The sequence below is a fragment of the Aptenodytes patagonicus genome, chromosome Z (assembly GCF_965638725.1).
Source record: "Aptenodytes patagonicus chromosome Z, bAptPat1.pri.cur, whole genome shotgun sequence".
In the NCBI taxonomy this organism is placed as follows: Eukaryota; Metazoa; Chordata; class Aves; order Sphenisciformes; family Spheniscidae; genus Aptenodytes; species Aptenodytes patagonicus.
Genome location: NC_134982.1, coordinates 55,357,564 through 55,501,742, shown reverse-complemented (window position 1 = coordinate 55,501,742; position 144,179 = coordinate 55,357,564). Strand labels below are relative to the sequence as shown.

General features: G+C 41.7%; 1 protein-coding gene across 3 annotated transcripts; it reads left to right on the top strand.

The window, feature by feature from the left end:
• The first annotated feature begins 53,655 nt into the window (after positions 1 to 53,655).
• Positions 53,656 to 143,421, top strand: ZNF462 (zinc finger protein 462). 3 transcript variants are annotated; one of them, XM_076362016.1, is made up of 13 exons: positions 53,656 to 53,809; positions 94,246 to 94,497; positions 95,104 to 100,592; positions 101,463 to 101,627; positions 103,730 to 103,833; positions 106,973 to 107,091; positions 111,322 to 111,513; positions 125,832 to 126,096; positions 128,309 to 128,445; positions 134,066 to 134,289; positions 136,679 to 136,811; positions 141,845 to 141,959; positions 143,182 to 143,421. In XM_076362016.1, exons 2-13 carry the CDS (start codon positions 94,278 to 94,280, stop codon positions 143,381 to 143,383), a joined length of 7,365 nt encoding a protein of 2,454 aa, XP_076218131.1. In that variant the 5' UTR covers positions 53,656 to 53,809; positions 94,246 to 94,277; the 3' UTR covers positions 143,384 to 143,421. The 3 variants fall into 3 exon arrangements, with proteins under 3 accessions (XP_076218131.1, XP_076218130.1, XP_076218133.1); XM_076362015.1 differs by having other exon boundaries at positions 103,559 to 103,833; XM_076362018.1 differs by lacking the exon at positions 111,322 to 111,513.
• Positions 143,422 to 144,179: the final 758 nt, after the last annotated feature.

Here is a 144,179-nt window from a genome sequence, read left to right as displayed (position 1 = left end):
TTTGAATTCTAGGGCTTTGGTCTGGGCAACCTAGCTGGGGTTTGGCTTCCCCGGTGTTCCAGTTGGCACAATATTGCAGCCGCGCACAGGGGAGTTTGTACCCAGCACACAGTCCTTCACATAATAGATATAAATATGATTCTTGGAATTTACCAAACAATAGGCAAGAACAGTATTCCCAACAGGCTGGAGGGGAGCAGTTAAGTACGAAGGAAACACCTGCAGAAGTGGGTATCCATTGTTTCCTTTTGATGTTTATCACTGTGCCTAAATCTGGAAAGAATAGGATCTTCTGGCCTTCAAAAACAATTTCCTTCCTAGCCTTTATTGCTTGGAGGAATCTGTCCTTCTCAAGGATTCCTGTTTTGGAGACAGTGAAAATTATCTCTGTGCCTGGGTGAAATTTCATCTCTGGCTCCTCTCAAGACTGAGCAGGTAACTTTTACAGATCAGGTCATTTGAAATGAAGGGCTGTGGTGAGTGACACTTGTGAGGTGGCTCTCACCATGGCATATGCCGATACGCTGGGACAGTGTTGCGGTATCAGCACTAAGAGGGAGGTGCGGAGGTAGATGAAGATTGGGACTGGGCTGAGGCTGCTACGTGAAGGTTTCCAGACCAGGGGCCTGACAGGCACAGTCCTGCCCTCCAGTATTTCTCTAGCACTCTGATGGACGAAAACCGCAAGGAAGCGAAGGGACAGCCTGATCCTCATGCATTTTTGATGAGCAGAAGGGCCTGACCCCTGCACAGTGCGAGGTCACAAGCAGGCCCTCCCATTGCCTTGTCACCTTTGGAGACAGAAAGCATGTCTCCAAAGCCAGCCGTGTCTGCAAGTCCCTAAATGCTCACACAGTTTTAGGAATCCAGCTCCGACTGCTATCCCTTCTGGCCAGTCCCATTGCTGCTCCGACTGCCTGAGATTTGTCTTCTCTTTATAGCACCTTTTATTATTCTTTTGACAGGCCTTGAATAGTGACGATGAGGAGGCAGGGGCAGCCGTCCAGTGCTCCCAGTGGTGCTGTTTAATTGTACGGTTGTTTTTCTCAAGCTGCCAGCTGGTCCTGACACTCTGCTTGTTTTCTTCCCCCTCAGGAGGCATTCTTTTGGTGGAAGTTACCTCACTGACATTTAACTGGAGCAGCCAGTGCTGCTGAGCTGCTTTCTCCTCCACTTCAAGAAGGGCTGTGTAGCCAGCTTTCTCTTTGGCCATGCCCCACCACTTCTCACCTGGTTTCTCTGCATTCACAGCAACCCAGTTGCTTTCAGCTTCCCTCCCCATCCCTTCCTTGTCCAAAATCTTTCTTCTTTCCCCTCCTCTGCTGATCTTTCCTCAGGCTTCAAAATCTCTGGAAAGCAAAGACTAGATTCTGTTCTCCTTTGTGCTGACAGAAACATGAACAAAGCAGCAAACGGCTGTAAATTGGACAGGGTATCTCAGCAAGTCTCTGCATGTGGCTGTAGTCCTCTCCCTCCTGCACTTTCAGCCCCTTGTATGGTTCATTCAGGCTGCCCCAAACCACAGAAGATGATGGTGCATGGCTGGCAGACCTCAGCTCACTCTGCCTATACCCTAAACTAGCAGAGCATAAGCCCACCCCATTGCACTCATCACGTGGTCATTTTTGCCTGGCACCTTGACCCCAGCAGGGCTTATTAGTGTGGGCATTGTGTTGTGTGCATGCTTTCTTAATCGCTCACAGTCTTCACAATGCGTGGGCAGTGCAAGCCTGTGGCTACTTGCAGTATTCTTTGCGGATGTGCCCAAAGTGATGTCTTTATCCGGACAAGGATCACGAGGGTGCATAGGTTTGGTAGCCATCCAGCTCCCACTGACCACCATAGCACATACTTGTCCCCATGCCTTCAAAATTCTTCCCATGTTGTTATTTAACATGGTGGAAACCTCTTAAGTTGTTGAGGTGCCCAGGAGGACACCAAGTCACACCCACAGACCAAGAATTACTGTCTGAGAAGAGGGGATGCGGATGGGAGGCAGGGGCAGGGAATCACAGACGGTGCATGTCGGGTGTGTGATGAATGCCACGTTACTGCTATTGCTTTTCCATCTAGCCTTCTCTGCAGGTCCCCCACTGGATAGTTACTTCCAGTAACCAGAAGTGTGTTTATTGATAAACCAGAAGAAAGAAATAAGCTCTGTCTCTTTCAAGATCATCACTGTTACAATGAATATGTATGGTATTCATGTACTATAGTGAATTATGCATATACTGTCATGCATATAGTGTAACACATTATATATTGGATATATTTCATATTATGTATTGGAATATATTTTATATGTAATATCATTTTTTTCTGCATGTTCTGGCCTCGGTTACCCCAGTGTAAATGCAGTGTGATGACACCAGCTTTACTGGTATCACCTTTGATTAACATAGTTTAACAGCCATCAGAAAGCACCAGCCAGAGCAGGCCAAAATGTGCCTCACACCCCAGGTTTATTTACAGTATTAGTATGAACAATCCGTATGAGATGGCATGAGACTCTCATCTCATTCAGACTGTTACAATGACCTGAAAACTAAATCCATCTTCCTGCTGCTGTAGAAAATCAGTCTGAGAAGTCTTGGAGGCTCCCCCTCTTCATCAAGGACATCAAGAATGTATTTATGCAGCTACATTTGAGTTTGCAATGCACAGCAAGGCAACCAGGAAAACACATTAAACTGTCACACCTGGAAGAACAGGTTGGTCAACAACACATTTCTGTAAGTATTTTTGGATCAACTCTAAATTAAATGCAACTAAATTATATGCAACTTTCCCCCAGCATTTGTCATCTCTACAATAAATGACTGGGGGAGTAAATACCAGCAGGCAACTGTGGCATTTGTACATGTTTACACAGCCAGCAGAGTAGGGGTCCTTGATAATTTCAACCTCTGGACTTGTTAAATACATACTTACAATTGCCTAAATCTCTTGAGATATGCTGTGGTTTGCCAGTGTACCCCTTTGTTATTTGTATTGCAGTATCCCCAGGAGACCCCAACCATGGTGGATTCCCACTGAGTTCAGCCCTGTCTCAGCAAGAGACAATCCAGCACCAAGACTTTCATCTAAGGACACAGTTGGGAAAGCTGCTGAGATGCTCCTTGCCCCTGACTCTGCATTTAACATTGGCCATGGAGCATTGACTTCCTCCTGAAAGTGAGAGGTGACACCGAGGTGACAAATTTCTGAACATTTTCCTTGGACCTTTAGTTTGTGTAAGTTTCACCATACTGGAGCAGCTGTCTTTCCTTCTATCTGTCTGACTCTTCTGAGAAGACTTTTAAGTTACTGATCATTGCAGCCGTGGCCGTGCTTTGCAGCTGCGTAGATCAGGAGCACTTCCCCAGAGGACAGCACTGCTGCGATTACAGGCATGCAAAGCAATGCAGTCGCAGTCTGAGCATGGCCTTCTACATTTATAGCACTAAATTAAAACTCTTGGGATGCAATAATCTGAAAGGGAAGATGACACAGTTCAGCAGTTATTTTGGAAGCTATTTACATGGTCTTTCCTCAGCCAGATCCAGAGAGCCTGACTCAGTTCTCATTATACTTTGCTCTCCAGAAGATTGACTATGTCTAGAGGAGGAAATCCTCTTGGCCAGACACCTTTTGACTTGATTGAGGTCAACATTTTACTCAAGGATACTACTTGAGAAAAGAGTAAGGGACATGGAGATCACTATAATCTGTCTTGATGCACAGAGAGAATGTAACTGATCAGGTTTATGACCTGCTTGATGCAAGCTGTGTAAAATAACTCAACAGTTCTCATTTAGCCTGTTTCATCTGAAACTTACTACCTAACCTGGCTCATTCTCTTTCACCACTCTTCCACATACACCTCATCTCCTCTACAGTCTTTCAGCAGATAAATTCTCACTCTTTCATTCCTACCATTATTCCAGAAAACCTCCCAAATGGATATAGCCATGCTGACAGTGAACAGCTTTTGTTGGCTTAGCCCACATCCTTTGAAGAAGTGGTGTAACAACACTAACGGGAAAACTCTTCCTGTTGCTGTCTTATGTGCGGAAGTGACAACAGCACAGGGTCTGTAGCATGGACAAATTCTTATTGCTGCAAATCCCAGTGGTCAGAATTGGGCTAGTGCTCAAACCAACCAGCTGGAGAAAGTCACATTGTGTCAGGTGAGCACCATTTCTAAATTACACATGTAAAATCCATCAGACAACTTTGTACTTTTTTATGCTGCTGATTAGTTAAGTTTCTGTTTGTTTCTGATCATGCTAACGTTGGTTTGCCACCCTACCTAGAGGAGGTTTGAAGGCTCTAGAAGGACCAACCTATTTTTATCCTTCACATTTTTGCGCATTACAACAGTACTTTGTGTGCATTTTTGAGCAATTTCATCTAAATGTTTTAATGTTCACCGACCTTTGTACCTCACTCTCTTCTTGCCCACTCTTTTAGAACAAAATAAGACTTTTCATTCACTCCATTTTTCATGACCAGGGACACAATGATGTTTTTTTCACACAGACATTAATGAATGTGTAAAAACTCTTTATTAGTCTAGATTAATCCACCAGTTAGGTAGTTTTAAGCAAGCTTCAGCTGGCCACATAATGATTACAATGAAACAGTATGTCTTGCAAATCACATAAGGGTTGCAGCTAGGATCCTTGAGAGATACAATCTGATATTCCTCTGCTGGCTTCTTAGGTAGTTCCCCAGATTTATTGGGTTTTATGATCATATACGCAAGCTGTGATTATGGTTTTAAAAAATAAATTAAAGGAATTAAAATTCAAAATGTTGAAAATGCTGGAAATAAATAGTAAAAACGATGAATGTTCTGGCTCAAAGTACAGCGAGCACTTAGGTTTTCCTTCTGCCACTTAAGCAGCGCACAGTTTAGAAATCTGTGTATGAATCTTACATGTCTCTGTCTCCCACTTTACAACCAAATTATACTTGGCCATATTCCAAATCTCAGAGAGCTCAGCAATTTTGTGTAGGATATGTCAAGTTAAGGGAAATTCGGTAGGGGCTGAAAGCTACATAGGAAAGGAGACGACAGTTGTTGAGCATCTCTTAAATTGTAAAGCACAACACAGACATATACAACTCTGTGGTAAAGCAGTTCAACTTTGTTTCAACCAGATGAATGTATTTACGGGGTGCTTTAGCTCTGGCTTTATCAAAGCATATTAGGAACTGTTGACTAGGTCTAGCCAGAAGAACTGCACTGTGAAAAAACTGGTGGACCTGCTCACAGCAAGCCCTGTGGCCAGGATCTCTTCTGTGGACCTCCATCTCTGCAGGAGGTTCAGGTCCTGCAGGTCTGGCTGTAAGCGTAGCCTGGGGCAGGCAGGCTTGTCCCTCCCATGCTCTGGGGAAGCTGTGTCGACTCCAGGAACAACGCGACTAAGCCCATCAGGTGGTTCGAGGGATGGTGCTGGCAGTGCTCAGATTGGGGCCAGACTCATTGCTGCTTGTGGGCAAGCTTCAGCAGTGTGCTGGTACGCCCCGTGCTTTAAGAGGTAAATGGGGGCTGACGCAGGGGCGTACTTCTTTTTCTCAGCACTTCTGAACTCCCTTTAAGATTGTGATAAATGGCTTGCTGCTGGATGACAGAAGAGACAGAGTCATTACATGTCCCTCAAAATGCTGAGCAGAGGTTTCTAGAACAGGGTTTGCTCAGGAGAGCCATCCTACCTGCTGTATGAACATGCCTAGAGGCAACCAGCCACAGCTATTTTGCGATTTCTTAAACTGTTAGAATTCAACGGTGAAACCACTTTTCTATGTTTTAGTCACTTGTCATGGTGACTTTTGTGGGTTATGACAAAATAGGAACATATATTAATGGAAACAAAGAACTTTCACTTTTTTTTTTCAAATATAGATTTTTTTTTCTCCTCATGCAGCAGTTTCTACCTGATTACAATATTCACCAGTTTGTCAGTATTTCATTTAATAAAAAGCCTTTTTTCAAAGGTTGTTTTAACTGAGCTTTATAAACTTTACTGCTCAATGAAACTTAGTTTACAAGGTATGTGACTGAGAGTCGTTTTTTAAATCCCAATTAAAATATATATATAGTTTGGTATTTTTTAATTATCTAAATGTAAAACAAAATTGAGAGTTTATAAGTTTCAGATGGTTTCTTGAGGCTTTATAACTTTGATCTAGAGATGAAATTGCCCTCTTACCATTTTTTTAAAACAAAAAAACCCAACCAAAACCAAGGAAAATGTTGTGATTTTAAAACTGATTATGACAGGTATGCAGTAAGTTTTGTCCACACTTTTTATAAGGATTTTTACTGGCATGAATCCTAGGCATGGCACCACATCAAAATCTATAACCGGTCCACAGGTGGCGATCCATTCCCCTGCTCACAGTGCACTCAGAAGACTTCTGGTAGTCTGTGGCTTCCGGGGCTGGGCTCTGCTGTCATACCCAATGGTGCAAATCCACAGACGGTTTAATTAAAACCTACAGATAGTTTCTTCTGCCAAGAAACAAAAACATGCAAAGCCACTGTCCTTGCTTTCCCTCGAATGCTGTCCCTCAGTGGAACAGACTCTGGTGGCACAGTGGGACACCATGTTCTGCAACTCTTCACTGGAAAAGACAGAAAATAGCCTTCGAAAGCAGGGCTTCACCTTCCACTGAATACCAGAGGTGAGGGTCACAGATGTGGTGGATCCAGGGCTGAGTTTCAGATGCAGTGGCAACTTTGGGATCAAGCCAGAGCAGTATGGGTGAGAGAGGAGGAAAATGAAGAGCTGTCTGCTGGACCAAGCACAGGCTTTCCCAGCAGACAACCAATGAGCATCAGGAGGAAATGCAGCTTGTTTGAGAGTTTTTGATAGCCAGTTCCCAAACTGGCTGTAATTTTAGCAGCCAGTTTAGCTAGACTGGACTGAGCTCTTTCCAACGTAGCTCTGTTCAAAGAGAGCTTAAGAAATCCCTTTGCCTGCTGTTCAAGACCAGATGAGAAGCACATTTCTCAAAGAAGATTTTACAACAACACAAATGAGACCCAGTACTGTAATTACCATCACAAGCTTAGTAGGTATCCTTCTGTTCGTAGCGTGCATTTTCCCAACCTCCTAATCTCCTATACCTGAGATATGCTCTTATATAATGTATGCAGCAGTTATAAGTTTCATTCTGATAGCATGCCTTTCAGGAGGGAGTTTTGGGGAAATAAGTAAAACTTCAGTCAAAGTTGGACTATGAGATACAAATACTCTCCTATTTTGCAAGGGGCATGGTTTTACACCATAATCCTGTTTTGCCTGGAGAGCAGATCCATTTCCCCAAGCCCTGTTTGGAACAAACCTGAATCTTCTGAGCATTGTTCAGAGTTTTGGCTCCAAATGAAGTGTCTGAGAACAGCCCCTGTGGGCTAGACTGCCCCCTCCTTATTCAACTTCATTCTTGTGAGTTGGTATTCCCATTTAAGTTAAGGGAACCTAGAGGTAAGCAGGTGATAAGCATTTTGGTCTGGTCTTTGCTGTAGACACACAGCCAAGGTGGGAGGAAAGGGCATTTGGTAGAGCTGCTTGTCTACAAATGGGGCTGATACAAGGATGCTGGAAGCCTCTGCTCCAGCTCTTCTTGCAGTATGGACAAAGGGCATAAAACTCACAGCCAGCTCATCTTCTGTTGGTCCCCAGCTTTGTGCCTCATCTCATGACCTCAGAAGTTTTCAGTTCTCTAGAATGTGACTTGGCTTGTCAGCAGGTCTAAATCCGGGGCCATAGCCTACATCTAAATCGCCATCCCAAATCTCTTTGGCCTATGTCTAAAATAAAAACTTCCAACTCCATGTTTAAATAATGTCAGAGTCTCAGTACAAACTGATAAGAGCCAGAGAATTCAGCCTAAAGGTGAACAACCCCGTTCTCATTCTCTGTAATGTGTTATCCTCCTCCTCCTCTTTTTCTCACAATAGCCAAGTGTTAGCACATTACATCATCAAGCCTTTGAATTTCCCTGCTCTTGTCATGTTTAAACTCGATTGTCTAACACTCGCCTTTTACGCGTTGCCTCTAAGCTCTTGCAGTCAGCAAACCTACTGCTGACAGATGGTGGGGAAAAGTGGGCTGAGTTGGACTGTTTCCAAAAACTATGTCTAGCCACACGATATGTAAAACACAAGCTCTCATTTAAAATCTGGTCCATTTTTGTTTTTGTTGATCTTTTAGAACTATTTTTATTTCAGGAAGGGTTATTTTCTGTTGGGGATCTTTGTTTGTTTGTTTGGGCCAATGACAGCAGCGTACTTTCTGGCTTCTGCGCCCTGCTTTTGGCAGTTTCTGAACTACCAGACAGGAAATTCTCCAAAGTATTGCAGCTGAGAATTGGCCCATTTTCCTGGAACAAAGATAAAATGAAATAGTTTTGTCAGGTTCTTCCCTTCATATGGAGAAACCCATAGTAATGCATATAAAAGTCTTCAGCCCAGAAATCCTCAGTAAGGGCTACAGATTGATGAAATCTCTTGTCAGCAGATGATTTGACCATTGTAAAGGCAGCATCTAGAGTTGTAGCTTATTAGTTCTGATTTTTTTCTAAATATTTCCCTCTGAAGAGTGTAATACATCAAGCAGTTTCCAGTGAAACCTCTGAAAGGGGAACATTACTTCAACAGAAGGATATGACTTTCCATCAAGCCTAGAAAAATGTTTATGAGATAATTTTTTATTTATTTACCTATTTGTTCGGAAACATTTTTTTCTTTCCCAAGTTAAAATTAATACATGTATCATGAAATGTCACATCTCATTTTCTTGGAAGACCTAAGGCTAGGAAGGAATGCAAGCATGGTAAATATTATATTGGCTACACTTTCATATTTTAAAAGATCATCTGAACACTCAAGATGAAAGTATAAAATAATAAAAAAAATTGAATACGTTACTAGTACACTATACTGTAGGAGATAATCTTGAATGATCCCTTAACATCCTTTCAGCCAGCTTTATTATCCATCTGGGACAAGACGTGAAAAGGACAATCCCATTTTTATTTGTTCATATGTATCTAATCAGGCAGTTGGATTGGCTCAATGTGAACAAAGACCATAGGTGAATGCATATATTGGAAACCAACTCAAGGAGTAGATGGATTCCTAAACAGAAGTGTAATGGGCAAGGCGTTTATTAGCTGAGTCATCATTGCACTATATAAAAGATCCAACTTGTTGTAAAAATATGCATCTACTGTAGGATTGTGTGCTGCTGTATATTTAATGATACCAGGCCATAAACGTGGTGCCATGACTGGTACTAATCAAACTTAACAGATAATGCCAATTTTATGGTTCCTTCTAAAACAGCTGTTTGTTAAATCATGAAATGGCAAGTGAGATTTGGTGCTCTGAAGGAACCACAGGTAGAGCTGACTGAAAAATGCAGATGGGGCAAAATATTCTCAAACTTCTGTCTATTTGGGGAACATCTCCACTCACTGTGTAGACAGAAGATGAGGGTTGGAAGACATGGACGTGGGGGTGCTGCCGGTGGATGGACAAGGCAGGTGGAAGCAGCACCAATGTCTGTTGGTCACCCTGGCCAGGGCTCTGCCTGCAGACCAGGCTGTCTGTCTCTGAGCAAGTGCGCTATTGCCTATTTATAGGATTCAAATCACAGCTGAGTGCCTTCAGTGCTAATACTCAAGGACTGGAGGGTCTTTGGGTCAGGGAAGTGACCACAACACGGGGTCTTGGTGCTTGACTGGTCATATGGATATTGCTTTCTGTGCATACCATCTATGTATAGAGCTGGCTGTGAATGTAGAAAAGTAAGTACAGCTGGCAAATGTAAAGACCTTTAGCATGGATAATGGACAGCTACATTCATAGGGAAGCTCAGAACCTCTTGACGGCAAGCCTGACCTCTAACTGTGCTCCAGCAACACACAAAAAATCACTAGTATGGTATTACATTCGATCCCTATGTTAGTAGATGATAAAGGCCTGAGATAGACTGGGACCCCACTGCATGATGCATTGAACACCAGGAACGTGACCCTGGGAACTTTTGTGCACTATGAGTGCTCAGTAGAAAAGTCCTAACACCTAATTATGAAATACCTACACCAGGTGAAAGCAAATGCTGATCAGGAAATAATCAGGAAAAAAAAAAATTGCAAAGGTATATTTCCTTGTTTTTTATTTGAATGGTTGGAATGGTGTCATTTTGTCATTTTAAAAATAATACCCAATGAATACAGAACTTATTAAAATGTTTCCTTAAAAAGAATTCCAAACACCAAGTTTTTTAGTGAAGTTTTTAATGCCTGAGATCCAAATTATGGTGCTTCTAAAAAAAATGAGAATCAAATTAACAATTAACATATTTTTCAAAACCTTTTCCATCATGCTTTAAAAAAAAAAAAAAAAAGAAAGTGTTAAGGAGTTTGAAAATAATTTCTAGAAGTATTTTCAGAAATTTCTAAGCCTGAGAAAAATTTAGATTGAGCGAGAGCTACTTTCAGAAGAATTTCTAAATATAGAAGAAAAAATTAGGAAAGACACAACAGTTTGAAGCTGCTTGCAAATTATTAGTTTAAGTACAGATATGGTGCAGGCAAAATTACAAAGCTGAATATTTATCCTCTGTGTGGTGATAAGGTCTGTATGATAATTTATAGAGCTCTACAATAGTAGAATGTATTCAGGACTTGCAAATACAAACAGACGCAGACATTAAAAATTTGTTTATATGTGGGGGTTTTTGTTGTTGTTTTTAAATTTTGTATTTTTTTCTGGATGCTTTTGGTTTATTTTCCCTCCTTCGTTTGCAAAAATCTGCAGTTTTATTGGTAGTGAAATATATAAAAAAAAGATTGCTTCAAAGTTCCAGACTCTGTTCCTGTCACATACCTGGGCTAATTTAAAGGAAGGTATAATTTGTAGGAAATGGAACCATGGCCACCATTACAAAGACACAGCTAAAAGGGAAATGGTAGAATTTGCAGAATAAAATCACTTTCCAGTTTGTGTCAAGAGATGGCTTATTATGTAGCTTCCAGTACCTCATTTATCAGAAACTGAGGTGGCTTCTCTTTTCCAGATTGCCCTACTTGAACCGCTAGGTAAACAGAAGAAAAGGGACTGCTGGTCTTTGTGGGAGCATTGTGCCATGACACCAGGAATGCTTTGCTGTGGATGAGATCTTGGGCTGGTAAGTCAGAGAAGGTCCATAGAGAATGCACCTATCTGACTGCAGTACAAAATCCTTTCCCCTTTTTGGGTTTCTTCTTCAGTTCTTGCTGGAGTTAACCTGATGCCATGGACTGGGAGGACAGGGTCTTGTAAAAACAATTAATTACAAACATTTTTTTCTATTCAGCTGTGTCCTTCAATCTTACCAACCACAGAGCACCATGAAGAGCTTTGTCTGGCAGCAGCACCCTGGTTGGACTTCGTTATGGACTTTATGGACTGCTGCTTTGGCAGTATATTTGGTGCTGGAGTAGCACCTTCCCTGGTGACCTTTTTGTTCAACAAATACAAGTTGAACAAATGTAAGTTACAGAGTTCTGCTATGAAGTTGAGCTATTGGAGTAAGAAAAGAAAGATCGACTTGAGACAAAAAATGGACAAAGACTTGTCTTCCTTTATTTTTTCCATGTTTCTTCCTTTATATGCTTTAGGTCCCTCAGATTATGATCCAGACCTTCATAGTGGCCATTAGCACTTTCTGAAGCAGATCAGCAGCAGCATTTGACTGTCACATGTGGTGTTGGATGAAATCACCTTGTTTCCTTGTGCCCCTCTTAAACGTCATGGGATTCTTGCTGAATCATGACCTCGTTGTGCATGAGCTGTGCTTTGCAAAGGTTGTGAAATACAGAGGAGAAGAGGAGGGAAAGGAAAAAAAGAGTAGCTGGTGAGCAACCAGAACAAGGAATGAGAGGGCAAGGCTGCCTCTTACTCCGGGTCTGCTCAGTGACCACATAGCCCTGGTGTGAGTCTATTCCCTAAGTGCAGCTGGTAACAACGCTGCATAGCCTATCCTTCAGTGGTGGAACACCATCAGGCTGTGCAATAGTGTGTGTGAGTGTGAAAAAGGCAGTGGGCACATGCTTTCACCACTTTCATAATTTGCTTTCTGTGCCTCACTCATGTCATGTGTACAGGCTCACTGCAGGAGGAGTTGGGTCAAGAGGACAAGCCTGTGTTGCTCATCATTCAAACCAGTCTTGCTGCCCATTCAAAGCTGTTTCTTCCCAACTCCATCTTCACCAGCATCAGCAAGGACCTACCCTTGTTCATCAGCAAAGGCTGCAAGGTCTGATCTCATTAAATTTTCAGAAAGGGTGTGAATTTACTGCTACAGAAGAGGCAGTATGGGGGTTGTTGCACTCTGTCCTTTCACATCAGCAGATGCAGCACATGGTAAAATGGCTGTGCACAGTGCCCCCCCTGCAGCTGCCCTGGAAATCATTGGAATTAAGACCCGAAGAACCAATGGCAATGTTATGACTCAAGGCAGAAAAAAAAAAAAAATAGCAAAGAAACGGCATCTAATATCTAATAAATAAATAAGGGGTCTGAGAACAGGGCTAGCTAAGGAAAAGTAGGCCTTGATCCAGCAACACTCTTAAGACACTATAAATGACTCAAAGCGTAGGAGGAGGCAAGTACTCTGGAGCGAAAGTGCTTTGCTGGAGCAGGGTCTTTGTGCATAAATGGACAGCTGGATCTTGAAGCTGGTGTAGTATGTGTTTTTAGTGTAGAGATAGGTTAGCCCTGAAGCTTTCCATCCAAGTTAGGTATTATTTGCTCAGCTGACCGGCTTTTGGGTGTCTGTTTGGTCCGAGCTGTGGGAGGTATCTGAAGGAATTACTCTCCAGCAGGAAGCAGAGGGAGATTGAGCAGGGTCAGAGGTCAGCTGCAGGAGGACAGCAGACGGGAAGACTCACCAGCTTGCACCAGTCGAACTGCAGCTTTCAGCAATGCCAGCAAAACTCCTGCCAATGAGCCAGCCTCCATTAGAGAATGAGGGAGGACTGATCCGTATTGCTGCACAACTGGCCTGGTGTCCCATTTCACAGGGACAGAAAAGGCGAATTCTTCAAATGGCCTTGCAATTCCTGTAGTAGGTTTTTTGGTTTCACAGTTGACGGTTCTGGCTCTTTGATGGCACACTCAGATCAATAACATTTCATGGGAAGCAAGCAGAAACAAATACACGCTCGTCTGGTCACTGATTGCCAGCGAAACAGCATCTCCACTGCTTGCCAGCCATGTCCCTGGTGTGCCTGTCGGCAGCTATGTTGCTTGAGGAAACAGACAAAGAGGAAAGCAGGGAGGAGGATCCTCCTTGGTACAGTTTACAGTGATGTATGGTTATGAAACTCTCCCTCCAGTGCCAGAAAACTGACTTCAAGCTGGCCCTGTTGGTTACTGAAATGTTGGCAGGGTAATCCTGCTCCCATTGAGACTGAAGAGAGTTTTGCCATAGGCATGGGGAGGAAGTGAATAATCCCTTCATAGGAAAAGACATAGCCATAACTTAGGTATGTTTTATGGAAGAGGCTTCTGGATGCAGGGCTGTCCTCTGCTACCCCCAGGCTAGTTACATGGTGGTTGGCTTCTGTAAATGAGAGTAGCTGCCATCCCCTGAATCCTTGGGTGTACAGACCTCAGAGTATGGGAATTCTTTAGTTCACAGCAAGATGTCCAAAATCTCTGGGGAACCACACTGGCTACTAAAGCTCATCAAATAATGGGTGAAAAACTGGAGGGGAAAATATTTGGTTCAAATCCAAAAGCTTTTTCTGAGAGTTTGTTTTTTTCTGCTAGACAGCAAATGGAAAACCGAATTTCAGACTGCTTCAACACCGAATGCTTGACTTGCCTGAAGAGAAAGGTTTTGCTTAACTTTCTGGATCTTAGAAATCTTTGGTGTGGCTTCCTCCTTCTTTTTAATTTAGGTCTATGTTTTAAGTGATGTTCACTTCTTCAATACAAAAGATCCACCAGCTTCTTCTGAAGATGTCCCTGCCCACGGCAGGGGGGTTGGACTAGATGACCTTTAAAGGTCCCTTCTAACCCAAACTATTCTATGATTCTATGATCCTTCTTCCTGGACTGTCAAAACAAATTATTTCAGCCTTTCAGGGGAAAAAAAACCCCAAACCCCAAACCAAAATATAATAAAATTTCTGGAACATAATATTACAACACAAAACACCCCAAAGAAAACAAAAACAATTCCTCCCTCACCCCCTTCTCCAGCCAAAATTATTTAACTGAATTTATGTTCTTGTGACCGAAACTGTAAATATTTATAGTCACCTGAAAATTCCTAGTCGGGAGGGCAAAATTGCTGTTGGTTTAGAGCTATCCTCTCTGCTACACTCTTGCCTTCAGCATTTTTCCTGTGCCTGTTGTGTGAATTTTACGGGTTGGGTGGACACTGCCTCTCAAGAAGAGGTGCTATATGGTGGCATTTGAAAGGGTGCTGCACTGCCTTGCCCGTCCATCAACAGCGCTTCTGCCATGTGATCTGGACCTGCAAGTCTTGGGCCCAGCACTGCCTGCCTTGTTCCCACCCCGCATCCAGCCTACTCTCCAGGCTGGCAGCAGTGGTGGGAAAAGAGCTGTGGAGAGTAAGATGTTGCCAGCACCATTAAAAGTCAGGAAGAATTGGCTGACAAGTGAGGAGAGGCAGGATTGGGCAGCTGTTGAAAGGGGGTTCATCTCCTCCACTGCTTATACCTGGGGAGATTAAGGAGAGAGCAGAGAGGAGGGAAAAAGAGTTTTCTTAGGATGTGAGAATGGAAAGCAAGGGCATCAAAGCAACAGGGGAGTGAGAGCCAAATTTTCTTGGCAATCATCCCTCAGCTTTAAATTCACTGAGAATTCTCATCCTCAGCGTTCGTCAGCTTATTAATAGTTGTCCTATAGTTGAATTTAAATCTGCATCCTAGGTTGTCGAGTCTGAATTAAAGAACCAAGTGGAAGAGGAGGAATGGCTCATGATGGGCCCTGAGCCAGCTTGGAAGGGTGCTAGTGGGAGGTTTCATTGCCTCTAACATGTGCTGGATCTGTTTGATGTGGGAAGCATCTGCCGAGAGTCAAACGGATTGGGCTTGGGATGTCCCTGTCTAAAAATAGCTGTCAATGAGCAGTTCATATCAGGGAAACTGCTCTTTGGTGAATTCTGTTTTCATCTGAATTTGCTTCTCGGTATTACTTATTCAGCAACAATTGCTGATCATGTTTCAGCGCTGCTGATGTCACAGAGAGGGCAAACAACCAATCATCTTGGACATTTATGATATGTAATAACAGATATTGTTACATATATCCCATCACTTCTCTTACCTATGCATCATCATTGCCAAATGCCCTGTGTCATGGAACAAAGCACCTCCCTAGGATTACTTCCTAATTCACAGTGGAAAGACACCCAGGAACATGTGTCTTAACCACCCAAAAAGATGTCTAGTGCCTGAATCTGGCCCCTACAGGTTCATCTATTCAAGACAGATTGTGGCATTTGCAGCCCACTTGGTAGAGGGCAGCAGGGCTCTTTGTCCCTTTAATCTGCTAGGCAAGCAGAGTGGGAATGATCTGGACTTAACTCTGCTAGCAGTGTCACGAGAGGCATTGAAACAGTGCACGCTGACAGGGAGAAAGAGTATACTGTTTTCACTCAGGAGCCAGGTCGTGTTAAAAACTCCACTTTGCCTCTGACTCAGGGATGGTGCCAAAGCCTTCCTCAGAGAAGGTGTTTGCAAAGTCCTTGGAAAGTCTGTAACACAGTGGTGTTTAGAGTATGCAGTTTAGTTTTGTTTACAGGGAAAAAAAGAGAGGTTGCTTGATTGCCAAGGCTCTGGTTGTGAAAAAAAAACCCAAAACCCAAACCCACCTCTGATCTAAACAACTTTACAAGAAGTAAGGATGCACCCAACATAACCAAATGACTTTTTCTACATCTAGAGAAATGACAGTTTCCTTCCTGTCTGGCTTCGTTCAGGACAAAATTACAAAGCATCAATCCTGCTATAGGGATGCTCCTGCTTTGGGAAGCAATGGAGGGATTGCCCATTGATTCAAGTGAATAACTGATAGAATGACTTTTCTTTCTAATCACAGCAGAGTTCCTTTGGAAGCCAAAAATTTTTTGCTATGTTTGTGTGTTAGCACTGCACGCTGGTCATTCCAGATGCATTTTGGTTAATTCAAAGCCACAGACTGCCAGGATTCTGCTTCAGCTTTCTAACGTTAGACTTCTCTGACACAGGTGGGTGTCAGATCTGACCTGAGTGATGTTCACTGAGCCAATAATTTTCACTCTGTGCCTGCACTCCATTTGACGGGACCTGGAGGAGTTCAGGGCAGGTAGGCTTGCTGAGCACAGAGTAGCATATCTGTTTGATAACATAGCTGCCTTTCAGTAACTCAAGAGAAAAAAAGGAAAAAAAAAAAAAAAATGTCTCCAGGTTGAATGAAACATTTCATTCAATCCAAAACATGTTACCTGAAATTTCAGGGTTTCTGTTACATTTTCTAAACTAGGAAAGGGTTGGTTGTTTGTTTTCACTTTGGAGCTTTTTTTTTTAGTGGGGTGCTTAGACCCAGGAGACCAAATGGAAGAATCGGTGTCTTTACTCTCCCCTGTAAATCTCTGGGACAGTGGTCTATCCACAGAGCTATAGGGTATTTGAGGTGGAGCTCTCTGACACCACAGTTCAATGAACTTTTCTTTCAGTGGTAATGCTGGTTTAACTCACACCCACCTTTCTGCTGCACTCCTCTCTCTCCTAACTGCTTCCCCAGTTGTGCTATTACAATTGCTTGTGGGGTTAAGGATAAAAAAAAAGAGGTGGTGTTTTTAACTGAGATAATTTTTCTCATTCTGTTCAGCTGCAACAAACTTGAGCTGGTACAACTGAGTGGGCAGGAGTGAGAGGTAAAGGACGAACTATGAACAAGTTGTCCTTTTTGGTAGAAGGGAGTGTTCATCAAATTACGGCCTTGATTTTTTTCTGTTGAAGCTGTTCAGCTTTCTACAAATAGCTTGCTGCATATGGGGACAAAAAGAGAGAGAAGGGCTTTGCAAGCTGGTGAGTAGGAAAAAGAAAAGAGGTGCATTTAAGCCTTTACTTGGCAAACCAGCAAAGCAGGCACTTGAACGAAGTGGTGTATTTCTGAGGAAGGAGAGGAATAACCTCTGGGATTCCTTCCCCTCTTCCCTGTGCCAAGAAAGTCGGAAACTTGCCATAAGCAACAAAATAAATGTATTGAGAACAGGTGTATGGAGGCACAGATACTCAGAAGAAAGGCAGCATCATGACAGTTTCAGCCATGTGCAAAAGCAGGTAGGCAAGCCTGCAAGTCTGTCACCATCCACCCGTTTCTGATACTTTCTTATATGTGGCAGAGAAGGCAAAAAGCAACACTGAGTAAGTGGGACATGAAGCTTGACAAAATTAGAGGAGAAATATGGGGAAGGACAACAGAGGAATGACTGCTTTAGGAATTTGCTGGTTTCTTCTTTCCAAAAAGGCAAGCTATAGTTCAGGTTATGGATTCAGTGGAGAAATTATTGGGATAGACTCCTTGGATCACCTTAGAAGAAACAAACAAAATAAGTGACTGTGCTTGTCCTTGTGTGCCGTAACATCCATGAGAAACACAAATAAACAAATTGCCAGGAACAAAAGATATTAAGAAAATCTTTCAGTTTTGCCAATGCTTTTGCTTAAAGCTCTGATCACATATGTTTTCTGCTTATGCTTGATAACAGCAGTGGAAACTCCCAGGCAAGCTTATGCCCAAGGTACTGGGACCTCCTTGTTCCCATAGGCATTGCAGTTCCTCCCTCTCAGTTACACTGAAGTGAACCATATTGCTGAACTCCCAGAAAGCAAGTTTTTTTGTTTTGTTTGGATGTTTGAGTGGCTGGGAAGGATGGAGGAGGACAAGAAAGCATTCTGGGGAGGACTCATGAAAGGTGGGTTACTTGGTCTGTCCAGAGAATTACTGGGTATATCTACTTAAGAGTGTATAGTGCAACAGCATGAAAAGACCTTCAAAGATTACTGATAGTAGAAAACAGAACTAGGCAAGGCCAGTGTGGGTGAGTTATATTTTAAAACATACGACAATTCAAATAAGCTTAGTGGTACTCCTGATAGGAAATGTCTGGTGATACTGCTGATATGAAATTTTAGTGGTCCTTGCCCAGAATGCAACATTACCAGGATAATGTTTTAAGCATCTACACAGTATCAAATGCAAAGACAAAGAAAAGAAGCTGCCATTGTGCATCAACAGGGTTTCATTTGTGAAGAACTGCATTTCCCCCCCCAAAACACATTGACAAGTGTACATTTCACTCTCATCTAGGAGTTTGTTTGCTTGTCCTCAAATGACATAGATAGATGAATTGAGAGCCCTAGTTTCAGTTTTGAATTACTTAAAGCATATTTTTATATTCTCTTTGGTGTTTCTGATGAATAACATAAATACAAAGTATAATATAGAAGTATATGTATACAGTTGGCACCGTAACAGAAAATCCAAAATGACTGATAAAATGGTATATGATTATAATTTATTATTAGTTACATGGTCATGTCAGTGAGGCTCTGTGGTTCACTGACTACAATAACTCTGAAGGAATTAATGTAAGATGTCCATAGTGTCTGGAAGAGCCAGCAGAATATATATATAGATAGGACAGACCAACTGCAAGGTCTGTCCATGGGGGATATTTTGTTTCTGGTGCCTGCATAACTTAAATAGCTGCCTATTAGACTCTTATTTGCATGATCACAGATTTTTCAGGGAAGCTTACATGTAAACCGTGGGAGAAGCCACAGTGCCCATGAGGTCTTTTTGCATTGTGCCCACTTCTAGCTGCACTCCAGGAGACAAACATACCTGCACCAACCACCTGAAGCGGAAAAAGTTATTCGGTGTAATTTGTCAAGGTCCTTATGCACAATGACCGAAGCATTAAACTGGGAGTCTTGACTGATATTTTTTTAACGGCCACCTGAGGTCTTCAGTGTTGTGGGGCTGGGGACAGAAGGACTCTCTAGAAGAAGAATAGCTCAGTGGCAGTGACCGTTTGCTCTCCCCATTCAGAAAGCAGAGGATAAGGGATTCGCCTCACACTACGTGGAGCTAGGTGAAACACATACACGCTGGTTTCTTCACTTTCACTTTTAGGAATACCTTGCTGCTCTCAAAGTGAATTAAAGTAAACTATGAAAATGAGTGCTTATTCTGAACAAAAACATTCCTGCACGGAGTTAATTTGGAATAGTTGCGTGCACAGGAGCTCTTAATAGCCTGAGAACAAAAAGGAAAACAACCACTGGAAGGTGGTCTTATTCACTCAAAAAACCTATTCCTTCAGCAGCAGAATCAAAGAATTGAGGTATCCTGACTTCCTATCCACCTCCTACCTGCTAGCCCTCACCACCTTGAGGAAGAATGAACGTCAAATATTTACAAGCAGTTTTTTGCAGAAAAGCAGTATGGTTGCCCATGGTTGTCCTCCTGTGTAACACTAGATTACTTCAAATATGGGGTCCTGCTTCGAACCATGATGTGCCCACCTAAAAACATGCAGTTGACTGTGGTCAGAATTACATCCGATCCCCAGCAGCAACCCCAAAGCTAACCTTCTAGCCAGCTCCATCCGCCATTTCTTTCACACACCAGTAACTTCAGAGTCAGCATAAGACTTCAGATACGGTCTCCCATAAAACCTAGTGCAGGCAGGACAGCACAACTGATTTCCTATATATAAGGAGAGGAGGTAATTGTTGTATCTTAGCAGCTCAAATTCTCATATTTACCTTCAGGAAACCTGAACTGAAAATAATCGGAAAAATATAAATAATAATTCTGCACTCAGGACAGGGGATTGTTAACCCTATGAGTTTTTCCTTGATGTTAGAACAAGTGTTCTTTGCCCAGTCATGTCAACTGGAATGGTTCTGTAGACTTTCATGGGCTTCTGGACCCCTTCTGAATAACACCTCATTGCTAAGGGAAACCATATCCATGTGATATACGATGCTGTGCTTCTAATATGTAATATTAACCTACTCTGCTCTAAATAATACCAACAAACTGGAAATCTGTTGCTGAGAATTGTTAATGAAACAGTGCCTGCAGACTGATTAACTCCATGAACGAACTCAAATCATGCATAATCTAAGAATTTGCCTGCTAAAAACAACACCATGAGAGATAATTTGAGCATGAGGAACACAGCTCTGAAGGGACTCCTGATGAGTTCACTTGAAACAAATGATCTCTTGAGGCGCTGGTGAGTTCTTTCCCCTGGTGTCTCATAGATTCTGGTAGGTTAGTTCATCTAATAAAAAAATTGATCTAACTGTTTAAAATGTTGAGTTATCAAAACAACGTACTCCTTCCGTCTTGTGTATTAACAAATCTCTGAGAATCCAAGTCCATGTGGAGTTAATCAAACCGAATGAAAGAAACCATATAAAATGCTTGGTTCAGCCCATGAAGCTGATCAGTCTTAACAGTGAGGGGAATGGGGAAGGATGGTTTTATTTTAATTTTTGGGACAGGGCTTTTCTTTTGAAGAGGAAGGAAGCATGAATAAACTTCAGTATAAATGACTTCTTGACTGATGCCAGTGTGGGAACCATTGTAGGCCTTTTCCTTTGGAGAAGTTAAAATTTTGTGTATGAAGTCAGGTGAACTTGTTTTCCCCAGAATAGCTTTATACCCCCCTGCTGTTCTAGGTGAATGTTCTTACAGACAGACAGAGCATTAGAGGGAGCTGATAGACCAAGCTGTGAATGACAAGCCTCACTGGCCCCTGTTTCTGCTGCAAACACTGCAGGACCAAGAGCAGGGCTGGTGGTGGTGTGGAAGGTCTCAGCACGGGGTGGAGGCTCTGCCATTCCTAGATGTAGCTTTCCAAATCTCTGCTGCAGTGGGAGAAGGAGTGTTTTTTCTAGCCTGATGGCAAGTGGAAAGGAACATTTGACATCTCCTGGCCTGTGTGCTCGAGGGATGGATAGCTGAGGAAGCAGCTACAGTTTTGCCTTTACTTGATCTGGAGAGACAACCATAAAAAACACCACTTGATCTTTTGGGGGATTTCTTAAACCAATGCTTCAAGCCTTTGTGATCTTGCCTGTAAGTTCCTAGTCCCATTTCTCTCTCTGGGGCTCAGAGGGCCCTAGAGGTGGAGGTGAAGCATCCTGGAGATACTAAATGGCCCTAAACTCAACAACCAGCCCCATCTTCTCCTGCCTCCAGCTGGGTCATTCCTAATCCATTCTAGCCTTATCCAGATGATTTTGTTTCACAGACGCACAGTGATGGAAACACAATACTTCCACAGTATTGCATTATTTCAGCTATGGCCAGGTATCACCACCCAGCAATCACCTTGACCCTCTGACATTACAGAATGACTGGCTCATTATGGGAGCTAGTTTGGCATCCATTGTGAGAGAGAATTTGCAAAGTAGCCTGAGGGAATTTGGCGCCCCATTCCTATTGAATTACAATGGGATTTGGGCATTGAATTTCCTTAGTTAGTCCTTTTAAACTTCCCGTTCTTTTCAAAGTAATAAAGGTGGGGTTTTAATAAGGACTCTGCTGGCTTAACTTGGCTTCTTTTGAAGTTGCTGGACGTTTTACCACTGACTTCAATGAGAGCATCATTTGGCCAGTGTTGTGCAATTTTGAAAAACTCATGGTGGAGATTTTGAATTATTTGCTCTTAAATTTATGACCTAAAAGTTTCTCCAAAAGATTAATATAGGGAAAAAAATAAAAAAAAAAAAAAAAAAGAGGTGAAGGGAGGAACTGAGCACAATGGAGAGACATGAACTCGATGAAATTTAATAAGCAAATTCCAAGGTGCTCTCCAAATGCAGCGTGGTTATCTCAGTCTCAAGTAGCCTTAAAAGCCCTAATATTTATTTAACTATTGAAGATATGAAGGGGTTTCCAAGATACTTTCCAACTATGGTACGCCAGTATACTAAAAAAATTACCTTTGAAGACAGAGACCTAATTAACTTTTTTCAAGATGCTTTATCAGCTTCATCTAGGTATTTGTTAAAAATGTCTTTTAAACTACATATATAGATTATTAGCTATTAACTTAATTACGTGGTCTTTGGTCAATTCAGAAGACCTTCTCTGAAATCAAATGTGAACCGGAGTCTACTGGCACAATTGTATATTTGGAAATAGCTTGAACTTCTTATTAATTCTGCTTGATAATGTAGGACTTTCTTTGGCAGACTGGAAACCCTGCTTTGAAAGTAGGCACTTATCCCTCCTGGCCATGTTTTTACTACCATTTTGAACTGAAATTGCACAGGGGGGTGACACATGGTTAACAATGGGAGATCATTAACTTAAACATCTTCCATTTATGTGAAAGCATTGGTAATGCAATGGGACGGCTGAGGCCATGAGTCCATGCTGAGGGCAGGCTCCAGGCAGTGGAATTTTCCTGGAGCCAGAACAAAAGAGCCAGGTATCAATGCAGCCTTCTAAAAAAACATAAGAGATGAGAGCTGGAGAGGAAGCTCCAAGATGAGGACCCCTGAGCAGTATGTACTTAGTTGGCAGGTATTTTTTGTTTACTTGCAAGATCAGCCAAGGGAGAAGGAAACTGGCTGGGCTGCAGAGAAGCTGCTGCACGATTCAGAGGAGGACTTGCGTGGAGGAAGGAACATCCTGAACTCTTTAATGGATGACTAGTGCCAAAAAGGAACAAGAATGGTGAGGCAACCAGGCAGAACAGTGTTTGATTTGGTCTAAAGCTGTATTTTCCTTCTAGGAGACAAAGTGCTGGAACAGTGGCACGTAACTCCCAGAGAGGAGGTGTATCTCATTGCCCTCAGTTATCTCTAGTTCTAAACAATGCCACATGCTGGGAAGTCAGGATGACCAGCATTGCTCCAGGGCTCCAGGCTGGCTGGATTGTATCTCCCATTTTTATGGAGAGATGACATATTGAGAGCTTCAGCATTGTGCCAAGCAAAGGGGCCAAAGAAGGATGTTGTAGCTGACCACTGGAATTTTATGAGAGCAAAAGTCCAGCAATTCCATGAGCTCTAGGCAAGCAGCTTAATGAAGTATCCAGCCCTGGAGAGTCTGACTGGGCTTTATTGATCAGTGTCTTCAATGATCAGAAAGTAAACTTGATCTCTAATACCGAAATCAGCTCTCCTGCATCTATTCAGTTAATTACTTTCTCTGTATTAGTTGTGATTAGCATCAAAATGAACTGAGCCTCATGCAGTGTCTTCCACTATGTGTTCCTTCATACACTGTATCCAAAAGTTATTGCACTCAATTTTTTGAGCTCATTAGGTCAGTGGACTATGGCCCTAGCTCTATCAGCAGATTGGGTTTTTGGTCCTAGTAGTGTTTGGAAACAGGACCAAAGCAGGAAATAACCTACTTTCAGTATATGTGGAAACTTCTCTTCTTTGCAGTGAGCAGAAGCAAGCTCAATGCACAGGGAAATGTTGTGTCCACTCCAGCAAACATGTGCTCAAAAAAAAAAAAAAAGGAAGTAAGTATAAATTGCAAAAAGGTTCTCCAGAAAAAGTTGATCTAAAAGGAGAAACTTTGAGATGAAGAAGGAAAAACATTTTAGTTAGGGGTGAAGGAAGGCCGGAGAACAAGGTCTAATTTTACACTTTTCCTTTTCTTAATTCCATGAGGATGAGAAATATTATAACTAAAAAACTCTTTCAAGAGTTTTTTAGAATTTAGGCTCAGCACTTCTCTTCAAGGCAACCCCTCTTAGCATTTAATGCTGCAAAAAGATAGTCATGTGTGAACATATCCAGAGGAAAAAGAACTTCTTCTTACCTCCTGGCTGCTCTTCAGCTAACAGGATTTTGTTTGTTAGCCTCAGAGGCATATATTTTCATCACCTGTTTGGACTCGGCTCCAAAAAAGAATTTGCACACAGGGAGAAACTGCAATTCAAGCGGAGAACTCTGATTTGGCACTAACGAACTCAGTTCTCTCTGTGGCTAGCAGTGAGGCACATATCTACTGAATGTACAACACTGTGGGTTACACTGACAGCAGCTTTTCTCCTGCATATTGCTGACTGGACATGTTTCTTAAATTGTGGCAAAGGCTGCTAGAGCAAATAGGACCCACGGTCTGACAGGCTCTATCCTCATTGTCTCAGCTCAAGGAATTCTCCTCCATCTTCCACATAGGTTTAATTGTCTGATGTGTCTGATTGTGGATGCAAGACACTAATTCTCTTTGATTCTTCCTAAGGTGAGAGGTTAAAAAAAAAAGAAACCTGACAGTTTTAATCATTTGAGTTACACTTTCAGTTTATTACAAGACTCCTTGCTGTGGACAGCCCAATTCAAATAGGAAGCTACCCAGATTTGCTTACAAGTGCTCTGAGAGTGGAGAGCTGCCCAGAGATGTTTAGTCACACTTAAGCCAAGACATATTAGTAATGTATTATATGAGTAATACCTTTGGCACATTGATAGGAGGGTCAGCTGATATCTGCATGTGTATAGGACCCCTCTATTTTTTCCTTGCATAGAGTATTTATAGCCCTGGTGACCTGATTCAATATTTCAGGAGGAAAACTCTAATGACTTGTAAGATCTTCTGCCACTGTCTTGCTTCTCTCAGTGAATTCACAATGGGTTAATGGGGTCACAGCTTCACTCCCTTGTACCTTATTTCCCCTCCCATCTGTTTATTGTCTGTCTGTTGCTGCAAAACATTTGCATGCCGGCAGCTATATCTCCTCCTCGGTGCCCAGCACAGAGACACTCTGTTCCTAACTGGTGTTTCTAGGCTCTTGTCCCATGCAAATAATGCTGAGTAGATGTCATATCAGGTATCTTTTGCATAAACTTTTCCTTTCAGAGCTCTCCTATGAGTTACTTTGCTCGGTCTTATGTTTGCACAGTCTTAGGAAGAGAGGGCTAAGGAGGGAGCCTTATTGCAATCTTCAGCCCTTCAGGGAGAGATATAGGGAGGATAGAGCCAGACTTTTCTTGCAGTTGCATAGCAATAGGATGAGAGGCAATGGATGCAAACTGCAGCAAGCTAAGTTCTGATTACATATTAAGAAAAAAAAAAAATCCTTGTGTGGGTAGTCAAATGCTGGAACAGAGGCCCAGAGTTGATTGTGGGACCTCTGCCCTTGACATTAAAAATTCAACTGGTCAAGACCTGGAGCAAACTGATCTAACTGGCCATGGTCTGAGTAGGATGCTGAACCACCAGATGACCTCCAGAGGTCTCTTCCAACCCAAACTATTCTATCATTCTATGTCTACTTACTATCTTACATATTTAGGCTGTTAGGGTTCTATAGAACGTAATGATATAAAAAATTTGACAACAGACTGCACAAATGAATAAATAAACAGTTTTTTCTCCTATCTTGGTGTTAATGAAGTTTTCTCTATAGCTGAGTGATGCTAATTCCATTTTATAAAAAATGCAGGCTGATAAGAGTAAGTGTGGCTTTTCCACCAACATACATAAGAAAGATCTGCAGTTTCATTTTTTCCAATTAGAAATGCAGAAGCATTAACTCTATTTATCTTGATTGGCATCACATTTCATAATGGGACACTATGAAACCAGTCCAACCATTAAAATCAAAGGGAGCCCTTTTTCTTGATATCTGTGGTTTGCGAATCAAATCTTGTTGGATGTTGTTTCTCAGTGGCTGTTGGGCATCTTTGGGGTTTTTTGTTTGGCTTTTTTAAAATGCATACAAAGTGGAAATGGCCATAGTAAATTAATGCTTTTTCCATAATTTTCCATGCACCCTTCTTTCACTGGGAAATGGTAGTAGAAATGAAAGATTGCCCTTGAAATGATGGGGAGGGGCAGGATTTTAAAGACCCAAAACATGTGTTTGCTATCTTAACTTCCCCTTTATGCCTTTGCAGATTTTGCTCTCTCTGGTTAATTTTAGTATAACCTGTACTTCAAAGATATGAAATATGCTAACTAATTAACTTTTGCTTTAATTTTTGAAATAGAAACTTAGCCAGCATTTTCTTTGAAAGTGATTCTCCCTGTATTTACAATGACAAAACACTAAATTATTTTTTTGGATTTTCAGTGAAACTAATATGATAATGTTGCTAGGTAAGTTTTCCAAAACTTTTTGTAAATTGTGTCATAATAAACCCTCAGCTTGCATACACTGAGAAATTGTTTGGATGTAACAAATGGTGATATTCATGTTGCTTTTCTTGTCTCTAATGGGGAAGAATCAGGACATTATTGTTGTTGGAGGTCTTGATAAAGCTCATTGAAATCAGAGGAAGGACACTAACTGACCTCTGGGCTGTATGAGCAAGAACAACAATCCTAATTTTGAATTTCTTATCTTTCTGCTTAATTTTCTTTTAATCCAGATGTTCTTAAAAGTTAATACAAACTCAAACTTCCTTCAGTCTTAAAGCTTTGTTTTTTCCCCTCTCTTTGAATAGAAGAACAGACAATTTTATCTATGAAAAAATAAAGCACGTAATTTATGGCATTCCATCAGCTGAACAGAGAGGTTAACTCTCATGAATTGCATGAAGCTCACTGCCTGGTTCCCCAAGATAGCTACTTTTTTAATTTGACAGAAACTGTGCAAAATGAAACTAGATCCCCCCCAACAATTCTGTGGTAACCCAGCACTCCAGCCGTAGAGAGATCATAGGAGAAGAATAAGCAGCTTATAGCCCAAGTCAGACCAAACTGATAGACAGGTCCCTAGAGAACAGCTTTTTCGTTCAGGCAAGCTTGAGGAAGGGAATATTTATACAAAAGCCAATTTACTTTGCTGGTAGCTGTTTTGTTTATTAATACCACCGAAGACACAAGTGCTTCATTTCTCCTAGCCCAGGTTTCTTTTCAGCCTGACCTTCTGTCACATGACTTGAATAGTATAATATTGCAATGTGTTACCATGGAAATGATAGTGATGATGGTATGTGTTCAGCATAGCCAAATTTGAACCTAATGAGAGCAGATGTGACTTTGAGCTTTCATTCCTAAAGAGCAGACCTGGTTATATCGTCATGTCTTTTCTTAGGAATCATGGAGAAAGCTCTTAAACACAACTCTCTATGATTGTATTAACTGTGAACAACAATATGAATGTATGCAAATAATTTCTACTTGCTGTAAACATCTTCTTATGAGGTCAAACATACCCACATCAGGAGAGCTGTGAAAAAGGACAAGCCATGAGGAAAACAAGAACTCTTAGCCATCTGCAGTTCCCCTTGCTGATGTGCATTATCTTCTCCAAACATAAGCAGATTCCTGTACGTCACTGTGTGTTATCAGTTTTGGTCTCTACACTTTCCTAAGAAAATAATGACTTCCAGTTGCTGCAGGCCAGTATGACATACTATGCAAAGCTGCATAGCACCATGAATAAATTATGGCTGTCACCAACTTCTCCGTCTAAAAAAGACTGTTATAAAAATAAATTAGCACTGCCCTTGAGCACGGCTAAGAGTGAACATCTCACACATGACTTTGCTAACTAAAAGAATAAGACCTCCATTTCACCACAGTGAAGCCTGCAGAAGCAATGCATTCTCCATGTGAGAGAACAGCCACTGTGTTGAACAACCACAGAGAGAGAAAAAGTCCTAATGCAAGAAAGGATCACTCAAACCAAACATTTTAGAGCCAGTTCCAGCCCTGTTAACTTGGAGCAGGACCAAGAACTCAGCTGGGTCAACATCAGGAGAGAAGTCTAAGGCTCCTTCGTAATTACTCTGGATAATGCCTTCTCTGTAGCTTCTTGGGGAGAGACTGAACCTCTGTAACTCTCCCTGTCCCCAGTGTGTTGTCAGGTGGAGATGCCTGAAATGAAGTAGCTGTGAATCTCACCCATCACTATGTGTGAATTGTCTTGTATTGCAAGTATTGTGGCTTTATCTCTAGCTTTGTAAAAAACAAGACTAACTTTGGCTTCTGCAGCAGTACTCGAAAAAATTACTTACGAACACTGACATATGTAGCTGCGTATTGAGATGGAATAAATCATCCTACCTCTGTGTGTGGAGTCCTCCTGTCTTCACCTTTTTTCTCCTTGAGGTCTCCAAAAGTCCTGATTCTAAGCCAGAAGTTCAGATGAAAATGTTCATTGCTGTATCTGTGAGAACTTTCTACTGGAACTCCCTAATGGACTTTCCAGCAGTGGACAGACACCATCCAGAGACTATCCGAGAAGCCGGTTTAATCTTTTTGGTATCACAACATTGGACCAAAACTAATTAGGGCAAATCTGGAACTTCCTCATCAAAAATTAAGGTGCAAACCTTCCATATGTGTTTATAAACATGGGAAAGAGACAAGCTAAAAGAGAGGAGGAGGAGTACCATATCATTGTCTACTCCCCTTAATCCCTATGTGCATTACGTGGCAGAAGATGTGCCTTTTAAAATGTTACAGCTTGCTCAAAAGGCAGCTGAAACCCATGTTGTCCTTTCAAGCATTTGCTGCTTCTCCTATTCTCCCTGTAGCTCCTTTGCCCTCCTCTTTTCTTAAGAAATTGATGATAAGCTTAAACCAACTCCTATTTCCAGACTTTAAACTTAAACTTCAAAGAGACTCGGTTCAGCAGTGAGGGAGGGCAGGTAAGCTGCACTTTCCCTTTGAAGCCTTGCCCTTCACACTCTGCTTCCCCATTCTCACAGCTCTGCACCTTCTGGGGAGATGCCCCTTTAATGCTGCTGGTAGTCCTTTAGGAGAGCAGACTTCACAGTGCCCCTGCTGAGCATCCGGAAGGGAAGAGCGGTGCCGACACCAGTCAGCATCCCTCTCTGGAGTGCTCACCCAGGCCATGAAGGTCTTACCATCCTCAGGTGGGATGGCGCAGCACGGCATGTTGCTTGGGCAGAGAGCTGTCAGGGAATGCTCCTGGATGGATGGAGCGCCAAAGACAGAAGGCAGGACCTGTAAAGAGGTTGTGTTTCAGCACACTGGGGAGTTTGCCATCACCCTTCCTCAGCGCAGGCCAAAACCAACACAACTATGCGTTCCCTTGTGCACTTAATATTACACCAGTCAGGTGGATTATCCTGTACAGTTCAGGGCAATAGTGCTCTTTGCCTGGTTTTGACATCCCAGTGCCATGGTGCGCGCTGAAGTATGATGGGTGATGACTTTAGCTAGCAGCCATAGGATGGCAGCAGGCTGAGCATATCACCAGCTACAGCTGAAATGATAGCTGAAAGCTGGGTGAAAGGAATCTGTTTAACAGGTGTGCTAGGACTCTGGCACGGAGACCTGGGCTGGGGCCAGTACCACTGAATGTCTGCCGTGTTGATTTGCTGGCTGGCTAGAGTTACAGCAGGGTGGAGGGAACCGAACGCAAATGCCTCTTAGTCTGCAGCAGCTTCTTGCTTGCTAGAAAATTCCGTCAGCGTTCCTGATCATCTACTGCCCAGGAGCTGCAGCCTTCTTTTTCTCTTGGTTTTCTTTTTTCCACCAAGAACCCATGTGGCTGTCCTTTACCAGGGGTTGTTCCTCTGCAGTCCCAGTTTAAAACCAGAAAACACAGAGGAGCAGAGAGGAACCATCCTGAGAACTGGCTGGCTCAGTGCAGACATCAAAATCTTTCAGATATGACTTTGTCTAGTAACAGTGGGCAGATCGATGTCTGTTTGTTGGTGAGATAACCTCAGACTAGGAATTTATGCAGCAGACTCATCTCTCCTGTATAGTTACTCTCAGGATTGCCAGAACTACCTCAATCTTAGCAAGGAAATTACTCTAATTTCTAGACTGTCATTTCAAAGCTGCCAAGTCAACCTTCTTACCACAGTACTAACAGATAACGATTGGAAGAGATCTAAACACATTAGGCTTGATGCGTTGGGACAGTTTTAGATAGCAAGCTGAGTAAGAGCTTTCCGATCCAAAGCAGTATCCTCTGCATGCTCGTGACTTCAGCCACATGTCAGCCAGCCCTAATGTGTGAATATGTCTGACTGCGAGCCAGAAGGCTTCCTGATGTCCCATTGACTTCACTGGGAGTTCTGGGTGCACAGGACCAGGTGACAAAAGAACTGGGGAAGCTTTCTTTGATCTGTAGTTTTCAAATATGCCATTACCAAATATTAAATGAAAGCTTGACTTTGTATGTCTGAGATCAATAGGAGCTTTGCTTCTGATCTCAATGGGTTTTTTGGAAGAGCGTTTAATAATTTCTGTGCTTCTATCCACCAATTACAACTACAGCAGAAACTTTTTACCAAGCGCTAGCACTACATCAGGCAAATAAAGAGACATGATAAAAAAGCATGGGTTTGCGGTACAAATGGCCCAGTTGCCTCCAGAAAGAAGCCCTGGAATGAGAAACAGCATGTACCCTGGTCTGCACAAATTTCGCTGAGTGTGGCTGGCCGCAGCGTGATATATTCAGTCCACTGAAAATCTTTGCAGGACCGGAGCCATAATCGGTTCAACTCTATGTGCTCTTACTCTCATTATTACTATCCTACTTCTTGATTGATCTCCCAGAATGATGAAGCGTAGCAGAATCTGTCCAAGACTTGTTCAAATCGAAGAGAATTTTTCAGCACTGGAAAACAGGAACAAATAGAACCAGAAACATAGGTTATACAGGTAAATGTTCCTAAATGAGCCTCATTCCTTAATTCTTCAAAACAGCAAGCATGCAATCAGGTCAGGGAAAATTGCTAACCTGAAACAATAATTATGATTTGCCTTTTGTGATTTAGCAATTAATTAGCATATGACTAGTGAACATTAGGCTTATACAAGATTGCAAATCTGTAGTCCCAACCCCAGCTGGAGGCTCTGTTAGACTACACTGCTGACATAAGTCTTAATAAGTAGATTGGTAATCTCTGTTATGGGCTTCTTTCCTGTTCAGAGGGTAAGATACATCCCATTCCTCTAGGTCTGAAGCAGGATTAATTGATTGGTCTCATATGAACCTGAAAGCCATTAAGAGCACGAAGGATGAAAAGCAATTCAAACTGCTTTATTACCATTTTCTAGTAAAGTACCAGTTTAGACTCTGGACCTACTGTGAAGCAGCAGGTTTCCAGATATTGACTGTGCTGGCATGTGCTTCTGGAAAAGAGGAAACGACTGATTCCTAAAAGCAGAAACATCTGCTCAAGTCATGAACACACTTTCTGGCTGAGGCCAAACAGCAGGATTGCTAAAGAAGTCCATGTGCTGCCAGCCCCATTGTCCGGAGTCACAGCAAAATGGTGGTGAACAGTGAACCACACCAGCTCCTCCTTCACTCTCAATACGCCATTAGATAAAAATTAGTTTTATGGGGCTCACCGTAGACCTTACCATGCTGGCTTTTACAAGAAAGGCAAGGAGGGTCTTTATTTCCCCCTTGCGTGGATGGAGGAGCAGAGCTGTTTGTGCAGGAGACTCATGAACTTCAGAGAGGGAAAACTGGCCTGGTTGCCAGTCTGGGCACTGCACTAGGAGAGCCCACATCTTTGCTTAGTGTGGTTCTCCTACACCACGTTGTCATTTTTTGGGCTGTTTGATCCAGTCATTTTCCCATTTAAACCAGTAAACTCTACTGAAGTCTCACTGATGGGGTAGCGATACAAATAGAAGGGAATTTGGCCCAATTAATACAATACTGATGTTAGGATCCCATTTAACATGCTTTCTTGTCCGCCCAGAGTTCAGTTTAATTGTCAGAATGATACAAGGAAATAAGGGCAAGTGACCATTCCTGTTCTGGAACACATCTTTGCTCGAAGCAGCAGAGCTGCCAAAATCCAGGTATAAATATCAAGATACTTTTAGCAGTTTAGCATCACCAGCAAGTGAATATGATTGAGAAACCTGACTACCAGTCTGAGGATCTTAGCAGGAAAACTCTCCACATATTTTATCCTGAATTAGGAGGGTGGGCTTTTTCACTTGTGTCAGAAGGAAAATTTACTTAAAATCAAAAGAATGACAGCAAATCTGAAGAAGAGGAAGCAGATGGTAAAATTCAACCCTGTATCAATAAGCAGTGTGTGTAGACTTGTATTCTGCAAACATAGAGCATGGGTTGAATTTTGAGCCATGATTAGCTTTCCCATTGAAGTCATCAGCTATTCAACGAAAGCATTTGCTAAAGTCCTTGTAGAAGGAGGGCCACAGAATTGAATACAGCTCATAGAGAAGAAAAGTGCATTGTCAACCTGTGGGGCATGTTTTGCAGTTCCTAGTACACCTTCCCTTACAAATTATTTACCCTTGTTCTCTGCTTCACAGCATTATGTGGACATTTCCGGCTTCAGAACTAATACTGCAGCCTTTGATCCTGCAGTGAGTCCTGTAAGTGAGACCTACAGTAAGGGGCTCTTTCTTCTTCTTGCTTCCAGCACTCACAAAACCATTTCTCCATCCACACTTCAGCAATGCACTCAAGCGCATGCTTAACATTAAGGTCATGCAGGACTTAGGTATGTGATTAAAATTAAGCATGCATTTAAATGCCGTGTGGAACTGGGACCTCAATGAGGATGGCTGTTGGATCAACCTGCTATGACCTCTGCTGAGCTGATTATAACTCAGCCTTTGTAGCATTCTATTTTTCCCCAAAAGTCATAGTTTATTCACTGCGTCTTGTAGCAGAAATTTAAATGCTCCTGGTTTTTTTCTATAACACTATGCAAAGGAATATTGATTTTTCTGGCCCTGTAAATATTTGAGATGATAGGAAAGATTTCCCACATCATTCCCCACCCCCCCACCCCAACAAACACCTTTTCTGCACCAAGAAGGCATGTGAAGTATAAAAATACTTCGGGTGCTTTTAAAGTTCTAGGGGAAAAAAAAAATCAATTTCTGTAAAAATGTAAAGTTTCTGCAAAACAAGTTTAAGAGGAAAAAGGTGGATGTTGTGTTTGCGTCTGCAGCAGAACAAAGAAGAATGGCTAATCACCCACACCACAAAGATTCTTGTATTGTCCACTCTTTCGCCATTGAAAAATTTGGAGGCATAAATAATGAGGCAGATTTCCTTTACTTTCTCTTCTGAAGGAACATTCCTTTCTTCCTGAGAGCTCAGAGAGGACTCTGAATATGCCTGTAGGATTGAGAAGCAGAAGGAGATTTTTTTAATTTTTGTTCTGCAGATTCAGATCTATGGATTATGCTAGTCTATTACCCCAAAGAAAAACAAAACAAAAGCAAAAACAAACAAGCCATGAGGTCATCTGCATCACTGCTGTAAACAGATTAGCCCCATGTCATGTGAAAACTCCTTATCACACAGCTGGGATTTAACGTATGAGGACTCACCCTTTGCTGTGTGGCCCTGCATGTCCATTCACCCTGATGTTCCAACTGCAAAATATTTTAACAGTGCTTTTTCCAATTTACCTATCACCCATATTATGAACAGAGACAGTTGATCTTCCTTCTGATTTTTAATCCTTCCCCCTTTCTGTCCAGAAGGACTGCTTAACCTAAAACCTTAATCCTTAAGCTTGGAAAGTCTGTAGTCACTTGCCTTCATAACCATGTTAGCTTTATCACTGCATCATCAGAAGTACTATTTTTTTTAACAGAAAAGTCGATGTGCTAAGCCTCTCCTCCAGCATTGCAGCCTTCTGATATTTCACCCTGAGATAATGCTAACGTCTTTGCCCAGCCTCATAGCTGGGGCACTTTTTAATTTTAGATTATTTTAACTCATCCCCAGATAGCCGGGAAATCTTGGCTAATCAAGAACCAAAAGGCTATTAAACATTTCATATCTTACCCTCATGGAAAAGAGAAAGAGCTGTTTACCTTAAGCAGACAATTAAAAATAGGGATGAAAGCTCAGCATTGTAAAGTCAATGAAATCTTTGCCATTCATATCAGCAGGCCATAATTTTATCTGGGATGTTTTATTTAGTTCCCGGGTGTTCTTAGCTTTGGCTCTGCTATGCTTCCACAGGGTTTACAATAGCTTCAGCCCTTTTTTCCAGCGATGAGGCATTCATATAATTGAGTGTATGATGTTTCCCTCCTCTCTCCCTGAGAGTGCCTAATGACCTCACCATTTATTAGAGATGGGAAAAATCACACAGGAAAGAGATGCTGAAAACCAAAATTCATTATTTCTGCCACTCATGGAGGACTTTTTTCTTCATTAAGCGAAGTATCTTGAAGGCACAAGAGAGCTTTAAAATCCTTTTCCTATGGTTCAGACTTCAGCTCTTATATACTTTTACCACTCCATCCAACTATTTCTCTACTTACAGCACTTGCAATTCATTTTTTGGTCTTTCCATTCTGCCTCTCACCAACCCACCTCTCCCCAGGACTGGTTCTTTTAAAGGTATACAGAACTTCTCTATGATACATGAGATTCCTCTGTTTATACATGGTATGCAAAATATATGCTTCAAATTTTTATACTCTGCTATCAGATTAGGTAATAGGAGGTTAAATCAAGTGGGAAGCGCAGAGTTATTCTTATTTAGCTCTCTGGTATTCATGCTAATGAAAAGCTGAAACCTCTTTTCTTCTGAATGTTTACATTCCAAAACTTAAACATGTTTATAGTATAACTGTTCATAATTTTCTTTCTTTCACTCATGAAAAAAGCAATCACAGACAATATATGCCGCTTGTTTTGAAAAATGTTCACTTTTCATTAAAAATAGAGAAAGTTTGGAATTTAGCTAACAAAGACTGACAAGTTTAGATTTAAGTGGTTACTTCATGTGAACGATTTCATCTTGTAGAATTTCCAATTTTTTTATTAAAAAGTCATGAGGGAAAATGATGGTCTAGTAGTTAATATCTGACACCATAAATTTATCAAAAACTGAAGAAGGGCCTATAAAAAAATGGAAGTTCATCACAGGGCTTCTATGAGAGGAGCAAAGGTGTTAGACCTTCAGTCCTTAACGTCTAGAGCTTCATGCCTAATCAGTAAGGAAGGCATACAAATACAGCCTTCATTGCACAGAAGTTTCTGGAATTACAAATTATCGTATGTTGCTGGCACGACTGCCTGCGCACGCCTGGATTCCTGCAGTGGAACGGGCACTCCATTAACCACTGCAATTAACCCAGCTCCACTGAAGCCAGTGTCATCACACTGTTACATATTGGCCATGGATGTGGGAACATAAATGTAGATCTGCGCACCCTTCTTCCCTGCAGCACTGCCAGTGTGCCCACAACAAACATAGGTGGCTCATGTTTCCATCACAAGGATGCCTCGGATTCCTCCTCTGAAAGGATGTCTGGCTTGTTAGCTGCCTGGTAAAATAAAAACATTAGGCTCCTCTTGCTAACCTCTATCTCAGCCTTACCTAGAGGTACAAAAGGACATGTTCTTCAATTTTAAGAATTTAAGAACAAGGAATTTAATCTGAAACATAAGCACTCCTGACTAAATAAATAGCAAGGCCTCAGAAAGCCGGTGTAACTTCCATGGAAAAGTTGAGGCCTACTTTGGCTTAGCTTAACATATAGATCAGTTTTGTATGTCAGTTGTGTTCCTAATGCAGAAAATCATGCCGTAGAGATGTTGTAGTGCCAAGACTCTGGAACTTAATCTGTTCCCTTACTAATATTATTTATTTTAACAGCACCAGGCAAGATCAAGACTCCATCTTGCTTGGCCATCCATCAGAATTGTCAAGCGAAAAAAAGAAAATATGCAATTACTAAGGTACACAAGATTTGTCATGTTAGGGCAGATTGATCCTGTCTCTGACAACGACCAATAGTAGATTCCTGAGGAAGGGTTATGAGTACAGAACAGCTAAAGAGACATCTTTCCCTGGTACAGTCTTCCAGATTCTGAAAAAAAAATGAAGATAAGCCTCTACAAACCTGAATATATTACTACATCCTGTGAGAATTAGGTTGTGTACTTGCGTGTGTCCGTATACTTAGTGTCATGCACGATTGGCTAGAAGGGGCTTCCAGTCAATTTACTCCAGCCTCACACTTTGAACAACAGCTGGCTTACAGGGCAGTAAATCCAACAAAAAAAATCTGACCTGCTGCACCTCAGAACAAAGCTTTAAAACTGAAGTCTTTGAATGTGGTATCAGAGAATAGCACCTTGTCAAGTCATTCACCTTTACTTGAACATAGCTCAAATTTTCAGCTCTGGCCAGACCGGTTATATTCACCTCAGGAAGCCTGAATATCACCACCTCCCCTAACCCCCCACCAAAATAGATTTAATTGGGAATGAGCTAAAACACACATCTAAACAACAGAAGCAAAAACCACATGGGATCAGACTACTCACTGTGCAGTGGAAGATCTAAACACAGAGGAATCTGAGGGCCTCTTGGGGAGTTAACACCGTGAGGATGAGTGTCTCTCTTACACCCAAGTGTTACTAATACTCAACCCTGTGAACTATTTGGCCAAAATAGAACAGGCAATCCCTTCACTTCTGTAGAACAATCCACACTATATTGAGCTTGGATTGAGGAGCCTGGAGCTTGCCAAAACTTTGACTTTATCAAATGTTCTTTAGTAGCCCAGCCAAAATCAACTTGACTGGTTGAAGAGCTTTCTGTTCTTTTCTGCTTGGGGTTCATATAGCACATGCCATCACTTGGGTCTCTGCGTAGCTCCAGTAGGGCATTAAGCAAGCCAACTGAGGTCCGTTGCACGTCTTTTCTCTTATCCTCTTTCAACAGGTTGTTTGGGCTAGCACGTATACTGCTTACACAGTTATACGTGTTTGCATGCATATAGCCTTCACGTATACATATGATTGTGGCTATATATTTGCATGAGACAAAGCAATTTCAAAGAAATACAGTTTCCTTTTTAAACAGTGGTGCAGTTTGCAATTCTCCTTATAAGGCCATTTTTTAGCATGGGCTCAAGCCCTGACAAGGTGCTCTGTTCTGTTCAGCAAGTGTTGCCTTTGCAGTGTGAGGATCCACTCTGCCACAGGAAGGAAGGACACTTGTTACCTTGGAAAACAGAGGAAAAGCTGACTGGGACCCCATGATACATTGTTCCCCAGATTAAAATCCTTTCTGAACTGAGGGATTGATGGATTCTTCTATAAAAAAGCAAAGTGCAGGTTCTCTTAGAAGGAAACAAAGTTTTTTCCTCAATTGGTTTACAGGTGTGGCAGGAAGGAGCTAATCTTTTGGAAAGAACCATCTGAAAATGCACACAAAACTCTAACAAGTGAGTGCAATAAGCAGCCCATAAGCTCTGCTCATCCTGCTGCTTTGTGTGCCGAAGCATTTGATGGCTTGCCTTGGTAGGTGAGACAAGAAACAGGGTCATGGAGGAGGAGAGAGGGGAAGCATCCTGCCCCTGCTTGTAAAGTTAAGGCCAAAGGGGGCCATACTGAAAACCAGCAAGGATGCTCCTCTCTTCCCACTCTGCTCCTGAAGAAGGCTGTGTTTCCAGCCCATACAGCTGAAGGAGAAACAAGCCAGTGACTGAGCTGAGGAAGAGATGGCAACGGCTGCTAGCAGGGACAGTGGGACTACATCCAAAGTGAAGCGCCACTCAGTGCAAGAAAGAGTAGATGCATCAGGACCTCAAGGTTTGAGTCAAACCCCATTGTGGTTGATGGAAAGCTTTCCATTCATTTGAGTGGAATAAATGAATGATTCATGACATATTTTTTCGATGGTAGTGAGTGGGCTGTTCCCTAAGACAGGAATGAATCAGAAAGGTGCAGGCTTATGATGTGTATGAAGTCTTTTTTAGATACTGATTGCACTACAGAAAGCCTTTGATCTTACTTTGCCTTCAGCAACATGGAATACATGCACAACCCAGCAGATATGTCCCCTGCAAGCCGTAGTTTCTCTTGTTATGCTGACTTCACTTCTGCAACCAAACGTGAGTGACAAAATGGCAGGGCTGAAAAACGCTGGGTGGAAGGCGGACAGGAGCACAGGTCAGGACATATTTTTATTTATGAAACATTGCTCTCCTGGCTTCCAGATTGATCAAATTGGACTAGGATTCATTTTCCCACAAATTGTTTCCTATATTAGGCAATCCAATATGCAGCAAGCATCCTGCACCCAATCCAACAAATTGCTAAAGGACAGGACTTGTAGGTACTCATGTGCATGGGATTCATTGGGACTGCTCACGTGTCAGAGGTAGCAGCAGACGCTGATGCTTTGCAAACTTGTACAGAAAACAATGCAATTGCATTAGCAGTACATAGATCAAGGATGGTTTGTGCCGCTCCTTGCTACACATAGTAAAAGTAAAGTGCTTACAGCTGCCAGAGGTAGAATAATTAGTGATTATTCCTTTCCTTCTTTATTCACTTACTCAGCCAAATCCACCTATGCCTTAAATTGAGTACAGACACCCTTTTCCTGCTAACTGCATGTTTCCTCAGGCAACACTGGTATTGAAAGGTTCAGTTCAGCTTTTGTGTTGTTTCACCCTTATTACAACCCTACTTAACTGTGGTCATTCAAACTTCGGTTTGTTCACCTTCCTGTTTTACTCCTCTTCTCTCATTATTTTCAATGTACTGGTAAGCAACCTCGTTTTGACAACACTTGCCTGAGAAACTTTAGTTCAGTGAGTATTAGTCTTCAGTATCTGCCATGCCTACCCAATTTTTTAAGATGTTTGCTTCAATTTTATACTGAAGTTGTTTATATAACTGTAATAGAAATACTTCCACCAAATTTGCCATGATCAATGAAATGCAAATTCCACTTAAATTGTTCTGTAAATCTCAATTACTGTGGTTACAATTTTCCCAAATTCATACACTAGGGGATGAATCTGTTTAATAAACTGGGTTGTTAATAACTTCTAAAGTGTTGTGATAAAAGTAGTGTGAAAAAATTCAATCCATGTTTTAAAACTCTTCAAATTGCCACCTCTATATTCACAAAAATGTTATAAAAACTGAACATATTTCAGTACAACTATTCTTCCATTCAAACCTCGTTGGAGAAGGCCAATTTTTTTTTAAAACCTACGTGGCTATAAGCAAGTTATTGGGATTCCATTAATATGTTGCTAATGAATTATTTTAAAAATTGGATCAGCTGGAATTAGTTTATCACTTACTTCTAGACAAATGCATAGATGCATACGTACAAGAACTATTTAAATGACTTCTGAGTTAACAGTTTTCTTCGGAAAATACAGTTTTACCAAAATGCTATGCTATGATTTTGGTTATTTTTAATCAGAAAATGAATGATTAAAATGAAATGTGTTGAAATATTCATAAGAGTTTTTGACTTCCTTTTCTGTGTAAAACCAAAAACCGATTTCAAAATATCCAAGCTCTCATGAAATCAAAAGTGTTTTCCAGCCAACTTTATTTAATGTTTATTAAACATAACATACCCATTTATGAAAGGAAACCTAAAATAAGAAGTGCCAAAATTCACTGGTGGCCTTTTGTTGTGTGTTTTTTAAGCCTTTAGAATAGGTTTAATTGGGTTTCATTGCATGGCTGAAGTGATCCAATACACCCATTGTTCTCGGGAAGATCAATTGAAAGCCATTGTGTCTTGTTCTCTTAAGTTTCTGAGGAAAGGAGAGAATAGAGAATGATTTATGTTCCCAAGACCACAGAGAAGAGAGGCATTCTGCCAATGGCAGGGAATGGGATTAACTGGATTTCTGTCCTCACCTGCAAGAGTATTTCTTAATAAACCAAAGAAAATAATCAACAGTATTCAAGTCTAAAAGTTTTTAAGCTTTTATCTTTCTTATACACTTTTTTGAGATAGGAAAAGGTTAGGTTGACCTCTAGACACACAGTTCCTCATCTTTGTAGCATTTGGTTCCAACACTTTGTTCCAGGTCAGCTCTTTGGTCTTCAAGGCCCTTCCCAGCCCTAATTTCAACCTTGAGTACTCAGTGGAGAAAAATGAGCTGCCAAAGAATGGTTGGAAAAGGAGGATGAAAGATGTGGTTGGAAGCAGGGAGACATCCCTTCCTTGACTTCAAATGGAGAGTAAGTGGGTCCCTCTTAGGCCATGGGGTAGCCAGCCCTATTTGAAAGCAGATCCTTATGAAGGACAAGTGAAGGCTGCTCATTGGTGTGGTCCCCGAAGGCTGGATGCAAATGAGAGAGGATAGACCTGGATGGCAGGCTTAAGCCTGGCGGCAGTCAGTGGTGGAGCTTTAGGAGACATTGGGGATGCAGTGGAAGACCGTGACAATACTATAGCTTTGCATTACTTGGTAGAAATAAGGTTGAAATTGTGAGGAAAATAGCCTGGACTGTGATCTTGATATGGCGATATTTTTTTTTCTCCAGTGAAGGGACAAGCTGGCAGGCTACAGGAGTTGCTGCACTTACTACCTGAGAGCATTTGAGCAGTGAGTTTCTTTTGTACTGTTGAATTTTACACAACAAGAAGAAGAATTACTGCTATACAGTGGAACTTGTGTGTCTATTGCAATCTTCTTTTTATAATGCATGTCCACAATGCTAAGATCTCCATTAAGCTTGCTGTTGCTATTCTGGCTGGGAAAAAAAAAATAGGGATACTGTGTGAGACTAATTAAAACTGAGACTTACACTAAGCCCACTAAAAAAAAATCCACCCACCCTGTGACATGTTCTTGCATTTAGGTGTCTTCATAAGGCACATCTATCGGCATCACTGCAAATCTGTTAGGTATTTTGGTGTTTTCTTCATATAATTTAATAATGTAATGTGTACAAAAACCTAAAGCAAAAATAGTGGGATGTAGAAAACCATGAAATAAAGAGCGCAGAAGAAAGAATGTCATCTTTGCCTGCTGTTTTCACAGAGGTAAGTTGATTAAATCAGTGTCTGGTGCTTAAACTATGAAGAGGATTGAAGAGGAATGATAGAATTTCTTGATTTCATCAGGTAACATTAGAAACAGTGGAATGTATTGGTGCCTTTATATCACACAGCTCTCTCAGGAGCAGGGACCTCTACATCCATCTATGTGAAAGTTAGCAATGAGCAAAAGGAATAGACCTGTTCATCTTCAAATGTGCATTCTGGCTGCAAGCTGTCCATTGCTCAGTTTGTTCACATTTGAACAAGGTTAGATATCCATGGACAGAAGAACAGAGAAGGATTTTGAGCTTGGCAAAAACAGAAGCATCCTGGTGGCAGGATGTATGTGGCTTGGCTGAAGAGTCTTGGCTGATGGGCAAAAGATCTGGAATCAGATGGGTTCCAGGGCTGAAATGGCAGGAAGCCTTGAACAAAATGAAAAGGTTTGGCAGGCTTCATAATCTAGGAGTAGAATAAGACTCTGAAACATGTTCCAAGGTTTCTGCAAACTGGGGCCATGGGTCAGGCAAGAAGATTGTCTAAGGACTTGTCTACACAGGAAATGGACTCGTTATATTGAAATAATGAAACTCTATAGCTTGGCTGGTCAGTTTCCCAGTGTAAACAAGTCCTTAGCAAGGCAAAGAAATTCTTCTGAGAGAAGAAAGACACAAGGTTGGCTGCGCTTATCCATCAGGCTAAACTGTGGCTATCTCAGAGCTGATTAGTCCAAAGATGGCTTTCAGTCCTGCTTGTTGGGGAAGACCAAGGAAAACAACTTCTAACAGATGGACACGTTGGCTGGGAAACTGGAGTCCTTCTGGCTTGTGAACGCTGAGACAAGAGCTGCATGTTTCACAGGAATGGCAGTGTCCATCTCCTATGACTCATACTTCGTCTGCTTGTGTTCTTCAATCCTCATGCCCAAGGGATGAAGAGCAATTGTTTAACTTAAAGGAAGAGGAGGGTGGATGTTTGAATAAACTTGTAGAATACTAAAGCATTGTGAATTGATATTTGGTCAGTGCAATTAGGCAGTGTTTGATGGAACAAAAGTGGTTAACACCAGCCCTCTAACCCAGGGAGTGTAAGATCAAGAGTGAGAAAGACATTCAGGGCTCCATGCTTCCTTGACAGCAGACCACACCTGAATTGGTATGCCAAAGGATTCTTGTTGCCGTGAAATTACATGGCAACTTGATTTTACACTGAAGATATTGAAATCTGTGATTAACTAGCTATGAAAGCAATTAATCATTCAGTACATTAATCCCAGGGACAATTAAGTAGGTGGGCAAACCAATTAATTTATTGGAGTCCCTATGTTTTTTCTAGTGTGCCATGGGTTCTTGCACTGGCAATTCCCATCTGCAGCTTGAAAGTTGTCAAGAGGGAAAACAGATATCATTGCAGCTCTGGACTTTCTCACCTGGAGGGCACAAGAAACACTTTGAAATTAGGGAATAAAAACTTCAGAGGGCTTCTGCGAAATGATCAAAAGAGAAACAGTTAAAAATGTGGGGCCAGCTCTAAAGATGATGATTAAGTTAGAAGGTGAAGAATGACAATTTAAGAACATATTGAGATGAATGAGAAGGTTCAAACCTCTTGGAGCTATTGCTCCAGGCTCTCTGCAGACTCAGAAGAAGTACCTGCATCAGCTGGTGTTTGAGGTACATTTATCAGAATTTCCTTTGCAGTCACAATTACTAGAAACACATTACACAGCATGCACACTTGGACCTTGGAGAACAACAGGGCAGCAGGGAGAAGCTTCCATAGGCAACAGCACCTGCAGCAAAAATCACCACCTGAGAACAGAATAGGCAAGCAGCGACAACTATGATAATCCATTCTAGAGTCAGGGAGCAATTTTCAGTGCAAATTCAACTGAACTGGATCTAACCAGCTGCAGCACAGACTTGATTATATCCCCTGCCTATGTAATCCACCTACTTTTCTTTCTGAAGAGCTGCAAACTTGCTGTTGCCCTCAACTTTTGTATCCAAAATATGAATCCTTACTGTTTTCCTTGAAGCTATTAATTTCTCTGTGGCTGTTCTGCAAACCTTTGGCTTGATTACCTTTGTTACGATCACTGTTCTGCTGGATTTCCTGATACCCGCTGTGTCCCCTTTTCAATCTGTCCCAAACCCTACTGCCAAGTATCAGCCTGCCATTCCAGCTACATCTCAGTGCTCTCCTAAATCTCCTTCTCTGGTTACTACTTACAATCATGTCAAATTTGAATTTTTTTTCCTTTTTTTTTCTTTTTTCTTTCTTATTTCTCTCTTTTTCCTCCCCTCCCCTCCCCTCCCCTCCCCTCCTCTCCTCTCTTCTCCTCTCTTCTCTTCTCCTCTCTTCTCTTCGCTTCGCTTCGCTTCGCTTTTTTCCTTGCCTCACCCTGCCTCTTGCCTCTCCTCTCCTTCTTCCTTTTTCCCTTCCCTTCCCTTCCCTTCCCTTCCCTTCCCTTCCCTTCCCTTCCCTCCCCTTACCTTCCTTTCCCCTTCCCCTTTAAACAGCACCTTACTTTTCTTTGTCACTTCTATACTTTCCCCCTATCCCTCCCTTATTTTTAAAGACTAGAAATGGCTGAACTCCTCCCTGTTGCTTGCAGTACATTACCAAAAGGACCAGGAAAGTGGAACTGGATCCTGTTGAACTGGGCGCTGTACATATGCCATAACAATCTCTTCTATTTGGCTATTTAAAATAAGAGCATTCTCCCTACATTGGCTGTATTTCCTTTGTTTTCTCTTCCAAGCCTTTCCTTAAGGTACACTTTCCACAAGAAATTGTCTCACTCATCAAGTGTGTGTGTGTATAAAGATTTCAAGACCCAGAGCAGAAATCATGCTAACATAATATAACTAACATATCTGCTAAATCTCTGCTCAATCATATCACTTCTCATTACATTCCATGTCAAGTTTTGATGCTCGGCATGTTTTACTATTAGAATAGTAAGTACCAGCTTGATTGCAGCAGTATCTTTTGTAAGACTACACAGAAAAGAGTACCACCCACTTGCAGTTGTCAGATTTTCAGATAAATTAGTTCATTACTGAGGAAATTATGGCTTTTTTTCTGCCATCTTCTTTTGAAATTAATTCAAATATTAATATATTGATTGGACAGGTGGCATTTACATAGAGACTGATATGTATAAATAATTGTTACCTTTCTGAAGACAGGATGGGATGCTGAAATGTTTTTGTAATTATAGGTGAGGATTTTTTCCAAGTGTACTGGTACTATTTATGGACTTCCTTTTGTGGTGTTCTTTGCATCTTTCTTTTGTCTTACCTTCTCCCTATTAACGGGATCCACGCAACCACCTTGAAGGCTGAAATGTAGCCTGGGTTCCCATAAAAGAGCTTGAAAATTCTGATACAGAAATGGTGCTGCCAAAAAGAAAGCAAAACACACCAAGCCATTTCCACACGTTAGTGTAGGAACTTTATTATGGGCAATCTCGAGACAGATAAGAATGGCCATAGGTTATGAAATATATTTTGAAATCTACACTATAGCACCTGCCTTCTTACATATGCGTTTATCTTTCATGACAATACGACTGCCCACCTCTGACTAGATCAGTATTTAATGGGCATTGTAAATATGAATTCACATTACAAATGTTGTCTCTTCAATTCTAGAGAACACAATAGCTAGCTGTAAAGATGAAAACTGGAAACAATGTCTTCTTCATAAATGGCACAACAGTAGTATAGATGAGATATTACAGAAGAAAGGTTCCTTGAGATATAGCATATTGAAATAAATTAATGCAGAGAGAAATTCAGCAAAATGCTACAGTTTAAAATGTAGAAAGTCAAGGTGGGCATTAGGAAACTGAATAATTCTGGAGAGATCAGAAAGAGTAGCAGAAAATAAATGTAAATTTTAAAAACAGAGGAACACTGTATGAGATATCAATGTATCATAGTGAAAACATCAATGGAGAAAAACATGTAATTTCAATACGTAACACCTACAAGTAAAAAGAGAAATATCTAAACTACTGAAGTAATTGGTAAAGATTATTAACCCAATTAGATGCAAGAATGAGCCAGGCAGAAGGTTTAAATTAGCACTATATCCATTGAAGTCAATGAAGCCAGACAAATTGCATCAGTTGAGGATTTGGCTGATCATGTGGAGATGTGGAACGGAAAAAAAAAAGTGCCATAAATACACAGGAATAGAAAAAATCCAATCATTTAACAGAGATAAATGGACAGCAGATGGATGAGGAAGACCTTCATTTTGTGTTGGTCACAAACTTAAGATCATGAGAAAAATGTTCAACAGCATTTGTCAAAACATCTCCAGATTAGCAGTAGCAGTGACAAGCTCACAGATAGGAAAGGCATGCCCAAAACAAACGATGTTTTTAGGAGAACAGAGTTTTGGCATGCACCTCAGCAGTGTTCAACTTTCTGCAGTGTGCATCCCTACGCTCACAGGGAAAATGAACTGGAATTGACCCATATGTACAACTGGGACTTCAGCAAAAGCTGAAGAAGAAACAACTTCATTAGGAAATAAACTGTAAGCTGAAGTTGTTCAAAAGTAGGAGATAAAATGCATTGTTTCCTTTTTATATCTTCAAAGACATGCAAGATGGGAAATCAACTATGCCTGAAATGCTTCCATGGGAAATGAAAATACCTACTGGAGTTGCTTCAAAAAATGAAACTTGGGCTAAATTTGTAATGTATCGATAAAAATGTCATCAAACTGCATATACCAGACAGATTATTCAGCAGTACCAGGCACTTCCCTACAAAGCCAGAGATGGCTGTGTTCAATTTTATGGTGGGTCTAAAAAAATTAGATATCAGAAATACTGGCTAGGAAGTGGAACTCAAATCTATCAGAGGCTGTATATTATACAGGTTGAATAGGACATACAGAATAAAAATTATTTGACTGGCATTTGAGAGCCTAATTTTTAAAAATACCAGAGTCCTAGACAGACAGATCAAGAGATGCAAGTGTTGCATTTAAATCTTAAAAAAAGAAAAAGGGGAAAATGCATTTTTCAATTGTATGCAAGCAATAATAGCTTTGTATTGAATTGCATAAATCTAGTAAAATATACAGGGTGAGGGGACTGAAAAATGACCAGTAAATATAGCCAGAGAACATTTGTATCTGACCAATAAATTCAAAACCATTTCACAAATTTCTCAGTACCTATCTCTTCTGAAGACAAAATCAAACTGTTTCTCTCTTTAAGTCTTCTTAGTAGTGAATATAATATAATGTTGGGATATAATGTTCCTATACTAACCAGCAAACAGTTGTCATGATCCAGAAGGTCAGATGTTGTAAAGTGACTGCAGTTTCAGTCTCATTGACTCCATCAAAACCATGCAGAAGTTAAATGAAATCCAGCTGTGTCTTTGGAAGGACTGAATTTCATAAAATTTAATTTGCACTTTAGCAAACAATATTTTGCTTCTAAAGATTTCAAAAGTGCAAAGTGAATTTAATTAAGCCTCATGCTCACTGTTTTTTAACAGTAAGATGTGAAGTCAGGATGTGCCTTTAGTTGCTTAGAAAACCTTTGTCATGGTAATTACGGATTTCCCCAAAATCAGTTTGTTGCTTGTCTTCTGGTGATGGATAAAACACCCTTTCGACTAGACTGCATTTTATTCGTTTATTAAATCAAATTGATCATTGAAAAGAGGATGTAGACTGACGAATCACTTACTAAAGATCTAGGGCCGTTTGTGATTCATGTTTCAGTTACTAAGGATGTGTGCTCTGTTTGGTTCCAACCCAGTTAATTTTAACACTGAAGGAATTTTTTTCATTAACTCTACTGGGAGTTTGACTGGGCTCTAAACACAAGGTTTTCTGCTGCCTGCACTTTTTACACATGTTCCTAGGTTGGAGAAGTGATGACCTGTGGTACTCAGCAAATCCACCCTGAAGTCTACCATAGCCTTCCAACACCATATACCCATTATTCTTGACTCACGCCTAAATTAAAAGGTTTTGGAGCAGGACTGGTTCTTGTTGTAAAGTGATTTCTTGGCTGCTGGTCCTGGTGTAGAGTTTCTGAGGAAGCTTGGGGACAGGTATAAAACATAACCCTGAGTTTAACCAAACACCTGACTGCTGAAGATTCAGTTTTCTCGAAGGAGCAAAAACTGTATTTCTAACAGTTGCAACCTATACATTTGTCAGATAAAGAAGTGACTTCCAATACCCAACCTGGTCCTCACCAGTATAATTCTCTTAAGCATTCCCAGAAACATTAAAATATATCTTTCTATGGGTCTGCAACATTCTGAGGTGTCCTTGCAGATAAAAAAAAGTGACCTTATAGTGAAGAGCTTGCTTTTGGAGATTTCAGTCTGAGCTCTGCCAGAAATAAAACATTCCAAATTTTATTAGCAGGCTGAAAGTTATAGGTTTTAATAGAATAATTTTCTGAAGGGTTCTTAAGAGCCTAGATTTGGATTATTTACATGTAAACCCTCTGGAATCCACTGTCTTCTGTAAGAGTATTTGCTAAAAGAAAATTTTGCTGATTAGATATCCCTTGTCTTTCACGGATTGGAGTAGGATTTCTCTGCTTCCAACCAACCAGTTTCTCCTCAAAGTCCTTCAAAATAAGGAAACCCTTGGAGGTTAAAGAAATAAGTGAGTTGCCAGGGTAAAGGTCAGAACAGCACGTTTCTAATCTTCTTAGATAGGAAAGTGAAATTCTCTCAATAGCTGCAGAACACAATATTCTAGAGAGTGATATTCACTTCTCCAGTGAGCTGATACAGTGCTTGCCTCTTGCATAAGGACTGCGAAACCTTGCTCTGGTAGAGTAAAATAGCCATGAAGAAGTGGAGAATAAATAGGAAGTTCACTCAAACTTGTTGCAGGAAAAGGAAGAAACTCCTCCAAATCTGGGGAGAAATAAAAAAGAAGCCACTTTCAGTTCTGTGAGGGGACATTAACAACACTGCCTCACTGTTGATTATGTATAAAGAAGTGTGCTTTCAGTGTCTTATTTTCCACATTGCTTTCCTAATGTCTCCTGCTCACTAAGACTATGTTCACTGTCCATGCTAAATGTACCAGAGTTTCCCATCCCGAGGAGCTAATCAGAGCCCATGGAGCAATGGGTTTGGCTGAAAAAATAAAAATAAAAAATGGGAAGGCAAAATAGCACCATCTTGAGCTTCCCGCGGTCTGCTCACCCCTCTGCCTGTGGCCTTGCTGCCGTGGGGCTCACTGTGCAGCCCCCACGGGCTTCCAGTGGCTGCAGGAGCAGGATGCAAGTGTCAGGCAGGGCCATACAAACCTGAATCATCACACACCAGCAAAGACCAGGCCTGGGGACAAAGCACTTGGGCCCGGGTTGGTCAGGTTTTCTGGGTGAGGGAAGATGTAGCCAGTCTGAGAGGCTGGAAAATGTTTTTTTCCCCAACCCCAGGCTCTGCTTCACTTAGCCACATGGTGGAACATCATCCATCTACCCCAGGTCGATGGGGGGGGTGTGTGTTAATTTTTTCTTTAAAACCGAGAACATCCCTTTCCTGTTACCTCAGCCAACGCGGCGGCGGGACACAACCCCTGCTGGGAAGACGGACAGAAGCTGAAATCCCCTCTCACCCCACCCTATCCCGGGGGGGGAGCGGGGGTGCTAAGCCCCACCGTGGGCTCCGTCCCGGCTTCACCACTCCCGTCCCGCAGCCGGGCTGCTTGGCAGAGGAGATCCCGCTGCCTTTGTCTACGCCCCGACGTCCCCTGGTGTCCCCGGCGACCCAAATGCCAGCACCCCGAGAGTTGCAAACTACGTTCGTTCCCCTTAACGGGGCTGTTAACCCGCCGGGGTAATTAGGACTAGGGGGCTGTCAGCACGGTTAACCTCTTTATTGCCGGGCACGGCACCGGGGCGAGCCAGGGGCGCTGCCCCGCAGCTAAAGCCCTCCCCCGCCCGCCCACCACCCCTGGAGGGTCCTGCACGCCCTGGACTTGCCCCCCTCGCCTCCACTGGACTCGGCAGGCAGAAGCGCCAGTTCCTGCACGAAACCAGCGGTCCGTGGACACGGGGAGCTCCGGGGCGGCTTTCCCCTCTCTTTTCCCTGGTGGCTGCTTCTTGGTGGGGCTCTCCCAGCCCACCGTGTCCACCTCGCCTCTGGCTTTCACCGGCGGCGCTCGGAGCACGGTGGGGATGGCAGAAAGCCTGCGGGAGGAAGTTATGGACCACCCGACCCCTAGGGAGAAGCCTCCCGCCCCGTGCCCCCCGGCACTGCCCTCCCGCGCCGGAGGCCGCCCGACCTCCTCCCCGGGACCCCCGGTGGGCCCGGACACTCGCGCTCCCCGCCGAAGCACGGGGGTCCCTCACAGGACCAGCGCAGGAGGACACCCCCCCCCCCGCCAAATGACGGGGGGTTAGGGCGGGAAAACATTTCCAGGCTACCTCCGTGAAGATCCATTTTCTCTTTCTTTCTTTCTTTCTTTCTTTCTTTCTTTCTTTCTTTCTTTCTTTCTTTCTTTCTTTCTTTCTTTCTTTCTTTCTTTCTTTCTTTCTTTCTGTCTCTCTTGCTCTCTTTCTCTCTTTCTCTCTCTCTCTTTCTTTCTTTCTTTTCTTTCTCTCTCTCTCCTTCTCTCTTTCTTTTCTTTCTTTCTTTCTCTTTCTTCCTTTCTTTCTTCCTCTTTTTTCTTCCTTCCTTCCTTCCTTCCTGCCTGCCTGCCTGCCTTCCTTCCTTTCTTTCTTTCTTTTCTTTCTTTCTTTCTTCCTTTCTTTCTTTCTTTCTTTCTGTCTCTCTTGCTCTCTTTCTCTCTTTCTCTCTCTCTTTCTCTCCCTTCCTTTCTCTTTCTTCCTTTCTTTCCCTTCCTTCCTTTCTTTCCTTCCTCTTCCTTCCTTCCTTCCTTCCTTCCTTCCTTCCTTCCTTCCTTCCTTCCTTTTCTTTCTTTCTTTCTTTCTTTTTCTTTCTTTCTTTCTTTCTTTCTTTCTTTCTTTCTTTCTTTCTTTCTTTCTTTCTTTCTTTCTTCTTTCTTTCCTTTCTTTCTTTCTTTCTTTCTTTCTTCTTTCTTTCTTTCCTCTCTTTCTCTTTCTTTCTCTCTCTTTCTCTCCTCTCTCTTTCTTTCTTTCTTTCTCTTTCTTCCTTTCTTTCTTTCTCTTCCTTCCTTCCTTCCTTCCTTCCTTCCTTTTCTTTCTTCTTTCTTTCTTTCTTTCTTTCTTTCTTTCTTCTTTCTTCTTTCTTTCTTTCTTTCTTTCTTTCTTTCTGTCTCTCTTGCTCTCTTTCTCTCTTTCTCTCTCTCTTTCTCTCTTTCTTCCTTCCTTTCTTTCTTTCCTCTCTTTCTCTTTCTTTCTCTCTCTTTCTCTCTTCCTCTCTTTCTTTTCTTTCTTTCTCTTTCTTCCTTCCTTTCTTTCTCTTCTTCCTTTCTTTCTTCCCTTCCTTCCTTCCTTCCTTCCTTCCTTTCTTCCTTCCTTCCTTCCTTTCTTTCTTTCTTCCTTTCTTTCTTTCTTTCTGTCTCTCTTGCTCTCTTCTCTCTTTCTCTCTCTCTTTCTCTCTTTCTCTCTTTCTCTTTCTTCCTTTCTTTCTCTTTCTTCCTTTCTTTCTCTTTCTTCCTTTCTTTCTCTTTCTTCCTTTCTTTCTTCTCTTCCTTCCTTCCTTCCTTCCTTCCTTCCTTCCTTTTCTTTCTTTCTTTCTTTCTTTCTTTCTTCTTTCTTTCTTTCTTTCTTTCTTTCTTTCTTTCTTTCTTTCTTTCTTTCTTCTTTCTCTTTCTTTCTTTCTTTCTTTCTTTCTTCTTTCTTTCTTTCTTTCTTTCTTTCTTTCTTTCTTTCTTTCTTTCCTCTCTTTCTCTTTCTTTCTCTTTCTCTTCTCTCTCTTTCTCTCTTTCTTTTCTTTCTTTCTTTCTCTTTCTTCCTTTCTTTCTTTCTCTTCCTTCCTTCCTTCCTTCCTCTTTTCCTTCCTTCCTTTCTTTCTTTCTTTCTTTCTTTCTTTCTTTCTTTCTTTCTTTCTTTCTTTCTTTCTTTCTTTCTTTCTTTCTTTCTTTCTTTCTCTTTCTTTCTTTCTTTCTTTCTTTCTTTCTGTCTCTCTTGCTCTCTTTCTCTCTTTCTCTCTCTCTTTCTCTCTTTCTTCCTTCCTTTCTTTCTTTCCTCTCTTTCTCTTTCTTTCTCTCTCTTTCTCTCTTCCTCTCTTTCTTTTCTTTCTTTCTTTCTCTTTCTTCCTTTCTTTCTTCCTCTTCCTTCCTTCCTTCCTTCCTTCCTTTCTTTCTTTCTTTCTTTCTTTCTTTCTTTCTTTCTTTCTTTCTTTCTTTCTCTCTCTCTCTCCTTCCTTCCTTCCTTCCTTCCTTCCTTCCTTCCTTTCCTTCCTTCCTTCCTTCCTTCCTTCCTTCCCTTTCCTTCTTTCTTTCTTTCTTTCTCTCCTTCCTTCCTTCCTTCCTTTTCTTTCTTTTCTTTCTTTTCTTTCTTTTCTTTCTTCTTCCCCTTCTCCCCTCCCCCCCCCCCCCCCCCCCCCCCCCCCCGGTTTGATACCCACTCCTCCCAAGAGCCTTCATTTTTAAATGGGATTGTTGTTTCCCTGGAGGGTGGCTGGTCAGAAGTCAGGTGTTTTGGGGTTTGGGGTTGTGGGGTTGCTCTATTTTCCTTTTTTTTTTTTTTTCTTTAATTTCAAATGTAATGCTGAGAGACAAAGAGGTAAATTATCTGCCTCGGCGTTGATGGTATGTCAAAGATTGCAAAGCCCAGGCGCTCTCTTCCTGCGAAGAGGATGATTTATAGAAAATTGCAGGCAGAACACATGCACATTCTGGCAGCCGTAAAGACAGTCCCTCCCTTTTCCTTAATGTTCTTTTATCAGCTTCTTAGGAGGTGTCCGCTTCATTTGTCTGCATGAAACCAGTAGTCTTAGTAGGAATCCCCAGTTTTGATGTTTTTTCCCGTTTTCCTTAAGAAGGATTCTCTAAATCCAACAGTGCTCCTTCTGCCCAGATATTATCCTTCCTCCTATTCTCACAGCACTTGTTTGGGGCGAGGAGGGGGGGAGCGGAAAGAGGGGAGAGGAGGAGGGAGAAGATCTTTCTCCTGTTTAGTGATTAACTTGCACGGCTCAAAGAAAGAGACGATTTAATGGGAGAGATCCTGCCTGTGTGCTTTGTAGTCACGGCAGTCTTGTGGATGGGAAGATCGGAGAGTGCATGGGTTTAATATTTGACTGGTACCTGGGCGACCGATTTTTGTTATTTTATTTTATTGCTATCGTTAGCATTTCTGCATTTGGTCTTCAGCTGAGCTGGGAGAGTTCAGACAATGAAGTTCTAACATGCCTGACCTCTCTCAGAGCCAGTAAAATCTGGACTCTTTTAAGAAGATCATCTCAGCTTCACCACTCACATAAAACTTCCTCGGAGCAGGGGAGGGATCTCCCCCTTCACCCGAAATGGAGCCCTGTGGTTCTAGTCTCTCTTCCACCCATGCAAATTGCAGTGCTTGAGGGCTCGAGAAATCCCAGTGATGTTCCAATACCAGTCATGCCCTTGTGCTCAAATTGATTTTGCCTCACTCCCTTGTATTGATTTTCTGAGTCTGCACACAACCCCTAATCCGCCCCCCCCCCCCCCCCCCCCCAGTGCTAGACATAACCCTAGAAAGAATCTGACCTGGTGCTGCAGGAAGATTGGAGGGGGAGAGGGGGGGATGTCGAGCAAAAGTAGCTCAGCACAATGCTTAATAGAAACGAGACTAAATAAAAATGCAGGCTACAGCCGCTTTGTCTTTGCTTGCTTGCCTTCATCACCAAGATACCTTTCTTTGTGAGCCTTGATCGTTAGTTTCCACAGTTTTAAATAATCAGTCACAAAGGAGCAGACAACTAGGTGTTGGAAGGCATAAAAGTTATTTTAAGTAGAATTATTTATTTTATTTTGCAGCCAAAAACGTTTCACCAATGTAGGAAGTGATTTTGGTGCTCGGTAGTACAAGCTCTCTTTTCTCCTAAATGCTTGTGAGAAATAAAAAACCTGGAGATGACTGTCTTTATTTCCGGGAGTAGACTTCAAAATACGTGCCAGAAATGGACAATTCAAGTCTCCTTTCTCCACATCAAATGCGAGCTGGAAGGGGGATTAAAAACCAACCACGTGGTAGATCTGGTTTTATACTTTGCAACCTCCAGCTCCATTTATGTTCTTTACCCTGCTCAGGGAAGATTAGCCTCTAGATGGATGTGTCTGAGGGATCACCTCAGGGGCAGATCTGCATGCAGAAACCGGTTTTTGCCATGGCTGGAAGAGAGCTATGACCTCGCAGAGCGCTCCATCCGAGCGGCTCCCCCAGCATCACAGGAGCTGCTGAGCGCTCCTGCACAGGAAGCTTTGTGAAGGCAACAGCTTGGAAGGGGAAGCTCTTCAGATCTTTCCCCCTTCTTCTCCTCCTTCCTGGCCTGTGAGTGATTCAGTGTCCCAAACCTTAACTTTTTGTTACCACCTTCCTCCTCTTAATCTCCTTCATCTTCAACACCTCTTCCTCTATCACGACCATCTTCTCCATCTGTCTGCCTCCTGGATCTCTCTCTTGTTTGCTTGCTTCCCCCCCTCCTCTTCCACCTCCCTCCCTCTCTTTCTTCTTGCCTTTTCCTCCTCTCTTTTCTTCTCTTTTCTTTCTCTTTTTCCTCCTCTTCCCCTACACGTTGTTGTTGTTGTTAGAAAGGATTCTTGCACCCCCTGGTGCTCTTGCGTTTTGTGTGGTAGGAGAGGAGATTGTCTTCTTTCTCTCTCTCCCTCTGGTTGCTCATTATTCAGAGAGAGACACAGAGGGTGAGTGAGAGAGAGAGAGAGAGACGGATATCTCAGGTCATCTGCAGCTGCAGCAAACCAGTGAAGGAGAGAGAGAGAGAGAGAGGGAGAGAGAGGGGGGGTGGAAGCAGGGAAAGATGGCGATCCTCCATTGCTGAGACCTGGCAAGGAGCACATGAGACTCACAAAACAACTTCCACAACAATAACAAGAAGAAGAGCTAGGCAGAGAGGAAGAGGAGAGGAGGCAGCAGCAAGAGCAGCAGTGCCGGGACGCTCCTGTAAGTTCTTGCAATTAAAACCCATCTCCGGTTTGGCATTGGAGAGATCATCTCTCGTGTGTGTGTGTGTGTACATATATTTTGTTTGGTCTTTTCTGTCTTTCTTTCTTTCCACCACCTTCCTCTGAAATCCATTCATTCGGTCAACGGAGGAAGGAGGAAGAAAGAAAGGAAGGGGAAAAAAAAAAAAAGAGGAGAGGGGAGCGAGAGCGGGGTGTTTTGTTTGAGAGAGAAGTCTCTTGCATGGAGGAGGAGAAGAGGAGGAGGTGCTGGTGGTGGTGGTGGTGGTGGTGGGAGGAGGAGGAAGGCGGTTAATTAATTTTTTGTTGTTGCATTAAGGGGGGGGATATGGGGAGATAAGTGAGATATCAGCCGAGCTTTCGGGGTGGGGGGTGCCCGAGAGGATATGTGTGTATGTGCGAGGTCTGGATGGTGCTGTGCGTGTGGACTTGGATCAGAGACGGGAGAGACACGGAGGAGAGAAAAGCTCCGTGCTGGCACGACCCAGGCAATCGGGTGACCTCTTTCTTCCTTTCTTTTTCTTTCTTTCTTTCTTTCTTGCTTTCTTTCTTTCTTTCTTGGTTTCTTTCTTTCTTTCTCCCTCTCCCCCTCTTCCTCTCCTTCTCTTTCTCCTCGTCCCCTCTCGCTGCCCTCCTCCTCGCCGCTGGTGAGGCTGGTCCCTCACCCCGGCGGTGGTGCCCCCACCGCGGCTCTCCTGGAGTTGGGATGCGGGGGTCCCCGGCGGCGTCGGGGCTGGGGGGCTGGTGGTGCCCGCAGGAGGTTGCTTGGAGGAGGACAGCGTTCAGCTGGAGAGCAGGAGCCATTACACACGCTTGTGCTCTCCTTTGGGAGAAAGAGAGCGAGAAGGGAAGAAAGGAAGGGGAAGGAGCCCACTTCTTCTTGCTCAGTTCCCCGATGTCCCTACCTTTAAACCAGGCGAGGGAGAAGGTGCTTTCTCCCCTGCCCCACTTCTTCTTGCTCAGTTCCCCGATGTCCCTACCTTTAAACCAGGCGAGGGAGAAGGTGCTTTCTCCCCTGCCCCTTTCTCAACCACCCGGAGCAGCTTTCTCCCTATCTCTCCCCCTCTTTCCCTTTCTTTATCTCCCTGTCCTCCATTTGCAAGCTGTCTGCTTTGGTTCCAGTCCAGGCTCCACAACACAAAGCTTCTCCTCGCTCTCGCACACATGCACACACACAGTCTACAGGCTCTTTATGTCTTCTGGAGTAACCTTCTTCTCCCCCCCCCGCCCCCCCGCTCCTCTTAGCATTGTGGTTTCTATTCTCCACACAGAGAGATCCTCCTGGAGCTTCATGTAGTTGTGATCTGATAGGATTTCTCCCCCCCTCACCTCCCTCTTTTGGGGGAGAAAAAGGAAAAGTTTCATTCGTTTTTCTGGTGTTTGGAAGGAGAAAGACCTTCAAGTTTGAGTGCTTTCTGCTGCTGCTTTTGTGTGTGTGTCTGTGGGGGTCTGTTTGTCTCATGAAGCTGCTTGCATGTCTAAGAGGAAGTGACTAGTTTGGCAGAGAGCTGTGATCTGAGTCAGGTAAGCCATGTCATGTTCTCTAGCTCCACCAGAAAATGGAGGAGAGAGAGAGTAGACAAAGCTGAGATGGGAAGTGCTCCTAACATCGTGGATGTCTCTCCATGTTTTGAAGCTTTGCTGGCAGTAGCTGGCTTAATCATGATTCTTTCCCCTAAGGTTTCTTCAGTTTTTTCAATGTACAACATTGTGATGGGTCTTCTCTCTGACTTCATGCTATCAGGAAATGAGGATTGGAGGAAATTGCTCAGATTCTCCTTCACACAGAGAAACACATCCTCAGGCTTTTTTGCTCTTATGCTTTCATGCTGAGGTCACCTTTCTAGATATTTTTCTTTGGTTAAAGACCACAGAATTTAGGAGGTTGATCAGTTGGCCAAAGAAATAGTGTATGCATGCATATATTTATAGATTTTTGAAAGCATTTGGAGGTAAGTGCATGCAGCTTGAGGCTGCTTAGGTTCTTCCAGAGAACGTCATGAAATGTCATTTTTTTTTCTAGGTGATGATGGTGATGCCTGATTTTTGGGATTTTTAACATCTGATTTTCAAGAGCATTCCTTATTTTGGATGTATTTTAAATTAAGATGGAATATTTCTCCCCACTCACTAGGTTGCATTAAAATGATACTGGCGAGCTTTTAGTAGGTTCCTCAGAGCATCATAACACACATAATTTCTCTTGGAAAAAACAAAACAGTTTTCACAGTTGTCTTTTTGGTGTCTTAAAATATTTATTCTGAAAACTTATGTCAACATCCTTGTTAGGATTTTAATGTCATTATGGAAACCTAAGATCTTTAAAGTGAGATAGCAGTTGAACAGGAATTTGCGTGCTTTTTTTTAACCCACCTTTTAATCTGAAATAATTTTGAGTAGACTCAAACCAGGCTTCACTCTTTTTCCACCAACCTAAATTTGCACATCAGTTGCATAGTAGATGCAGTTCCTCAAAAAATTCAAACTACATGCTGAAATGCATGAGGGGGATACCAGAATGCAGTGCTACTGAGCTTGAAGGCACAGCTCCATAGAAAGGTATCAGTAATGTTCATATATAGGTTACTCTGAAGAGTTTAAGAAGGAATGTGTTACATATGGGAGGTGCAAGTGACAGGATAGGGGACCAGTGAATCTGAATCAGAACACGCTCCCAGATGTGCAAAAAGAATAGAAAGATTTGAGGATTGCAATGACTACCGATGAACTTGGGATCCAGCTGCTGCAAGGTTAAAATCAATGCCCCTGTTTTATTTTTGCTGTGGAAGAAATTATTTAGTATATAATCTAATATACTTGGGAAGGATATTGCATTATGAACTGTGCATTTCTTAAGTTCTGGTTGCTGATATGTCACCAAAATTACTGAGATACTGTGGTTGTCTCCATCTTTCAGAAGTGGGCCATGGAATGTACCATTTCAGGTATGTTTAATCTTAGATTTTGACAAAGTAAAGAGGGAGGTTAGCTGTTGATTTTTTTTCCCCTGAGGTGATGTTCTTTGATGCACTTTGCAATCTCTGCACAGGCCTAAATCAGCAGCCACTGAAGAATCTGAAAAAGTCCCCACTGACCTTTGCTTGTTTGGGTCAGATCCTAAATATCCATCCCCTGTATAAGAAGACTGTATGCAGTCTTCTTAGGTATCTGCTTGTATTTCATAGTTCAGAATTGTGAATCTCCTCTCACTTCTTGAGAGGTCAACTCAGTGCTTGCACTACAGTGTGCCCTACAGATACATTGCTCTTGAACGTGGCATGTGCAATCCAAGAACAAGTTCGAGACTTAAGCTGAGGATCTTTATGGGAGGGCCTCTTACTCCCCTCCTGTGGTGACAGACACCCTAGAAAACCAAACATCATTGCAATAGCTTGAGTTTGAGCGAGAGTGGTGTTATTTCTATGGGGGGTTTCTTCACTGAGACTGAAATCCCTTTAGAGAATGATATTCTTGTGAATGTTTCTGTAGTTCTGCCCAGACAGACTGAAGTTCACCTTGCTGTTAAAATACTAGCTGAGGGACTTCCTTTATTTTTAAAAACAAAATGAAACTAATCTAACAAAAAAAAACCCAAACCCAAAACAGTGAGTTTTAAAGGAGCTCTAGAAAGATAATCTTAATTCATGAGATGGTGGTAACTAGAATGTTTCTTGTAATCAGGCACAAATTTCTTCATTCAGACAATGGCTTTCAATTGCTTTTGGTTTGTGGGCACCCAGAACTTTTTCATGGTGCAAGCTAACAGAAACTGCATTCATAGCTTATTCTTCAGTATATAAACTTGCTTTTCTTAATCGCTTTTCTTAACCCCATTAGACATAGCCTATGGACCACTGCTTTAAAAATGTTTAAACAATGATTTGATTTCCTTATACATTTTTACTGGGTTCATAATGGATTACATTGTTGAGAAATTTAAAATGTCATGTTTAGAATTTCTTTACATAATTTTTAAAAATTATTTTGTTACAAGAGGAAAACTGAAAATATGTTGTGTATGCTCAGACTGTGAAGAATATGAGTACATAATTGATGCTGGAAAAGGAAAGTAGAACAACTCCAAGTAGAAGTGGAAAAAAAAAGATCATTTCTATTCAGTGAAGTTTATAACAAATTCTTTAGTGTTGTGAACTTTGACTTAAAGGAGGATTGACTTTTATGAAGAGATGAGTGATTGAAAAGAGAGTTGATAAGTAGATAAGTATTGGAGAAGAACTGTGTTCAACATAGATGTCTGGACATCTGGCAGATGTTACTCTGGGCCCCAAGGAATGGACAAGTTTAATTTTAGCCTTAAAAAGGAAATGGGAAGAACTGAAGTCTTATAATAGTACAACTTACAGTTTGAGGAAGGTTACTTCAGAAAAGCCCAAAGATGTCTCTTGACATTTGGAACTCCCAGAAACAAGTGTAAATGAATTTTTCCTATTGAGTTTTCCTATTATTCCAAACAACATGTGTAGAGGTACAATATAAATTGAGATTGCTCCAGTTTGCTGTGACGCTTTCTCTGCGTGATGCTGTGGATAATTTCTTAAACTGAGCAGAAGAACACTGCTTTGTAGTAAGAAACTGCGGCAAAAGGGCTTAAAAGTGTGAAACTGGTGAATAGCTGTGCAGTATTCATTAACTAACATTGCCCTGTTATGAAGCTATCACTAAGCAAACTTAGGGACAAAACCTGTAGTATCCAAAAACCCCCAGTGAGATAATGAAAAGAGTGATTTGAAGAAGCATACTGGTAGAGGAAGGAGATCCTGTTTTGACAGATCAGAAAAGGTCTATGAAGGCCAATATGTCTTTGTGTCTTTTCATGTTACTTTGTTTCCTTATCCTTTGTTATTCTTCCAATCCATTGTAGTAGAATAATAATGTAAATGCTCTCTTCACAGATATTTCTCTATTTTGAAGTTAAATAATGTATTTTGTGAACTTGTTCTGGATGAAAACGGTCTGCTGCTAGTGCCAGAACTGTATGATTTGCTTAACTTGCATACTTGATCAAGATGTGATCAAGTATGAACTTCTAATCACTGGCTTCAGTAAAAATGTTAAACTTCACCAGTCTAAATGCTTGCTTGCTTTTCAAACAGTTGCTTCCTTCTAGAGTACTAAATAATCCAGCAATCTATCTGAAAGGGTTTGTTCAATGGAAATCTTTCAGGTAGTGTTAAAATACAATATGGGCCCATATGAGGTGAGCAGGAGGTCTGTGAAGTGTTAATTGAGCAGGGGATGAGAAATGCCACCTTACTCTTCAGAGAGAGAATAATTCTGAAGGAAAAAAAGAGTATGATGAGTATGAAGGCTGCTTAAACATCTGCTAACCTCTCAGAGAGAAGAACTCAAATTGTTTAATCAAGAGGTGCTGGAGAAGGTGGTGTGATGCAAGTCTTCAGCTGCTGGCAGAGACACAGTTAACATTGTAAACGGTTGAACTTCAGCATGGCACTTCTCCAAATGAGTTGACTGTTGAAAATAAAATGTTCCAGAAGAACTGGGAGAACAGGAAAGAAGTTAAAATAGCATGGTTTGTATGCCAGTGCTGAAAGAAGAAAAGGGGGGAGGAAGGGAGATAGCTCAACTTATGATAATTATCTTGTTGGTTGTAGTGAAAAGGCTTTAGTAGAAGTTTCCAAATGAGGGGACTAGATTTAATAGAATGCAGTCTTCATTTGTGTCCTGAGTTTTGGAAGTAGTATTCTGCTTTCAGCTTGTGTTTGGGAAGTTGAACACATAGGTAAATAAAAGGTCACATGATACTGTTTTGGGTTTTGTTCCATTTTGTTCTTTTAACTTTAAAAACAATACCAAAGATCTAAAGTCTGCCCCTCATCTCTCAAGTTTTATGAAGCTGTGCCAGATGTTGCAGTGCAAACACAACTCTGAAGGGGTTTGAAAGAAGGGGTTTGAGATGGGGAAAAGCGAGTCTTTATTTCTGGTGTCTTGTATTTGAAACACACAGTCTTATGTACAATTTCAATTTTTTCTCTGTTCTCTTCAGCTCTTCAGGAGTTGAAGATCTTGGTACAGTTACTTTGCTCAGCTGGAGGCAGTGTGTTACTGCAGTAACTCAAAATATCCTTGCCTAATCACTTCTTGAAGGAACTTTTCTTTAAGTAGTGTTTGAAAAAGAGCCTTCCCTCACCATTGGCTGTGATTGCTTTGTAGTAATTTCTCAGACACACTGGTTATCAGAACATCAGTCCCAGACCTAGCAACAGTGCTATGCCTTTTATTTCCCCTTGATCTAAAAGCCTCTTCGTTTTTGGCTAGTCTTTGTGATATAATTATGGACCTCCACAGCTGCTGTCTAGGGGGAATACAATAGGTTTTTGGCTTGGGCTAACAGCAGCTTTTTGGGTAGAAGATGGTAAGATCCCTCAAGAAAACCAATCAGTTTACATTTATTTGGTAATTTAAAGAAGATGGAAATGAGACATCTCAGGATGTGCAGTCATTGTACTTGAGTGGAGTCAAACACAGTCTCTTTAAGAATACATGTTTAATAATGTCAGCATAAAGAGCTGTAGGCACAGCATCAATGTCATGAGTGATTAGGAAGGACTTACTGAGAGCTTATCGGGGTAGCAATCATTGCAAGGCCAGTGTGTTGAGGACAAATAATTCTGAGAAAACACTTGATTCACTGGACTACTCCTGTTAGTTTTGAACTATTTAAATTAAGAATTCAGTTGTTGACATGTGTCACTTGTTACTTCGTGGTGGAAGATAAAACAATCTAATTGGGATTATGCAGAAAATTGGAGAGTTATTTCATGCCTTTGGGAGAAGCTAGGTGCTTGCATTGTGTGCCTGTATTTTTCCTTCTCCTTTCAATACCAGGAATATGCAATTAATAACTTGCTAGTCATTTAGATAATGGGTGGTCAGCAGCACTTGTTAGAGGTACACGCTCTATGCTGACCTGAAGATTAAGAAGTGGGATGTTCAGCGATGGCATTACTGTTGCTATTAAAAAGCTCTGGAAATGGGCCTGAGAACCCCAGCTGCTGTTGTGGTGGAGGAAGTCAGGCCTTCAAAGGATACAAGGATTAGAGTGTCAGGAAAAGTAAATGGTAGCATCAGCACAAGTAGAAAATAGGCAGAGCTATTCAGCAAACAGAAAAGTAGGCTAAGGCATGCCATAATTATGTGTAGTGGAAACTTGCTGCTAATAGAGCAATTGCGTGGGGTAGAGAGGCAGGAGAATGATTTTTCAAGACAAAACAAAGCAGACATTGCAGAGAATGATATAGGAAGACTGAGGATTCAGTGTGCTCGTGATAATGTGAAAGAGAGGACTTTGTTTTGAAAGATGCTAAAAATGGAATCTTCTGGTGTACATGTGGTCACTGTTTCCGTGGCCTTGTAGGACAATAGGGGCTTCTTTGCACTGCCTGAATGAGCAAACTCTTCCTTCCCGCTTGCAGCTCTTAAGGTTCAAATAGTGCTGCTTCAGGGTGGTATCAGTGGTTGTGGAAAGAAGGCATCACCGGTTATTTCTTTTGGGAAGAAGATGGGTCATACTGGATTGGACTGTTGTCATGCAAATGGATTCAAAATACAATAGCTACTTATCACAGGACCCAGGCAAACACATTCCTCCTACACATGGTCCCTAGACCTCTCATTGCTGGCAAAGAAAAGAGCAGAATGGGGGAATGTGACACACAGAACCTGTGCTCCAGCAGCCCATATTCTGAGTTTTCTCCTTATTTATCGAATAAACAGGGTAGCTAAGGGAAGACTACATGTGCTAGAAGATTCTGGTCCAGCACGAGTGTGACATACAGGGTGGTGCCTTTACCTTCTAATGACTTTGACGTGCTGAAGACTTTAATTTAGTGTCTGGCTGGGAAAGGGATCATTAATAAAGGCCTTGCTGTGGTCCGAATGCCAGAATTCAGCTGTCTGATGATGCTGAAAAGTGGTTTTTTCCTTTCTGCCTCCCTCTTGTTGATCTTAAATTGACAGCTCAAATAGTTCCTAGGTCAGAAGTTCTAGAGGGATTGTTGAAGGTGGCTTCTTATGTCAGTGGTGGTTGTTTAACAACTTCTTCCTCCTTTTCCTTTTCCTTTTCCTTTTCCTTTTCCTTTTCCTTTTCCCTCTCCCTCTCCCTCTCCCTCTCCCTCTCCCTCTCCCTCTCCCTCTCCCTCTCCCTCTCCCTCTCCCTCTCCCTCTCCCCTCCTCCCCTCCCCTCCCCTCCCCTCCCCTCCCCTCCCCTCCCCTCCCCTCCCCTCCCCTCCCCTCCCCTCCCCTCCCCTCCCCTCCCCTCCCCTCCCCTCCCCTCCCCTCCCCTCCCCTCCCCTCCCCTCCCCTCCCCTCCCCTCCCCTCCCCTCTCCTCTCCTCTCCTCTCCTCTCCTCTCCTCTCCTCTCCTCTCCTCTCCTCTCCTCTCCTCTCCTCTCCTCTCCTCTCCTCTCCTCTCCTCTCCTCTCCTCTCCTCTCCTCTCCTCTCCTCTCCTCTCCTCTCCTCTCCTCTCCTCTCCTCTCCTCTCCTCTCCTCTCCTTTTTTTTTTTTTTAAACAGAGTGGACACTCCAGTGTGGGCTAAACTTGTGAGACAGCTTGGAGGAGTGCTGGTCTTGAGGTGGATGCAGTGAATCAGGCATAAGTGTTCATCTCTAGTTGAGCAAACTGCTTCTGGAGAGAACTTAGAGAGGCCCCTGAAGATTTATTTATTTTAACTCAGACTTGGATTCTTCCATTCCAGTCAGACTCAGCTAGATTTGTGGGCATGTGGCTCTTTACAATGGGGTTTTAGGCCTCTCTGGCCAAACACTAAGGAGACTAAAGAATTAGTGTCCAGCCCTTGAAATTGTGCTCTTAATTTTTTTAATTCTTTCAACCATCCATCCCTCTACCCAGTAAAATAAGCATAACTAGGATTTAACAGGGATATTGGAAATTAAGACCTTGGTGCTGGATTCTGTTGCTGTGTATGTTGAAACAAACCAATATGTAGATAAGAAAAATCTCCTTTTGCAGTGGTTCTGGTGTGTGAGACTGGAGCAGACCTGCTCTGCTGTTTGCAAACACTTGGGAGATGGGAACTAGAGTTACCTGCCACTTTGTTTCTATGTCACTGCTGTCATTCTGACTGATCATTTTTTCTCAGGTGTGTTGCCGCTTGTGAGTATGGAAGAAGAGGCTAACTATATATACAGTATCTACTTAGTTTAGTTGGTAATGCAGCAAAATCTGGAAGGCAATGGCCATAAGGAGTCATCCTGTTTTCTTCTGTTTTGTGTGACAAGTGGTACTGTCAGAAAAATAAATAAATGTCAATATGAACAAATTTGGAATGATTTCTCTCGTTATTTGATTGGAAGCTCTAATCTTGTATTTCAGTTTTTCCCTTCCTTGTCTACATCTGGGTGGCTCTGGCTGCAGGATATAGGACCTCCAGCACTGGTGGGCTCTGAAACTGTGCTTCTATCATGCTCAGCTAAATAACTTGACAAGTATAAAAATGTTAACAAATGGCTGGTGGAAAATTGAGAGCAGCCAGACAGCTCTCAGCCTGGTTAATTAGTTTCTTGACTGCTGAATTGTTCCTGCTCTCTCATGTGGCTGTGGCTTGCAGTCCTGCAAGAAAGTGTTTGGGTTCCTGGCCAGGACTGCATCCCAAAAGTTGAATTCATGTAACTTGAAGTCAGTGTGGACCGGTTCCTTTTGGTCTAAATGACCTTTTATCTTCGTTGGGGGAGGGAAGTGGGGAGAAATCATATCAGCTTTCAGCTATGTCAGGTCGTATAGAGGTCAAGTTCTCTTGTCTGTGATCAAGCAAATGGTGTAAAAGAGCCCAGTGTGCGATAGCACCAGGACCTGGGGAGAGGATGACTTTTATCAGGCCTTCTGGAGGTAAATATGACTGAAGGCCATGTTGTGTATCAGCATATATGATGACTCTCAGCTCGGGGGCTTGCAGGATTCATGTATTTAACCCTTCAGTGATGCTGGCTCCTGGTGTGTTTCCACCCTGGTAGGTTGAGAAGAAGCTGTTGTTTCTCCAGAGCATGCAGATTTCTCCTGCCAGGTTATTCATGCATGTGTGAGACCTTCTGAAATCCCTGGCTCCAAGGGCATAACTGTATTACTCACTGGAGCTGCTGAAAGAGTGAGTCAATATATTTGGGTTTCCCAGCTGCATGAATAAATGAGTAAACCTGAATTATTTTTAAATGATCAGATTACAGAGGTGATAACATACTACAATGAATTTTCCATTCCACGCCCTCTACAAATGTGTGCTCTCCTTCCACTGTGGAGCAGGGGAGGAATACAAGATTTTCAGTGTGGTGTTCTCCCAAGGAACCACATAAAAACTGCTGAGGTCGCACTCAGAAAATGTCTTTCAGACCAAAAGCCTTGAGTCAGAAGTTGCTTGGCAGGATGACAGATAGGTTGACCAAAGGTTGCATGTGGTGTGCTCTTGCAAAACTAACATGAAATGCTCATTGCCCTCCATGGTTCTTCAGTACTTCCACAGGTTCCCCATGCTACTTCAGTGGTGTACAGGAATATAATTTGCTTGCTGGTATTCTGGTCTTATCTCTGAAGATACTTATTTTAAGAATTCGTGTCTACATAGGTTTGTTAATACTGTACTGTAATATCAGATGGGCTGCTGAGACCTCAAGGGGGTGAGCAATCTATTTTTAGTGTGTTTGAAGGGTAGATGATGTTTCAGATTGTGGAATGACTTTCTGGGGGGCCTGTCACCATATACTGAAGTTTTGTATGTCATGGCAGTGGAGGCCAGTCATATGATGATGAGGTAGTAACTTAAATGGGACATAAAAAAAATCCTGCTCTTTGGGGAAATTTTAAAGATAGATGGAGCTAAAATGCCACGCAGTCTGTTCTCATGCTTGTTTCCTTGATGTGTTGAAGACATCTAATCCTCTTTACAGGTGAAATAAGCAGCCTGCTTATGAGCTGAAGGCAATGCGTGCTGATCTGTTGACATCCGCATTGGAGGGTTATTCATGTCTGAGTAAGAATTTTAGTAATGGGTGACCAAAAGACTGTTTTAGTTGCCCAAGTGGTGTGAAAAAGATGGTTTGTGATCTCCTTCCACATCAGAAGTTAGTCACATGTGAGAAGTTGGATAATAGCAGTGCTGTCCTATTTAAACATATTTGACACCCCAGCCTGCAGAGATTTGGAGCTTTAGGTTGAGAAGACTGCCTCAGACAAATGTGTGTGTGCAGCAATCTGAGCAGCGAACCCAGCCTTGCTTTGGAAGCACTGCATTGTAGTGGTAGCCATGAAGAACAGATTTTAATGATTTATTATGGTTAGATTTTATGTGGATTGGCTTCCTATTTTCTTTGGAAGGCAGTAAAACTGCAACTTTTACAGGATTCTTCTTACATTCCCGGGATTTTGTTTTGTGTGCAGGCATGTACACTATATTTATTTATTTAATAAATCCTCACTGCCACTGTTAGGAACATTAACAAAGGCTTTTTAATAGGTCAGACCTCAGCTACCATTGCATTTTCTTGTTACTGTAGTACATTTGGCAGATAATAGAAGATGGGTGCTAAAGCCCTTATACTGTAAAAGCTTATTCATGTGAATAGTCGCTGTGATCTGATTTTGAATTTCACTGCAGCTGCTCCTGTGAGTAAACATTTGAAGATCAAGTCCTTAGCTGCATGGACTAATTCTTGTGGAGTTTTCAGGGAGGCGTTTGGAAATTACATCTTGAATAGAAGATGCCCTTAGCTTTCAACAACTACCACCTACATACATGAGATGTTCATTTGTGGTTGCATGTGAGGGCATGGTTGTAGCTGATTTGCAAGAGCCAACGGGAGCTTATGCATTAGATAATTCTTTCACTTTCATTCATGTGCTCCTTTTCTTTCATTCTCACTCTTTGTATTTTGATAGGGGGAGCATGTACGTTATAAATACTCAAGTTTGACTTCAATTAATGCTGGCATGTCCCTGAAATATGGTTTCATGTGAGTTTGTGGGTGTTACAGTGAGAACATTCATGTTGCTGTGCTGCCTGTAGATGATGTTCATGCATTCTGGAGTCCCATCACTAACTGTGGTGTTTTCAGAAGCCATGATTTTTCACACCTTTTTTTTTTTATTGAGGGATTGGTTTGAATAGATACTAATACGGTAATTGCCTGTTCAAGACAGAGGTGTTTTGGATCAGGGAAAATGCAACCTAGGCCCTTTTACAATGACAGGAGTGTGTACCTTTGCATATGTGTACATAATACAAGTTGCTGTCCATGTGGTTCATACTGCTATGGTAGTTCATCTGGCAGATCATTTAACTATTTACTCCAAAAGATCTTGTTCTCTGTTGGTGTAAAGCAGCATTTCCAGTTATTTTTAGGTCATTTTCATCTTAGCAACCCTGTTGGAGATAAACCAGACACAAGTGCTGTAAACGATCCCTGCATTTTGGTAGAAATTAATAAAATAAAGTTTAATGGTTTGGTCCCAAGGGTAGAACAGACCATCTGGTTAACAGAAGGTTAGGCCAAGTAATACAGTGCTGAGAGTGCCACAGACCAACCCAGAATATCTGGTAGTGTGTCCAGTTGCTGCATGTATTAAGCATTGAAATGGTGCTTTCAGATCTGCAGAGCCAGCAGTTCTGTTACCACTGCTGTGACGCAGGAGATAATTCTGTTGGGCAAGCATCAGCATGGGGGTGGATCTACAGTACAGGATGTGTAATGTCAACATGAAGCATGGGAGCTGGCAGTAAGAAGGAAAGCAGCCATTTCATGCCAGTGCAGGAAGCCTAAATAGATTTTTCCCCTCTGCATCTTGTCCTTTTATGCTGCTTTCATACTTGGTACTAAATGATTACCTTCTGCTTTGTCATCTGAAAACTTCAGCCCAGCAGGGTTTAATTTCTTTCTCTTTTTGAACCTGTTTGTTTTTTTTAAACAAGTGAAGTGCACTCCAAAAGCATGTCTGATGGATTATAAAAGGGACTGGGGGGAGGCTGAAGGGCTAAGCAGATCTGGAGAAAGAGAAGAGTTCAGTCATGTGAAAGTCCTGAGCTTCAGATGAAGTTTCATTGTAGATCCTTTTGGCTTTAGTGCAGAGACAGTTTGTTCAAAAGCTGTAACCATTTGAGAACATTGTACTGCAGCTGCAAAATGCAGAAAGGTAGGAAATACTGCAAGTGATACTGTGTAGACTTTGAAACTCTGTAATTACTACGAAACTGTAGAAAGCTATTGTAATTGTTTCTGCTTTCTTTTTAGCAGGAATGTCCTATTAGAATTTCTTTTTCCTATTTGGTTAAAGCTAGTGGCAAATTACCATGACACCGTTTTTTTAAGAGTCAAATACTGTTAGATGACTGTCTAAATCTGCACAAAAAGAATTTCTAAATAAGCTTGCTAGGCATTCTATGGACTTAAAAATCTAGTGATATGTCTTCTGTCAGCTCATAGACTGTCAACTGGTTTGGGGGTTTTTGTTGTTGTAGTTTTTCCCCCAAAACATTTGGAGATACTTCCTGTAGCTGCAGCCTGAGAAGCTCTAGAATACCAGAGCTTGCTTCCTGATGGGCATGGCAGAGCGGAACTTCATAATCAGAGCTCTCATGGTTTCTATTGCCTGTTCAGCAGGATTTTCAAAGAATAATATTACAGCTCCCCTTGAATGAATCCTTGTCTTAGATGCTGTTCTGTGGTAGCTCTGCAAAGGTATGACTTTCTTCATATGTTCCTAAGAACCGGAGTGGGAGTTTGGGAGTAGTCAACCCACAGGTATGTTTTCCCAGTTGCAATTTGGTGATGGGAGGAGGGGATGCGTATAAAACGTGGCTTGTTTGTGAAGACTGTTTGCTCTGTTCTGCAGTAACTTCATCCTTACACAGTCCTCTTTGCTCCATTGGCCCCATTCAGGAGATTTTTTGGTTGAAGCTATGAGAGTCTAGCACTTCTGCATAGGGCACTTGCAAATGGCACTGAAGAATTATGTGAAACTCGAACACCATCTCTCAGGGCAGAACTTTTTCTTGGTTCCATAGATAACTCCATGTTGTGGTAGCTGTTTCAGCATCAGAAGTATTAAGGATGCAGGCAAATCAAGAGACTTTCTAAGGTATGGTTGCTCTGTCGTGTCTGTCCATGTAATTTCCCTTGCAGGTTTTATTTTCTAGTAGCTGGTCATTTTGTGGGTTTTCTAGTGGTGTTGAACAGTTCTTAGTACACACTGGAGAACGTTCATCAGAAGTGTTTCTTCATATGCAAATGAATAATGCTTTTAGATTTTTTCTGCACCTTTTCTCATAGAACATCTCTATACTGCAAAGAAAATATATTGTCCTTGACTTTTTCATACTGAAAAAGGTGCTACTTGCCGAAGATAGTTTATTATAAATAACTACTAAGATTATAATCTCACCACAGCATGCTTGGCAGTCTTCCACTGAGTTAGCCTGTTTCAGCAAGGAGCTGTCGCTTAAGATACAAAGCAATCTGCAGGGACATATGATCACACACACTGACTGTTTTCTCTGTCATCATGGATGCCTCATCATTTCCTGTGTCTAATAATTAGGAACTGGAATTACTATCTGGTAGACCGGCAGGATCTAGCACCAGAAAGATGGACTTGAGTTCCTATCTCATAAACATCAGGTTACAGAGAAGTTCTCAGTTATGGAGGCGGTAGTAGGAGAATGTCTGTTGGACATGGTTGTGGGGTTTTTTTTGCTTTTTTTGTTTGTTTTATTTTTGATGTCGCAAGGATAGATGTGAACTACTGGGGAAACTCTTGATATCTATATGTTCACAGCACACTTTCCTGTTAGAAATGGTGGAGAAACACAACTCTACCACTAGCAGTGGTGTAGAGAGGATTTTTTTGGGGTTGGTTTTGTCTGGGTAAATAATGACTTCAAGATCTCTGAATGTTTTGTTTTGTAGAAATATTGTCCAAAAGAAAGACTATGATAAAGACGTAAGAGGCTGTATCCATTTTTCTGAGGCTATTGGAAAACTAATATTAATACCCATATATGATTAGTGTCAAGATTTGACCGTAGTCGCATAGCTTGATGGTGACTTTTTTGAGTTTGAAAAGTTGATACTGCTTTGTGGTACATGGCTGTTGAGTTATCATGTTATTGCAACAGTTGTGTGATGGATATCGCTGGCTGTTGTGTGCAAAATTCTTTTCAAGTAGAGTGCTGGCAAGTGTTTGTGTTTTATTTGTTTAGAAACAATTTGATCAGGCCATCTCTACTGCTTTGTTAACAGTATAATATGAATCAGAACTTTTTCTAACCTCCATGTTACTCATGGATTCTGTTCCTTGGCGCTTGATGCTTCTCAGAGTCCTAACAATTTATATTTCAAGCCTGGACATCTATGGTTGCTTAAAAGTATAGAATGTGATATTTAGTGGAAGCAATTGGCAAGATTGAGATGTAACAAATGAAGGTATCAACAATGATGTTGGAATTTTTTTCTCCCTGATTTGACAGATCATGTTAAATCCTTTATGTATCTCAACAAGATCAAGGAGAAAACAGGACATGAAGAATTTAGTCAGACACTGAGTTGCAAGCCTTAATACTGATCCTTTTTTTCAAACCTTACAAGTGTTTGGAGTTGACTGTCATCTGGGAAGTAATTTGCCATCCTCTGAAAGGAAAGCATGGAAGGAGGCAGAGAGATGGTAACTCTTTATCTAGTGCTTGTATCCTTCCCCACAAGCTCTACAAAGGCAAATTCCTGTGTTCTTTGCTGAAATTGTGGGAGTAGACGAACAATGGGATGGGTTCTGCTCACTGATAAGATGAAGAAATCATTGAACTGGTTCCTGATGTTCAATGACCCATGCATGATTGTGAACTGTTCTTCATCTCTTAACATCTGACCTAGATGCCTTTACACTTCGGGATGGCTGTTCAGAGTCTGTCATATCCAGAAGCCACCTAACTTGGGTGACCTTGTGGCTTTAAAGAAAATCCCGTGGAACTGTTAGTTTCAACCTTACTGAAGGACACATTCTGAAGAGCTAGCTCATTAAGCAAGCTTTGAAGGGTGTGCTCTGCAGAGCAGCTTCCTGTTATTTGGTTAATGGTTGACCTAGTTCTATTGCCATATGCCTCCTGGAACACATTCTAATATAAAATATGTGCTAAAGCAAGACTGGCATAATAGAAGGAAAGTCAAAGCATTTATGAAACAGAAATCATATAATGCTGTTGCATTTTGGAGGGTATTGTAGTTACTAAAAATGGCAATATCTTCATGGAACTGTATTGATTCTGATTGCAAACTCAGGAGTGTTAATCAGACCCATTTATGTATTTTTTTCAGACTGGCCTTGTACAAAAGGTTTGTATCAGTAATTCCCTGTGCTCCATATATGAAGCTAAAGTTAGGGAGTGAAGCATTCAGAATGATATTATAGCTGTGAGGAAAGATTAGATTAGATTTGGCTAAAGGCAAGAGGATTTTTCCCCCGTGGTAGGTGGTTTTTTCATTGCAAACCATGGATTAGCAAATATTTTTCCTCTTTAAATCCTGGCTAGAAGCCAGAAATGGGGATTCAAGCTTTTACCTGGTATCAGAGACGACACAGCATACATACTTACACTTAGGCAAAAATAAAAGAAATTTGGAGGTACTAGATAAAGTTCAACCTCCAACCTGAATGAGTACTTTCTGACAGGCTGAAGTTCTGAAGAACCTATAGGCTGTGTTTTCTGGTGAATTTGATTTTCTGCCCTAGGAAAAGGAAGGGTGTGCGATAACAACAGTTTTCACAAGTAGCGTGCATTATGGTAGAACAGGAGGAAGGGAAAATTAAAGCCATGCTTTGTAACCTTTTGAGAGCTCATGACTCTATCAGTAGATGTGGCGATTTATTATTCTTTTGTCAATGTGGGAAACTGAACTGCTTACCAGACGTACTGCTTTGAAAATTCATATAACCTGGCAGTGGCTAACCTGTGTCTCTTCAGTTGCAGATGGCTTGCAAGCAGTCCAGGTGTGAATTCTGGGCAAAGGTATGTCACGACAGCGGTGGGGGTGGCTGGGGCTAGCCCAGTTTGTCTGTGTGGGAAGAAGTAAGCTGTCAAGACCTGTAAAGGCAGCTGTTGCTGATCAGCATGGGGAGTGCCTAACCTGCAGAGAAGTTGTGGGATGTCTTGGGAGTCATAATCATCTTGTACCCCTGTAACTCCTTCAACTCGAGGCCTTTCATGTGTTTCTCATGACTCTGGGCTCATTTGGTGAGGCTATGAATATTTTGGTTTATTTGGCTAGGATATGTGTAGTGACAGCATTACACAGTTTCCCCTTCTTCCTTAGTGCATAACACTGAATGGTATTTTTGTAGAACTCCTGGATCTGGGGGAAAACAAACTGCAACATTTTTAGTAGGACACAATGTTTTGTGTGAGCTGTAATCATATTGGTCACGAAAAAAATCTCTGCTCTGGGGACTGACACAAGCACAGCTATTTGTGCAACCTGATCAGAACAAAGGATAATGCTTCTGCTGCAAGATCAGACAGATCTGACGCTTCAGCAGGCTGAGCAAATGAATGGAGGAAGTGGTCCGCCTCCTCTTATCCATTGTCTCAAAGATGCAGGCTCATGGAGAAGAAAGGGAGGTTGAATAGAGCTTCTGAAGGAATATGCTGCTTTGTGTTCTGTGGGAAGAGAGCAAGCAGGAGTTCTAGAAGTTCTCTGCACTGGCAGGCTGACAAGCTTGTAATAGGAAAGCGTGGCAATGGACTACTGGTATTGAACATATACTTTCTCTTCTGTAGCCTGCCTAGAAAATCTTAACTGGTATTAGGAAGCTGATGAAATGTTCCAGGCTTGGAATATGGGACCAAGCCTACCTTGAAGGAAGCTCAGTGGGTATGGAAATCCAATTAATTCTGACCTGCTAGTAAAGAATGATTTAAGACATTTTCTGTACATGAGGAAATTCAGAGTTTTTTCCCTTTCTTTTTCTTTTTCTGTTCCTGTCTCCCCTGAATAACTTATCTGTGTGTTCTAGGATACCTCTCAGTTGTATTCCTGATGGGATTTTGCATAGGGAGAGCTGGGCTGATCAAATTACTGGGACAGTCAGAGTCGTCTTCTGCTTAGGAGAATCTTTATGTTTTTCTTGCTCCAGCTGTCAAGCTGTCATAGCCAAATTAACCCAAGTGGGATTTTAGTAGCAAGCTCCCTTTTTAAAGGCATAATGAGGCCAAGGAAATGTAAGAAGAGCGAGAGCAGGACAGGGATTTTTGATAAACTGGGCAGAACTGAGGGTTACTTCACATTCCAGAGCTATAATATTTGACTTCCAGCCTCAAAGGGGATTTCAGCTGAGAAATGAATCCTTTAGAGGAAGGGGTGTAGAAGTTCTATCAGTATTATAGCTGGTTAGATCTCTGTGTATTTCCTTTTTGCATGGTCACTGGGACTAGCAATTGCTAGCATTTAGGTGTCTTGTGATCAGAATACTTTCATATGGAATGAGTTTTCTTTAAAATCAAGCTTCTCTTGGCTCAGGGACCCATAGCTGTCATTTCTTTAGCAAGCATGCTATTTTTCTTTCTTTAAGTTAATGGAGATTAGATTTGTGTCTGTGATAACAGAACCAGTCTTGGTGATCCATGAGATCCCTTCCATCCTTTGTTCTTCCACATACTGTCTAGAAGGTTATGTCAATTCAAAAGAGAAGTAATTAGTTCCACAGGATGCTGACAGAGTCCATCACTAGTGTGCAGTGGGGATGAAGATGCTGCTTTAGGTGCCTGCTTATAAAAGCACATCAGAAAGTCATCAGACTCCTTGAGTGGAAGCCTGTGTTGAAGCTTTTAAATGTGTGATGAATGGGCTGCCATGACCGGCATGTTTAGTATCCAAAAGCAATTGTGAAAATTCCCTCTTTTTATTCTTAGGAGAGCATTAAAACCCATCCCAGAGGATGTGCCATGCTGGATTTGACTCAACAGAACCTTCAGTATGGGTTACCAGCTGCTTTGACCTGGAGAAAGTACTGTTGGGGAGAGGAAAAAATGATACTAGTTGCTCAGTGGCTGAACTCTTATGGCTGCTTTGCCTCCTTTATTCAACCGTGGTTACACTGTGTCTAAACTAAATCGGTATTATTTGGACAGGTTGATCAAAAATGCGTATATTCAAAAAATGTCTATTGGAAAAGAGTTCAGTGAGATTTCAAACAATGCCTGTGTGTGAGGACAGGAGGAAAAATCTCCAGGGTGGACATAAATCTCACAAATAAATCCAGGAGCATTCTCCCAAGTAATAAAGATTTGGGTCTGAAAGCGAGTGCTTTTTGAAAGAACAGTATCAGCCTGGTGCTAAGCAGAGACAAAAAGTCAATTGTCTATCGGTGAAGGCTGCAAAAGAATTTCTTATTATCTTCTGCTTACTCACCTCTTCAGGAAATAGGAGGCACAGCAGAGGATCATGGCTAGATTTGGAAATCTTCAGAAAAGCATCCTTTGAAGCTGTTATATTTCCCAACTTTATATTAAGCAGATCTTATCTTTTGTGGGATGTTTTTATTATTTTCTTAATAATAGAACTCCTTAAGATATAAGACAGTTGGACCAATCACTGTTTTCTGAAAAGTCAGAGCACCGTACGAATCATAAAGCTGATGATAGTGTTTTCACAAAAAAGGCTATATCATGTCCTAGATAAGAGGAACCATGAAGGGTTGGCTTGCATGAAGCTTTAAACAAGAGCAATGTGCTTGGTTTCTCAGTCATCCATCAGGTCAAGTAAGGTGGATGTCTGAAGTGGCTGTGGCCAAATGTTGAATTTTGGAGTTTACCCATTATACTTCAAAGACAACAGCAAATTTTTGGGCTGTCATCAAATGTTCACAAAAGAGTCAAGCTGAAGAAGGGAAATCATCAAAACATGTATTTGTACAATCTTTAGATCTAAGTCTAACACCTTTTGTGCTTTTTTTTTTCCCAAGTAAAAGGGATTGAGAATTAGGTCAGTTCCTCAGGGATCATCCAGATGGAGGCACCTGCTTTTGCAGCTCAAGGAGAAGGGGACTGTGGGATGAGAAAACCTCATGCAGAGAGTGCTGAGGAATCACAGGTCTCATTGGCCATTGGCTTTTCTAGTGTATCAGAAAAGACACTTGGGGCTTTCCATTACCAAAGTAAATAATGACCTTGCTTTGATAGATCAAACAAATAACACCAGTGTTGTGCCTTTGAGAGCCCTTGATCCCAGACAGAAAAGCAAGGGTTTTCCTTTTTATTTTGGACCCATTCCACTGCAAACAAAAGCATCCCACAGGTCAGACAAGAAGGGTATCTGACAGGATTTAAAGAGACTTCTCCTTTTTCCTTCTGTTCTCTACACCAGTAATTCACATTAAAAAATATATCAGACCTAAAAGCTCCTCATTCAGTTTATATCTGTAACGGATAGAAAATGTGGAACAGAAAATGCTCTGTGACTCACTCAAGAACTGTCTTGGCTTTGTGGACTTTAAGAGTCCTGTCTTCCTTTTAAATCAGAAAACAGTGATCCTGCAAAGTAGCAGATATGGTTACAATAGCTAAGTGGACTAGAACAACATTTAGATGTATAAACACAAGAGATACTGTTGTCCCTCTGCTGATCTGTGCAAGTACCGCTCTTAGAATACTAAATCCATTCCTGAAGTTGGCATGTCTGTAAAAACAAGTGTAGAAATGCTGGGGATAGTAATGATTTGAAGTCTGGAAAATTGTGCTTCACAGTGAGAGCTTTCAGATAGTCCATTCCTCCCTTTCAGAGGTTTTCAGAAATGACATTTAGAGGACTAAAAGCAGTTAATTTGCCAAGCTATGTCCAAGATTATAGGAATCTGTAATCTGTACCAAGCTGTAACAACATGCAGTGGCTGGAATCTAAGACTAGAAAATGTTTGCTATATAAATAGTTCTTTATTTCTAATTTAATAGTGGAAAAAGATTAAGAGCTATTGGAATGACTACTAATGGACTCTGTAGAAGGTCCTAAGGCATCAAGCCTAAGTGTAGTTTCTCTTCAGATGCTGTGGTGGGAGACAGGCTTTAGACTGTTACCATTGAGTTGGATATGGACAACTGCGTAGTTGTAGAAGGTGAACTTTCAGGAAGATGACACTCACTGCTGTTATCTCATGTTAGGTCAGGGATTAGTTGTCTTAAAGAACAGCTGACGGGAATGCTGTAACTTGGAGGTGTAGGGAGTCTAAGGAGGTGATTGAGTTTTACCAGAACATGCAAGAAGACTCTTTCTCACCTGGCAAAGAAAAGGGAAGCAAATAACCAAGTTAAGTGAAATGATAAGGCTGACTGCAGGTTTGTAGTTATCAGTTTAGGCTTGATTATCTGTAGCGGGTTTTCCTCCATTTCCCTGTCTTAGGCTTACAACTATGGACAAATGATTTGCATTTTGTTCTGAAAGTGGAATCTATATACAAGGTTGGTGGAAGCTGCCCTCCTCTTAAAAATTAGATGTGTTTGGAACAGGGTTTTTGTAGTACTGAGCGAGCTACTATAGACTTTCACATTGTGGTTTCTAAAGGACAGTAAATCCCCCAAACAGAAGACCTCTGGTTTCCTCTGGACTCTACAACCCAGCACTTCGGTCACCCAGAACTTCAGTCCTGGTTTTACAGACAGGAACTAGAGACTTTGGTCCTGTAGTTACCCACAGAGGTAACTGTGGCATAAAAACCCAATCAGAATTTGTCAACATGTCAATTTCCTAGAGTAACCTAACTTTCTATTAGAGATATCCCTCCAATTATATTATGAAAGCATTTCAGTAGATTCAAGGGTCTCGACCCTTTCACTAGAAATATGTTTCAGTTTTTTGTTAGACATCTCTCAAAATCTTAGACTTTGGTCTGTTAAGGATGATACATTTAGGAAACTTAGAGATTAACTCTTTTTGTCTTCTGTGCTAATCAAAGACTTTAACAATAAGCACTATCATTAGATCCTCTTTTTTTTGATAACTGATGCACAAACCAGTCAGTTTCTGGGAAAAATGGTACATTAGCTTGGTTTCGAAGGTCATGCTGCAGTAGAGGCCTCACTGTAAATGCTTTTCTTTTTAACTTTATAAACCAATTACTACAGCAGGATGAAGGAGAGTTTTGATTCCCTAATTGACAAATTGTTTTCAGTTCTTAATTTGTAGTTTCAGTTATGGAAGACTGCTTTCAAGATTCAGAATCTGTATTGCAGTAGTCTAGCTGGAGGAGTTAGAAGACAATGGGAGAACAAAGGAGTTCAGGAATGAAGAAGGAGAAAGAGGTCTAAGCCGTTTCCTCTGTTTCTTGGTTTTGGAATGAGTGACTATTTTAACCTTAAGTAACGCTGAGATTATTGGCTGTCTTCCATCATGAAATGCAAGTAACGTTAAGATAAGAAGGTAACTTCCTCCTGGCAAACTGTTCCCTCTCCATTTCTCTCCCATATTCTGCGTAAAATCTTTTCTCCTAGGCATGGGTGAAAGGAGCCTCCTTGTCTTTAACTTGAACGTTTCCTTTCTTCTAGTAATCAAGCCTACAGATATAGCCCCTGTGTGCTCAGCTGAAAAGGAAACCGCTTTTTTTTTGACAGTGAAGCTTCACTGCCAAAATGATCTTGTACTGCAGGTGGCTAGAGGTATATGATACAAGTTAGTTTGTCAGCTTTGGAACACATCTGAAGGGCAGGCTCTTCAGGAAGGGTGAACTTAGCACCAGTCCTATGATTAGCAAGTCTGGTTCTGTCTCCTTCAGCTTCTGAGACCTTGAAGATCCTTTGCAAGTTCTGCTTTCAGGTAAGGAGAAACTTATTCCTATTTTGACCCTCCATAACAAAAGGCTTAGTAAGTACTGATCCACATAAAGGTTTGGTCCTCAGCTGGGGAAAATTGGCAGAAGTCCAGCAAATTTCTAGAAATAAAAAACTGGAGAAATCTGAAAGCACAGCAGTTACTGGGACTTGCATGATATTCTGCAGCTTGTAAGAATACAGGAGCAGGAAGTTGGAATTACACTGATGGCTTAATCTTTCTGTGATCTCGTTTTTTTATGAGGGAAAGAAAATCTTTAGGAGAGAACTTTGCTCCTGTTCTCTTGGTGGTATTGGCTTGCATGGCTTTGTTTTTTTTTGAAAACTGATAGCAGAAGACTATCCAACCTTCAGGAGTGGAGCCATTATATGTGGGGCTGTGCAACAGGAGCCAAAGTTTAAAAATAAAATACCAGGCTGCCTTCCTGAGGATCCAGACATAGCATACACACACACACACACACACACACACAATATCTTGACTGACCACAGTTATATCAGTTACTGAGTTCAGAGCAACGGACAATGAGAACCAAAAAGGGAGTCTTGTTCCTCAAAAAAGAAAGGGGAAGAAATGTAAGACTTCTGCAGCCTCAGATACCAGCTTCTGGAGTGCATGGGAGGCCCCTCATCACCAGCAGGGTTGAGAGACAGTAAGACCAGATGACTGTCAGTCATTCCTGGTGGTGTCTGCTGTAGCCCCTTCCCAGCCCTCCCTTTTCTCTCCCTCATTTTCTCTGCCATACTGAGTAATGGTTCTGGGCAGAGCAGTCTCTTTTTGAAAATGTTCTCCTTTCTTAAGAGATTAAAGCAGTGGCTTTTATTTCATACTGAGTGCTGAGGGACCAGCACACCAAACATCTGTGAAGAAATTAAAAGACCAACTCCTTTGACTTCAGAGCTACTTTAAAGATACGCATCACCAGTGTCATTCTCTGCTAGGCTGTGGAAATAGCAGATGATCAGTTTGCATCCTTCCAGAAGACCTGGAGAAGGAGGGGCCTACAGAGTGGGTAGTAGATAGACCCAGGAAGAATTATTTATGGCAGAAAAGCAGAAATTTAAGTTTTAACACCAGGAATATAGCTTGGAAGGTGAAATAAGTTATGTTAGAAAGGAACGATCTTTTGAAAGAAAAGGTGGCACTACTCAGTCTAAGAAAATTGGAAGATACCATTCTTGATCACTGGTGAGAGTAGGCAGGGATGAAGAAGGTGAAAGATTTAACCCTTTTTTGCCTGCTTCCCCAAAATGCTGATGTCCTATCAACTTCCAGACTTTGCTTGGTAATTGTGAGCTGGGCTGACGAGGGTGGGAAGTCAGGGTTCCTCCAGTGGCTTGGTGTGAGGCAGCAGGGAGTGTGCTTTTCTCAGGTGACGTGACATAAACTGTATGCAGGTAGCAGCTGTGCACAGTCTTATCTCCCTGTATGCCACCTCAAGCTAGTGTGCTAAAAGATTGGAGCCTATGCTTTTGACTGTATGGAGTGGGCAGATGCAGTTTCCAGAAAAACCCGTGATCCCCAGATACATCTCATAGTAAACGCAAATGGATTTTTAGCTAGGCTTCTTCTAGCTTCAGCAAGCATGTTTGTATATCTCAGTTGACAGCTACAGGGAGAAAAAAAACCAAAGAAGAGGTGTTACCACTTCGTATCTCTGCCCAGGCAAAGTAACAGTCACAGCTGCCCATGACACACTTGGCTTTTGGCAGAGCTCAGGCTGGTTCTGCTCTGCAGACATAGGATGAAGCATGCTCAGTATGCTTGCTTCAACAGGAATGCCAGCAGTATCTTGGATTACTACAGAGTGCTCTGTGTCTGTGAGCTCCTTCTGTAGAGTTTGGGTTCACATTAAACGGGATCAGGAGTCCTTGGTAGCCTGTGTATGGCTCTCAGCACAGGCTAATCACCTTTTTTGGAAAGTTGTGTTTTCTTACACATCCAGACTCTCAAACTGGAACACTTATTTTATTGAAGATTTTCAGTAAAAACATACTAGCTTTACATACTAGTTGAACATACACTGAAAGTGATGCTGTAGCCTAAAGGTTTTGTAGGACTTGATTCTCTTACAATCTGAATTTTTTTTTTAAAAAATCCATAGAATATCTGGGTCTTGTTTGTGGTGATGTCCTAACAATGAAGGGTAGGTGCAACTGTCAGCATGTGAAAACTAATTGCTTGGTTTGTTCTCATAAATTTTGTTAGCCAGGGTGGAGTGGAAGTGTGCACATGCTTTGTGGCTCCAGCTAGCATGTGTGAAAGAGAGGTCTGATTAAATCAAACTTCCTCTTCTTTGGTCATGAATATCTCCTGCTTACAGAAGACACTGAGGAAGACCTGGAGTGTTTCTCTTACAGATATTTTTATAAAGGTGCTATAAAGAAGATTCCCTTTATGACTTCTAGTAAGTTTTGATGGTTTTTTGTCTAGACATTTTCTAGAACAGAATAATTATTAATATGTTGCCCATTATTTAGAAGAGTTTGGGAAGAGAGTAGAAGGATTCAGCAGTTTGGGCAAAATCGTATTAAGAGAAAAGCCTCTCAGACCGTACAAGAATTTCAGTTTTTCTAGCTGTCAATCCTTCAAAACAAATATCCTTCCTCACCCCCATATAAAGCTCCCTTTTTGGATGGCCACCCTTTTTTCCATCTCCCTCCTGCCACTGTGATCTTGAGTAATATGAGGGTTAGACCATGTTCACCAACCCTTAACTCTGTCTCCCCTGGTATTCTTCTCCTCAGCTCAGCAGACATTTTGCTGAGTTGACCTAAATTCTTCAGCAAAAGGCCTGGATTCTGTGCAGGAAGCTGGAATGGCAACTCCAGTTAAGAAGTAAACACAAAGATAAATAAAGAGTATCAGTTAATATCCTTGTGTGTGGTGTATGATTTACCCCTGCTCCTGAAATTTTAACTTCCGCTGTGCTGGAGAACCTTTCATTTGTAGTTGTTGTGGGAAGTTAGCACTGGGATTTCAGGCACAGCGGCACAGAAAGGTAGCGTGGCGTAACTGGGAACGGCTGGAGTCTGGAAACCCACTTTCTGCTGCTGGCTGTGCCACAGACCAGCTGTGCGACCTGGAGCCAGGCTACTTTACTTCCCTGTGCTTCTCCATTACCAGGTAAAGGAATAAGGTTCTCCGTGACGCAGACTCACTCATCTTGCTTTTCACACAGAGAAAGCCTACAACACTGTGGCCTGAAGCTGCATGAGTCAAATAAATAGGTAGTAACTGCATGAAATAGAGTGTCAGTATTGCTACTTGATATACTTAATTCTGCATTTTTGTTCCTTACATATTACCTACAGGTTGTGAGTCTTCAGATTTTGTTCAATAATTTGAAGCTGTTTGAAAACCAGGGGAATACTTCAGTCTTTTCTCTCTCTGAGAGCAAGTCACTTCTGCTAATTTAAATGACTTGTTTGTGATAAATGAATGGAAACCTGAAACATATGATATTGTCTTTTGTCTTGCTTTGGTGTTCCATAAACAGCAGAAGGTAAAATGAAATTTCTGCAGGACTGATTGTATACTTTTTGGCATAGACTCTTTTGTCAATGAAGTCCTAAATTAATGTGAAACTTTCACTCTGCATACATTCCTGCAAACAAGAACCCACGCTTGAACGAATGCTTGTTGCAAGAAACAAATAAAAAAGTACAAATGCCTTTTATTCAAATGAGTTTTAAAGGGGAAAAAAAGTCTAGAATGGACAACAAAACACATTACATTCTTGCTTTTTTCTCTTCCATAGTGTTAAAGGATGTTGGCTAACATAAATGAAGTGCCTCAAAATATTCTTTGTATGTATTTTGGTGTCATATGGTTCATGTATGCCTCTTTTGCGATGAAAAAACAGGGAGGAGATTCACCTGACTGGCAAGTGGTGTTGCTGAATGCTGTGTCTAATGGGTTGTTCACTTAGCTGGACTCTTACTGAAAAGAGGCATGTGTTGTTTATCTCTGTGACTGTCCATGTCTCCTCTCCATGTGTAGTTGAAAAGATGCATCCTGTCCCTTTCAACCAGCATAAATCTGAGGACATACAATTTTATAACAGCTGAGTCTATGGTCTTTGTGGTTTAGTTTTTTTTTTTCTTGCTTGCTTGTTTCCATCTTTGTTCCTTTAGTGAGAAGAAGAAAAAAGAATTTCTTTATATGGTTCTGCTTTGAAATAATCCTGCTTTATTTTAAAACCTCTTGAGCTGGAGGATTCAATGACACTTGATCTGCCTAAAGTATTTATGTATACTTCTTGGAAAAACAGTAAGTTGGGAAGTTTGTAAGTTTCTTCCCTTTAAGTCAAACTTTGGTTCCTTTTTTTAAGTGGTTCTATAATCATCAATAAAACCAATTTCAGTTATGTACCCCTTTGCTTTGGAACTGTAGATCATTGAAGTCTGTCTTTGTCATTACCATAAGTGAATATTCTTTCTCTTCGTTGAAAACGTCGTGAGCCAGACTACCCTTCCTTTGCTTTCAGAACATTAGTTCTGAAGTTTTCAGATTAATTAAAAGGCATGTTATATTGCATAATTTTGTTTGTATCTCATTGGGTTGAAAGTTCTGTTGGGTGTTTTAAACCATCACAGGGCTTGAATCTTCTGGGTTCCTTTGGGTATTTTTTGAAATGTTTCTGCCATCTTTGTTAGCTTAAAATATATCTTATCCACTTCCATCTACTTTGTGTGCAGAGTAAATGTCAAGGTTTGTCTACCCATGGAATTATTTAGGCAGAGCTATTGCAGTTTCAAACAACCCTCCTTAAGTCCAAAAGCATGTCCAAGTGTGGGTACAACCTCACTTCTGGTTCTTCTCACACACATGGCTTGGTGTGACGTGCAGGATGACCTGGAGACTTGGTGAAAGTGTTTGTAGAAAGACATGCTGAGGTCAGTTGCAGAGGGCTTCTAGTGAGAACAGTAACAATAAATGGATCCTTCAGAACAAAATGGATCTGCTCCATATTCAGATACACAATGACCTCATTGTATTTCTGTGTTTTGGTTGTGGAACTGTTGGCAGTCAAGATGTTCTGTGCCCTCCGTTCCAGAGAGGGAATATCCCTGGAGCAGTTACTCTCTCTGCAGCTAAAGCAATGGCTAGTGTACCAATGGGGAGAGAGGACAACTGCTGCCCAGACTGCTTTCCTAGAGCCAAGAGTGGATGGGCTTCTGGTTGTAGCCAAAAGCAGAATACTTGTCCTGAAGAGCTACTTCCCATGAATTTTCAATAACATACCTGGATTTGCAATGAAGTAAGAGATTTTCTGAGGACAACGCTTATGAGAAGGCCATTTCTTGGCCGTTTATCTAATGCTTCTCTTCAGGCTTCTCTTTGTTGCTTCTTAGTATTTAGCAAAACCAAAATCCTGGTGAAGTCAAAGATGCCACTGGGCTGTCTTTTCTTGAATTTGTCTAAGTATCTTGGTGGTTTTTTTCAGGGCATTTTTTTCCTATTTGGAGAAGATCCCATTTTTGACTAGGCACATACATGAGCACTTTCTAAAAAGTCCTTCCACCTTGAATTTACCCAAGAAGTCTCTTCTCTTAGGCCAGGAAAACTGAAAATCTCTTTCAGTCTTCACCTTGCTTTAGACAGAGTGCTCTCTGGGGACCTGTGTTGAGTTTTCTACATCCTGTCTCTTACAAAAATCAAGCATTTGGGTTCAGTTTCCAGGTTACACATATTTCCAAAGGTTAAGGAAACTAATTTATCCGGAGACTTTCTCGGAAGTGGACTGTCCTATACTTTCCTTTTTCCATAATGAAGATATGCCATCTTTTTTCAGTGTTTGAATAAAACATGATGGCCAGGTTTCAAATTGGTGATGACCTGAGGTAGATAAAATCTTTGATGAACTATTTGTAAATGATGAGAAGTTATTAGTTTAATTCACTGGGTTAAATAGAAGGAGTGGGTGGCTGGAAAATAATAGGTGGCTGTTCATGGTCTCCCTTTAATTTTTTTTTCAAAGAGATATTTTTATGTTGATGAACTAGTCTTGAACTGAACTTTACTTATGACAAGAGACATTGTTTTCTTTATATGTAGTTTGGCAGTTGTTTACATATTCTGGCATAAAGTTTTGGCAATTAGTTTCTCTTTTATCAGCTTTCACCCTGTATCTTTAGGGTAAAGCGAGAATGGTTCCACTTTCCTCGAAATGAGAGCAATCTTATGACAATGGGAACTGATTATTTTGTTCTAAAATTGGATTTTGTTCCTAGTTATTTAAAATGCTTGAAAATTTTTCAGTTTTAAAAGGTTAAATGTAAAGCATTTATAACAGCATAAAAAACCAAGGTGTTGTGTAATGGACTTGCAGAAGAGAAAAAAGCTGCAATAGTTCTGTAATGTCTTACATACTTGCAAGGATTGTAGCTTTTGAAGGATGCAGTTGGTTATAATCTCAGCCCCTCTTAGCCATGGGACTTATTACAAAGAAAGTCTTAGTTATTTTTTCTTCTTTATGGTCCATTTCCTGTTTGGGTATTTCTTAGGAGGAAGAAAAAGAAATTGGATCTTAGTGGCTGACCCTCAAACAGCTTATTTAAAGCAAAAATGATTAAACTAGGACAGAAGAACTCCATTAGGAGCTTCAACATCTTACCACTTTTGATACAACTCAGCTTTAATAATAGTTTTCTCCTTAATTTGAGTAAGTCCAGAGTATTCAGGGGAAAGAACTGTTTATTACTGGAAAGATGAGAAATAAGGTTAACAAGAGGTTGGGGTTTTTTCTTTTTGTGAGATTGTTCTTAATTATTACCTGCATAACACAGTGTGTTTCATGTTTCTTTTACAGACAGGGAATAGCAGCTTTTTCCTCTTTTTAATGTAATAGTTTCTAATGCCTCTTTGATCCAAACACTTTCTGGCTGAAGAACTTCCATTAACCTTGGTCAATTCATAGATATTGTGATCCATAATCCTAGGATCACTCTGAATTCCTTGTTTCCGCCGCCCCTCAAAGAGCGCTGTAGATGTTCCACTTAGTTTCTTCTAGGGACTGTCTGCTATCTGTGTATCACACAAATGGTGATGATGATTGAGCCAGTATGCTACTTTACATATTTTGTACTTGGGCTTTATATATTACACCAACTGCAAAAACTTGTTTCCTGGAAGGAATAAATGGGTGGAGATGGAGGTTGAAGGGGGAGTAAAAGAAGCAAGGTTCTCATTTGGACCCAGGATATTGCATTCCAGTGTGTATGTATTCCATCCCAACATGTAATCCAATGGACTATATATATATATAAAGTTATTTGGGACAAAGTAAAGTATTTTGGACAACATAAATGTTAGCTGCAACTTGTTCCTCCTTTTCAGCAGTATCAATTTTCAGCCATCAGTGATAGGACCAGCATCTTTCTGCCACCATCCCAAACAGTCAGAGGATCTTCACTTGCACAGGTGGAACAGATCTTTTGGGAGGGGTGGCAGGGAGAAGTGTGGCAGCCTAGTGGTAATCACTAGTCTGAGATCTGTCAAACACTGGAAAAGTATATATTCTTCTACCTGGGGCAGAGACGCTGGCTGCCATACTGCAAGTGAGTCAGTGGGCAAATAAAACTGTGTATTCTGTCTGGCATTATAAATGGGTCAGTGATGGATTTGTATTACCTGAGGAAATGAACTGGCTGACAGAGAGGCTTCTGCTTGCTGCCCAGCAAATGTCAAATATAGCAGGAAGCTTGGGGGAAGGGGAGGGATAGCTGGAGACGAAGGCGGTGTTAAAATAGCTAGGATGTCAGTGGAGCTCCTCAAACGAGTGTTTCTGAGAAGTAGACTAGGAAAGCAGAACAATCTTTAGGCTTTGTTAATCAGAGTTTTCCTGTCCTCCAGTAGGGTTTCAGCCATGGATCCTGCTTTAAAGAGTCGTGCATGAGGTGGGTTTGGGTCTGCATGAGGTGATCTGCTGTTCTATTCAGCTTTGTTTGCTGGTACAGAACATGACTCCTGGTGCTTTGGTTTTATAGGGTTAAACCCATTCCTCTGAATGCCCTTTTTCATCCTCTCCACATGCTCTCTGCATGGGGTTAACCCTTTAAAGGAGTATCTCTGGAGCATGTAAGATCTCAGGATGGACTGAGGGAGAGGGCTGCATCATCCCCAGGGTCCTTACAAAGCTGAGCTCATATTGGTGATGAAAGGCAGGCAGTGCGCTTTGGCTCGCTTGGATCTGATCCACGGAATGTTTCTTTGGTTCCCGACTGCCCTGTGAATTTCTCTTACTCGGAGAGTCTTGAATGTCTACCAAACTGGGTGCTGTATTATGAAAATGATCTCTGGCTGAAAGATTACTCCTCTCACCAGCTGAGTTCAGTCTCTGTCACCACTGCTATGATATAGGTCCAGTCTCTGCACTTAGAGGAGGAACATGTGTCCAGCAAAGCATCTTTTCACATCTGTCTTTCAAGATGGTGATAATCTTTATTTTGCCTTCTTGAAGACATTTTTCAGTAGCAGTCCCAAAGCAGAGCTTTGCCCTTGGCATTTGTGGTTTCTGAGTGCTAGTGACTTGATTTCCACCTCTGTGACTATACTGAGAGTGCCTGCTTGGGTTTTGAACCAACTGTGTTGGCTGGTCTAATCTCAGATCTCTAAGATTAAAATTCTGTGGCCCCTAAAATAATCCAGCAGTTCATATGTTCCCCTGGTTTAGCTCTGTCACCAGTTTATAAGCTGTATTTAGCCTCTGTAAAAACACCGTGCTCCTTGCAAACTAACATTGGTCCTCTCTAAAGCATGCTTGCAACTCACTAGCTACAGCACTGTAAGTGACCATGGAATGGAGCATGTAGTTTGGGGTGAATGGCAAGATTACTTTTAAAGGCACTACAGGCTACGCAAGTCTGTTTTACGGTTCATTTAAGGGCAGATGGCCATCAGGACATAATCTCTTCTGTCTTCAGTCACAGCTTTGCTCTTTCCCACTTCAGTTCATGGTGTAGCAGGGTATGTGGTTGAGTCTGTCGTATCTGATTTGCTACTAGCAGGACCCCCTTTATAACAGCTCTGACTTTTCTTGGCAAGAAAGAGAACTTTGCTGGGGTTATGCCAGGCTGAGGAGCCTGCTCCTCCCCCTGCTCCTTCCAGGGTGAGGCTGGTAATGCATCCTTTGTGTAAAGAGCTCCTAGAAGATGTTATTTGCAATGCATGAGAAGGAATTAGGTTGTTTCTGGAGCACCCAGGCAGAGTGCTGCCGTGTTCTTCAGCACCACCTACTGACATCTTCCTCTCCCAAGTCCGTGTACACGGGGGAGTGCACTTCCCTTAACTCACAGGAACTGGACTTATTGAGGTTATCAACAATACACTCTTGGCTGGAAATTAGAAACCCCAGACCCACTGCTTTCAGTTGCATTATGCCACATGGGGAGCACTAAGGGGTACAAAAGCCAAGTTGCTTGGCTCTGGTATCTGTTTTCCTAGGTTGGGCCAGCCCACTTGCCTCTTGAACACGAATGTCTATGCAGAAGGGTGTTGAGAGGTTGGGTTGTGTCAGTGAGGTGGATGACTTGGCTTGTTTCCTGTGAGCATTTAGTATGGGAACCAAGTGGCAGACCACATTTGTACTCTAGAGTTTTGCCATATGCTGTTCCATCTTCCTCTTAAATCCTGGAAGGTTTTAAACAGATATTTTCTTTACAGGTTGACTGGGAAAATGGTTTACTGATTTTTGTGTGTGTTTTCATTTTCTTCCTCTCCTTCACCTTCTGGTAGGAAAGGAAACTAAGTTTATTCTGTAAAAAAAAGGAGCCTATCTGATCAAAATTCCCCCCTTCCTAGTAAAATTATTGTTGCATCTTCTTGTAACACATGGCCAAAGTAGTATTCTGTGTATTGACTCTGGTGAACCATAGGAAAACTTGACAAAACCACCTGTGTGTTCGTATTTGCACCTCCACAACTACTTTTTTGCAGTAAATTAAGTACCTGCCATACTTAATAGGGGAAAAAGTCCTAGTCCGACCATTTAGTTGTCACATTCTCACATATATTTAGAGTCTTTTTGATTTCTGTAGGGATTAATAACGTGCCATGAAAGTAATTCAGAAGATCAGAAAAACCTATCCTAGTCTTGCTTGGAGCAAAAGCATTTAATATTCGAGAGCCTTCTCACAGGCGAAGTTCTTCATCCTAAGACTCAGTTGCCCATGCTCTGTACCATGTAATGCCTTACAGCTAACCTTCAGGAAGGGAAGGCAAAAAAATGTCGGAATCATACTTTGTATGACTCTCTCTCAATTTGCCTTTTAATTAAGTTGTGGCATTTTATTTGCAATCCGCTTTTATTTTAAAAGTTTGAAGTTTGAAAGTATCCTTCAGGCATTTAGATGGCCTCTTCATGTATTTTTTTTAAAAAGAACGTATATGTACACTCCAGGAGCCCAAAGAAAGAAGGAGAAGAGACATTATTTGTGAGAAATGGAAAAGGAGTGGTCAGCATTTAGGTAGCTTGAATCAGTAAAGCCCCAACCTGACGCTCCTTGTAGTTCGGTTACTTATATCTGAATTGTCTTTGTTGATTTGATTTCCTTGCAAGTAACACGTGGGTTGTACGATCAAGTATTCCGTCTTAGACTTTTGTCTTCCTTGCTAGGGAAGTTTGTGTTTTCTGCAGTGAGATAACTATCAGTTTGCTGTGTCTGCTTGAGGCTGGGGACCACAGACTTTTCCTCAAACTACCTCGCAGAAGCTGACATTGTGCTTCAATCTGTGATTCTCCTTTCTTTCGTACCTCCTTGTAAAATCTATGGTGTGCCTTTATTCTGCTAGGGTCTTACATTGATATAAGCCATTGAGATGGCTAATATGCATTAATGTTCAATAACTGAGTACCATGTTTTTCTGTTGGGTTTTTTTTTTTTTGTGTGTGTGTGTTTGTTTTGGATTTTTTTTTCCATTTTTTAAAAAGTCATAGTCTTGGAGAACCGGTTGAGCTGATAGCAATGTATCCATCATTTGGACCTGTTTCAGGTCATTTAGGTGTTTATATATTAAGTTCCCCAAAAGAAAAATAACCAGAGGTTCTGTGAATCCTTGTTCTCTTCTTGGACTGAAAAACCCATCTATGCTTCTGGCAGCTCCTAGCACTGTGTAGCTTCTCTTCCACAAGCTGTAAGAGTAATGTGGTTTATATTTCCTTTAAAGTGTAGAAGATTTTGTAAGCTATGCGGTAGCTTTACAGTGATCCATAGTATGGTATCAGGTATGTTAAATGAATGCGTGTATTCAGGAATATAAGTAAATAGTAACTGTATAGGGATCAACAAAGTTGGTCATCCTGTTTTCCGTGACCGGGAGATTTCTGAAAAGTTTGGAATATAATGTACAAAGAATGTGTAGTAGGAAGACCTCCTTTTGTGGAATATGACCTGGAGCCCACTTCAGTTTCAAACAGTCTTCCAGGTGGCTGGATAAGTACTTTTTAGGAAAAAAACGAGGCTGTCTCTGCTCAATTTAGATCGTTGTTTTACCGTTGAGTTGTAATGCATCTCTAACAGAAGTTCTTTCCTGAAAATATCTTATATTGTAATACATATTTCCATGTAGGTCAACAGAAATATTTACTGGAAGAAATGGGCAACAGGATCACACGTATCAGCTGGGTGTAACTGCTGAGTTTCAAAATGTAATATATGACCCAAAACTGGACATCAGTATGGAGATCTTGATAATAAAGGGTGTAACTGGTGATAAAATTTTACTGTAAGTCCTTTATATGAAAACACAAACCACAAAGTAAGTATATTGGAGTGGGCAGTTGCAACCCAACCCATGGAGTTCTACCAAAATCCTGTTCTATCAAATTAAAAAAAAAGTGAAAAAAGACATGGTATTTCAATTTAGTTTATTTTGATACCAACTTGGAGGAGTAACTCCAAAGACAACCCTCAGAGGACCAAGAATCCCAGTAGCTTGACTGGAATTTGGTCATTGAAAAAGACCCATGAATTGAGTACGTTTGCCTGACTATAGTTGAGAGTTGAATTTATTATTTGAATTCCTCATTGGTTATGGACTTTTTTTCATAAATGAAAGATGAGGCTGGCTTCCTCCAGTTAGAATAGCCTTCAGGTTTCCAGTTTCTCAAATGTATAAATTTTTTCATTGCTCCTATGATTTTACTTGTTCAGTCCTCCTTTTCCCTGGTGTGATCTTATGTTCTAAAAAGTGTTTTTTTTTTTTTTTAAAAAAGGCAAACCAACGCCAAACCCAACGACATCAGAGCAGCAGCTCCATCATACATGAGCTGAACCTGGCCAGGAGCCCAGGTGATATGGCTGGAAGGTCCTCACCACAGCTGTAGGCACTGGTGCCTCGTAAACCCCAGGCTTCTCTGGCAGGGAAAAATGCCTGTGGTGTTACTCATGGGAACTTTGAAAACTTGTCATGTCTGTAATTAGTTCCTTGTGAATCACACTGCCATAGTGTTTGGTAGTTTATTTCTGGTAGGTTGATCTCCAACAGCAACAAAAAGGCGGCAGGGAGATTAGACCAACACTGAAGCTTTCTGCCTGTTTTGAAGGAAACGGGTAACTCTGGTGCGCGATTCCAGCCTCTGCTAAGACATTCTGTTTATGCCGATCTGCTTTGACCCAACGTGCTGCGTGGGAGCCACCGGGGCTCCCCATAGAAGAGACAGATCAGGGCCTGGCAGCCTGGGCCTGTCCCACCGCCCCAGCCGGGAGCAGGGCAGGCTGAGGGCCAACCTCAGCCCCGGGCATTGGGAACCTCCCTAGGGCTGGGCCTGGCTCAGCGGGGCCCAGGGCAGGGCTGTGCGAAGCTGGAGACCGGCCCTCCTGTGGCATTCCTGGGGCAGGGGCTGATGGCGCCAGGGGGTGAAATGGGGTCCGGGGCTCTGGAGGAGCCCTAGGAAGGCTGTTGAGGAAGAGTGAGGCCTGTGGGTGCCCTCAGGGCCCTGACACATACTGCACCTCTAGGGGGACTTTGTCCAGTTGAAAGGGGTTTGGCAGTGTTTCTGCCAGTGCGATGGGATGCGTAACAGAATCATAGAATCATAGAATCATTTAGGTTGGAAAAGACCTTTAAGATCATCAAGTCCAACCGTTAACCTAACACTGCCAGGTCCACCACTAAACCATGTCCCTAAGCACCACATACAGGGATGGTAACTCAACCACTTCCCTGGGCAGCCTGCTCCAGTACTTGATAACCCTTTTGGTGAAGAAATTTCTTTCAGCTCCACCTTGGCACAGAGTAAAATGAAAGCTGTGTGCGCAACCTGCGTGTATGAGGTAGGGATGAAGATGCTTCTGATCATCTGACCAGAGGAAGGCTTGGAGAACTGGAGATTTCTTTGTTTTACATGTGAAGTTACTAAGACTTAGATGGAAGTTCACATAGTGTGTGTGGTCTGACTGACCTTTTCAGTTGTGGTTGTGCATGTGCATATTCTTAACTTCTAGAAGCGCTGCTGACTCCATCTCAAAATATAACGGATGGGTAGTCAAACCACAGAAGCTCAATTTTGAGGTCAGTGCTTTGGGCTTCACAATTAATTTTGTATTTTGAAGCTTTAAAACCAAACTTAAACATAATTATTTGTACTACTTTGGCTGCTGCCAAATTCTGTAATGACTGTTGTTCAACAAGCACAATTCTCTTTTGTTTTGGATTTTTAAAAACCTAGAAATCTAATGCAACTGTGTCTCTGATGTTTTCACACATTTGTGAGTGTAGAGAAGGATGCCGAAGACAATTTGAGACTTTACCTTGGGTCTTTAAAACTGTGGCTTTGAGAATCTCTTTTGCCCAACATTTTGGGAGCTTTCCGCTCATAAGGAAAATGAGAATACCTCTTCTCCGTATTAAACATTAAAGCCATATAGTTTAAGAAGAGGTTGTAAATGCAAATTAGTCAGACTGGCATTTTAATAATCTGTTTGGCGAGGTTAGCATCGCATTAGTAAGGGTATTTTAGAAGTCACATTATCTGTGGGCAATGTGGTCTTGAGATTGGTTGTGAATATGTTAAAGGGCTTGTGTGATTTATGGATTCATTTCATGGTGGTTGTGTTTAGTTTTGGGGTTTTTTTCCAGACTTCCTATGCTTCTTTTGAGTTAGTGGATCTGGTAACTCGTCTCTCACTCTACCTCCATTCCCCTCTAAATTTTCTTAATGTGCTGTCTGAAAATTTAAAGGATTATAGAATGTGTTGCCTTAGCTGGTCATGATGGAAACGTGCAAACCTTGCTTTGTCCCTTTGCTTGGGGTGTGCGTCTTGCCAGTGTATTAACATCTGCACTTGAAAATGCTCTTTGCTGGTGGGTAGGTGGGTCTCTCTCAGTTCCATATCCCATGCAGACAAAAAAGGGAGAAAGACACACATTGCGTTTCAGTTTCTTTTGATATATGAGCTCAAACTAGCAGTTTGTGTTTTTCTTTGCCTTTGTGCAATGCCTGAATTTTAAAGAAAAATGTGGAAATGGTAGAGCAGAGTTCCTTACAAAATGCTTCATCTTGCTTTCAGTGTGATGCATGGTGAAAACATCAAATTGAAGTCCCTTCAGCTGTACCTGATGTTTGTTCCTCATAAGCTGTAGTAAGATTAACCTCTTCTCTGACTTGGTGCTGCCTTTGTTATATAGACCCTGCTGAGATTCAAGCTGGAACCCATTACAAAGTCTCCATCAGTTTTTGTAATCAGCAGCTATTAACGATCTCTCAACTCTTCCTTCTGATTTGTAGCAGAAGGGTACTGTTGGTTTAAGACTGTCTAGACAGCAACCAGCATCCTTGAGGATACCTTCACCAAGCATCAGTGTAGTGACAGCTGGAGGTGGTGGTGGTTTTTACTTCTTGAAGCTGCCAGGATTATCTTTTTTCAGAACCTCAGGTTTGCTCTCCCTTCTGGTTTTCTATTTGGTAAGCTGGCCTGAAGTTTCCAAAAGAGACAGCTGAAAGCTTTTTGTGGTGGTGTTTCTAAAGGGCCTGAAGTTTTCCGGGGGGGGGGGATGAGAGGCGTGAGGGGGGAAGAGCGAGATGTGTGTGTGTGTGTGTGTGTGTGTGTGTTGTTTTTCCTCTGTTCTACACAATGGAGCTTTCAGAGAACCTCTCTTAAAAGGCATAGCTACAGCCTTTGTGTGAAGGGTGTGTCTGCTGGCAGGGTTTGCTGATGCAGACAGGCTGGCTGGTGATTAACAAAGGTCATTAGACTTTGGAATCTGGCAGGGGAGTGGGGTTGTGTGTCTTCTGCGCCAAGCAGGAGGGCTCCCCAGGGACAGGGCAGGCTGGAGGCCCCCTCCCTGCCTCCCCCTCCTCCCCCTCCCCTCCTCCTGGGAGGCTCAGCTGCGTGTTGCCTCTGCCTGTAGGACAGCTTGGACCAGTGTCTTGATGCTGTAATGCTGTTTCTGGAACGAACCGTCACATTTGTCATCCATAGGACAGGGGAACCAACCCTAGGAGATGCGGGAGATCTGCTCAGGGAGGGAAGGTGCTGCTTGGGCAGTGCAGGGGGGCAACAGCGACATGACTTGGGGGGCAAGTCATGCAGGAGAAGGGGAGATATGTTCTGGGGATGCTGATTTTTCAAGCATCACCCAAGGAGGAGGAGGAAAAAAGGGAAAAAAAGAAAAAGCCTGGTGTGCTTTAGATGAAGCTGAGATAAGTGAGGCCATGTTGTGCACAGGCGAGAAGCTCTGAGCCTCTGAGTGCAGGAGTTGTCTGAGCTAAAATGGCTGCTCCCAAAGCTCAGAGGACTAGGGCAGCTTAGTGAGTCTTAAAGCTTCAGTGACGCAGGGGCTCATATCTCTTGAAAGTGTGATAAACACATTCAGCAGAGCTGTGGCTTGTTTGGCTGAGATGAAAGGACTAAGCTTGGGGGATGGGTAGTGAAAACTGGATGATCTGCTTTTCTGTGAAGTGCTCTAAATGCAGGAGTCGTCTGCTCCATGGAAAAATTTGTTTTCAGGTCTAATGGACTGTGCTAAAGGAGACGTGGGGTGGGGCTTCACTCACTGCTGTAATTTGATCCAGAGCAGATAGCAACCTCTTCCACACAATTTGGTCTGGTGCTTGCACATAAAAGCTTGAGTATCTCGATTATTGTAACTTTGTTAGCTGAAAAGAAGCTGGTGCAGCGTTCACTTTCTTTATTGGTGGTGGGAGGGAGTGGGGGGGGAGAAAGGATACAGTGCAGCCTGCAACGTAATGTAGGTAAATATGTGAAGAGCCTCTGTGCTCAGACTGTCTAGAATTTGACTTGGTAGAAGTTTATTTTAGCAGGCTATCAGAAGAAGCATTCTTTCGTATAAAATCCTGATGCAGTGCCCTCTCTTGTTTCTGTGCCCTAATGTTTTGGAGCTTTCTCTTTGCTGTGGAAGTAGCTTCATGCTCTACAATACAATAAGCTCTACATACAATAAACGCATGTAATTTTCAGTGCTTTGGGCTGCCCTCATGCCTTGGACCTCTGAAACACCCGGTTTATCCTTTCCCAGCGCAGCACATGGAAGCTTAAAGAAGTAATTCCTGTATTAACATAGGAAGGTTGCTCTTGTGCCTAAGTACTGCACAGGGTAGGAGGGTCTAAGGCTTTTGTCTTGCTTGTGCTTTGTGTCTTCTCTCCTTCATGGCGGTGCGGAAACATACAACTCTCTGTTGCAGGACTGGTCGCAAGCTGAATCACCATACTTCATGTTACCATATCTTATGTTGCTTTGTACTTGAAGGTATGTAGGGCTTTTGGATAAATCAAGGAAGTCATGAGGTCTCTGAGTCTTTGTAACTCCTATTTCCATTGTAATTTTGCAGTATTCCTATTCCCGTTGCTCTCCCTCTCTTCCTCCAGCCCTCTCCGTCCCCTGGAGTGCTAACGCACAAAGGTCATGTCCCCAGAATAGACTAAAATGAAACTGTAAACATTTTAACAAAGAATGGAGATGCCCTTACAAAGCTTGGTGGAAGTAGGGCAGAGCAAAGCATTCTACCTTGGGTTTATGTAGCTGCATCTCATCTTGCAGTTATGCCTAGGTTTTCCACCAATGTCAGGACTGATAGGATGTTGAGAAGAAAAGCAAGTTTCTTCCTATGAAGGCTTTTGATCTATGGTAGTGAAACAGGCAGGACTTGGCAACTTCCAGGAAGGTTACAGTAGGTCTCATAAAGGTAGAAGCCACTGTCTTCTGATTGTAAATTTCAGTGCATGACTGGGAGTAATGTACTGTTTTTCTAGCATATGGGTTGTGGTCTTTGAACAAGACAAACTTCTGAACAGCCCTATCCTGTGTAATGGAAAAGCCAAGAGGACAAAGTCGATGATTGAATCATTAGTAACTCGTCAGAAAGCTGAGTGTTTGTAGTGTTGAGTCAGCAACTTGTGAGCTACCTAGGTAGGACTTTATATGAATCTGAATTGATGCCTCTTAATATGGTAAGCAAAGGTTGAGTTTTACGCCACAGTATTTGCAGAATCTCTGGAAATGATGGAGTCATCATAAGCTTGGTATTACCTATTTTCAGGAGTCGTTGCAATGGCATTGCTGTAAAACATCTCTTCTTCTCTCCTTCCCCTGTTTTTCTTGCAGAATTTTCTAATGTAAAAGATCATCCCTGAACCATGGAGGTGCTGCAGTGTGATGGCTGTGATTTTCGAGCTCCATCTTATGAAGACCTAAAAGCTCACATTCAGGATGTTCACACTGCTTTTCTGCAACCAACTGATGTCTCTGAGGAAAGTCCTAGCCAGCCAAGGTCTGGTTCCATGAATGCTAGCAACCAGACTGAGGTTGAATTTTCTTCTGTAAAGGATGAATTTACAATTGCAGATGAAATAGCAGGTAAATCTCAACTCTAAGATTGATCTCAACTCTAAGATCTCAACTCTAACCCCCTATTTTACATGTGGCTTATTTCAGTGTGTTTTAGTTTCTACTTTTAATGTGATTTAAAAAACTGGCGTTATCTTTATTGCTGTGTCAGCAAAGCAGATGTCTAGCTTCAGCCATATTGGTTCTGACCATGGCTTTTTCTGTAAATACAAACATTTTTTGGATGATTTCATTTCCGAGATGCTTTTCATGTATTTCTTCATATTGCTTTTTGGTTTTCAGATTTTCATGGTTGTTCTTTGCTACCATGAACCACCTCAAAATTTTCAACTTTATTAGTGTACTAGCTTTCTTTTTTCCCCAAGAAGATTATTCTGGAAATCATCTATCCCAAACTGTACACAACAGTCATATATATGTAGACACTATGCATAATGGTCATTTTGCTGACCATTGCCAGATATGTAGATCTCACCATAAGTAAGTGAGGGAATCCTGGTGTGTTTATTATCTATTCAGGATGTGGTTGCATTCTTATGCATAGAGGGTGGGTGGAGAAAAAGCCTCTTTATTTGATTTTATTTATTTACATATACACCTTAATTCTTATTTTAGGGCAAAATGCAACAAGTCAGATGGGGACTGGAAGTTACTATAGCCAGAGCCAGACTTTCTATGGTCAGCACATGGCTCCAAATCCTAAACCAACCAACAAGTTTTTCCAGTGCAAGTTCTGTGTGCGTTACTTCCGTTCCAAAAACCTCCTCATAGAGCACACACGCAAAGTTCATGGAGCACAGGCTGGGGGAAGCTCAGTGGGGCCAGCAACTGCTAGTTCCCTAAGTTACAACATCATGATGCATGAAGGGTTTGGCAAAGTTTTCAGTTGCCAGTTCTGCACCTACAAGTCACCGAGGCGCGCGAGGATTATTAAGCACCAGAAAATGTATCACAAAAACAACCTGAAAGAGAGTTCGACTCCTCCTACTGCTGCCGCTGCTATGTCTGAATCAACATCTGCTTCAGTGCCAGTGCAGGAACCCTGCAAGGAGCTGCCTGCAGAGGTGGTGGAGCGGAGCATTTTGGAATCCATGGTCAAGCCCCTGACAAAGTCTAGGGGCAACTTTTGCTGTGAATGGTGCAGCTACCAGACCCCCCGAAGGGAGCGCTGGTGTGACCACATGATGAAGAAGCACCGCAGCATGGTAAAAATACTGTCAAGCCTGAGGCAGCAGCAAGATGGAACTGGTGCACCTGATGTACAGAGTAAGAGTGCCCAGAATGCCTCTCCAAACTCTAACTATATCTCCATGAATACAACAGGACGTGAGATGTCAAATGCTAATGTCTCAAACTTCAGGAGCTCTATGGGCAATTCCCTTATCAGGCCCAACTCTTCTACATCTTCCAAGTTTTCTTCTGTGTCTTACCCTCAAATGAAGCCTAAGTCACCTCACAACTCGAGCATGGTTAATTTGTCTGACAGATCCCGCTATGGAATTGCTGATATGACGAATTCTTCTGCTGACCTGGAAACAAGCAGTATGCTAAATGACTCCAGCTCAGATGAAGAGCTAAATGAAATGGACAGCGAGAATGGCTTGAACTCCATGGATCACCAGACCTCAGGAATGTCTGCAGAGCAACTGATGGGATCTGATGGCAACAAACTGTTGGAAACAAAGGGGATTCCCTTTAGAAGGTATATGAACAGGTTCCAGTGTCCTTTTTGCCCTTTCCTGACAATGCACCGCCGAAGCATTTCCCGTCACATTGAGAACATCCACCTGTCTGGCAAGACAGCTGTGTACAAGTGTGATGAATGCCCTTTCACCTGCAAGAGTTCATTAAAGCTTGGTGCCCACAAGCAATGTCACACAGGAGCAACATCAGACTGGGACACTATGAACTCTCAGACTGAAAGCATCGCCTCTTCTTTGAACGACAGCACAGTGTCTTACGAGACTGGAAATATAAACGGCAGAAAGTCAGCTGGGATGATGGAACCGGTGCAGCCACAGCAGCAACAGCAACAACAGCAGTCACCCCAGCCCCATTCACAACATCCATACAAGTGCACAATGTGCAACTATTCCACCACAACTTTGAAAGGCCTCAGAGTTCATCAGCAGCACAAGCATTCATTTTGTGACAACTTGCCAAAATATGATGGACCACCATCAAACACGCCACAAGAGAGTGAAGCAGATGCTCACGCCTCTGCCAGCACAGTGAAGAAGAGCCAGACCTCCATCCTTGGGCTCTCATCTAAAAATAACTTTGTTGCGAAGGCCCCTCGGAAGGTGTCAAATGACTTCCCTTTAGATCTGTCTCCAGTGAAAAAGAGAACTAGAATTGATGAAATAGCGAGCAACCTGCAGAGCAAAATTAACCAAAACAAACAGCAGGAAGATGCTGTGATTAACGTAGAGGATGATGAGGAAGAGGAGGAGGACAATGAGGTGGAGATCGAAGTGGAGTTAGACAGAGAAGAAGAGCAAACAGAACCAATGATAGAAGTTTCCAGTTCTTATGCGCCCCAACAAATGTGGGGCAGAGAGGCTAATGATTCCCAGAAGGAGACAAACTTTAGAAGCATGCAGCATGACTACAGTTCCACCAATGGAGCAGAGATTGAGCTCACTTTATCTGAAGATGAGGAAGACTATTATTCTTCTGTCAGCATGAAGGACCATCAGAGCCCTAATGCCTCTGTTCTGGGGAGCCAGTCAAACATGTATGGTACTGATCAGAACAATGAGAATTCAGAGTTTAGTGACTCTGGCAGGCTTTACTATTGTAAACACTGTGATTTCAGCAACAAATCTGCCAGGAGTGTTAGTACCCACTACCAACGAATGCATCCCTATATTAAATTCAGCTTTAGGTATATCCTGGATCCAAATGATCACAGCGCAGTATACCGGTGTCTTGAGTGCTACATTGACTACACAAACTTTGAAGACCTGCAGCAGCATTATGGAGAGCATCACCCTGAAGCTATGAATGTACTGAACTTTGATCATTCTGATCTGATCTACCGCTGCCGCTTCTGCTCTTATACAAGCCCGAATGTTAGAAGCCTGATGCCACATTACCAAAGAATGCATCCCACAGTGAAAATTAACAATGCAATGATATTTTCAAGCTACGTTGTTGAGCAGCAAGAAGGGCTGAACACAGAGTCTCAGACACTGAGAGAGATCTTGAATTCTGCTCCAAAAACTATGGCAACCTCCACCCCCGTGGCTCGCGGGGCTGGTGTGCCAGCTGGTTTTAACAAAAGTGCCGCCAAGAGTTTTAGTCCTGAATGTGAAAATCAGAAGGAACCTTCAGTCAATACTGTGGTTGTTTATGACTGTGATGTGTGTTCATTTGCAAGCCCTAACATGCATTCAGTTCTGGTGCATTACCAGAAAAAGCACCCTGAAGAAAAAGCATCATATTTCAGAATTCAGAAGACCATGCGTGTAGTCTCTGTTGATAGGGGTTCTGCCCTGGCTCAGATGTCTTTTGAGTTGGGGACGCCCGTCTCCCCAAAATTGTCCAACTTGGCTTCTCAACCTCCACCTCCCCCACCCCCACCCCCAGACCTCGCTACTGAACTCTACTATTGCAAACACTGTTCATACAGCAACCGCTCAGTTGTGGGAGTGCTTGTCCACTACCAGAAAAGGCACCCAGAGATAAAGGTCACTGCCAAATATATCAGACAGGCACCCCCCACCGCAGCGATGATGAGGGCTGGTGAGTTGCCACCTGGTATTCAGAGGCCGCCAGTGTCAATGCAGCAGTTGAGCCGGGGTGGATCTGAGACCTCTGTGAATCCTCCCGAGAATGAAATGTTCTTCTGCCAACACTGTGATTATGGAAATCGCACCGTGAAAGGCGTGCTCATTCATTATCAAAAGAAGCATCGTGACTTCAAAGCTAACGCAGATGTGATTAGGCAGCATACAGCCACCATTAGAAGCCTTTGCGATCGCAGCCAGAAGAAATCGACTGGCAGCATGCCTGCTCACACTTCCAGCACTGAAAGGGACAAGTCAAAGCTGAGAGCCCTCAAATGCAGGCAGTGTAGCTACACATCACCTTACTTCTATGCGTTGAGGAAGCATATTAAGAAAGACCACCCGAATCTGAAAGCCACAGTCACATCCATTCTGAGATGGGCATTTTTGGATGGCTTGATAGAAGCTGGTTATCACTGTGAATGGTGCATTTATTCACACACAGAGCCAAGTGGTTTGCTTGTGCATTATCAAAGGAGACATCCCGAGCATTATGTTGACTACACATATATGGCAACTAAACTCTGGGCAGGTCCTGATCCTTCCCCTCCTGCCCTAGTGATGCCAACAGAGATAAAGACCTATAAATGCAGAGACTGCATTTTTGAAGCATCTTCCATTTGGGATATTACTAATCACTACCAAGCATTTCACCCTTGGGCCATGAATGGAGATGAATCTGTGTTGTTAGATATCATTAAGGAGAAAGATGCTGCTGAGAAATCGATCCCACAGCCCGATGAACCTGGGGCCAGGATGGATTCTGAAGACCAGATAACATCACAGATGGATCAGGATGCAGAGTGTGCAGAGGATGCCAGCCTTTCCCAGGAAAAAAGTGTCCAGTTGGCTTCTGCAAACCCTGCCATCTCTTCCACTCCATATCAGTGTACAGTTTGCCAGTCTGAGTACAACAACTTGCATGGCCTCCTGACACATTATGGCAAAAAGCATCCTGGCATGAAAGTGAAAGCTGCGGACTTTGCTCAGGATATAGATATTAACCCAGGGGCTGTATATAAGTGCAGACATTGCCCATACATTAATACACGTATTCATGGCGTTCTCACACACTACCAGAAACGGCACCCATCAATAAAGGTCACTGCAGAAGACTTTGTGCATGATGTGGAGCAGTCAAATGATATTGCTCAGAATGACGTGGAAGAGACAAGTAGGATTTTCAAGCAAGGCTATGGTGCTTATCGGTGCAAACTGTGCCCTTACACCCATGGAACACTTGAGAAGCTGAAAATTCACTATGAGAAATACCACAATCAACCTGAATTTGATGTTTTTGCCCAGTCACCACCAAAGGTGTCTGCCTCAGTGGAGCCAGACATGGTGACTGAAATAAAGGCCTCCCCAGAAATTGCTGCTGAGGATGTTGGAGAAGTCTCTGTGCCAGCACCTCATTTCTCCAGTTCTCATTTAGTGTCTCACACAGTTTTCCGGTGTCAGCTCTGCAAATACTTCTGTTCCACCCGGAAGGGGATAGCTAGGCACTACCGCATCAAACATAACAACGTCCGGGCACAGCCAGAGGGCAAGAACAACCTCTTCAAATGCGCTTTGTGTTCGTACACCAACCCTATCCGCAAAGGGCTTGCGGCACACTACCAGAAAAGACATGACATTGATGCTTACTACACTCACTGCTTAGCAGCCTCCAGGACGGTAAGCGACAAACCCAATAAAGTGATCATTCCATCTCCTCCCAAGGATGACACTCCTCAGTTAAGTGAGGAACTGAGGAGGGCTGTAGAGAAGAAGAAATGCTCGCTTTGTTCCTTCCAGTCCTTCAGCAAAAAGGGTATTGTGTCCCACTACATGAAGCGTCACCCTGGTGTTTTCCCTAAGAAGCAGCATGCGAGCAAGCTGGGGGGTTACTTCACTGCTGTGTATGCCGATGAGCATGAAAAGCCAACTGCAGCCGAGGAGAGGAATGACTTTGAAAAGCCTGAGGTGGAGACTGAGGCTCAGGAAATTGAGTGGCTTCCCTTCAGGTGCATAAAATGTTTCAAGCTGTCCTTCAGCACAGCAGAGCTGCTGTGCATGCATTACACCGATCACCACAGCAAGGATTTGAAGAGGGACTTTACTATACTGGGAAGTGGCACCCGCTCTCAGAACCCTGTCTACCAGTGCAAGCACTGTGATACGAAATTGCATAGCACGGCAGAGCTGACCGCACACTTGAATGGCCACAATGAGGAATTCCAGAAGCGTGCCAAACGTCAGGAGAGGAGGAAGCAGCTTTTGAGCAAGCAGAAATATGCAGATGGTGCTTTTGCAGATTTCAAACAAGAGAGGGTAAGGATTTGTGTGTCTGGTCTCTTTCCCTGCTCCCTGCCAGGGAGCCCACTAATGCCCACTTGCATGTTTTCTTTGACAGCCAAATGACCACAGGCTAATGAATGATTCAGCGTGCCAGTGAGCTCCATGAGTCAATTACACATTCTGCTTTAATTTCCTCATCCATCCTCCACATCTCCCTAGGTTCTGTAGGAAGCCCTGCTCCTTCCTACTGCTTCCTTCAGTATTTCCTTTCCTTCCTCCCACCCTTCTGGAAGGCCATCTGTATCTGACAGTTACTTGGTCTTTTGTGGCAAGGCTGCCATGTATTTTGTTGCAGATTTTTTACAAAATGTCCCATCCCCCTCTTCAGTGTACCTCTGAATAACAGATCAGTTTCCTTCACAACCTTCTCTCTCTCTCAGTACATTCTCTGATTAAGCACTCAATATTAACATGACATGAGTCTATCTGGTGACTGAAGCTTTGGGCAAGTGCTTCATAAGCAGAAGACCAAATTGTGCTCCTTTTCTTGCCCACTTACCCCCTTCCTTCTGCTTCAATTTGAAATGTACTTCCTGTGGAAAAGCTTCGCACAGCTGTTGGGGAAGTTGTGGTGTCATGGAAGAGTGCAGTTTCAGGCCAAACTGAATGGTCTTCTAGAAGACCACTGTTATGCAGAAACTGAAGGTTTCTCCTGCACAGATGTCATATCCACTTATTCTGGAGGCATTAATAGACGTCAACAAAAATTGACCTTGCAGTTCTGCAAAACAGGACATGTATACATCAAGCATAATTTCCCTTCACGTGTAAAATCTGGTCTGTGCTCCTAAAAATGAGATAACAAAGCGTAGTTCAGTGATTTATGCTTGTGTACTCAAACAGGCTTTTGGACACTTGGAAGATGTTTCAAAACTTAAAGAGAGGAAGGTGGTTGGCTACAAATGCAAATTTTGCGTGGAAGTCCATCCAACACTTCGAGCCATCTGTAATCACCTCCGCAAGCACGTCCAGTATGGGAATGTCTCTTCTGTGTCAGCTACAGTAAAGGTAAGAGTTTTAAAAAGGTGACTGAAGGTGACTGCACCTTCTTGCATTGTTTAAAATAAAGGACTCATTGAAAACCTATGGAGGGCTCTTGTGAAGTTGAATGGGTTTTGAGCTGGGTATTCCAGTTCAGCATGATGTTTTAATCTAACACTAAGTTTCTGAAGTGCATTTGGTTTATTTTAAGATGTTTTAACTTTTTTCCACTCTTGATCCAGGGGCACGAAGACTATTTAATTCTCATTTCTTCTCAGCCACAAAGGAGTTGATGTCGTTGATGACCGAAAGACTTGGTTTATGAGCAGGAGGCTTTCTCTCAGCTATTCTGGGCTACTTTTCTGCTTAGTTAAACCCTAAAAGAGCTGCTTGTTTTCCTTTTTTTTTTTTTTTTTTTTTTTTTTAAGAAGAGGAAGTGTGCACATGCAAATGTGCGAAGTTGCTTGTGGTACACGTTTCCACATGAAATTTGCACACTGGCTCCAAACAAAACATTCAATGGCCAGCTGAGCCAGTGGTCCCATTCAGGTGATCAGGTGTAAATGTGTTGTTCCTTTCTCCCTGTGAAAGGGGATGCCTTCTAGGACATCTCCAAGGATAGGCCATGCTCCACAGCCCTATTTCCAGGATATCGGCAGGGGTAATGAAAGTGCAACAAGGCTGTAGGAACTGGCTGTGTATTCCTCCTCGTGCTGCAGTGAGCTCTTGGCAAAGACTCCTGCTGCCTGCCTAAGGGTGCTTCTTTTGTGACATCGTCTGCTTGTGAGGAAGCCGAGTCCTTCATAGCCTAACTCACGCTGCCTGAGAGAGCTTTCATTGCCCTACCACTGGCCTTCCTTTACCTTACCTGGTAAGATTACCTTACCTGACAGATTCAGATGCTTCCCTCCTAACAGATCATTTCATCTTCTCCTTGCTTCTCAAGTGAAGTTTATGTAGGGTCAATGCTTTCTTTTAAGTAAATAGAAATTTTGCAGCAGGGAACAAAAGCAGAAATCCATGGCCAAAAGAATCTGATGGAAATACTCTTATAGGTTATTAAAGTTGCTGCAAAAATGCACGATCTGGTTAGAAAAGGGAAGGAAAGGAAAAAGGAAAGGAGAAAGGAAAGGAAAGGAAAAAGGAAAGGAGAAAGGAAAAAGGAAAGGAAAGGAGAAAGGAAAAAGGAAAGGAAAGGAGAAAGGAAAAAGGAAAGGAAAGGAAAGGAAAAAGGAAAGGAAAGGAAAAAGGAAAGGAAAGGAAAAAGGAAAGGAAAGGGGAAAGGAAAAAGGAAAGGAAAGGAAAAAGGGAAGGAAAGGAAAAAGGGAAGGAAAGGAAAGGAAAGGAAAGGAAAGGAAAGGAAAGGAAAGGAAAGGAAAGGAAAGGAAAGGAAAGGAAAGGAAAGGAAAGGAAAGGAAAGGAAAGGCCAGGCCAAGCCTTTTTCTGTTTGCTTTTTATTTTTAAAGAGGATTCTAGGGTCTTAGAGTACCGGCTTCCTTCTTGTGAATTTGACAGTGATGGACAAAGTCTGCTGTAGACTAGACTACTGTATTGGTCTGCAGAGTAGCTACACTGTAAGCTAGAGCAAAATAAACTAAAATGAACTTGCTCTATACCTTACTAATGTTTATCTGATGAAGTTTAGAAGATTCTTATCAAGACTATTGAAAGATAGTAGATTCAGTTTCTTGGCTTTTTGCATTGTCTGACACAAATTTAATCAAGGAGTAAGATTCTTTTTTTTACATATGCATGTATGTATATAATAGATATAATTACATTTTTCCCTCCAAGAGTAGGCCCTTTTTTCAGAAAGCCATTGATGTGGAGTTTGTGTAGGGATATATTTAGAAAAATAATGCAGTGGGAAACCTAGGCATTATAATAAACACATGGGAAAGGCTGAGGGGCAGAAGGGAGAGAGAATTCATGGCTTTGGGGGGGTATGTGTTTTTTAGCAGGAAGCTGAAGATTCTTCAAACACAACTTTGATGGAGGGTTGTGAGGGAGCGAAAGACCCTGGCATTGTGGAATTTACAGAAGCTGAATCTGGAACATCCTTGGAAGATGAAACCAGGCCTGGGGGCTACCACTGCAGCCAGTGTGACCGGGTTTTGATGTCTATGCAGGGTCTGCGATCTCACGAGAGGAGTCACTTGGCTCTGGCCATGTTTACCCGGGAAGACAAGTACAGCTGCCAGTATTGCTCCTTTGTCTCTGCTTTCAGGCACAAGTAAGTTGTGGCTTTTATTGTTGTTTTCAAAAGAAGCACAAACTAGCACTACTGTTTTGTAGGTTAACATTGAAGAAGAGCGCACTGAACTTGATCTTGAGCAACACTTTTCTCAGTATTTAGGTGTTTTCCATGCTGCAAAATCTTTGGCCATTATGAGTGGCTATTTGTAAAAGGTTGCATCTTTATATCTTCTTGAATTTATTTAAGCCCTTTTTTTTTGCATGTAGGGGAAAAGCATGCAAGCAAAAGAATAAGACTTCTTTCAGTAGGCAAACAGTGAAGGCCACCACTTAAGCAACTTTGTCAAATGCATGAGACTTAACAAGCCAAGAAGAGGAGAGAAAAGTATTTTCCTTGTTAATCTTTCATATATAAGGAATTTCTGCTGCATATAACTACCTTGTTTATAATTACTACAACTCTTTGATGATTGAGTTTTCATTTCTTATGTTAAATAATTGTCATAAAATTACCTTAAAATTAGGTTTTTTTTTTTTTCTTTTCTTAATGATGGTATGCAATTTCAGTCTACAAATATTTCAAGTTCACACCAGTGTGGTATACTAGTGACTCCCTCAGCCTGTTTCCTTGTCTGATGTAGCATGTGAAAAATACATAGTCATCATTAATAGTCACATTTCTTATGACTTGTTTTCCTAAGGTTGACTTTGCCTTAAGCTGGGTAGTTTTTAAAATTATTTTAATCATAATCATATATATATGGCATGCCCCCCAAAAATGGGGTTTGTGGGATATTTTCCACTGGCATCCTGGACTGACTCACAGGTACATGTTTCTTCTAATTTCTGCGGAGAGAGCTGCTTATTTACTGTTTTAACAAAAGAAGAGAGGTCCAGGTGCTCATTTGATGTAGGCATTCATAGCACTGTCAGTAGCACTCTTAAACTTGGTGAAGATGTTACTGTTTTGCAATCAAATGCATGTGGGAGAGAAAGCATGATAAAAAGCATTTTTTAACTCCTTATGTTAAAAAGCAAGATTTCTGCTAGTGTCACAGCATTGTAAATTATGCCACAGTTTGGTCTGCCTTGCAGAAGAGGTCCGTGGGATTGAGCAGCCAACAGTAAGAAAGGGACTGGGGGAAGGATGGGTACTACTGGGTATATCCCACCCTGCTTTGGCAAGGCTGACTGTGGGGGATGCCCCTACCTCACATAGCTTACAGAACCTGCTGTTTGCCTAGTAAACTGGTTTGCTTCCAAAATCAGACTTGTGTTGAGTTTGGTCTTTAGTCACTCTGTTTCCTACCTAGGAAGCGAATAAAGTCGTGTCCTGCAAGTAGAAGGATGGGTAAGTCAGAAAGTGGTGGATGGCAGGGAAGAACTCTACAGGTATCACCTAACTTGATAATAGGTGTTGTAGCTGTTGTTAAAGTTGTCTGCTTCATCTTTTATTTTTGTTTCTGATGCAATTACTCTCTTGGGAGATAAAGTCTGTGAAAGAAACAAACCAAATGTTTAAACAGCCCACTGTTCTCCCAAATCTGACCAAAACTTAAAAACCTGCCTTTGGAAGAATTTTGCTGGCAAAGTATGTGGTTGTGAATATAGTTTTAATTATTACTGTGTAGAATACCTTAGGATATATATTTAGAATAGCTTGATATGTATTATATAAATATTTGGCACTCTGCTTTAATTGCTCAGTAAGCTCATTTCCTGTCATCTATTTAAAACAAGTTTTGTTCTATGAAGTATTCACTGCAAGTGTTCAATGTCATACTCATTTAGGAGACTTTTTTCCCATTTCTCTGGAAAAGTTGTACATTTTATCTTGTCACAAACTCCATCCCAGATTTCTATTAAATTGTATTTGCATGAAGCAGCCCTGAGAAGAGACATGAGTTCATTTTTTATTTTTTTTGCTGTCATCAGATGTTTGAATACACAGACTTCAGTGTTAGCTCTCGTAAACAGGGATTTTCTGGCTCAAGCTCTTGTTAGTGTGGGACTAAAGATCCCGTGACAATCTTGTGTAGTGTGAGAGGGCTGGAACAACTGCCACTTGATCTATGTGTTGATATTCAGTAAAAACAGAACAGGACAACTAAGGAAAAGTAAAAGGTAATATGCTGAAATACATCTAGATTTAAGGTGGCAGGTGGGGGGTAGTTTTGGCAAATTGCCACGCCTCCAGTGTGCTGTATCTGCCCTGTTGTTGTTCCATCACCATGCATAAGATGATGAATGTGTCCAAAGAAGAGGCTGTACTGGAAATGTTTACAACCTGAGCTGAAACTACCTGCCTGCCACCCAGAGACTGTGAATTCATGGCTGTCAGCCACAGTGTAGGAATTGCAGAGCTCTGCAGGACTCACTCAGATAGAATGAATTTGATCTTCTGTTAGAAAATGTGGAAAACATCATTTTTTCCCTTCCAAACTTTACTGAGCTGTTAATGACAAACTGTGGAGAGAGAGCAGGTTCTGATCAGCCCCCAGTATTCGGGCTGTCGGTAGCTTCCAGTTTCCCTGAAGAAAGTAGAGGCTGGTCTTTGCCACCCCTTCTTCTCTTGTTGAGCTTCATGCAGAATCTCCCACACTGTTACTTCTGAAACTCTACTGCCTTTTAATCCTGGAACTCATCAACTGCAGCCTGCTGGTACCCTCCCCAGAGCAGGATCTCTAATCTGCTTTTGCTGCTGTAACCAAAAGAAGGCTTCCTCAGTAAAGCTGGTCAAAAATACTTCCCCCCCACACTCTTAATCAACAGGACAAAAGGGAGCATATTTTCACAAAAATGTTTGCCAGGAGAAAAATTATGTAATGATAATTTTACTGTTCATGTCTGTTTCCTGTTTCTTCAACTGGTTCTTTAAGTCTGGATCAGGTATAATGTAATTTATACTAATCTTGCCCTCTAAGTTTATTTAAGTGGCTTGCTTTCTGCACAACAGAATTGGTGTCAGCTCTGCTCCTTTTCCTCAGATTAGATTCTACTTTAGTCTGTAAGCAGACATATTGAATTTTAAGAGAGAGTATGAGAAAGGATAGTTGAGCCTGGTCTGCCTCTTATATAACTTTTTATTGTCGTTAAGTGTTTTGCTTTGCATCTGAAGGAATAGTTGAAATGATTTACTCTTTTGTGTTTCCCTTTTCTGTCTTTCTCTTTTCAAGTCTGGATCGTCATATGCAGACCCATCACGGACACCATAAGCCATTCCGTTGCAAATTGTGCCCATTCAAGTCCTCTTATAACAGTCGCCTGAAAACCCATATACTCAAGGCTCATGCTGGTAAGTTTTCTCTCTCAGTTTTGCAGTGCAGCAGCTGAAATGGCCCGTGTATTCTTGTTGCTGATCAGAGATGCTGGTTTGAACCACGTGTTTTGTCATCAAATTTGGGTAAGATTTTCAAAGGCAAGTCAGGATTGGGCCAGTCTACGCACCTGTTGGAGTCAGTGGGAGTTTGGATAATGTTTTTGGAAGGACAGGAATTTAAAACAGGGCTGACTACTTCAAGAACTTCTTCCTTTTCTTCTAGTTTCTCTTATATGAATGATTTTTTTTATTATTATTATTTCTGCTTGTTTCGAAGTGGATTTAATCAGTCCACTTCTACCATTGGTGTTTTAACAGATTGGTAGTGAGCTTTGCTCCACTATGCTTGTATTTATGTTTATGCTTTAGGTGACTCTGGGAAAAGGACTGTGGAATGCATCTTGGTTTTGGTCAAGTCTTATGCTGGCTTTCATGTTAAAACCAAACACTGCCAACTTTGGGAGTCAGGTCTGCGTGCAGCAGCCTGAGAATGGCGTGATTCCATTATCGTACATGGAAATTCGTCTTGCAAATCTCTTGTATTGCAGTATGGAATCCATACAAGCAAGCAAGCAGACATGCTTCTGATGAACAGGAATTGGGAAGTCATGTGTCATACAGGATACATCACCTTAAAGTGTTGCACCTTTAATTATTAAAAAGTGCGAGACCCAGAATGTCCTCATCTTTATTCCTTGGCCCTAGACTCTTGGCACCATCATGCATCATGCATTGAAAGGTTATCACAAGATTGGAGTCAAAACCCACTGGCTCCATTGGTTACAGTTGTATCTTTGTCGTTAAAAGGACAAAAAAATCAACCCTCAAACCACAGTCCAAACACACACTTTGATGCAAATAACAGAATATTGACCAATCTGAAAAACAGCAAACTAGCCCAGTTCTTAAAAACTTGCAAGTAGAAACTCCTGGAACAGATGACAAAAGGGCTAGAAGTATGTTCCTTTCTTTATTATTTGTTTACACTATGCCATATACTCAGGTTGGGGTGGAGGAGGAAGATGGGAAAATGGGGAGAAAAGGCAGGAGGAATTTAAAGATGTCTGCCAATTTTAAAAAAAAAAAAAAGGTAATTGTCACTGTTGATCCAAAGGCACTTTTCATCTAGAAAAATGTAGGAGGGATTGATGGTCACTTGTACTTTGTTTCCTGTATCAATTTTGGATTTCACAGAGCTTGTGCCAGGACCCTTTTCTGTACTTGGATGGATATTGTGGATTAGCTTAATTTTTGCCAACCTCCTGTTGTATGGGACCATGGCATTCTGTCCTTTCTAGGAAATCCAACTGTATGCAGCAGTTCCAGTTTACAGAGTCCCACATCCTGTACGGAGGTGACATGGTTCTTTATTTTCTCCAACCGTAAAATAATGTTTTCTTTATGCTATTGTACTGTTGGGCTACGTTGTGTTACCTTGTTTGAACCTGCCAGATTTTTAGAGCCAAAGTTAGCATGCAACTAATACTTACTTCACACTCCTTTTCATATAAGTCATTGATTTACTTACTATGAATTCATGCTCTTGAACTTGATTAGTGGACACTCCTTGAAGGACCATGTTTTGCATCATACAAGAACACAACTTCATGGTTGCCTAGATAGTGCTTGCACAATGACTTGTGTAATAGGGTTTCTAAAGGCTTATGATCTGTTTCTGCCTCAGTCCATTTCTACCAAATAAATATTCACATCACAGAAAAATTGCTTGTATGTTTTTCAGTCAGAGCTTTGCTTTGTTGTGTTTTGAGTCAATCCTTCAGAAACCTGTACTACTGAATAAACATTATGAAGACTTTTCCTCAGACTCCCCAGTTTTTCAATAACACAGTGGTTCTGTGAACCTCTCTTTTGTTACCATTTTTTTCTCTCTTGTCAATCAACTCATTATCAGTTTATTTAGAAGTGGAAACTTCAATCCCCCTGAATTTTTCTGAAGTCTCCTGGAGATCTTTAAAATTCAGTAAAATCCTGAATCCTGAGGTCTTACTCAGTCTGCCTCTCTCCCTCATTTTCTGGGGATGCGTGAAAATTCAGTGGACTATAAAATGCATTCTTGCCTAACAGCTGGTACCAGTCAGTGTTTCTGGCATTTGTTTTTCATCGAGTATGTGCCATCTCCTTTGGCATGGAGCAGAACAGTTTACAGTATCTTTAAATGGGCTGTCTGTTGTTTTCCTCTGAACTTTTTCACCTGTTCTTTTTTTTTGCTTATATTTTTTGAGGGGCCTTTGTTAGCATTTTCTAGTGTCCTTGCTTCATTAGAAATGACACCGGATGTGCTGAATGCACAAATGGATGATTGTAATACAGATTGGCCCTGCTCAGTTTCTGTGTAATCTGGAACATAATGCTTTGAGTATATGTTGGGTGTTGAGACCCACTCCGTAAATGTTTAGATTTATTTATTTGTATGTGTATTAATATAATCATTTTATGAAATGCAAAGCTAGTAGTCAAAAAAGTTCAGAAGGCTTCTGTTAAGCCAAACTGTAGCCTTTCCTCTGCAATCAAACACATCCTTTCATGCTGATGTCCACCTGAACTGTTATGGCTGAATAGTGGGTGTATTTATTAGTTTTATCTAGATTGCTTAATATGTAATCGTCCTCTATTTGCTTTAATGTCTTGTGGTGCTTTTAAGTTAACAGTTCATTGGTGCCTACTGTCGTCCAGGAATCTCTTATACTGACAAACCATGAAGGTCTATATCTGTATCTCACTGGTATCTTATACCTTGGAGTTTCTTGTGTCCTTATATTATCCTGTTCCATTGAGCAGCTTGTACGTGCTATACAAAAAATGTTTTCTTTCCATCTGTACAAAGGTAATATATAACTGATACAATAAGCAGGTGAGGAATGCCATTTGAAAAAAATATGTGGACAATTTCTTGTTTCACCATTTCAGACTCTTAAGTGATCTGTTCTTTTTCAGATGTACCAAAAGAGGCTTTTTAAGAGTTTGTATTTTGTCCCCATGATTAGCATAGTTTGTATGGAAGAGAGGGGTGGGAGTTATTTTTATGTAGGGTGGTTGCTAATCTTTTCGGGTGTGCTTACTCTGACTTGCTGTAATACGTGTGTTTTCACATTCTCTTTTTGGTTCACTTATTTCTGGTGTTGGAAACAATGCTGTTTGAGAACCTTGTTTGCTAAATTTGTTGAGAGATGGAAAACATGTACTGCTTCGTTCATTACCAGAACTCTACTTCTTCTCTTACTATTCATTAATATTACACTCCTATATTAGTTTTGGCACTTCATGTACAACTCATATGTGGCCAGTGTTACTCTTTTACATGGAAGTGGCACTTCCAAAACAATAACTTGGCACCTGTATAATATCACATTGTTTGTGTTGGGACAGTTTCACTTTGTGTTCCAATTGCCTCCATGCTTAATGCAAAACAAATCTTGTCTGAGGATTTGTTTCCCCTTGTTTGCTGTCTCTATGGCTTGGAATGTATTCTAAATTAAATTCACTACTGTTCATTACTTCTGTTCTTTCACTTCTTTTTAGTGCTTTTTCATTTAACGCTTTCACCTAGCCTTACAGATATGCACTGTTCTTGGTACTGCCATGTTCACTTCTTGTAGTAAACCAACCTTGACGTGGTTACCAGTTCTATGAAGATTACTCGTGCCTAATGGCAGGTTTTTCATAAGGAAAATGCGACCTTCCCCAAATGTAAATTCCCCCCCCCCCCCCCCTTTTTTTTTTGGAGGGACCTTTGTTAGCATTTTGTAGTGTCCTTCTTGCTTCATTAATAAAGACACTGGATGTCCTGCATGCAGAAACAGATGACTTCACCCTCTCTAGTTGCTGTGCTCCCAAAGAAATTTGGAAGTGCTATAGCTAAGTGACTCCATTTTCATCCCAGAGTCTGTTTTCTTCTCATACCATGCAACACAGGCATGCTAAGAGTCTGGTCTCTGTTTTTTGGCATCGGTCACTTTACAAGGATCTGCAGTTGTCAGAAAGCGATACTTTGGTCCAAAGCAGGTGTCTGTACCCACAGACTCCAGACTGCTCCAACAAGGAGACATGCATAGCTTGTTCTCTTTGGGATCAGTCTTTCGCTGAAGAGTCCATGGGAATTTTACTGCCAAGTTAGTAAGAGAAGTGTGGGGGCCCCATTTTGTTTCTTTTGTGAGCTGATGACTTGCCTGTATTTCGCTCACCCAGGTGAACATGCCTACAAATGTTCCTCCTGCTCATTTTCCACCATGACAATCAGCCAGCTGAAAGAGCACTCCTTGAAAGTGCATGGGAAAGCACTGACACTACCAAGACCCCGCATTGTCAACCTTGCAGCCTCACACGCCCACCACACCTCCAAGAACCACACTCCTGCTGAAGAAGTGGAGGACTCTAATGGTAAGAGGTGCCTCAGAGCAATAATTTAATTGTCTAAGGTGCCACTTAATATTTGTATTACAAAAAACATTACAGCAGGCAGCTTGCCCAAAAAGCAGCTTCATTTGATCGTTAAGAAAAAACAGAAGTTGCATCAAAACCAAGAGTAAACGTGGTGTTGTAGGAAGTGACCTGCTTTAGATCCTCACCATTTCATACTACATTAACTTGTCCTGTCACCAGTTGACTTTGGAATATGTCAGTGCTGGCTTTACTTCTTAGCAGACATTTAAATGGTAGAAAACTTTCAAAGGCAGAGCTTCTGTTGACAGTGGGAAAGGGATCATCTAATTCCATCCACGCTCCTGAAAAACACCCCTTTATCTTGTTAGTAGAGCACTTCAGTGAAACCACATGATTAAGCTTAAAATGTGAACCTGTAATGATAGTAAAAGTAATTATTATTCTTGTCCTTGCTACAGAGGACACCAAAAGTACCTTCAGATATTAAGCTGCATCTGCAGGAAGGAGAATCTGAGAACCATTTTCTTTTCCATGCTTTCTTTGAAATCTGTTAATCCCCTTGTGCTGGAAGAGTATGCAGACGATATTTGGAAAGCAGCAGAGGAAGGGATGCTGTTAACAGAGAAAATGCGTATTCACAGAAGAGGTGTTGTGTGGTATCACAGCAAGTGTTAAGGCTTTTTAAGTGGTAGCTTATGAGGCATGTTTTGGGTGTCACTTCCTGCCAATTAAGAAAAGAGATGGTCTTTGGGAAGAAAATCTTAATTCCTGGGTGAGTTGCATTGACATAGGAGGAGAATGTAGGTGACTATAAATAAAAGGTTCAGACCTGCAGATGTTCAAGGAACTGGGATGGATGGAGGGCGTATTAGAAGCGGGGAAAAAAATACCTTTTTTCTAGAAGTTTGAGGGGGTCTTAGGTTTTTTTTGTTGGTGCTGTTTTACTTGGGTTACTGGTGAACTAAGGATGGGAGGTAAATATTATCGGTAATCATTCTGTAGCGTTTTTGGTCTCCCATCTTCCCTTCTTTCTTTTCTCACGAGAAAAAAGTGTGAAATGAGAAAGAGTGAAAGATAAGAAATAAGTTCAGAAAATGGCAGAAAGGAATTGAAAGAAAAAAGTAATCAGCATATAAATACTTTGTTGAAGAAAAAGAGAGACGTGAATAATATTTTTGTGGTTCAGCAAGTCACTTCTGGGGTCAGAATTGCAATTTTATCAAAAGATTTTGACCAGCTGCTCTCAGACTACCTTTTGTCAAAGGGTTGTCTGGAACAGTGCAATGAAGACTTACTAACTGAGCTTTTATTTTTGCTAATGCTAGCTTAAACTAATCCAACAAGCAGAGTACATCTTGTGATGTATTCTACTGCTTTTTTATTGCTTTTTAAAAAGAAATGTTCCGTTACTGACTAAGAAGTGGAGAATAATTTTCAGTGGCTGTCCTAGCCTTTCCCGTGTGTTAGCAATCTTTTGGTAGCAATGGTGTGTTGAGAGATACAGAAGGACAATATTTGAATTTGGGAAGGATGGTTCATTTACTCCTTTTTTTGCTTATCCCAGGAGCTCAAAGTCATGATTAGTGAAGTTAAAATTTGAGTGCAGATCTCTGTAGAAGGTAATTTTACAGCCTTTAGGAACTCTTCCTAAAAATTCATAAAAAGATGACTCTGTTAACAAAAGCATTTCATGTGGTTGCCTCTGTTACTTAGATCTATATTGCAGCCTGAAACCAAGGCAGAATTTGTCCCAATTAGCTTGATAATTTTTAAACAGGGTTAGTGGTTAAGTCACTTTGACAATAATAGAAGTCACCCACTGGGGAGCCAGTCATATGAGTACAGGTGTTATAATAATCGTGTTAACATTTTCAGCGTTGCTTGAGGAAGGAATAACCTGGTTTAAGTAATTTTTTTACATTAGGAAGTTGGCTGCAGATCAAGTTAATGATGGCTGCTCTTATGACATCATTTATTTTTGGTTTTTAGAAGGGAATAAATCAACGTCTCTGTGGCCTAGGCCTGCAAGTTGCAGGTGATGTGTAGGACTAGATAAAAGACTGGTCCCAATAATAGGAAATGCAGGTCTGTGTGACAGGCACTGTTATGTCCAGCTGGAGCCAATATTAAGTGGGGCTCACATGGTGTAGCATAGTTGGGTTTTGCCTGTGTTAGTGTGCGTAAATAACCTGCGATGTGGGCTGCGATCAAGTTAATTCACTGGGGATGCAAAATTGAATCAGGGCTGGGGTGAAAGGCAGACAAACGGTTGCCTCATGTTACGAACTTGTTTTGTAGGTTGGTAGGTATGCAGCAGGCTAGCATAATTGAAATGGTTGCAGGAAGGGATGGTTGTCTGTGGATGAATATTTTGGTTGGAATAGGAACTAGAGCAGGATGATTTGGGAGATTGAGGAGCTAGCGGAACTTGTCTTGCCAATTGTTGAGCCCTGTAAAAATGGAGAAAAGGGAAAAGGCTACTGAATTGTAATAGCAGAGCGTGTGTCTGAATAGAACTGTTCTGGGACAACAGCCCAGTGGAACTTCTGCTGATGATTTTTTTTCCTGCAGAAATTGTTCCCTGAGGGGCCTTACTTAGAACATTTCTTTTTTTCTTTTAGGTTGATCCATTCATTAAAAGATGCGAATATACTTAAATTTCTGTGACTCAACTGTTTTAGTTCTGTGTTGGTAGCAGCAAGCATATCTGAAGTGTTCAACTGTATATATCCTGGAGATGTTTTTGGTCCTTGATATACTTTTAATGGAAGTGAAGTTAAAGTGGAGTAGGTGCTGAACATTTTAGATAGGCCCATCCCTGAACTACATTGTCATTAGAAAGCGTAACAACCACTTTAGTGCTTGTATGCCTCTTTCAGGGCAGTAGTGTAAGAAGGTGATTGTGTTAGTGAGTCAGCAGAGAAGGCTTTCTTACAGAGACATCACTGGAAGATGCTGCTGTTTGTATCCTACCACTCTCTGCGTATTGGGTGATATTTGGATATGTAGGGAACCTGTTTTCATTGTATCTTAATTTAACTAGAGGTAAAGCACTCAGGGTTTTTTTTGGGGGGGAGTGATGTTGTTTTGGTTTGGGGGTGTTTTTCTTACAAACAGCCACAAAAAACCCAGCAAATGTTGATCATCAGTGCAACTTTTCTCTGTTTTGCATGGCATAGGGGCACTGAATGGTTTGTGGTGTCCAACTCTTGTTGAACTGATAAGGTTGCCATTGTGGTAAAATGTTCTTTTGCTCTCCCGATAGTTTACAGGTATTTTTCCTCTTGCAAGAAAGAAATGGTGGTGTTTTGACTATTTATTTGCATTTGTGTGGTTTGCTTTTTAGTTGTCCTTTACACTGAAATGTGGCTTAACACTTTTGAGAACTTACAGAGTAAAAATTCAGTGTAAATTGAAATATTACAAACTGCTAGGAGGATTGTGTGAATCCCCTAACAAGATCTGTTTCCGTGTTCTTTCACAGTCTTTGTGAGAATCAGAACTTATATTCATGTTAATCTCTGCCCAGAAGGGTTGTATGGATTTATTGATGATACTGTCATCCTGTGGGGCAGTATGTGTCACAGATAAGGGTTTCCAGTGTTGCACCGTGCAGGGTCAGCTCTGTTCCTGTTGACTTGAGTGCAAGGCAATGGAATCCCACAATCTGCATTGTCAAGGCATAACATTGGAAGACTACTGTCTGTTTCAAAAAGGAAGAGTTGGAAGCAAGGCAGAGATACAAAAATTGTGTGACTGAACACTAGAAAACAGAATAGGAAAAATAGCAACAGGTGTTATCTGCAAAGTGATCATCAGCTAAGGAGAAAGCACGTGGCAACAGACGCTGCTTGTGTAAGCACTGGTGTTATGCATGTTTGCTTGTATTCAAGGGCTGTGGAGGTGGTGGACTGCCTTCCTCTAATAAACTGGAGAAATCAGTGAGTGCAACCTATTGTCATAAAGCCCATAAAGCAGAATGACTCAATAGATTGATAAACGGTTTCATGTTATGATTTCACCCTCAGCAAATGCTTCTTGGGAGCATGTAAAATACTTGCCCTAAATTGCCCTGGCTAGTATTACTGCTTTTTTGAGTAGCTCTTTATTTTGTGAAAGTAACCCCTTTGGCTAACTGCGTTGTAGAGCGAAGTACTACTCTTTATTCATATGGCTGGCAGATTTGGAGCCTCATAAATTTGTTTGTATCAAGACTGTGTGCAGTAATTCAAAATAATAGTTTTTTAATTTTACTGATTAAGAATATTGAATTGTCAAAATAAAACAATAAAGTGCAAGTGATACACTAGACAGACCTGGATGTGGCTTCTAATGTCTTCTCAGTCATGCTGCTATTGTACAAGATCATTCCTTTTTAGTGGTAACAAGTTCTTGAAATGTAGAAAGCAGCAGTGTGTGCCCTTGAAGCTCAATAATCATGATTTTCACTGTTGTGCAAACCAAACGGGATCTATCATTAATAGCAGCACACAGCACAAAACACATGCAGGGTCAGAACTAGATTTTTTGAGTTTCACAGTACATGGTATGTCAACATCTTCATTAAATTTAATTACTTGCAGCAGCAAATGCGTTGAAAACTGTGAAGTGAAACACCCAGTGCTGTGTTACAGCTTTTTCTGAACTTTAGCCTTTGCCAGTGGAAAAGAACTTTGCCTCATCTGGAGACTGAAATATAAATACACCTGCTTGCTTTGCCAGAGCTAGGCTGGGTACAAAACTGCTTGACTAAGTCCTGTTTCTGGGACTGATGTTTAAGAACTGTAAATCCCTTCCCATTTTTGTACACTTTCAAAGTGGATAATGCATAATCAGGATACGCGTCTTCTGTGGCACTTGACAGATGAAATCCTGAGGGGTGCAGAGGGCCTTTAGCAGGTTTGCTAAAGCAATTTCATGTACTACCAGAACAAGAGGAGAGAACAGTGGGAAGCAAGGAGCCTTTTCAACAAAATTCTCTCAGATGGTGCCAATGAGGCAGGATTGTTACAGTGATCCTCTCAGCCACACAGCTCCCCCTTCCTTCAACCTTTCAGAAGAAAGGCAAGCTTTCCATATTCTCAGACATACTACCCCTGATTTTTTTTTTTTTTTTTTAATCCATACCGTAGTTTGTGGCTGACTTGTTTATTTCTATTTGTGTGCACTGTTGCTCTTGATAAGGGATATTTTTCTAACCTTCCAATCAGGGCAGAAAGCTCCTAAGACCGTCCTCTTCACCTTTGGTGCTGTTTCTCTCTCATTGCTACTATTGTGTCTTAGTGTTTTATGGCTGCTGCTGTTTGGAGAAGACCACAATGGTCAGAGTCCTCACAGCCCGGAAACCTTGTATTAGAGCAGAAAAGCCTTTTCTTTGCATTTAGTTTGGGGTTTGGTTTCTTCTCGGGGGGAGGGGTTTGGAGCCCACTCTTTTGAAGTTTGAGACCCTTTTATTTGACTGTTGTTTGGGGGGGCAGAGAGACAGTAGTGACTACAGGGCAAATTCAGGCAATACTTCAATACCCAATTGCTTTAATTGCAAGGTGAGCTGGAAGGATAGCATCCATGTTAAGGATGCTAGATGGTGATCTGCGTACTGCAGAACAGAAGATGCCTCTGCTTTTGTAGTTACAGTCAGGCTGCAAAGAGCTGTCTACTTGTTCTGCCTGTTTCCCTGCTTTTGTGCCCCATAGGAGTGATGCTGCATGCTCACTTTGAAGTATCAGATTAATCCTTCTTCCTTGCAGGCTATTTTTTTTTTTCCCCGGCCATGTTCCTTCTTTCTCTAACCTAGAGCAAGTTTCTGCTTTCTCCTCAGACTTTGCCTGTCTTTCCTTCCCAGAGGTGCTGCCAGTGGCCACACTGCCTGCCAGTTCTTGTTAAAACTCTCCAGTACTTGTTGGTGTGTCTTACTTCTTGTGGTCAGTGTTAAAGTAGTTATCAGAAATTAGATCAGGTGGGAACTTTTCTCCTGCATCAGATTGGCAGGGATTGGTGGAACAAATGCAGGGCTTGTTTACCTCCAAGTTTACTGAACAAACTCTTCACTGTTTCAAGGACCTAGGGCACTGGGGATGACCTTGTTCTCTGCAGCTCTCTTCCACTGGTGTATAGTTGTTTGGCTTTTGGCCTTTTCCTACAGCATGTTGAGAACAGTTTTGTGGCTGGTGGAACAGAGGGAGATGTTTATTCTGTCGTTGGCTGTGGTCAGGGGGGTGTCAGCTTGCTGTTCATTGTGTTCTTTTCTGGTCCTGAGCTTTTTGTGTTTGAACTGAATGGGTAAAGGCAAAATTGATATTCAACAGGATGGAGACAGGAACTCATGCAGCTGGGAGAAGGTTGCTGTCAGTCTTTGTATGGATTTGGCCAGCCTGCTGTGATGGGATTGATGTGATACTGAAAGACTTGCCTTGTAGAGAGAAGACAGAATAAGTTGGTTAGGTGGATGAAGTAATAAATGAAGTAAGAAACATCTTCTGGATTCCTTCCGGGCAGACAGAAATGACCTGATTGCACCCACAGGGGAAAGAAAGAAGCATATCTAGACTCCTGTTGTTTTTTTTTCCTGAGGGTTTTGCTTTCTTTTGGCTCTGATTTTTATGTTCAGGATAGGGGACGAACTGGTAGGTGATGCTCTCTTAGCTGTCACGTACTACTGCTGTCCCTGGAATTTGTGATCACTCTATACAGAGTAAAAAGATGCTATTGCTGTGAAGGGATATGTGGTATGACTTGACCAATGCTATGCAAGAGAGCATTTCTGCAGGCTGTTGTTCCCACATGTTAGTAGCCTTCTTGTGTAAGCTGACTGATACTCTCTCTGTCCCCTGAGACTCCAGTTACTTTCTATTGATCTAAAACCTGCTAGAGGGATTTGGTGCTTGATGGAGAGGTAAAACTCCTTTGCTCATTTTAGGTCTGTTGAAATGGACATATGTCATCATCCTAGTTGACGGCCCAATGTTTGATGTTTAAGTAGCTGCTTTTATTTCTTCTTTAAGGGACATTCTTACTACATTTTGGTACCACTGCTTGAAAATACTACCCGAAGTGATCTGATCTCAGAGCTGGTGATAGAGATGAGGCCTTTCTGTTAGCAATAATAATAATAATGTCAAGGTGTATGCTGGAGGTCTCCAGAACAAATGACAAGTTCCTGAGCTCTATGATTAGAATGGATCCTCAGTATCCATATATTGTCACTGTAATTTTAGGGCCAGTTTTAAAGCAGAATGCAAAAAATAAAGCATGATGAAGCTGGATTTCTTCCCCCTCTTCATTTCAAGATTAGAGGCAAGTGAGCATTTAGGTGACAGCAGCATGTGTGTTTGTGGCTGTGTGTTTGTATTGATACAAATACTTAAAGGTCCAGAGCAATAGAGAAGGAAATGTGGAGCGCTCCTGAAAAATATCTGATTAATTGCCCTTAAAAATGAGAAGGAAATCATAGAGCATAGTAGCATGAGAATGGTTCGGTTACCGGTGCCAAAAAAAAATTGCTTGGTAGATTATTGTCTGAGTGAAGAATCATCGAAGTAGGAAATCTTTGTAAATTCAGAAAAGAACCTGTTGCCAGTAAGTCCTTTTGGCAGATTGGTTAAATCAGCATCTTGCGAAAGCTATTTCCAGATCTGTTTGTGTTCCTCTCTTCTGTAAGTGCACTTCCATTTATGAGGTTTAAGTTTAGCTCAACAGAATAAGGAATAGCTAGGCAACTTTTTATTTCATGCATTTTATGGAAATAGGTAAGCACATAGAGATCCCAATGTTTGACATGTAGCAGAAGTCTTGGTTTTAGGTGCCACCCTCTATTTAGACAAAGGAATTTTATTCCTTGACTAACAGATGATAAGAATATAGGGTTGAAACGTGACCAACAGTTTGAACTGTTCACCCAGTAAAAGCCAGTGGCAGCAGAAACATGGATATAGTTTCTCATCTCTTTTGAATGAACAAGATTGCATAGTCCATGTATCTTTCTGTTTGCCCTCTTCTGAGCCTTAAACATATATGTAATATCTTTTTCACAAAAACTGGTCCAAAATGATCCAAAAAGTGGCCTTTACAGATAATGCTGAAATAAATTCCTCCAACAAGGTTTTGGGGTTTTGGTTGGGGTTTTTTTTTGGTGTAAATCCTTTAAATGGCCATTTTATTCCAGGGCTTTATTTTCTTTCCTCCATGATTACTCTTGTCTTTTGGAGTATGCAAACAAGGACACAAAGTTTGTTTCCATTACATCTCGTTCACAACATCCTAGCAATGTAAAGGTTCTTTAGTAGAAATCAGAATTTACGTAGAGGAGTAGGTTCATATTCTGTTTTCAAACATGTAATGAATAAAAATTCCTCTACTGTATGGTTACCTAAGCTTCTTCATGAATGTTTTGTTGCATCCCTCTGAATCTTAGTCTCTTCTATCTTCCCCTCCCCTCAGCTTAATTTATTGCCAGAACATTTCACCCTCCCACATATTCTTCCTTCCAGGTCAGTGCTGCATGGCATAAAGTGAACAAATGTGTGTAGTCTTGACAATCTTTGTATGACACCCTGCTTTGCCACCTTCCCACTTTTCAAGCTGTTGCGATTCATGACTATATGCTATCCTGCCACTCAGTAAGCTGGTAATTTTGAGTCCCATTGAATTTCGGAAGGGATTATGTTCCTAAATCTCGTAAGTTCCACTCTTAGCCTTACCTTATGCCTTTTAAAAGAATAATTATTATTAGTTCAATCCTCCATGCTTTTGGCCATATATTTTGTGTTTGTTGGTATTTTTTGGTATAGTATTGCATCTTGATTTGGTTTCACAAATATGTTTCTATCCAGAGCAAACCATTTGTCTGCTGCTTTTCTTAATTCCTTGGAATTTTTCTGTCATTCTTCATAGAAATCTCTTTATGCGAATGAATTCAGAGAAAATTAAATAGCATTCCAAATATTTTCCTTTTGGTCTCTTTAGGACTCTTTCTCACAGACCCATAATGTCCTAGGCCTGTGTTGTTACTACATTCTCTTTTTTCCCCCAAAAAGCATTTTTAAGCACTTTTTGTTATTTATTGGTTTTTTCTTATCTCAGGAGCCAAACATCCCCTTCCCCAGTTTCATTTGTCATACAAATGCTGATCTCTTTTGACTTTGGTTGATGTTTCTGTGTGGATGTACCAGGAAAGCATGGCGTCTTCATTTTTATCTCCCACTGTCTCCTTGTGGTCATTGAGCTATTCAATTATTAGTAGTTGGCAAATGCAACAAGCTCACTTTCCAGAGTACTCCAACAGTAGCTTTTTCCTGAACAGTGTTTCTCTTCCATCCCTATCCCTCATTGTGCAGGCATGCAAATGCTTGTATTAGATGCGTCTAGTTCTGTTCACCCTAAAAGGATGAAGCAATGGTTTGATTTCTTTCCTTTAATAAGTACTTTTTCCTCTGGTTTCTGAACTGCTTCTCAGTGTCTCTTACTTAGACGTGTCCAGGTATATTTCTGGTCTACTGTTGTTTGGTTTAGGTGTCTTGTTTTAGTGTGTTTTGCTGTTGTGTATGTGTTCATCAATAGCTCTGAAAATACCTACAGATAACTAAAACATCATTTAATTTCTGAGTAAATTTATGTATCCGGATCAGAATCTTTAGTTATTTTTTTCTTCTGAAAAGATCCCAAGTTTTTCTTCTTTTAAGTATCTGAAACATGTTATATGCTGCAGAGGATCCATGGAAACTTGGATTTTCATTTTGCTTCTGTGGTGGGTTTTCATTGTAATTTTTTTCCCCAGTGTATGATCCCAGGGTCTGCAGGTGTATATCAAGCTGCATTTTCACAATTGCATTGCATTGCATTGTAGTGGAGACTGTGAATGCTCTTTTGGATGAGGTAGTAACTTCCAGTATTGTTGACAGACCCATTGTGCCAGTCTTTGTGTCTGTACTCTGAATAAAGTTTTCAGGGTGGCAACATCACTTACCAGGCATTTAAGTGTTTTAGGCACTCTGGAAATGCTGTCTCTCTTCACCCTGTGCAGAGACGCTATGAGACTTACTTATGTATTATTACTAGCACGCAGTAGTAATTTAGATATGGCTGTGTTGATGGGGCATCATGTGGACAGTCATTTCTACTGCTTTCCTTTCAACTAGTCATTTCTGCATTTGGGTATGAGAATGCTGTTTGTTGTATACTGAGGGTAGATTCTGCGGTCTTTTAGATCCATAGGTGCTGGCAGGGATTACACTACTTGCTAGCCTTGTTATTCTTCCTGTGCAGGTAGTCTGTAGGTAGATGTGATACATGAAATCCCAAATTGACATTTGCAGCATCGCCGCTGTTCTTCCATTTTTGACTACATCAATTACTGTTAATTTTTGCCTCTTGGCATGACGTAGGTGTCCTTTCTTTTACGTCAGATCATCCCATGCTGTTACCTTGCTTTTGGAGTTGCACAGTGAAGTCCTTCCATTCATTTTGGATGAGATTACTTTTCAAAATGTATCTCGGTATTTTTGGTGGGGGCCTTGTTAGTTTGATTGATTGTTTTAAATCAGTCAGGGCTAAGTAGTCCATTTTCTTTCCTTGCATTGCATATATGAACATGCTTTATTTTCTTGTGCTGCCTCGAAGCTGCTCAAAGAAAAAAATGCCTTTTTTTTCCTTAACATGTAATCTGTACTTCCTGGTGTTTCATTTTTCTTCCCCTTCATGTTTTCTCTTTGCCTTAGTGTTTTACATTACTTAATACAAATTCTCTTAACTCTTCCCTTTGCTTATTTTAATATCTTTCTTCTGCTTTCTGACTTTGATGTAAGCTTCTAAGGTCATTTTACTTTTTTCAAACATGGATAGCTAGAACCTCTTTCTGCTCCAGGCCAAGGTTGTTAACACTTTCCCGGAGTGCTCCCAACCCTTTGTGCTTGGGGTGCAGGACAATGACTGAGGTGGAACTTGCATTGTGTACAGCCATGACTCAGTTGTTGGTCAGTTCTGAAGGAAAAGCTCTGCTCTCTTTCTCCTTCATTCTCCACTCTTACATCCAGGCATCCTGTTGTTGCAGCAACACTGCCAAAAGGTGTCCAGCAGTTTGGTGCACAGCAGCTTGAGGCCTGTGTAAATGCTAAGGCTCTTATAATACTTGGTCAACATCTTAAGTCAGCCCAGCACTGAAGTACATGCAGAGCTGTTTGGAACATCAGCCTGCTCTTCCAGCAGGAGTAGAGGAAGTGCCCATGTAGAAGTGTTCTGCCAATTTAAGGCAGCGCTGTTGCTCCTTGGCTGTGGATTTGCCTCCCTAGTCCTTCTCTCAGGTACTGCTTTTGAAAAATAAATTAAAAAATCCAAAACCTCAGCCCCATCACCTGTTTCTTATTTACTGGCAGGTCATTCTGTGGTGTGTGCTAAAACGCATGTTTGGAAGCAAACTCAGTTCAGTTGCTATCTTTCCACTGCCTTCACTTGTTTTGGAGTGGGCATGAGAAAGTGTGGTTCACTGAAGTCAGTGGAAAACCTCCCATGCTTTTAGTCGGCTTGGGACTCTGTCCGAAGTGTTCCTGGTGGAGCTGGGTTGCACCTGCATGCTAGGATAGCTGCCTGGCAAGCTGATTCTCAGAAACCAACAGAAGCCCTATACACATGTTAATTCTGGGTGTTTTTCTTCAGGAAGTGCTAAATCTTGCACTCCAGAAGGATTGCAAAATAATGAAAGCATTTGGCAAGGGAAAAGGGGAAGAGTACACAGGCAGAACTAGGGACATGCATGCTACCATTGTTTAAGTGTAAGACTCTCCGTATAAGCTCTTCAGATGGCTTTTTTTCTGTAAATATAGCTATCTTAATTGTAACAGACCAGTATACTAAAAAATGTAAGGTGGCCAGCATGAATCCTGGTTGAAAGAAAGTAAGAATTCAAAAATTAAAGGTAGAATTTGCTTTTGGCTGTTCCTGATGACAAGGCAAGCTACTTCGTGTACTTTTTTTTCTGTGGGAATAGACAGGTAGCTATCTACTTTTGCAGTTTTCACATACCAGATGCCATAGAAGTATGTAAATATCCAATTAGTTCGAAAGCTGGAATAATAGACACCAGATCATAGGGGAAGTAAAAACATCTGAATTATAGTAGATCTTCCAAAACTTCCTTGTTCTGAAAATAATCATTTTTAAACCTGTAACTTTCTTAGCAGTGGATATCACCGAGACTTTGGCTAGGAACCTTGGTGATGTGATGGAAATTTTTGATCCCTTCTTCCTGAGGAAGGGAACAGTAAGCTACAAACTAGACTTTAATCTGTACGCTACAAGTAATTTGACTAGTACACATACAAAAAGAACTGTTTCCTGTGCTATGATCATTTTTTAGGCTGTCATATCCTTGTCAGGAAATCTGTCTAACTGTGTTTTGAGCTTTTAGAAGCATTGAACCCTGTAGTCCAGACACCAGGCTGCAGATACGCAAGTCAGCAAATCTGCTCTGAACCATGCATAGTTTTGGGCCTTAAGGTCCTGTTCCAAAAGAGGGTGAGCGCACGGTTGCTGCCTTTGAGGGCGAAGAGACTTCTGCAGAGGTTTGCAGCTCCTCAGGCCTGTCTTGTGCCAAAGCAAAGTAAGTGGAGAGCCTGTTACAAACACAAGAAAAAGAAAGCCTTCACATTTGAATGGGTGGAGCTCACCGTGAGCCCTCATGGTGAGCAAACCTGCTGTAGACATGGTGGAAACAAGAGATGATAAGTGCTGCATTGTAATCCAGCCTCACTTCATGAGGCTTGGATAGGAAAAACAAAAAGTATTTCATTCATTTTACCAGAATCTTTCATGTCTCTGCCTTTGTCTTTGCTGTACACCTGGTGATGAAGCCAGGGGAGCCCGGAGACATTTATCTCCTGCTTGTGTTTGTGTGTTTGGGGTTTTTTTGTTGTTGTTAGTTTGTTTTTCATTTCTCGGGCATGTATAACCCCCTTCTGTGGTAGTGAGAAAAGAAAGCAAGCATTTTACTCTTTTGAAGACAGGTGGAGAAGTCCCCACACCGAGTGCTGTATAGGCCTGTTTCCCTTTTGTTTCTCTGTACTAATTGGTTAGAATGGACGTTGTTAAGTTCCCACAAGTATGTCTGTTAGAGAATTCCTACATATCCAGCCTCGGGGAATTAAGCTTTGGAAAATGAAGTATCCATCAAAGCAGGAGGTGGCTGGTACAGTTTGTATCCCCACTTCCCCGACCCCCCCCCTTGCTTTTTTTTTTCCTCCTTCCAGAAAGCTTAAGAAAAGAGCCTTTTGTCTTCTTTTCAGGAAAGTTACACTGAAATTCATCTGTGCTTTATTCATCTGCTTTTATTTGTGCCATTCATGAGCAGCTGTGGGTTATATAGGACAAAGCAGATGAATTCCTAACCTCCACATTCAAGCAGTGTGTTGGGAAAGGTTCAACGCCACCCTCCCCCGCTCCTTTTTTGGGGGGTCCAGCTAGAGTATTATAGCTTTCAGTTTCAGTACTGAGACATCTCTGGACTGTGTTTCTCCACATCCTATTAAAATGGTGTGACAGAGTTCTGCTGGGTTGTAGAAGGGATGCGTCTATACAGACATACCTACATAAACAGATCTCTTTCTAAGTATAGCAAAACTTAGCAGCTTCTAAGGAAATGTGGTTTAGAAGTTTGCTTTACTGGAATTTATGATCAAATATCTTTTTTTCCAATAATGACTTCATTTCAAACATCATCAGCTAGGAGACTTGAATTTACCTTTTGTGAAGGCTGCTTCAAATGTGACACAGTAAAATTGTATCATCTCGCTAAAGTTAACTTTTGATGTGGGTTTCTTAAATGATTCCATGAATGAGTAGGGAAGAGTATCCATTTATTTTTCCTTTCTTTTTTTTTTCCCTTTTAGATAGGCTATTTAACATGTATCCTGTGCCAGATCTTCATCTTGTGTAAACTGGCATAAGACATTTGAGAGGATCTGGTCTGATTTATGCACTAAACACATAAACACTTGGCAGTATGATTAATGTGCTTTACCTTCACAAATTAGAAGTGTCTTAAAACCAGACTTCTTTTTAGACTAATTTTAATTTAAATCTGTCAATTCTCCCCAAATCAGATCTCAAAAGCATAATTTATACTGATCACTTTTTAAATTGTAGAATACAGATTAGGTTAGATTAAGAAGTGCTACATCTCTTAACCCCTTCAGAAAGCTGTCAGCGGATTTCATAACAAACATCTTGCTCAACCCCCTCTAAAAGCCAATAGAGGTTGGAGGAGGCCTCAAACCTTTTTAGATTTGTTGATCCACCTGGAATAACAACTTTCTTCTGTTTCTCTACAGACTCTTCATACTCTGAGCCTCCTGATGTTCAGCAGCAGTTGAACCACTACCAGTCTGCAGCTTTGGCCAGGAACAACAACAACATCAGCCCAATCCCACTTTCCGGGAGTGCTGCAGGAGTCGAAAAAACGGAAGCCATCCTTAACTGTGAATTTTGTGAATTCTCCTCGGGTTACATACAGAGCATTCGGCGTCACTACCGTGACAAGCACGGAGGGAAAAAACTCTTCAAGTGCAAAGATTGTTCCTTTTATACAGGCTTTAAGTAAGTAGTGTGCAAAACAGATAAACTGAACTCATAAGGTGTTTTTTAGCACTTGAAAAAACTTCTGAGATCTTTGAGAGCTGGCTGTAGCTAACAGAAACATGACCACTGCTGACCAGGGAGAGGAACATAGGAAATGCCATGCCAGATCACAGCAGCATCCGTGTAATCCATTTTCCTTTCTCCTACAACAGCCGGTACCATCTGCTGCAGACGAAAGCACAGTAAGTCCTTGCAGTAGGTTTCACTTGCTGGAGGAAACGGTACAGGTAGTACTTTTTCCTCAGCATATGCAATTAGAGGGCTATCCTTATCCTCAAGTGTGAAAATTTTCTCTACAAAAATAAGGTCATTTCCTCGTGCAACCAGCATGAAGCATGGGACAATCAAGTGTCCTGGGGAGACAGGAGAATTTATATCACCTTTCTGAAGAAACCTCTCTTATGTAATTTTATTTCTCCCACCATCTATCTAGCTGAAATGCAAAGCATTCTCTAGCATATCTGATAGCATATAAAGACATTTCAGAAAATCCAATTAGATGTGCAAAATTTAAAAACTCGGTGCTCTCTGTGTGTGTGCGCGCGCGTGTGTGTGTGTGTTTTTAGCTGCTGTTCCGTAAGGAAAAAAAAAGGCCTATGCACCTGTGCTGTTCATCATTTCTTCCTGATATGCTGGACCCTCGAGCGTAACAGCCTCAGTTGACATTTAAGGTCTCAAACTTGTTAAGTCCTTAGGAGACTGGTGACAGTAAGCAGTATGACTGGATAAAGGGGAGGAGTTCTGTTGAAGAAAATGTTGAGCACAAACCTGAGAGAATCCACACAAGAGCAACCTCTAGTTACATGTCTCTAGCCTCTGTTGCTTCAGCCCCTTGCTGCCTCTGTGGTAAAATTTGCTGCTTGTGCTTTATACCTTGATTGCTATCTGTCTTAAAGATTACCAGCAATTGCCAGCTCTGTTCAATCTGTTCATATCTTGTGAGTGCCATTTTCTTCTACCTGGATGAAATGAAATTGTCTTAAATCAAGCAGCATTTAAACACGTTAATAGTTGCATAAGGGAGTAGCATTCTTTCATGTGGTGTCTCAAACATTCAGGAATTAAGCCTTGCTTCTTTTAGAAGCACAGTATGTTTTCTGTCTTTAAAAAGGGGGGGGGGGGGGGCAAAAAAACCCCATACCAATCCCCTCTTCAACTCACCATAGAAACTTAAATGCATGAAAGCACTCACTGAAGTTCATAGAAATACACCTGTAGAATTCAGTAGTCGCTGGATCAGGCCCAGAGCCAGTTGTGTTAGTAAGTTGCTTTGTGTTCAAGCTATCAGTCTTGAAGAACTTCAGAGACTTCTAACTCTAGTTCAATGTGGCAAGCTCCTTAGCTTTTGCAAGCTGTGCCACTGCTTTAGGAAAAAATGATCGATTTCCCCAAGTTCGCAGACACCTCTCATTTCAGTAGTTGAGCTTGTGGTTAGATAGGTGTACAGTTAATTTCTTCTGTATGCATGTCTCTTGCAACTTTTAAGTATGCAGCCAGTGTAATGCCAGCATGAATTTTTTTGTTCAAAAGTACTGTGGAGTATTCATTCATTCCTCCACGTTAATAAGTAGAGTATTCTTAGTCTTGGATTTTCAGATCCTTATAGCTGATGCTTTAAAACTTACCTACTCAGTGCCAAACTCACTGTGAATGCAAGTCTGTTTTGTATCCTGGATCTAAACATTTTAGCTGGTTTTGGGCTTGTCCTACAAAGACAGAGGTGGTTAAGGATGTTATCTGCCTCCAGAAATAAGCCTGTCCTCACCTCTGCAAGTCCAGAACAGTTGATAGATTTTGTTGAACTTGCTAAAAATTTAATCTTTGCCAGAGAAAGTACACTGAATATTTTAGCCTAAAGACAAATAATGAGCATGAAAGATGGGAATTCTTTTGCTATCTTAACTATAGCAATGTGACTATAGGGCGACCCATGCAAAAGAATATCCTGTCAGAATGAGTGTTTGTTACTTGAGGATACAAGCCTGCAAATACCTCTGCTCATGTGTTACTCATGTGAGTAGCCCTGCTGAAATGCCATGTGGCACTGTGAAGACAAGGCTGAGTGGTATCTGTACCATTTTACATGACACATCCCTTATAGAGCTGTGACACTTCATCGTTCCCTGCACACCTCTTCTGACTGCTTCCATCTCTCCCTCCCGTTTCACAGATCTGCTTTTACTATGCACGTGGAAGCTGGGCATTCGGCAGTTCCTGAGGAAGGACCCAAAGACCTTCGCTGTCCTCTTTGCCTATATCACACCAAATATAAACGCAACATGATTGACCATATAGTTCTGCACAGAGGTAACAATATCCCTGTATGTGTCTGTATCTGATGAGGGGAATGTTGAACAACGCCCTTGTCTTTCAGACTGGTTTCATTAAATTTTCCCCTCTCTGTACATCATTAAATTTTCCCCTCTCTGTACATGAGGACAAGTATGTTGAATAAGTCATCAGCCCTTGAGTATCTTTTGTTTCATTTCTAAATCATGCATCTTATTTATTTCCTGTAAAATTCAAAGTTAGCCCTGCTGAAACAGGGCAGATTTAAAACTGTTTTTAAGTTATTCCTCTAGAGAGGTTAACAGTCATCAAACACCTGTTTAGCAAGAGTTGCTCTAATTTACAGCTCTGATCTAGGCCAGAGTTGTTTCTTGCTTATGTCCTTGTTATCATAAAGGCCTTGCTATCATAAACTCTGTGACAACGTGTATCAACTAACCATAGAGGCCCCAAAATATCCCTTGATTAATTGCTTGAATTTTTTCTCTTCAGCTTTCTTAGGATCAAAACAAGAATTATAATATTTTTGTTTTTCTTTAAGACTCCTTTTCTATCTTCACCTCTCCCTTTTTTTAAGCCATCTAAAAGTGGGATTAGGGATTTCTATATTCTATTAACTGTGGGCTTGCTAGCTCAGAAGAGGCAGCTGTTTGGGCTCTCTGGGTTGGGATTCCTGCCCATAGCTATCACACTTGATGCTTGTAGATGGTCTGTTGGCTGCCGAAATCCAAACCCATGTGTTGGGATGGCACTCTGCCTGCTTGCAGGTTGGGCAGAGTTTCACAGTAGGGTATTGGTGGTGAGCAAACACAAGTTTTGCATGCCATCTTTTTCCTGGAGGAGATCCTGGTGTGACAAGCGCTATCGTAATTCCTTGTAACATACAACTTTTCAGTGTTGGTAGCTTAAAGTCCTTCTTGTACCAAAGCAGTGAGGTTGGCAGAGTTCATACAAATTTCTGTCTGCTAGCAGGGCTATTCTGAGGGAACATCTGGGAAAAATGACCTGTCAGTGACTCAGAAAGCACATTACAAAGCTGCCTTATTTGGTTGTAAGAGTTTGGCAGGTGCTTTAGCTTTTACTTCCTGTCTTTGAAGGTGTTGCTGTGTCAGATTTTGCCCAGCTTCAGGGCATACTCCAGAATTGGCTCACTTTAGAGCAGAGGAGGATTTAGTTAACCCCTGTGCAGGGGACCATGTGGTTCCAAGTGCTGCCGAGGTGTGCTATGTTTTGTGGCTGTGCCAGGGCTTCAGTGGACACCGCCAGGGCTTCAGTGGACGCCGCCAGACCTTTAAAATACGTATAGACAGGCTGAGGGAGAACTGGATGGGCTTAGTTAAGGTATTTTCCATCATGCATAGACTTGACACTGGGAATGTCCAGTTGCAGAAGTGGAAGAGCACTTCATGAGTTCAAGCAGCTGTACCACCTGTACAGAGCTGTTTCTGACCAATTGCAAGGAGGTGGTTACCTCCTGGGTGACACTGTGGATCTGTTCTTTTGTAGAGCCGTTGTTTCAGTTGTACAAACCAGCCTTGAGCCTTTGTGCTGCTGAAACAAAGCTGATAGAAAAGGACGTAATGGTATACCCACTAGAGCACTGGGAGAGGTAAAACACAGTAAGAGAAATTTTAATGCAAATGGGGTTATAGCTGATAAAGAATCTCAGAGGCCACTGAGGGAAGGCTTTCTCTGGCATCAAGCATCCAGGTAATAAAGGAAGTAGGGACCTTCCTTAAAGTTCTTTCTGGTGCGTATATGCAGCTAAAAAAACCTCTACCATTGTGTTTAATTGTGTGGCATCTGAAGCAGTCGATTTTGACAAGATTTAACATGCACTGTAAGGGAGACTGAGGAATGGTAAAGATAGTCTGAGATATCCTTCCTTTTTTGTAGCCATTGCATTGGTAAAACAAGGGCATAGACCTGAGCTGTGGTCCAAGAAAATTAGTTTTGAGGTAGGTGGAGTGGTGCAGTATGTAAAATCAAGAGTGAAGTATTTAATCCATTCATAGTTAATGTTCCTCCTGTGTAAAAAGACATGTTTACAGATGCGTGACTCTTGTGTGACTTCTAAGTTGCTGCACCCCTAATCCTTGGTGAAACAGCATGTGCTTGAAATGGAGAGTATATTTGCTTCTTAATCAGTGGCTACAGAAGCTGAGTTTTACAGGGCTAAAGCATTGTTAGCTAGAAGCCTGAATGCCTAGTGAGGAAAAATTAGGCAAGGAATTTTCTTCCGATTAAGAATGAGGGCAAACAGGAAGCTTCCAAGAGCCTTCTTCCATGTATCACCTATCATCCGTGTAAAACCAGTTCACTCTCCCTTCTGCGGGTACAGATGGAGCACAGACTTATTACAGGTGGCCTGTAGCAGGGGACTGACACAGCTGGAGACTGCTATGCAGGTAGGTGAAGAGAAGAAGTTTGGCTCTCAAGTTCTTCCTGCCCTTTGTGACAGGCAAGCCTGGAGAGAGGAGACACAGAGGACACTGAACTCTTGCTCTGTGGCCAGCAGGGGTGCTGGCCTTTAATTTAGTCTGGACAATGCAATTAGCTTTCATTATCCCTTCCAGTAGCATTCCCATCACACATTTTGAAACACATTGGTGTTTTCCAGGGCTGAATGCAACTTATCAAGTTCACTACTGGGTCTACTTTAAAATCCTTGGAGCATTATTTTTCCTTCTTTCAGCGATCATTTTATTCTCTTCCTGGTACAAACAGTGATTTTGTTCTTCCATTTAGTAGAAATCATGCCCATTTCTCTTGAATAGTAACTTTAAGATAAAAAACTAAAATTTTCAAATTCATCTACCTTCCCAAAGGCTTCATTGCTACATATCCTGATTCCTTGCACATGGTTGTTTCTGGCATTATCCCTTGTACACACAGCTTCATTGATACATGCAGAACCCTTCTGCTGTGCTTGCTCTTGGCTACTGGAATGCAAATGCCTCATTCTGTGACTGTAGCTTGGATTTGCAGGCAAAAGTGCATATTTTCAAACACCCAACGTGACCAAATAATTGGTTTGTGTCTAGATAGTAGGACTGTTTTGTTTGTACTTGGTTTACCTTTAAGGGAAGGAAATAACTTGTATATGCTGTGGTGTGTTGCCGAGTAAAGATTTTTCCTTACAACTAAGGACTGATAGAGTCATGGGCTCCTTTTTATGCCTTGAGCAAAAAAATATATGTCTGCTTTGAGTTACTGAACTGCAAATACCTAGTGCATTAATGGCCTTTCAATTTAATCTCTGATCTGCATTACAATTAGCCTGAATATTTCAGTCTAATGTAAGGATTGGATTTCTTAAACCAAGATGATGCTTTTTAGGTGTTTATTTTGTTGTTGTTTTTTAATTACACTGCTTGCTAAATTGTTCCACAATTCAGGACAACTTTTTGTGAGGCCTATACAGTAGACTTTGTTTAGACACTGCTGAACTTTGAAGAAGTCTACACATGGAAAAAGAAGCTAGCTCTTTCAATTTGCATATGGGGCTTTATGGTTTGCTGTAGTTTTGTCAGTTGCCCAGATATGATAAGTGCATTCTAAATGAGTAATTAAATAAAGAGAGCTTTGTAGGGGCAAGCTGGAGATGAGAGCATCACCTTACAAAATGTGAGGTTCTGGATCCAAATAACCCTGCAACCCTGCAAGTTCCAAAATCATTGCTTGGAGGGAGCTCACTGACATGAATACATCATGTAAAAGTTTTAAATCATCCCCTGAAAGTGAAATCCTCCAGGCTGGAACTGTTGTTTACCTTTATGTTGCTTTTCTCATGTTATTGTGCTGCGTTTGATTTGGGGAGTGTGTGTGTGATTGTGACATAATAGGTTTTGCTAATGTGAATTAGGGAATGCTGCGTTACTCCAGACTGGTAGATAAAAAGTTTTATACCATCCCATGTTTTAGCTTTTTTAATCTGTGCCAGGTGCTAGAGGAAAAGTGAATTTTCAAATATTTTAATTAGTATTTCTCTTTTTGAAAACTTCACTTGACTTTTTCACTTTTGAAACCAGCTGTGTCACTTATTTCAGTGACTTCAAAAGCACACAGCTGCAACAACCTTGTAAAAAGTCTTCTTATGACCCCAGAATCACAGCTTTAAATTCTGTTCTCTTAGACCCTATTCTCCCCTCCCCTTTTCCCACCCTTAATGGCCACAACTTGGTGTCTTTATAGCTGGGGAAGCTGTTGTTGGTGTAGAAAAGAATTACAAGTCCACTGGGTTTGGTTTTTTTAAGGCATAGCTTTGAGGAAGACTTCCACTTTTTTAAGTGGCCAAAGAGGAAGTTATGAGATAGGGTAATTTTCGTGTTCAGAGAGAAGCAGAGCAGGATGGAATATTTTGTTGGGCTGTAGAAAAAGTCCTGTGAGCAGCGGTGGCATGTGGATTGGCCAAAAGTGAATGAACAGGGCGCTTTTGCCACCTTCCAGAAACCCTAAGGGAATTTGTATTTCTGTAGTTGTCTTTGGATGTGATATTACCCTTCTCATGAAAGAAAAGGGCCCATTAGCTCAGATCCATTTGTGGATTGCCACATCTTACATTCCTTTAGCCTTCATGTCTACCGTCTGAGATTCACGCCTGGGGTTTTTGTTCGTTTGTTTTAATCTGTCATTAGGGATCAACCTGCATGAGGAGGATCAAACTCCTCCTTTAATCTGCAGTCCATAAGGAGTAACAATACTAAATTTCAGTGTTCTAGTTCAAAAGGCCAGTTGAGTAACAGACGCCCATAATGAGGATCTTCTGGTGACCCTCAGCTGAAGGGTCAAATTCGGGGTTTCCCCTGTGCGCAGAGCTCAGGGAACCACAGTGGATGAGTGTTACGTACATTGGATTCTGGCTCTGTCAAATGACTGAAATTAATTGCTGCTCTGTTAAACATCAGTGCTTTGTTTGAGAAGTGGAGAGTTTAAAAACTCAGCAAGAGCATTTTCAGTACGTGGCTGTATCCATGATCTGAACTGTGGGAAGTGTGACATGACATGCATGCAGATTTTGAATCTGAGCTTTCTGAAAGCTGTGGGTGTGTTAGGAAGTTTCTGCCCGTGGCTGAACTGCACAGCCTCTTCCAGGAAAAGGTGCTGCCTTGCTTATCCTCTCAGTCCCCAGAGAGTAGCTTTAGATGTGATGGTGAGGATACCAGCTCTGATTTTTATAGATCCAGGAGGGTGATGCATTAGGAAACACCCTGCAGCTTCCCTGTTTATTACATTTCTAGCAACCGTTCCTGGCTGCTGTCAAGTACTGAACCAAAATGGACTTTTGGTCTGGCTGATTTATGGCTGGTTTTGTATTCCCAGGCTCTGCTACTCTGACTCACAGATGGAGTCTCATTTGCCCCAAAACCTCCATTCCCATCATCTTCACCCAATAAGCAGTTACATTTGTGAGGACACCTGCTTTTGTAGCCTTGGAGGATTAACCCTGTCATTGCAGGAAGAATTGTTGTCTTGTGTTTCTTGCATCAGTCCAGCTTAGCTCCCACTCCTTTGTAGACGGACTGCCTACCTGTATAGCCGATCCTATTCCTTGTGTGGGTGGTAGTGCCCAAACTGTTGACATGTGGGCCTGCTATTTCATAAAATTTGTTAAATGAAAGTTGTTCTGTCCCTACAGAAGAGCGGGTCGTTCCCATTGAAGTCTGCCGTTCCAAATTGTCAAAGTACTTGCAGGGAGTTGTTTTCCGCTGTGATAAGTGTACCTTTACCTGCTCCAGTGATGAGAGCTTGCAGCAGCACATAGAGAAGCACAATGAACTGAAACCTTACAAATGCCAACTCTGCTACTATGAGACCAAACACACAGAGGAGCTGGACGCTCACCTTCGAGATGAGCACAAGGTAACATCCAAATAGTTTTCATTTGTAGCAATCTACTCTTTGCAAATGCTGTATTAGTTTACTTGCATGTCAACTCTGAGTAGCCAACTTGCCGTGTTTTTTTTTTCTGTCCCTCCCCAAATCTGGAAACTAATCCCATGTTGGGCTTTGTTTCTTTTTTTCTTTAGAAACTCAAAATTGAGGGTTTCTAAAGCTGTTCAGATTGATCAGAATTGGCAGACTGTTGTATGCAGGGTATGATTATCTGGAAAAGGCATTTGTGTATGCTAGGTTTATTTAAAGAGGGAAAAAAAAGGGTTGTGAAACAATATTAAGGCTGTGTGATTCAGCCTCTCTAAAAGGCAGGAGATTCCAAACATAAGATTGCTCTGGCAACTTCAGCAGCCTGACATGCCATGCATATTTTAATAACAAAGAGGGCAATACCTCCCCGTTTACATTTAACAAGGGAAAGATAAACAGCAAGTATAACTAGGTCCTGAGTTAAGACTGCTTTGGAGTTTTTGTGGAGTGCCTGAGTGCAGACCTGATCCAGTCTTTGAGAAGTCATTAGAGGCTTTCCACAGACTGTTAGCTTTGAATTTCTGTAACTGTGAGCTGTGTAGCTGAGAGATACTTAAATTCTAGAACTGAGATGTGTTTTAGAGTATTTGTTAGAGCGCTTCCTTGTCACATTTCCAGGGTAGGCAGCTATATGCCTCCACCTGTTGGAGCTGAGCTGCCCAGGTCCTCACTAAAAACTCACTCCTCCTTCATTGACTGAATGACGCTTTTCTTACAGCCAAATACATTTATATTGACAGTATCAGCAGCAGAAGTCCCAGCAAAACTTTTTACGCTTAAAAAATATTTGGCTGTCTTATAAAAACAAACTCTATAAACTTATGTTGGCCTGCTATGCTTATCTGCCCTCTTCTTTATTGCTTCTGGAGAGTCTTCTGCAATTCACATGGTACATGAGATGCTCCACGCCTCCTAGTCACCACAGCAAGGCACCTCGTGTATCCAGGAGGCGCTATTCCTCATTCTTTTGACACAGTGCATCAGGCTGGGAAGATTATTCCCTTACTTAGCTCTCCCTTCCAATCCGGACCTGCAGTGATGGTGCCAGTAGTTTAGGGTATCTTTTCCCCATTTCTCTTCAGTAATTTATATCTCGCTAATTTGTGTCCAAGTTCTGGGCTCAGATACCTCGGTGATATATTGCACCTTAAAGGGTTCCTGTGCATGAGCTGAGTTGAATTAAGTGCCTTGCATGTGGTCTTGTTTGTTTGAATCTCAGTGGGTAACGTGTTAAGTCAGAGAACCTCATCACAGCTGTCTGTACGGAGTAGTCCTAGGAATCTGCACACCACCACATTTAGGATAGTTTGCTATCTGGAGACATACTACAGTCTAATTCACATGCTCCTTAGGTTCATTCATATTCCCTTTCCCACAGAGGGATAAAAAATAGTGGGTGTTGATATTTCATTCAGCATCTTGCAGGAGGTGTTGTACTGCACTCATTTCTCTGTCTCCATCCTCTCTGCCTCTGTGGCTCAGTGCCTGTGCTGCTGGAGGGCTGTCTCTTTGCATGAAAGATGAATCCAAAATCCTTCCCAGCAGTGATCAATGAGCTCAGAGGGTGCTTGTCATCCAACAAGTATTAGCCCTAGTGTCCTGGTCATGCTCCATGCTCCCCGCCTCTACTGTAAATCTGGATTGCTCCTCTGCTGTTTCTGTTGGATGTGGTGGAGTTCCTGACTTCCATGCCCTAAGCTGCTCCTTTCACGCTGCTGCTGTGAGCTGTTAAGTAACTGGTGCATTTCACCCTAGGGTTAGCTGAATTTGACTGCTGGGTGAAGTGTTCCCATTATAGTCTGTGTATCAGTTTGCAAAGCACTTTGCAGCCCTTCATAATGAAAATTAATCTGTTATTAATGAGTGAAAGTGTATGTGGCACACAGCAGCCATGTGCTTAGTAAAAGACCCATCCTTTCATGAATGAAGCTGAATGAACCAGTCACAAAGAATTTTCCTTCAGTGTGGGCGTGCAATAGCAGTGTTTGATCACAGCGGTTGAATGGTCCCATAAAAAGAGGATGCAACTTAAAGTGTTTTGCATTACTTGGAATTTTTTTTTTGTTTTAATACATCAAAACCAGGAAGAAATGAGGGGCGTTTACTGTATGTCATTAATTTTTGAAAACCAAAAATGAGAAATGCAGAATAAACAGCAAAAGAAGAATCACTATCATTGAAAAGAAAGGAGTGTTAATTTGATTAGGTGACTGCATGTCACCTCTAGCTGAGCAGGCTTTGGGGTGTACTCGATTTTGCATATGTGATGATTTTTTGACTAGCTGATGATTGTGCTGATTGCTGACAAAAGTGTTTTCTTTCAAAGGTGAGTCGTAATTTTGAGCTGGTTGGACGGGTTAACTTGGACCAGTTGGAACAAATGAAGGGGAAAACAGAGAGCTCCAGCAGTGATGAAGAAGAAAAAGAAGAAGAGTTAAGCCCCAAGACTGAAGAGAGAGGTCAGTGCAGCTCTTTTTTTTTTTTTTTTTTTTTGCACTGCAACATGCCCCACCAGTCCCACCAAGCAAGGTCAGCTGTTGACTCTACATCACATTCCTGTAGAGCAATGCAGGCATGCCAGCAGGAGCAGAATAGGGCTTTTGTGAAGACACTGTTCCTGGGGGAATCTCGTGTTTCTAAGCCTTATTACAAGTTTTCTGTCTGTTAAGAAAATACGTACTATGAGAAAACACAGATAGAATCTGTGACTTATCTGCCCATGCAGATAACATCTATAAGGGCTTGGAAAACTACATAAGGGGAGTATTTTAGTGGTCTGTCAGATTTTCTGTTTTGGTAACCAATTTTCAGCTTTTCAGTCTGCATTGTTCAAGCAAGGGATGAAGGGTTGTGGCCAAACTTTTTTACGGGCTGTTATTAACTCCGTGCCCAGCATTCCTTGTCAGACAGAGTCAGTCCTGTTGCAGTTGCTGCAGTTGGCAGCTCTGGAGCCAGGGTAGGTCCATGACCCACCTGTACCATTGTGTATTTAAATATGTGCCTAAGGCTAATCCCACTGACTTCAGCAAGGCTGGGCCATGTGCTTGCTAATGCTTTTGGTTTGCTTGAAGTTAGATCAGCAGGGAAAAAGTAAGTTCTCTGTAAATTGAACTAAGGGTTTCTTGTCCTTCCCTTCCAACAACCTTCCCCCATGAAAACCAGGTTGTTGCAGTATCTGGTGTAAACTGTGTGTTGTCTAGTCTGCTGTGGTGCACAGTTCATGAGTCAAATGCAGTATGTTCACAACTCTTTAACATCTTTAACCCTGTGATGTCTGAATGTCAGGTTCCTGGGGTCACCTACCCTCTTGATACTCACGACCGCAGTTAGCCAAGTTCTATGTACTTTAACTAAAGGTACACCACCATGTTTACTTTTTTCCTGCTGAATTTTCAGCTTTCAGACTCACTCAGGAGTTGTTTACAAAAGAAAATGTGTCTCCCTACATCTTTTCAGACCTTGAAAAATTCCAATTTCTGGATTCACTGGTTGTTTACAGAACAGGAGGGGCTCAGATCATGCTGCTTCTTTTAATAGCAAGACCCCAGTGTCTTGGCTTTTGTTTAGTGTCTCTGCAGCATAAATTTGGTCTGCACTTATCACCAGCACTTCAAGTGAGGTTAGTGATAGCTTTTATTTAAATGGGAAAGGAAGCGAGTTGGATATGAAACCATTTATGTTTTAATGAAAACATAATTAAAAGATCCTTCACAAGATCTTAGGTGGAACAGTAGAAAAATCAGAGGAGGACCTAAAGGGGTGTTTGTTCTATATGCATTTCAAAGTTCAGCATTAGTAACTCATGTGGAAACATGCTCGGGTGTCTGTTCAGGGACAGCTTCAACCCTCAGAGCTTCATGGCTGGAACAGTGATTGTGTAATGATTTGACTAAAGGACCAGCTCACTTTAGTTGCAGATGTAGGAGGCTGATTAATGTTTTGCATAGACCCACAGCTAGCAGGGGATGAAGAGTCACGCTGTCCTTGTGAGCATTACCTGAGCATTACATACAAGCACAGGTGCTGAAGCAACCTTGGAAGCCATGGTGTCTGGACCAAGGAGAAGGTGCTATCTGCCAAGCCTTACAAATCCCTGTAAATGCACCATGGGGAGGGGGACAGCCCAAGGTGAAGTTCATTGTTTAAGTTGGCTTTAGGTTACACTGTGAAAATGTAAAAATATCACCTTCTATTCTGGAGATTTAAATTTGCAGGGATAATAGATAAGCGTTATCCCCATGTTTGATGTGATCAATAGTTAAGCAAGGGATAGTGTCTTAATAATTCTAATTTTTATTTTGTACTTTTTTCACCTGTATCTGTGTTTTTTTAATCTGTGACTGGCTAAAATGATTTCTGCATGTTTGTTCAGATGACCAGTCTAAAAAATCATGCATATTTCCAAGTTTGTTTTGCAGCTGTTCTTTCCTGACTGGCCTGTAGGGTCAATGTTTCACCATTGTTATTTTTTCTCCTTTTTAATCTGTTACCATTTGTAATATATTACACTAAAGTAGGTAGAAAATGCAGAAAACCCTTGTGCCTACTTCAGCTAGGGTATTTAGAAAAGGTCCAGTTGTATTGACTATATTTTTCTAGCCAAGTTGTGGATTACCACTGCCAGGTTGCAAGATGCAAGGTACCCTTTCAAAAAATGTCCCAGTGAGACAGGAACTGAAGGCGTGGTTGGATGCTGAGTTGCATACTGACATCTCCCTATGGATTTTCAGAAGATAGTTCCAACACAGAAATGGTTTGCCCTGTTAGCAGAGGACCAGACCTATGGTTTTAAATATAGCCCGTCACAGTGGCTAATGCTGTCTCAGCTTTCAAACCACATCGAACTGTGTAATCCTATATGCCACTCGGGTGCTTTTGACAATTCTAGCCTTTGTGGTGTTAGCAGGAAGTGGGATTTGCTGAGAGTGCCTCTGTGTGCTCCGAGTATCTGGAAGCAAATGCTGTCTGAACCTTCTGAAGTCTGTGACTTTGGCAGAACCAGGATTTTTTCCCGTGAGTCAAACAGCTGCCTAGATTTGCCACTTTGACTTCAGGCTGATATGTGCAGTACTGAAGGTGCAAAGAAGAGAGTGTTGCTTTTCCAAATGGACTGTTGGACAGTGGACCAAAAAAGGGCTATTGCCCATGTGAACAGGCAGAGCTGGGCAGCAGAGCTCAGCAGAGCTGAACTGCTATCTTGGACGGGAAAGGAAGGGAGTCGTTGGCTGCTGGTAAAGGATAGTAGAAAATATATTCACCTGGGAAGAAGAAGATGAGGGGGGAAAAAGAGGGTGTCTGGCATACACCATGGAAAGAACTGCTCCCCCTGGTAGGGACTGCATCCCAGAGGGACTGTCTATTTTTACTGACCTTTATGTCTTGGTCTTAGTAGAAACTGGAATCGAGAGGTGTTTTTCCACAGTAGACAAAAATAAATGTCCATGAGTGCTTGTATGTGTGATGCAGGAAAACTGCAGAGAGGTCAGGTGTCTGTGCAGTCTGTTACCTCTCTTCTGCAGGCCCCAGAGAAGAGCAGCTTCTGATGCTCCTCCAGGGAAGCAGTCCAAATTCACAGCACTAGAAGCAAAACTGATCTGGAAGTAGGGTGAACAAGATAGTGTTTTCTGAAGAGGTGATGGATTTACTAGAGTAGCACTTGCTAGTCTTAATGGGAGTTGCAGGTGTAAATCATGGGCTGGTTTGGGTTGGAAGGGACCTTTAAAGATCATACAGTCCAACCCCACTGCCATGGGCAGAGACATCTTTCACTAGATCAGGTTGCTTAAAGGCCCATCCAACCTGACCCTGAACACTTCTAATGATGGGGCATCCACACCTTCTCTGGGCAACCTGTTCCAGTGTCTCAACACCCTCATCTTAAAAAATTTCTTCCTTATGTCCAGTCTAAACCTACCCTCTTTCAGTTTAAAACCATGACCTCTTGTCCTGTCACTACAGGCTCTGGTAAAAAGTCTCTCTCCATCTTTCTCAAGCCCCCTTTAAGAATTGAAAGGCCGCAACAAGGTCTCCTGGAGCCTTCTCTTCTCCAGGTTGAACAACCCCAACTCCTCCCTGTTTGAGCAGAACAGCCTCTATCTTGTGTGTCTCCTCTCTGCAGAGTCCCAGAATAAACTTTCTATTGTGTACTATACAGTAGGTATGTTCTTGTACAGAACAGCGGCATTTGCCTCTAAAAGTTTTACCATCCATAAATATTTGTCCCTGTACCATGACTAGTCTGTATATTGTGGTGTGTTTATAAATTTGTACCACACATAAGGTATTCAAATCCAGATGTAAACTGAACTAACGGCATTGACTTACTTTCTGGTGTTCCTCTTGGCACAGAACCTTGCTTTGTGATATTTAACAACATAATAAATCACTGACAGTAGGAAATACAAAGTGAGGTTTTTCTTTTAGAGGGAAGAGGCAAAAAATAATGTTAAGAACCATTCCTTATAGAACTTCAGTAAAGGCTAACTAGTGAGAAATGTGTCACAAAAATACATTTACAGGACTTACATAAGGATAACAGGGAATGTGTGGGCAATTTTAAGTTTATAGGCTGATCTTGAACAGAGTAAATCTGAGAGTGAAGAAATCAAGTGAGCAGAGATCAGAACTAAAATGAAGCAAAATCCATTTTCTTTTATTATGTAGTTTGGGAGGAGCCAGAAAGACATTCTGTTGATTTCTTGCTTAAGATAATCCCTGCTAAGGAATTAATGCTCTGAGCAGATGGTGCTGTCTCATTTCCAGCAAAAGAATCAAGTGAGATAGTCCATACAATTATTTTTAATGGCTTGTGTGGTGATCTTCTTAATTTGTGAGAAAATGTTTCATCTTTTGTTGAAGCTGGCTGTGTTCATATGGAGCTTGGCTTTCAGAAGTACTGCTCCCTGAGCTGCCAGTTACTTCACTTGTATTACTAGGTGCTTGACACTTCTGCAAATGAGGCCCCAAGCACTTTGTATAAAAGATTAGGATGGGATGAAACACCTATGCAGTTAAGATGCAAGACTTAACCCATGAGACTTCATGATGAAGGGATATCTATTTATTATGAGGATCGCATGTTAAATATACCAAGTCTTTGTTTCCTAGAATTTGTACTAGCAATTCAAAAACTATAGGTGGGCTTTAGCGGTTTTTTTGACTTTGCTTTCAAGCCGTTTCAGCCCTAAACTTCTCAGTTTTGGTTTTGAATTAAAACTCTGCAGTCTCTTCATTTGTTGAAATACAAGAACAGAGAGTAGTAACTCGTTACCCTTACTTGCAGAGATGCTTTAAGACTTAGGATGGGATTTGTCACTTGCAGTGTCACTTTGCTTTGGGGGAGTTGCATTTTCACAAACACAGTTATTTGATAGTTAAGTCCTTTCGCTTCTCAGGGATGAGAAGGTGCAGCAGAGAGGACTAAAGCAGGATCACAGTGGTCCCTTCTTGCCCTGGCACTTCTGAATTCACGGGCTATGCTGTGTTTTTCCAGATCCCATGATGTTTCCTGACAGCGGTGCTTCAGGGAAACGCTTCCCGTGCGAGTTCTGTGGCCGATCATTTACAGAAGGCTCTGAGTGGGAGCGGCATGTGCTGAGACATGGCATGTAAGCTGGTTTACATTCCTTTGCCAAACAGCCAAAGGTAACAGTAGATCTCTGTGCATTCCCCGCCACCCCCTTCCTCACCTCCCAAAAAGCCCTGTGATGAAGGCAAACACAGTTCTATGAAGAACAGTTCTGTCTATCGTAAGTGTGGATACAGTCATCAGATGTCTCTGCATGGGAAGTGCCTGTTCATCCTTTTTAACTCTGCTGCCCAGGGTGGCTGTAGACCGTAGGGTTTAACTGTGATTCTAAAACTTAAGATTGTCCCAAGGTGAATACCACTTGACCAGGATTAAGTTTACCTGAGTGTACTGTTGATTTTGCCTGCCAGCAGAGCAGCGTAAAAATGGCAGAAAATTATATGGAATGTTCTAGGAGGGAACTGGTTTTTTTTTCCCCCTTTATTGTTATATCTCTTTTGCATGCTTGCAGCTAAACTTGCATAGCAGTACAAAGAATTATGTGCAGAGAAACGTCAAGACCTTTAAGGGAAGTAAAATCAATTAACTCCTCCTAAATGTTCACTAGTTCATCTTCATAGTGAAGATCTTTGCCTTTCGATAGCAGTTTGCACACTGTGGCATGATACGCATCACAGATAAGATAGGCATCTCTGGAACAATCATTTTCCTTCTTTTGATGAAGATCTCGTTGGTAGCAGAGATCTCTTTGCTCACCAGAGTTTTTTCAAAGAGTAGATTTCATTCAAGGTTGCTTGTCATGTGGAAGACATTTGAGTATGATACTGTAGGTTAACTGCGATGGGATGAGAAATATTACTTCTCTTACCCTTAATCTTCTCTGCGTAAATATGAGTACTTGAAATGTTGCAACATATAAAAAGTTTTATTGGATCGTTAACTCTTTGGGAAGAGTACTCTTTTCCTGTGCCTTTGGTGCCTTGTAAGTCTTGTTTACAAGGGACTGGGATAAGGGGAATAAACTTTTAAGTCAGAATTGGGATTCTTCCCTCTCATCTCATATCTGTCCCAGTGTAGAGCAAATAAAGATTTGGTTTCAAAGCTAGAATGTCATGGGTCCCACTGGTAGCTTCATTCCACTGCCTCTCGTTTTGAGCACGAGCTGGCAATGGTGTGGCTGCTTGCATCTACCTTTTTAGAAAGTGCTCTGTTTTTCTCCCTCGTGTGATGTGCACAGATTGGCTTTTCTGTTCTCTATATCAACTGTAAGTGTTTCTGTTTTCTGCCGCTCGGCTTTCCAGGGCACTGAATGAAAGCAAGCACAGGACCAGTGAGGACAGCCTGCCAAAGGAGGACGTAGAAGAAACTGTTAGCACACTGACAGAAGAAAAAGAAGGCATTGAGAAAATGGTGGTGGACTATTCCCACAACAGTGAAACAGCAGTCAGCGTGGTAGCTGCTGACAAACCTCTCCAAGACAACTCGGAGGCCAAAACCGAATAAGCATTTGGTGTGATTCTAATCAACATACTTGAACAGTGATGAACGGGGTGGGGTGGGTGGGTGGGGTGGGCAGAAGGAAGAAATAAAGCTGCTTTTAGGACTGAATGATCTATTTTCAAAGCACTGGTACCTGTGTGAGTGTGTGTATATTAAAGTTATTTAAGTGATGGAATAAGTGGCTCCATTACATCACTGCATCTTTTCTTCTGGATCTTGACAATGGGAAGTTACATTCATCTTGGACTAATGAAGCAACTCCCCGTATTCCTACATTACACATCGTGCTTTGCAGTGGAGACTTGGATTGTTTGTGAATGGAAGCGTCGTGAGCATGGAAGAAGTGGGGGGGACGACTTTTCAACGCACAAATTTGTGTGCGTTTTTCTAGTTTTAATACATAACGCTTTTCCAGACTGAATGCAACTGCTTTAGAAAAGAAAAAAAAAGAGGAAAAAAAAAAAAAGAAAATAAAAACAAAACAGAAACTGCTTTGCTTAAAACAGTCACCTGTTTCCTAGTACCTCAGAATTAACCAAGGGAGATCTCTGCATTTGTCAGTACTACCTGTTGTTGTTGTGGTTAAATGTAGAGAGACTGCTGGGCAAGGTGGTGAATGGAGGAAGAAAAAAAGTTTTAAAGAAAGGAAAACAAATTGTGCTTAAAATCCCAGTGTGGGTTTTATTTCTTAAAATACTGTGATTTTTTTAATTATTTTAGTAAAAAAAAAAACAAAAAAAAGAGAGAGAGACTTTAATTCCTAGATAACTGTTTGTGAATTGTCATCCTTTATTCCAGG

Coding starts and splice junctions, on each gene's coding strand:
- ZNF462 (XM_076362015.1), top strand. CDS start 94,278: ATGGAGGTGCTGCAGTGTGATGGCTGTGATTTTCGAGCTCCATCTTAT. Junction 100,593..101,462: donor CAGATTTCAAACAAGAGAGG/GTAAGGATTTGT, acceptor GTACTCAAACAG/GCTTTTGGACACTTGGAAGA. Junction 111,514..125,831: donor AGAAGTGGAGGACTCTAATG/GTAAGAGGTGCC, acceptor GTTTCTCTACAG/ACTCTTCATACTCTGAGCCT.